Source organism: Cygnus olor, chromosome 4, assembly GCF_009769625.2.
Source record: "Cygnus olor isolate bCygOlo1 chromosome 4, bCygOlo1.pri.v2, whole genome shotgun sequence".
In the NCBI taxonomy this organism is placed as follows: Eukaryota; Metazoa; Chordata; class Aves; order Anseriformes; family Anatidae; genus Cygnus; species Cygnus olor.
The window spans coordinates 75,802,446-75,911,961 of record NC_049172.1 but is presented as its reverse complement, the minus strand read 5'-3'; the positions used below and the strand labels follow the sequence as shown (position 1 = coordinate 75,911,961).

At 44.9% G+C, this 109,516-nt stretch overlaps 2 protein-coding genes, 1 long non-coding RNA gene and 1 other non-coding gene across 5 annotated transcripts in view; 3 read left to right on the top strand and 1 right to left on the bottom strand.

Annotated features, from left to right (window-relative positions):
- Positions 1-18,437: 18,437 nt before the first annotated feature.
- ALMS1 (ALMS1 centrosome and basal body associated protein) lies at positions 18,438-91,019 on the top strand. Of its 2 annotated transcripts, none has more exons than XM_040554485.1 (19): positions 18,438-18,571; positions 30,266-30,400; positions 32,746-32,941; positions 43,902-44,019; positions 45,486-47,715; positions 51,869-52,025; positions 53,657-55,219; positions 55,913-56,043; positions 62,886-63,975; positions 65,709-65,834; positions 67,606-67,776; positions 71,437-72,632; positions 76,005-76,116; positions 77,182-77,361; positions 78,651-78,889; positions 80,038-80,221; positions 80,425-80,488; positions 84,539-84,638; positions 90,130-91,019. In XM_040554485.1, exons 1-19 carry the CDS (start codon positions 18,476-18,478, stop codon positions 90,172-90,174), a joined length of 8,133 nt encoding a protein of 2,710 aa, XP_040410419.1. In that variant the 5' UTR covers positions 18,438-18,475; the 3' UTR covers positions 90,175-91,019. The 2 variants fall into 2 exon arrangements, with proteins under 2 accessions (XP_040410419.1, XP_040410418.1); XM_040554484.1 differs by having other exon boundaries at positions 62,886-64,620.
- LOC121068934 lies at positions 19,623-23,550 on the bottom strand. The gene is made up of 4 exons (XR_005819149.1): positions 22,824-23,550; positions 21,581-21,772; positions 20,327-20,426; positions 19,623-20,241 (listed from the first exon to the last, which is right to left on the bottom strand). It is a non-coding gene; the product is annotated as an uncharacterized LOC121068934 (long non-coding RNA).
- On the top strand, positions 31,243-31,313 carry TRNAG-GCC. Its single transcript has one exon. It is a non-coding gene; the product is annotated as a tRNA-Gly (tRNA).
- Positions 91,020-96,964: 5,945 nt separating the features above from the next.
- The window catches only part of ADAM33 (ADAM metallopeptidase domain 33), a 26,309-nt gene continuing 13,757 nt past the window's right edge, over positions 96,965-109,516 (top strand). Inside the window, exons 1-6 of the mRNA XM_040554486.1 lie at positions 96,965-97,565; positions 100,133-100,215; positions 106,066-106,142; positions 108,311-108,386; positions 109,023-109,099; positions 109,306-109,492. Of these exons, the coding sequence (XP_040410420.1) occupies positions 97,442-97,565; positions 100,133-100,215; positions 106,066-106,142; positions 108,311-108,386; positions 109,023-109,099; positions 109,306-109,492 (624 nt within the window). The 5' untranslated portion in view covers positions 96,965-97,441. The remainder of the gene's footprint in view (positions 97,566-100,132; positions 100,216-106,065; positions 106,143-108,310; positions 108,387-109,022; positions 109,100-109,305; positions 109,493-109,516) is intronic.

The following is a 109,516-nucleotide window of genomic DNA, read 5'->3' as shown; positions in this document are numbered from 1 at the left end:
TAATTATTATTTTTTTATTACCTGGCATGAGGGAGGAGCAGCTGGCTGGAATTTCAGAGCTGAGCCCGGCGGGAGGTCGGGGCGGATGGCTATCTCCCTCCAGGTTTTATGTTGCTGCACATCACCATATTCAGCGGGCGCTCAGCGACAATGCCGCCTCTTCCTGACCTTAACATTTATGGCTTCTCCTGCATCCTTGCTTTTTTACCAGCTTTGGGGTGAAATCCCTCCAATTCGGGTGCTGTGGCTGTTCCCTGCAGCCCGGGAGCAGGCGAGGATGGCGGAGCAGCTCGCCAGAATGGAGCTTTTCATCCTAAAAATAGGCTGGGAGGAAAGCAGCTCTTCTCCTGCCCCCCAGCCCACCAAATGATCACACCCAAATCGATCCCAAAGGCAAAGCACTATCACTGTGAGCTCGCAGGGAAGCAGAAGCAGTGTTTCTGCTCTCTCCTTCATCACACATCCTAGCCACAATATTTTTAGTGTTGGTTTTGCATGTGCTGCTTAGGGGCAGGACAATCAACTGGGCTCAGGACAAGCACCGTGACTTTGCCAGGCAGCTGGTGGGCACGTTTCCCTGTAATAAAGCAGGAGGGGACGATTTCCTCAACTTCTTTCCAAATTCACGTTTTTCTCTAAGAGTCTCTCCACCGCGGTGCGTTGACTGGAAAGCTGCAGGCACTTCAAGCAAGCCCTCCTTCCAGGCTGAATGAAGTGATTCACTGAGCCCCAAATAAGCCTTTCTCCACTCGCTCTCACACTGGTTTTTAACCACCTCTAAAAAAAAAATCTGTATGTTTTTAATAAAACAATATTTAAACTGAACCATTGGGCTGTTTTATTTTTAACTTCTGAGTTTCCAGAGGGCTTTGACCAGGACCTTGATGCCTGAAATGAACCAGCACCAGGGGGTTCCCTCAGGGCTCTCAGCCCCCCCAGGACATCACAGGCTGCCGTGCCCCCAGTATCACAGGGCTCTGGCTTTGCCAGCACTCTGGCAGAGATGCCCTGAGCGGGACACAGACGTCCACTGCCACCCTCCACCCGAAACAGAGCCGCCTTGCCATCAGATAAGGCTGCTCATTAACAAACCATTGCAATAAAATACCCTAGGGACGGATGCAGAAGAGCTGAGCTGGCTGCAGAGGTGCTGCTAGCAGAGGGCAAGTTACCAGAGCCATTCCTCCACCCACTGGTGCGAGTTAAGTGACATGGCCAAGGACACACGGAGAGCCTGTTGCAGAGATGGTGGCCAAAGCTTTTCCAAGCACCGGCTGCAAGCTGTGCCCTCGAGCCCCCTGAGGTTCCCAACCCCTCTGATTTTAAGGGGCACCTGGCCCAGTGCCTGCCTGGTGAGGAATTTATCCCACAGCTCTTCATTTGTGAGGGCTGTCCGCTTCCTTGACCAGATCCTTTTCAGGAATGTTTCCAAGACTCCAGAGAAACACACTCCAGAATCATTAATCAGTGCAGCATAAAGATTTATTAACTCTCTTCTCCATGAAATAAAACCATCAGCCTCTGAAGCTGGCTTTCTGTGCCATCAATTCTTCCTTCCAAGTAAATTTAAAGGCTGTCACCATCAGCTGCTAGAGAAGGCAAATCCATCTATCAAGTTCTGATTTGTTGCTTGTGGTTACAGCATCGTGATCTCGACTCGCATCCAAAATACGATCGAGAAATGATGGTAGGCTTTCTTTTGCCATTAGTATTAATTATATTAATAAAACTTGATGATATTCTTGCCAAAGGTTGGAAGTACATGGAAAGTCATGGAACTCTGCGAATTGACTGCTCTGGCCTCTTGGCATATAATTAGGAAAACTATTAAACGTGGTGTTTTGTGCAAATTAATACAAGCTGCATCTATTCTGCAGTGCCCCCGTTCAGCTACAAGAGCAGAAGTTCCCTTCTCACATGCAGGCAGCAGGCTGCTCAACCTAGGCATGAATGGAAAAAGCATCACTCTCAAATATATTTGCTAGAGTGCATTTTTTTTTTTTTACCCCAAAACCCTCTCAGTGGAAAAATACTGTGGTGCAGGAGAGGGGAGAAGTCAGTGCATCCCCTCCTGGCCTGATGGGTTCCAGCCACGCATCCATCACCCTTTTACCAGCATTGGCTGGAGCTGGGAACAGATCACTAGGTAATGCGGCGAGGAAGCCGTATAGGAGCATTAGGCTGAGCTGGAAAGGGATGGGGTTGAAACTTTCCTATAAACTTGAATCACCACAATGACACACATCACCGGGAATATTTACTCGTGTCACCTGAAAGAGAGTCAGGAGGAGGAAGGGTCTTGAGTGGGCCTCCACGGGGCCCTCCATGCTTCAGTCTCTGAGGTGAGCAGGAGGGTTTTTCTTTGCCTTGGAGCTGCTGAAAAGGGACTGGAGCAAGGCCGAGCATCCCCTGCAGGAGCCTGCTGGTCCTGGGACACTGCTCTGCAGGGCACACCGTGAGCAGTCTCCTCTTGTCTTGGCTCCCTTCAGCTCGTGGTCTCATGGCTCCTCTCAGCCTTCCCTGGTGCGTCCTCTTCCCATCATCGCCCGAAGCTGGTGATGCCAGCTGGGTTGAAGGGTTTGTTTGCATGGAGGTCCACCTCAGCTAATGCCACGGCCTCTAGCATCAGTTCTGCAGCTTATATCCATCTACAAGTAAGCACAGCAATTGGGAAATTACCAGTGATTAAATATGGGATATAACATCGAATCGTGGAATGGTTTGGGTTGGAAGTGACCTTGAAGACCACTTGGTTCCAGGGGGGACCCTGCCTTGCTTTGGGCAGGGTCTGGGTGTCCTGATGCCAACAGCCAGCTGCAGCCAGCATCAGCCCATCGGTGTGGTGGACCTCTGTTTTTTTCTCTGCTTTATTTCTCTATTTTTTTAAATATAAGCAGGATGCAATCGCTGGGGACAGTGCCGGGTGCAAGGCACGGGACGGACACTGCATCCCTGGTGTTGTGACAGCGAGCGATGACAGACGCATGCTCAGCTCGCACCGATTTCTCCTTTGCTGCTCCAGTTTGCAACTAAAAATAAGCAGAAGGAGCTGAGTCTGCTCCAAGGAATTGTGGGGTAATAGATAAATAAAAATAAAAAGCAATGCTGGTGAGTGGAGACGTTTTTAAAGCTAGATCACCTCTGTCATTGCCACAGCTTTAAACCTCTGCCCAGGAAACACCCCCAGATCAATGCCTTCCTGTTAAAAATGAAAATTCCTTTCCTGTATGGCCAGGAAATATCCAGGGAGGAGGATGCAGTCAGAGCCGCTGACCCCACCTTCATGGTCAGGTGGTGGATTAGGATTCTGGCGTAGAAACCTCCAGCGAGCTCTCCTAGCAGGTCGCAGCCTGACCCCCGCTGCAACCTTTTGGTCTCTGACAATGAGCCTGGGCTCGTTTCGTGCCTCGACCATGCCTTGGCTCCCTGCTGGGAAGAGGCCTGGCAGTGCAACCTCCTTCTGTCCCCCCCTCCGTGCTCTGGTTGCCTACAGAGGGGCATGCACGGAGGTGCTGGGGGCTGCTCAGGGGGATCTCATGTCCGCCAAGCCCTCCAGTGAGGTGTGGAGAGGCCAGAGCCAGGCTCTGCTCAGCGGTGCCCAGGGCCAGGCCCAGAGGCCGCGGGCCCAGCCCGGAGCCCCTCAGGCAGCACTGCTGGGCCGGGCGGGTGCCGGAGCCCTGGCACAGGCTGCCCAGAGCTTGGGGGGCTCCTCCTGGGGGAGCTTCAGCAGCCACCGGGACGTGGGGTTGGAGGTCCCAGACCCTGGGGCCCTGTGCTCCATGGCCACTGAGTGACCCGGTCTGGCTGTCTGGGACTCCATAGAATCATTCCTTACAGGGCGCACGTGAATTAAACATTTTTAACATTTATGTTAATAAAATAACATTAATAACAGGTTAAGTTTAATAACAGTCTGCTGCAGAGGAACGCTGCAAGATGTATCATTCTTGCCCAAAAAGTGTTTGGGAAGGGCCTACGAGGTGCACATCCCCTCCCAAGGTCATGCACGAGCTGCCACTGGAGAGACTGGGGTGAGCTTCTGTGGGAACATCTAGTGGGATCGTCAATGTTGGCTTTAAGGGTGCCAGCACTTCGGGGAGGTTTCAGCTCTATCTCAGGCTCTACTCAGAGGCATTTCATGTTGTATCTGTTTTGTTTGTTTCTTGACTCTTTGGTCTGATTTCTCCTTTCCTCCTCCCCCAGTGAGGTAAATAAAGCTTATTCTTCAGGAAACATTCATCTCCCAGTTTGCCCCAGGCATAACCCAGCTGTCCTTAGGGGCTGAACACGATCATAAGCATTTACTCTTACCTCTGAAACGCAGCCAGCTTTGGCATGGCACATGCTAATATTCGCTACTTTCACTTGCACATGACATTTTCTTCTTTTTTTCCCTCTCCTTTCAGAATTCAGATTCAATCGGTGATAGCAAAAGGTCGAAAGACCACATCATGCTGGAAGCGTGGACATTCCAGGGGAAGAAACACGCCCGGTTTTCCGAGGAGATGAAACAAGGCTGCGCTTTGTCGGCACAGCCGCGACTTTCCTGCAGCGATCCGTAGACAACGCTTTGAACGTGTCCGACATCAGAAGCTGTGGCTCTGCCCTTTCTCCTTGTCCTCGCTGGCGATTCTGACCCCTCGCTGTAAGCAGCTCCAGCTTCCTCTGCAGTCACCGAGAGCGGTGATTAATCCCATTCGATGCCTCGCTGATGTGTTAAACAAAATGCTGCGCCGGTTTGGAAATGTCAGGCTCTCGCCTGAGCCGCGCGTGGAGTGTTTGCTTCCGATTGTCAGGTTTTGCTCCCCCTTTGTCATGTTTAGCTTCATGAAACACGGGCATTGCATTTTGATTTCCATTGCATTTTGATTTCCATCGGATCACAGGGCCAAGCCTGGAGCTCGAGCCAACCAACTGACACTGCCTGAAGTCCTGACTCATGAAACTTGGCTGGGGTTGAGTTACTCTTCCAGAGAAGACCGAAAGTTGAGGTCTTCAGCCCCGAGCACCGGCTGAAACCATGTGGTGCTCTTTGCCAGAATGTTTTCATTACCTCTTCGTTATTATCCCTAGCACTTGTCAGATAGGATAATTTGGAATGAAAATGATGCAATGCGTACACTAAGTGCTTTTAATCACTGCTTCCAATTTTTCTACCATTCACAGGGGTCTTCCCTGCAGCAATACAAGCAGCGTCTACCTGCAGCCTGCACAGCACACCAGAGGACAGGATGCCCCAAGCAGGGAATGCCAGAAGCAACCAGGATGACACCAGACTATGTCAAAACTGTTTCCTTTCTCCCAGTCTCCTTTCCTCCTCTACCCCGTTGTTCCTCCTGTATGAGAGACACACACCTCACCCCTCCATGGTGCCCTGGGCAGAGGCAGACAGACTCCTGCTATTCGTGTCAGCTCTTGCCTGTTTCATCCTTGGCACTGGCCAAAAAGTCCTCCTGAGCTCCTCTACTCCCAACATGTCCCGCGCGCTGCAGGAGCAGCAGCAGAGCACATGCTCTTCAGTTTCAGGAGCTGTGGAGGGCTGAGATAAGCTCACCCGGGGCAAAGCATTCCCAGATCATGCCTGTGAAGTTGCCATAAACCTCCTTGAACACAAGGAGAAAAGCCAGATTTGTCAAAGGTTCCACCTGAGCACGTTCAGGTGGATTTTCCCGGGATAGGTATCTCCCTGATCATCCCACATTTTATGGCACTCCAAAACACTTTTTAATCTGGCCAAACGACATATTTTTTTCTTCCCCTCATTCCTGAAAACCACAGAACTGTTTCATCTGAAACTTTACACAAAATCTCAGCTGGAGGGAGACTTTTGTCCCAGAAAATTCTTGTCCAAACAACTACAGTTTGGAAAAAGTTCTGAGCAACTGAAGTTGGGCGTTGGAAACAGGAAAAGCTGGGCTGCCGTAACGAGCGGAGCGGTCGGAACCGGCAACGGACCATATATGCTACCTACAGCAACAGTGTCTTTAGCTTTGCATCCCTGAAGCAAACTTCATTTTAGTTAAACGTTTGGCTTCCATATCTACAAGGCTGTCATTGGCAAAATATTACAAGACAAGTGCACTCACTACTTGTCCACGCTACGCGGAGTCTTCCCTCTTGCTTCTGATGGTTGCCCATGGCCAAAGGCAGGGACATTTCAGCCTTTATGATCCAACTCTGTTTCAGTAGCGAATGAACCCAAAAAGCAGGTGCCTTCTCTTTCTGAGGAGGTGGGACGCCAGGGTCTCCTACAGATAGGTGGTCAGCCAAGGCGGACTTTGTCTCATGACAACAGATCTTGAACTTGGGTTTCCTGGATTGTCGAAGGAGACCACTTCCGAGCTTCTAAAATCTTAGCAGAGCGGATTACAGATATATAAGCCAAGGGCATCTTGCTTCACAGATGGAAAGATACAGAAATCATGCTGATAAAATTACTGAAAACTGTAACACACCCACAACACGCTGGCTACCATATTTTTTGCATGCACATTCCGGGTGATCCTGTAGCCAAAAACGGCAACTAGAAAAGCAACCCGAGGGGACGCAATTCCTTCATATAACTTTGCGCCCAGGAATAATGGTGTGTGCCAGTTCCGTGGATATGTGCTGAACCAGCCAGAGTGATTCACAACGGTTGGCAAAACGGAAGCGTTAGTCACTGCGAAAGATCAAGGAGTTAGTGTTGGCATATCGTGGGCACACCGAGGAGAAACGAGAACCAAATAGGGAAAGGGTAATGCAGTGGAAGAGAAGCTGAGAAGAGGATGGAAAGGGAAGGGTAACTTCGTAAATAAGGAAGGCTCTGGAAGAGGAGGGTAGTGCCAACACGGGCAGGTCATGGGCAGGACAGGGTGGTAGCAGGTGTTCGAGTTCAGAGAGTAATGTGACTTGTCCAACACATCAGTGCCCTCACACGGGTTGCCCTGCATCCTCAGCCCAGCATTTCTCAACTTAAAACCACGACCAGGCACTGCTGTCTGAGATCTGGCAGCTCTGCAGGCAACGGCAGGTCCCCAAGCCCTCTGCAGGAGATGCCAAAGAGGGCTCAAGACCAGGCTCATGTGTGCCAAGACCTCCAACCTCTTCTTTTTCACTGTGCGGGCTGCCTGAGAGGCTGAATGCTTGTTCTGGTTGGGACAAGCTCCATTTGGGATAGCTGCTGGGGATATGGGTGGCCACATTTGGGCCCCATTCTGTGCTTGGAGGCCGTGAGCTGGAGCATGGTCTTTCCAAAGGTGCAGGGACTCTTTCCCAGATGAGAGTGAGTGGGGCACCCTCTGCTGCCAGGGTTTGCCTGTCAGATAGCTCGGGTTAACTCAGGTTTTTCTTGAGTATAACACCAGAAATACGAGGCCTCCACGCGTGGTGAGCTTTGCCCACAAGGTGTGATGAACCATGTAAGCGAACAAGGTGGGCAGTGATCAGCAGAGCCGGTGAAGCCTGATGTCCTACAGAGCTGTAGCTCTTAATTGGGTCCCCTGGCGTTTCATAAGGCTTTAATTAACAGACTCTGTAAAAATCCTCCTGTGGTCGGGCAATTCACAACATTTGGTTGAAGCTTCCCAATGGCTATCAGCCAGTTATTACTTTATTCCTTAAAAATCGGGACGATGAGCAGACAGACAGATGCAAGCACAGGCAGGATGCGATCACCTCAGCCTTGTTTCCAAGGAAGCCGGGCTCAGAGGTGTCTCAAGGAATTAGTATGGACATCTTACACTTCTCAAGTGTAAGATTTCATAAACTCCCACACGGGGGTGACCTGCCAGACAGAACTCAACATCGTGCTTTCTTTGTAACAGGCTCCGACAATGCAAGTGTGTGAAATGCCAGCAGCTGAAGAGGCATGAACAGGAATGAAATGCACTTTGAGCCCATTGCTGGTTTACATTTGTTTCTGTATTGAAAGGAGCATTGAAAGGAGCAAGGGAGAAGAAAGACTGAAGGGCTGAAGTAGCAAAAAGTGATTCACCACGAAGGTGGGGGTGAGCTGTACGTTCACTCAATCCTGTGCAGGGATTTCAGGGATGTAAACAAGGTGCCGATGACCCTCTGAAAGATAAATGGATGTGTGACCCCTCCTAAAGCTGCACTGTGGGTTTTCATTTTGTCTTTGCGATTAAAAATTACAGCTTACAGAGGGGGAGCACATTGTAAATGTTTGGTTCAGCAAGTGGAGACTGCAGAGGGCACATAAAAATTGATTAACTTTTAATAAACAGCTGACCTTCCATGCTGGTATAAACAGGCTCTATGTCTGTGGTCCGCCACACCCTTGGTCTTCTCAAAACGTATAAAGCAGAGCAAATAATAGCATTTTAGATGGGGTGAATCACCCCCTGGGCTCCATTGCCTGATCTCTGTTGACTACATGGGAGCTTGGATGCCTGCCGTGTCGCATCCACAGGTAGACTCGCAAAACGGGGTACATCTTGTCTGCCCGTTTTCCTCCAGCACAGATAAAATGCCTGCGAGTTGGGTTTCTGCAGCTTGGAGCCCAAGGGGACCCGTTTCTTTGTTGGACTGTGGCCGGGACCCAAATAAATACACCAGGAATAATAACTAAAATAATAATAGCTATAATGATATAATAATAATAAAGTATTGGTCCAGATAACACTACATATTATGATTTCTAAGTCATCATAGGAAACCCTAGGAGAGGAGGTGAGAATTTACAGGACTTGGCTTTTTAAGAGAGACAGTAATGCACTGGAAAGAGTCCAGCGCAGGGCCACCGAAATGATCAAGGGATCTGCTTTTTTTTTTTTTTTTTTTTTTTTTTTTAGCCCAGAAAAGAGGGGACTTGGGGGATCCCATCCACTCCCATAAATCCCTGCAGGGAGGTGCGGAGGGGATGGAGCACCTGGCCTTGCTCTGGCCATGCTGCAGAGGGAGAAGCCGTGCTGGGAAACTGGTTTGTGCAGAGCAAATGTAATTTTGCCCGCAGTGCTGGGAGCCCTTGGCCAGCTCTGCCAGCTTCCCTGTCTGCAGCATGAAGGAGTGATGATAGCGGTATTCAATGTGAATTCCCACCTGCCTCGCGCGGCTGTTTTGGGCTTTAATTAATACTTGCAGAGTGCTTAGAAAGCCACATATAGGAGATGTTATGTAAGCACAAGTTATTATTAAAAAACATTATGAGCGAGCTGTTAGACCGGCAGATGGAATTATCGGTGGAATTATACTTATTAATTGATCATCTTTCATTTTGTTTCACCTCCCATTTCTTTTATCACCCCCCAGCTCCGGGCTGGCCGTCCCAGCACTGGTTAAATGGGCACCATGATGAGTGCTGCACCAGCGGGGGCACGAATTATTTGCAGGCAGTGGTGTGAGCACGTCGTAAAACCAACCAGAACCCATCAGTGGGCTGAAGCGGGCACAGATGATTGAGAACGGAGGGTAGGTGAGACCTGGTTGTCATCTCCAGCACCAAGGCTCGGAGTTTTGGCTAAGCAAGTGGCTGCGAAGAGGAAGCCCGCTAATGGGAAATGTTTATTGTTCCGCAGCAGCAATTGTTCTTTGTTCGAACTGGCAAACTGCTGTGGGGCAAAGTCTAATTTTATCTCTTACCTTCTCGGGATGTTAGGGAGCTAATGGCACCATCACATAAAGTCTCTGTGCCCGAGGGCAGAGGCCAAAGCCAGTGCTACAGATCAGTGCGTATCCTCAGGGAAGGTTTACAGGAGGTGGGACACACAAAGTCTGTGCACTCCGGCACACGCATGTCCCACCTCCTGGAGGAGATGCGGGAAGAATTTGGAGGATGACCAGGAAAATCTCACAATTGCCCTCGTGATGGAAGCTCTGGGGCAGCTCCTTCCAGTAAGACGGTGATGGAGAAGTGGTTCATGGGGCTTCTCAAGAGCCAAAGCTCCCAAAGAGGTGACCATCCCCACCACAGTGCTCCCGAAAGCCAACGCGATGACTGTCCCCACCATAATGCAGCTTTGGTAATTATTTCTTAAGTCTTTCATCTGTGCACCTGTACAGCAAACATTTCCTTCTGCACTTGGCCAGCGCCTAGCACAACCGGCCTTTGTTTCTGGCTGGAGGTTTTCAAACGACAAGACAGGAATATTCCTTTGTATTATTAGATTTCCTTGGAGTGGTTTGGTACCTAGAATTAGAAAAGTCTCTGGAGTATATACTAAAACTAAAAAAATCAGAACCTTTTTGGAAAACATCTACAGATAACATAACATGTTCCTAATTTGTGTTCTAGGAAATCCTGTTTCCTCCTTGACTGTACTGGGAAAGACCAACTGGGACAACTGGATCCACTAAAACACATACCTGTGCCTGTTGCTTTCCTACTGTTTCCCCCACCCAACCATCCCGTCTGTCAGAACTTCTCATTACATTACCTGCTTTTTGCTACACATTTAATTGCTACATTTAATTTATGATGCCCTTACATTCTAAAATAGGTAACTTGCTCAGCAGCTTGGATTCCTAAAATAATCAAGTTCATTAATGTGTTTAAGAGCAAAATCACTTACTGCTTCTGCTACTCAACATCAAACTGAAGAATGAAGAATGAACGTTTAAATAAGACAGTTTCTCACGTAGGTCTCTTACTTTTGCAAAGCATAAAAACTCTGTTAATGTTAAAGATTTCCATCCAAAAATAGTATTATACTGTACTTTAATAGTAAAGTACTCAAAAAAAACACCAAACCCTTCCATGAAGTAAGAAGGAAACAAAATGTTAAGCATTGTAAGTTCCCAGACGTTCATTGCATGACTAATACCGCAACGATGATTTTAGACTGGTCAGAAACCAAATGACAAAGATTCTGTGTAACATCCGACTATGAGAAGAAGATGATTGTGCATTTAACATGGGGCGACGGTTTATGATTTGTAGGATTTTGGTTGCCATGCTAAATTTAAATCCTTAATTTGCTTTGAATTGAAATTGCTCAGTCTGCTTACAGCCTTTTCTTAGCCAAGTCTGAAAATGAACTACAGTTCTGTGTTATTAGTCTTACTTTGGAGGCTGATAACTATAAGTAATGTAAGGACAATCAGAGAGTTAAAAAGGAGGTAGTTTCCCATTACCCCGGAAGAGGATTTGGGGAACAGAGGTAAAGTCTTGTACAAATTTAAGGCCTTTTTTTCTTTCTCGTGAGAGTCGAAGGCTGGGTGCCCATTGCTGTGAGTGTGCTAGTGTTATTTTATTGTATATTTATCATTAAATTGCCTTTCAGCCCTGCTCACACACCAGGGCCACACTGTACCATGTGCTGCACAAGCACAGCAATCAAAAAGACAGTCTGCCTCTCAAAGGCTACGGTCTAAGGATAAGGCAAGATATAACAGATGGAAACAGACAGATGGAGGAAAGCAAGAAAACAATGATACAATGTCAGCCAGCATGACGGGAAGTCAGCTCAGCACCCCAGTTAGTCTGCTAGAGAGCTTTCTGCAGGAATCGCAGCAAAACGGGGGCAGTGGCATGGGGAAGGGCTTGAAGGTGTTTGTCTGCACACTGGCACAGAGGTTGCACAGCAGGATGGAGGCTGCACACCAGCACGGATGATGCACACCAGCACGGATGATGCACACCAGCAGGGAGGTTGCACACCAGCACAGAGGTTGCACACCAGTACAGATGTTGCACACCAGCATGGAGGTTGCACACCTGCACAGAGGTAGTGCCGGCTGGCTCCTGATGAGCGAAAAAGAAAGCTGGCTTCCTGATGCTGATGAAAGATGAGGGATGCCTGGCAGTAAGTAGAAAGGACCTTGAAAATGAAGCAAGCGCTCGAGTTGGAGGCAACAGAGAGGAGAAAGCCAAAGGACACAGCAAATAGGGCAACTGGAAAAAAATGTTTCGTTTTGCAGCTACCTCTTGAGTAAGTAAGGGGGGGTCAGGCTGAGAGCCCAGAGAAGAGGACAGCACAGCATTTAGGCTGAGATGACTGGGTGTGGGAGTGCATCTCCGAGCCTTCAGGTGGAAAATGTCAGAGACACTTAGACAGCTTGAGTAGGGGTCCAGGGAGGAGACCCAAGTCAAGGCGAGGGCTGTCATATGCAGCATATGGAGCCCTGTGAGACCTATGCAGAGACCCTCTCTGAAGTACATACTGAATCATCCACTGGAGAAATAGGAGGATGCCAGAGAAACACAAGACTTCAAGAAGAAGCAGTGAGGGACTCTGGAATGAGCACATCTTAGGTATTGAAAGGATGGACACTGGAAGAATCCAAATAAATTTGGTATCTCTGTCCTTGGAGGTATTCAGAACTTGCCTGGACAAAGCCCTACGCAACTTGATCTAGTTGGATCTGCTAAATGACTTCCCAAAGTCCCTTCCAACCCTAAGTGTTTCTACGATTCTGTGGCAGCAACTGTGTGCTCAATGAGCTTTGAGGTGGAGAGAGAAAGAAAGATGGGACAGGAATGGAGGTGGCAAATGGGCTTTGGAGCGGGAGGTTTTGGAGATGGTAGGGCTTAAAGCGTGATTGTACTGTGAGCAGAAGTACGCAGTCAGGAATGAGGGTGTAAGGAGGCAAGTAGGGGAAGGGATGAAAGTGAGAGCAAAGGAGATCAGGAGACAGTGTGAGATACTCGAAGCAAATGTGGAAGATCAAGAAACTTGTGCATTGGTGGCCATGGAGGAGAAGAATGAAAGGCAGACGGAGGTCAGGGAAGCACAGATGTAGGGAGCGATCACACTATATTTTGTCCATAAACTCATGGAAGTATTAGGCAAGATCTTCTGAGAAGCAGAGCTGAGAAGATAGGGAACTTTAAGGAGTTATCAGTGCAAGAGTCTAATACTGCATCAGCCAGGTAGCAGAACTTGAGACTGAGTGAATCCACTCAAAATAATGAATATCTAATGAATGAAGTCACCCTTGCTCTTTAATGTTGGGATTCATCAGACCAAAGATAGGCTTTCATACTACAGATATCTCTATTTGAGCAAGACACCCTGGGCTCCCTTTAAAGACAACACAGAAGAAAAGAAACTTTGAGGGCACGCTTCATCTCATCCTGAAATAGATGTTTAAAACAGATCAGCTGACTCATGCCCTAAAAGAGCATGATTTTTCCCCACAGACTACAAAGGAAGCTGACACTCCTGAGCTCCGATTAGAAGCCGATCCTGTAGGAATATAGCTTGAGATGAGTGCCATGCTGCCTCTCCGCCCCAACAGCCTGCAGCTGAGCGTAGGAGCAGAGAACTGGGCAGCCCTGCAGTGGGGAAGAAGGGAAAAAGAGGCAAAGGTAGAAAAGAGGGAAGAGTGGAGGTGGGTTGGAGATGAGAGGGCTGAGCACTGAAGAGAATCCATCAATAGCGGTCATCTGGAGGGCAGAGAAAATCTGTCTGTGGGTTTACAGTCAGAGCTGAAAGGAGCAGGCTGCTTCAGAAGGCCTTCAGAGGAAAAGTGTCTGGAGAGTGGCTCCTCTTGGGAGTGTGCAAGTCGACCAAGTGTTGCTGGGGCTCCTCAGACAGGAGCATGCGAATACAGGAATGTCTGCATCTGAGTTGGGTGTCTAAGCTCCCTTTACACTCATTAAAGTTCTGAGGATCAGGCCCCTTGCCCAACACAGGCACCCAGCGCTACTTGAGATGCCCAGCGGCGTATCGCGTGTCCATTTCCACATGGGCACAGGTCTCCCACAGGGCTGGTGTCAGATTTATGGGCCCCACACAGAAATCCTGGGTACTCTGCCACTTCTCAGGTGGCACTGGATGTGGATAAGTAACAAGGGTTGAGCCTTGTGAGGTGTAGGAGTGATTCAGCTGACCCTACAGCAGATACCCACGTCTCAGTAGCTGACTGCATCTCCAGAATCGCTCCTGCAGGCGGGTGAGGGCCTTCCCCCACCAGCTCCAAGGGGATGTGCAAGGACCTCAGGTTGAACTAGGTCCTATATTTAGGCAATGGGATCCTGTCCTGCATTGTCACTGACTGTAGAGGGTTTTAAACACAATCCATATGTAGAAACCCCCATGTAGGGACTTAAACTCAGGTGTTTTGTTTACCCTTGGCCTGTAATTCAGACACCTTGGATGCCAAGGCATGATGGCATTCTTGTGGTAGAAGGACTTGGGAGTGCGCTACTGAAGACAGATTGAAAACTTTTAGACTTCACATTTCAAACACAAAACAGATGCTTCAGCTTCCACAAGCACAGCCTCAGAGCCCTTACGCTACTGCCAGTTTATCAGGGAGATTCATCTGAAGAACCAGGTAGGCCTGGCACAAGCAGGTTTGAAGCATCCGAAAGCCACCAAGACAGCTAGCAGAAGTTAATGTATTTTTGACAGCCCTAGACAACGCAGAAAGCAAGGTCTGAACGGGTGATGGAGTGCAAACAATCCCAAGGGCCTCTGCCACTGGAGCTGAAGCACACTGATGGGGTGGCACAGGCAGAAAGTCCTGCAGGTGCTATTCTAACCCAGCAGGTAGAAGGAAGACTTCAGTTTCCAAGCATTGTCAGTTTTCTGTTTTTCATCCCCATTAAATTCACCTTTTTTTTTTCTTTTTTTTTTTTTTTTTTAACTTAGCACATAACTCAAGGAATGTAACATTTTGGCTTGACATGTGGTTTATTCAGGCAGCTGATTTACCAATTCAAAGGCTACTCCCTACAGACTCCCACCAGAAATGTAAGCGTTCAGTCGTAAACCTCTGATTTAATTAAAGAAAAAGTTAGACCTCCAAACATTATCTCAGCTGGAAAATCCATAATTAGCCGAACATTTTTCTGAAGGAACTTTCCCCTAATTTGTCTGAAAACTGGAGAAGGGCTCCATAAATCTATCATAATTTTCTAACACTTTCAGCTCAGGCATTAGAGACGCTGTGTGGGCAGATTTAATAGGTTCTTTCGAGCTTCCTGGTGAGGAGAAGGATTGCATAACATGTGAGTCAAGACACAAGTCCTCAATCTGTGGCTGTGATAGTTGCTGGAGTTGCACTGTCTGTTGTCGGAGGGGATGCCAATAAACAGCACACCAGCCTGCTCTGGGTCACTGGGGAAAGGTTGGCTACGAGATTCTCCTTTTGCTTGAAATCAGGGCTCAGCATCACCCACTCTTTGGGAGGAAGGTGCCGGGGCTCTTGTTCTTACCCCAGCTTACCCTTTCATGCTCGTAATTGCATCCTAAGCTTTCTCATCCCTTGGATAAAGCTTTCTTGGTGATGAGTCCTCCTGATCCCTGTTTCTGAGCCCCTGATTATTCACAGTATCCACTCTTAGGTTGTTTTCCACCCAGGTCCAGAGACTTTTGATGCAGTTTCCCCTCTAACATGGGACATAAATTTTAAACAAGTCATGTATCATTGACAGAAGTTTCAAGCTTTCACTATGCTCAGGTCCCCAGAGCTTGACTCTATTTAAGCTAATTTCGGGCATCTTACCAGAGCACCTAACTTGGATGGTTAGCTACCCCAGGCACCCAAGTTCCTCAGGTCATTTCATGTCCTTAAGTAGCTCTCTTGGTTTAATCCCGGTTTGCTCTTTTGAGATGGAAGACAGCAGCCAAGCCCAGATTCTGTTTATCCCTCCATATAACTTAGACAGAATCGGTTAATAAACCCTCTGGCTTTCTCCAACAGGATTTCAGTAATCATGGCAGATAGTTAGCACTACTGCAGACAGCAAAGAGAAAAACCTTTTAACAGCTTTCCTCAAAATCCCATTGTCCTACTCCAGTTCTTTTCTGTGTGTTCCAGCTCCTATGCTATACCTGCAGTCTAGTAAACCCGGGCATGTAGCACAGCCTCCCATTCATTTATCTTCTTATTTCCCAAACAGCACTTATTCTTTGGTGCCTCTGCTCTAGTCGTGAGTTCTAACTCACTGTTATTGTTATCCTAATACCTGGTTTCATGTCTTGCATCCCTAGTTTGAACTTCCTAGCTTGCACTAATACATACACATTGCAGCTTTTCTTTTAATGGAGCACTCCCACTGTCCTTTCACTAATTGTGTCACCTACCTAATCAAGTCTTCCTGAGCATGAGCACTTTTTTCTCTTTGATGCCCACCCTTCTGCCCACTGACACACTTTATCTGTTGCCATTCACCACTCACCTGCTTTTCCCTCACTTTTTTTTTTTATTTATATTGTTTTTATTTTTATTTTTTTAACCAAGACTAAACCAAATGCATTTTTTAAATCACAAACCAGGAAAAGACAGAGCAGGGCAAGCTCTGTTAAGTGTTCACAAACACAAACACTAAAAGAGCTGAGATTTTCTAGTCCAGCTGAAGAATCCTGTTGACTGGCTCCCAGTGATGTTGAATTTCCAAATACCTCAGTGCATCCAAATTCTACAGCCTGAAAACTCAATTAGATCTTTGGCAAAATACTTGAAAAACAATTTCCTATTTTGTCGGTGTGACAAGAGGACTGTCAAAAAGCGCAGTAGCTGAGGCTATCACAGCCATTCATAGATTACTTTTCTCTCTATCATCTCAGGTTGCCTGGTATCACCAGCTGTAGTAAGGACAGAGACTCTTATTTAACAGGTCATAATTCATTCACAGTACTATGTACCTGTTTTTATTAAACATTTCCACTAAGGCCACATGTAGAGTCCCCATATGCTTGGGTGCTTTTGCATGAGATAGAAACAATCCCTATGCCAAAAGCTTTGTAATGAACATCACTAGCACAAGTCAGGACCTGATTTTTAAATATTTCTTTTTGCAAGGTATCTGCAGTTACAAGGGACGCCTATGTTTTATATTCTGCTTTGGAAATAGCACATTATTTAATTGCTATGTGTTAATACACTTCACCTTTAAAAGCCCTTGGAATTTACATAGTTTTGGGGAAAGCCAAGCCAGGCAGGGCTGGTCAGGCCTGGCTCTCTAATAATCTTTCACAGTGATGGCCTGTTTTTAATTCCTCTCTGATTTTCATTTCAAGTGACATTTTATTGAAAAGGATTTTAGCATATTACATCTCAGACTGAGTAAGTCTCTGAATATTGTTAGAAAATTAATAAAGAATTTGAACAGCTTCCTGTATGATGTGTAAGTGATAAACATTCAGAAAACCCTTCCTCCTCCCCTCTCTGCCTGTGAATTGCTCTTCTAAAAATAAAGGGTATGACAGAATTTCTGTATTGTATGACAAGAGAAGCCCTTCAGTCATTTGCAGCTGAGAAAAGCAAATGGCAAGCTTTCTCACAGATGACATTTGGAACTGTTATTAGCACTACAACGTACGGGCTAAATTCTGCTCCCCCCTGTACCACTGTAATTAGGGAAAAATGGCACTGAAATCAAACAGGCTATTCCTTGTATTTCGCAGTAAAAGCAAGAATGGAGTCTGCTTCCTGCAGAGGTATTTACTTTTTTGTTGCTGCCTCTTATCTTCCTCATTCAGTTTTCCCAGGCACACACCCTTATACGTTTTTTTTTTTTTTTTCTTAAGTTTCACTTGTAAATTACTAGGTGATGATTTTGGGGATGTGCATAAGCAAGGACTAGGATGGGCTGAGAGCAGCAAATTTAATTTATTTTGTATTAGGCGATGGGTTCGGATATAAAGCTGCATTTTTTGTCAGCATTTTAATTATTTTAAGGAATGTTTTCCTTGATGTATTTGACTGCTCTGATTTATCCAGTACCGAAAAATAACGCCCAATTGGCTGCAGAATCAACAGAGACAAAAATGAGCATATACTGCCCTTTGGGAGATGTTACACTGGATACGTGGCAGATAACTGCTGTGAGGAGAATAAATAACTTGGGAGACAGAAAATGTCACGGGAGCGCCTTTATTTTTTCAGCCTATCTCAGCTTCCCTCTGCTTAGCAGGGGACGAAAACTGGCGTAGTTATTTATTGTCTAATACCCAGCGAGGTGGACAGTCTGAATCTATATCCAAATGGACAGCTGGATGTATTGCTTATCCCATCACCAGAAAAGCTTAATTGCTTTTGAGAAGGAGCTCGGTAAGTTTATGAAGATTAAATCGAGCTCTGCACATGGATTGCCTGTGGCACACAGGGTTGCCAAGCTTCAGCCAGCGACCCCCAGACTCCTCCATGGCACTGAAGGAAGGTTTGTCAGCGCTGTGTCACCTCAGTGACCCGCAGCTTTTGCTGCTCCTGGTGCTTTAGAGGAAAGGTAAGCCGAGCAAGCACAGCACCCTGCTTTCGTGGGGACATTCCTCCCTTACTACAGCAGCAGAAACATCACATATCATGCTGGGCACTGGCAGCGACAGCACTGTGGCTGCGTTAGGTGAAACGTGAGGCTCTGCCTTCCTCCGTGACACTCCAAGGGAAGGCAGCAGCGACAGTGAATGATGCTCAGTGACACTCAGGCCCGACGGCGGCCATGACACGACTGCCCCATTTCCCCCCCCCCCATCCGGGCACCGCCATGGCGCCCTCCCAACGGTTACCGACGCTGGCCGCGCATGCGCGGGGAGGGGAGGGGGGGGGGGCGAGCCCCTAGCGACGGGGCTAAGGCGGGGGGGCGGCCATGGCGGCGGGGACGCGCCGGGAGGAAGAGCGGAGGCAGCAGGAGGAGGAGGAAGATGAGGAGGAGGAGGAGCAGGAGCAGGAGCAGAGGGTCCCCGTGAGTACCCACACCGGGCTGTAGGGGGGTGTGGGGAAGGGGAAGAAGGGGTCTGGGGGGGGATTTGGGCTGGTTTCGGTGGTGTTTGTGGTGCTCCGCGAGGGACGGGGGTGGTCTGGGGGCGGCTGGCTGCTCGCCGTGCCCCGCAGAGGGGATGGGGGACACGGCCCCCGCAGGGCACCTCTCCTCCTCCCCCTGGGCTTAGAGGGCTGTGGGGGGCCTGATCCTTCTCCCCTGCTTCCCCTGGAGGAGAGGGGCTCGGGGACTTTGCTGTGTTTGTGCCGCAGCACTGGGGGCGAGGGGGGAGCTCTGGAGATCCGCCGCGTCCCACCTTGTGGGACCGGCATCTTCCTAAACTTGCACCTCGTGGGAGCTTTGGGAAGCTGCCCGTGGTGTTGCATGTTTGTGGCACCTGCAGTTCCCTATCCCGCTGTCTGCTCGGTGCTTTGCAGAAGCAGAAAGGGCTTGCGACACCTGCACGTGTCCCCAGTTTCCCAGGCTGTTGGGAGGCAGCTTTGTGCTGGGTGCTCAGGCAGCTGATGTTGGATGCTTGGGGCTGGAGATGTTCGTGGGTGTCACGTCCCAATACGTGTACTAGGAAAGGTATAAAAGCTCAACACTAATGTAAAGCTGCAAGGATCTCACGGTGATCACTCCAGAGCTTCACCATGGAGCTCTGAAAGACCTCCGAGGTGCCACCACCAAATGACAACCCGTGGTAGGTGTCAGAGCGATTTTTGCAGACCGAATCATTAAGGTTGGAAAAGACCTCCAAGATCACCTGGTCCAACCGTCAGTGTTCCTTGGGAAGAACCACGGATTGGTACAGCTTCCCATCTTATCACAAAAATTAATAGAAACTAAAATAAAGAATGGAGGCAGTCATATGAGTAAGTATGGCACATCCAAAGCAAGTCCAGCGCCAACAAACACGTGAGCACAGGGGTTCAGATGGTGTAGTCTTAATTTGGTGTCTGAAAGCCTTTTGGTGAAGGACCTTCACCCTGTGTTTTCAGGAAACAACTGAAGAGAAGTTTTTTGTGCGATGGTGTGTTTTTGTATATATTTTATTAGAAATGAAGTTCATCTGCATGCTGATTTACAGATGGACAAGTCTCATAGTTAAATTTGTGGTACTCGGTTGTATGTGATGGTACAGACCAGTGAACTTGCCTCCTACTTCTTATTTTATCTTCATGGTATTCATCATAGCTCAGTTCAGTTTGATCCGTTTTGGGTTTCATGTTTTGTTGTTTCATGGTGGCCAGTGCTTCCTTCTCTGCGTTTGTTTAGCTCTGAGGTTTAATTGCTGCTCTGACAACCGGAGCTCAGGCCTGGGAATACCAGATGGAGCCGAGTCAAGCCTGTTACCAGAACGCTACCTCTGTTGTGGGTCGAGGGGATGCAGGTGCAGGTAGGCAGGAGGGCAGCTGGATCTTCTGGTTGTCCCAGCATGGTTGCTCTTACACCTTTATTGCATGTTTTTGTTGCAAGAGATTATTTTATCTATACTGTCAAGTGACAAAGAGAGACTAATGCTGAAGACCCATGATTGTAAGGTGTAATTCCTAGGGCTGTGATTTCGTGAGTGGCATATAAATCAGGAAGTCTACACCAAAAGAAGTAATGTGCTGCTGTGTCCTGGTTGCTTCTTGTCAGTGCTGTCTGTTCTGATAGATAAAAATCAATGCAGTTAGGCAGTGGGCTGTTAACTGCATTCAAAACTGTCTTAAGAAAAATGTAGACAACTCTTACCTCAAGTTTTTGCTTGCTGAAGAGAAACTGGGACTGTATCTTCCTGCTGAAGTGCCAGTTTATGATAATTTAAAGATGTAACGGAACTGCTGGCATTGGGCTGTAAGAATGAGAGAAAATTCTGTCAACACCATAGCGCTACTCTTTACTGTTTATGCTATTGTTTTATCAATGAAAACAGTTTGGTTTTAGTTTGTTTTTGATTGTGAGGATGATTTAAGCAAAGTTTTTATCCTCAGTTTAGTTAAACGTATGTATTGCAACTGAGATCCAGTCGGATCAAGGTTGTGGTTCTTGCTCTTACGCACTGTGTATTAGTGCCTACGGTCTGTAAAGTCCATCATTGATTGTCAGAAATACTTATTTTTTGCTTTTTTAACTTAAGAAGAAACATCATATTAGGGTACATCTGACATGGTACCTTTTACTTCAATGGTAATTTAGTATGGAAGCGATAAAGGAACGAGCATTTTCTTAAAACTCAGATGACAGATAATGGAATACAGGTTACAGCTCTTGAAAGCATTATCTACACAAAAATCTAAAACTCAGAGATATGCGTGGCATTTTTACTGATGCAAAGCAGTGAGTATAAAGAAGTTGTTGACCTCATTACTTAAAAGCATTCAGGAACACTGCTAAGTGTTCATGCTGGAGTTAAAATTTGGATAGTAAGCAATTAAGGGATTTTTTTTCACAGGAATGGCGCTAAGATGGATTAACTACTGTACGAGAAACAAGCAGTTCTGAAATCTCAGGTAGATGCTTAAACTCTATTTAATTCAAATAAAGACAAAATGTAGAAGAGCTTGATGCTTGGAGGAAAGTTCATTCTAATTATTAGCTGTTAGATTGCTGAAGAGGCTGTAGTGGTGTTAACAGATGTCAGGAACTCGGTGTGTTCTTGCAACTGTAAATCCAAAATAATTAGTTTTGAATTAATAGGGCGGTTCAGTGCCAAAGAAGTGGGATAACATCATAGTTTCATGTAAATCTTCTTTAGCTTCAGTGCCTGGTCAAAGGGCTTGTGGGCGAGAGGCAGTGCTTGGGGCAGGGGCGGCTCATGACAGTGACCCCGTGGGGGAGCCAGCCGGCTGTAAGTCCATGGGGATGGGTGGGTGCTGATGGCACAAACTGGCCTCTGTCGTCTCTGAAGAGCTGCGATGACTGGGAGATATCTGCGATATCTGGAAAAAGGGTGATGCTACCCTCTTGCAAGGAGGGCAGGAAGGGGGAACCTGAGGAACAACTAACCTGGTAACCTCTTCAGACCCCAACTGGTGGTGTTCCTCGGGCCAGTCCCTGGCCTGGAGCTGTGTAGTGTCACCACTGATGACCTAGGTGGATGGGGTGAGCACACTCACATCGAGTTTGTGGATGACAGTAAGTTGGAGGAGTGCATGATGTGCTGGAGGACGTGGATGCCATTCCGGGGACCTGGTTGAGCTGGGGGAATAGTCCAAGAGGAATCTCATGAGTTTTTTAGGAATGAAAAATGCGGAGTCTTTCTCGCTGAGTAGGAAAGTCCCCATACTGGAGACCCTTCAGAGAGGAGCCTGAGGACCTGGCGGACAGCAAGGTGAACAGGGGCTGACGGTGTGCTCTTAGCAGTGATGCAGGTCTGCCGCTTGCTGGGCTCTGTTAAAGAGTAAGTAAAGTGTAAGTAGCAGCTGGAGGCACCTGTGTGTTCCCTCTTCTTGGCCACACCAGGTCCCGTCACCTATGCTGCCACCACAGGAGAGGTGAACAGAGCCGCCCGAGTTCCCTGGAGGCCTCCAGGACAGTCGGGGCTGGAGCATGTGGTGCGTGAAGAGAGGCAGAGGAGGCTGGGTTCACTTGACCATGTCTAGATCTGGCCTTGAAGTCCGTGCTGCTTCCAGCAGGAGGTTGGACCCGGTGACCTCCAGAGGTCCCTTGCAACCACAGCTATGCTTCGATGACACAAATAAAGCTGCTGCTTCAGGCGTCAAGGTGCTTTACAGCAATCAGCTTTGAGTGCCTTACAGTGTGCATGGTTGAGGTGTGACAGGGAACAGAGCACGTGCTGTCAGCCTTGGAAGCCTTACTTTTGTAGGAAACTGGGCAAAAAAATAGGCAGAAATTGACTAATTTTGCCCCTGTCCTTTTGGGACAATCCATAAAGATGTTATAACCTTGCCTGTGAACTATTAGTTTTAAAAGATTCACAATGCTGTGCTAGCAGCCGTTGCAATGTCAGTGCCTATTGTGTAAATACACAGATTATCTCCCTGGAAGACATTTGGCACACCCTGACAGCTCACTGTGTTGTGAGTTTTGCCTTGTATTGGAGATGTGTGCTGGTTGACGTTGCCTTCAGGCCAGAAGGGAATGGCGTGGTCCTGAGAAGTACTGCTGGCATACCAGTCCTTATCAAGGAAACTAACACAAACTGTTTTGGCTGTACCTTATCATACCTGACAACGCCAAATCATTGTTACATTCTTCAAATCCTATTCTCGAAATCCGTATTACTTACAGGTATGCTCACAGATGAACCTCTAGTACCGGATCATTTGCAGACAGCGGGAATCTTGCTGTTGATTTCCGTAGCTGCGCGGAAACGCTGACAATTTTCATACAGCTTGTGGTACCGGGCTTCTGGCCAAGAACAACTCTGATGTAAAAACCTATTCTGCATTTGAATGAGGAGCGAGACTGTTTTATACTTAGTATTCTGACACAGGAAGCAGGTTTGATACGGACTGTAAAGCCACGACAAATTGTTGGGTTACGATGGAGTAGCCGTGTTTCTGTAGCATTCACGGAGTTCTGCCTTTGCATGCAGCCCTTGAAGCGCTTTTGCATGGCAGCTGCTTTGCTTTTCCTTGACTGTCCGTTACCAGCTGATAACTACACCCTGGAAGGAGCAGGGCAGGTGTGAGACAGCGTGCCCTGTGTTCTTCGTGTCATAGCAAAACCGATTTTTTTTAATCCTTGGGCATGGCTGGGTCTGGTGCTGTGCTCACACCTCCCTCCCTGAGGCTCCCCAGGCGAGGGAAAAAGCTGTGGAAAGCTAGAATCAGGTATGATCTGTGACAGCTTAGAGCATTTACAGGTCTTCCCAAATAAAACTTGAACGTAAACTAATGGATAAATGTGAACAAGGATCTCTTAGTACACAACGCAAGTTTTGCAGCAGTGAAGAAACCTCCAGCAAAAGGATTTCAGTCGTAGATGCTCTGGGTGCAGTTATTCAGCACACATGCCTGGGGTTTCTAGGGTGGGGATTTTTCTGTATCTGAATCAAAAAGCAGTTTTGTATACAGATGATCGAATTCATGTTTGTCTGAAATATGAAATGTTGCTTGTCCAGTTATTCATTAACTGTGTTTGTGTTTTGTATGCTTGTTTCACCACGAGCAGCAGGTGATAAAAGCACAAAAATGCAAGAATTCAGAACAAACTCTTTGTAACTAATGGGAATGAGTTAAGAAAATATCCAAGTGTGACTTTTGTCGAGAAACAATTTCAAACCCATTGAATTAGTCTTTGAAAGGGTGAGTGATCTAGAAGTGATGGTGTTATGACTGTGTCTTGTCAGTGGGGTTTGCGATCTTGGGGTAAGCTAAGGAAGTACGGAGCACATTTGGAAGGCATTTCAACTGCAGTTCTTGATGTTTTTCCTGGCTCATTCCTATTCAGTATTTTCATTGATGAATTAATTGCATGATCAATGAATGGTAAGTCCTTGAAAATAAGTAGCTAAAGCTATGCTGGGGAAAGTGGCAAGTGCTCTGGAAGATGGCATCAAAATGAGGAATGTTCTTGGGAAAAAATGAAGGGAGGTCCTGAATTTAACAGTTTGAAATGTAGCATGGCAAGTCGGAGTGGCTTCTGTCTCTAGCACTGTTATAGGATCACCTTAATTTGGTGCAGATGCTTGCTGATGTTGGAAGAGCTGCTCCTGAACCTTGCTGCCTGCTCTTGCTGGGTTGACGACTTTGCAGCTGCATGTTCAGCTGGGTAAGGAAACTGAAACACAGACTAATCCTGAATTAACCTGGCCATGTATCGTCGATTTTTAGGAGGCAGGAAAGAGATGAAATAAAGTATTTTGAAGAAGTTACAGTGTGTTTTTGATGTTTGGGGAAGATCTGTTTCTTCAAATTGCTCATCTAGGGTGTTCTGTTTCCTATACCTCTTCAGATCTTTGTTGTGCTGTGGTCTGTTGTAGGATATTTCTACTGGGGTATTTTTGGTGATCAGTGGGTCAGAATAAAGTAAGCAGACACAAGTCTGGATATTCAAACTTTCAGTGGTCCAAAACAGAGGAACTTTCCCGTTTCTTTCCACAAAGCGTGGCGTCAGTTAAGCATGCCAAGCAGGAGCTGTTCCTGCCATGCAAATCAATGGCACTGTGGGGGGTGGGGGTGGCTGGGGTTGGTGAGCTTTATTTTCGTCTTTCCTTCTCATTATGTATTTAGCAGCACAAGCTAACTTTTGGATTGCAGGAAGAAAAACCTGGTTAAATTTTCTTCATTTGAATTTAGCTATGTGGAAGCCCTCCGAGATGATTATACTAATTTACTCAATCCCAACTTATTTTTTTTTTTTTTTTGCTTGCAACTGCTTCGTTATGTGCCCTGGTACACACAGTGCTAATATATGGCAGATCTGTTCCATTGTACCGTTCCTTTAATATTGCTCTTTGCTATGAGGATTAAAACCAAAATAATGAAACAGAAAGTGCTGTTTGCACATTCCCTTTGCTTCCCTCCAGCTGCTAACGCACGAGGTCCGAGTGACTTGGCTGGCTTTGAAAAGGAGAGATTATTTCCTTTGCGGAGCTCTGCTAATGTCATGTCAGGCTCCTCTAAAGAGCGATGCTAAATACGTGGCACGGCTTTACGCAGGAACGAGAACCTCCCGCTGGTAAGCCTGGTGGTCTCCAGCCCTGAGCTGGGGCGTTTGCTGAGCGAAGATAAAATCGGGTTGGGAGGTACCAGGAAAAAAAAATCTTGCAGCGTGAGAAGTACTTGAGTTGAGGAAGCTTTCCTTGGGGTCCTGTTGCTTCGGTACCTCGAGCATGATTGGCTTTTGATTCTCTGTGATTTTAGAGCGTAAAATTTGGAAGTGTGTGGCTGTGGATGTATGCAGTTGTGTAAAAAATGCTTTTTCTCTCTTTAAGGGAAGTTTTAAAGGTGCGAGCTCATGAAATCTTCCCAGAAAAACTCTGACTTCTTTGTATCAGAGTAACTAACGGTTTGTGAGACCCCAATAACTCTTGATGGATGTGATTCTTTTGGAGATACGCAGCTGAACTATTTAAATAGCAGCAATGGAATGGATAAATGTATGGATAACTGATAAATGGCTTCAGTGAGCGTCTGCCAGGTGGGCAGCCAGACGCTAGGACAGTAGGATTGCTCCTTGATTTGTAGAGCTTTTGACTTGTTGGGTGGCTGATTTTCCAGGGTTTTGCATTCCAGGACAAATCCATCAGTTACTGACAATAAATGTTTGTTTCACATGAGGTAACCTGGGTGTCATGCTATTGATGTTTTCTGAAGAGTGTGTTTCAGTGGAGAACTCCTGACTATTTATATTCCTTTCCCAGTGGTCCTGCTTCATTTTTTCCTCACATTCAAATCCTCTTCCGTCCCAGCCCCTGGTAGTTTTGCAGAAAGGTCAGTGATTTATGGGCATTTTGATAAGGAGTGGTGTCAAACAGCTGGAAATCAGAACTGGGCACTGGTAGAGTGGGGGACCAACAGCGAGTGTTTCTGGATTTTTTTTGGTCATTTTTTTAATTTCTTTTTGCCTAAACAAAAAGGTACTTTGCTTGTTTGGATCAGGGAGGTGCATAATGCAAAATAATCATGTTTCACAGAAATGGACTGCAAATATCCCTTCCCTGTAGCCACTATGCAGCGTGCTTTTCATATGGATCCTATGGTGTCACCGTGACAGTGACAGCAGTTCCCGTTGTAATACAGCATGTTATTAAGGGGCATCGTTATTTAATTGTGATACAAAAAGCTTTGTCGTATTTCACGTTCTCATTTCATGCTTTAACCTCTTGGGCTAGTGATGCAGTAAGCGCTTCTCTTTTGGACTCTCTCGTAAGAGGCAGGCAAGGACAGGGGAAGGCTCAGAGCATCAAACAGGAGATGTGTGCAGCATTGTGGTCATACCACGCTACTCCGGGCTCAGCTCTGGCGTTGATTTGTGGTGGTGTTGTATACGTTAAGGTCTCCATGCCTGGTAAAAGCAGGATAAATATTTAAGAGGACTGCGTAGGTCCTTTTAGCAATAGCAGTGCTGCTTTGGCTCCTTTCTCTCCTGGGTGAGTGTTTGAACCTTAGGTAGTTCTGGGTGTAATTGTGCTTGGGATCTTCTAGAATATTACTGCTTGTCCAAAATGCATCATAACTCGTTAGTGCTTTCACGTATTTTGAGTGTTGTTTGTCTTGTGGCATAGTGACCAAAATACATCGCTCCATGTGCACTGAAAGTATAAAGAAGAAGGGTTAAATTCAGATTCTGTCTGTAAGATTTAATGAAATTGTCATCTTGGTCATGTTTTCTTTAGGTTGTCAGACAACTTTTTTTAAAAATCTTTTTTTTTTTTTTTTTTAAATCTTTGTAAGCAAGTTAATCAGTGGGCTTCGGGAGGTGAAGGATTCTCCTCGTGTGAAGTGGTTCCTGTGGCATATTTGTGGGAAGTCTGCAGTGCAACTGCTGGAGCACAGAGAAAGGATTTTAATGTAAGTGGCTGGCAGGTATACAAACAATGAAAGGATTTGGAGAGGGTTTGCTCACCATAGGCTAAAGAAGGTTACTTTAAAGAGGAGCATGAAGAATAACAGGCACAGTTCAGTCGTTTGGTCTTTTGTTCGTTGTGTGCATCTCGAATGCTGTCATTGCTCGTGCATTCTGCTGTCCTCTGGAGCCCTCACTCAATTAGCCACGCGGAGCATAGCTAAATAAAATCAGTACCTATTTTGGGGGGAATTAGTTTTCTAAGCGCAGTATGGGGCCCCTACCTAACGCTGTTAATTTCCAGCTAGATTAATAAAGTCGCCCTTTGTTGAGGATGTAGAATCAAATTTTCAATAACAGGCCTTAATTAATTTACCAAATAGCTCCTGGGATATTTAGCATTTGGAGCTGTTGTCACGTACACTTCAGTGCCACTTCTCTTAATGACTTGTGTAGAGCGAACAATAAAAACTAGGGGAATGCAACAGCGATTGAATATATGCATACAGGCTACAATTATTACCTTTAGTCTTGACACAAAGCCCAGGCAAAGCCTTTTTTTTGTGTGCAGGGAATTAATTTGGAGAAGTGTAGGAGAGCTGCTCCTCCCTGCCTGTGTCCCCAGGACAGCAGGGCAAGCTCCTCGGGGCTAAAAGGGGTGCCCTGCTCGGCGTGGGTAAGGCTGCACAAAAGACTATGACCACTGCTTCACCTAGTGGTTTCTGCCGGGCTGAGGCTTGGTTCCATCCGTGTGGATCACGGAGCTCCTGTCATCTCTAATTTTAGAGCTGTTGTCTCTGAGAGTGGGGAGCTTCATCAGCATTGCAGCGACGCTTTCAAGAGAAGCTTCTTTTTTCACTTAAATCTTCATTAAAGGTGCAGTGACGTGGAAAGCAAGTCCTCATCAACAAGAATCAACATCTCTCTGTTGAGTGCTAAAGCTTGTTTTAAACGCAGACAAAAATTTTCTTGCTGTTCCAGGTAATTTTGGGGTGCTGACCTACCCAGAAGCAAGGGGTGCTCCACGTGGCTGTGAGCTGTCAGTGCCACGCTGCACGCCCGCGGCTGCTCAGGGCAAAGGAAAGCTGCATGTTTTTGGTTCGGTGGTGCTGCTGCGTGGAAGAATGGTGCCGAATTTTGGCAACTGTTCTCCTTCCAAAAGCTAAAAATTGTGAGATTGCTGCATGGAGTTGAGGTCTGTGTAGCTACGTATGGAAAAGATGCAGAAGTGTTGCCCCAGAGATGTTCTTTAGTTTAAACGTGTGCGTTTGAGCAAGCAGTGTATTTTAAAGGAAAAAAAAAAATTAATTAAAAAAATTAAAAGGTCCCCGGAGCAAGCGCTTTAGAGGCAGGAGTGGTTCAGCTCTGTGCCTTCCCAGACTTGGTAGGGGTGGAAATGTGCCGTTCCCTGGAAGTTTGGATGCCTGGTAATTGGGATTTAGAGGGAAGGCCCAAACGCCTGTAGGTGACAACCCAGCCTGGTTTATTTTTTGTGGATGGACCAAAAGTGTTGGTATGCTTTGCGTGAGAAATCATCTTCAGCTGAGATTCTGTAGTAAAAAGTCGTCTCACCTTTTTTAAGTCCTAGCAGTCACATAAAAAAAAAAAAGAAGTTTTAAAAGCTTTTATTCATTTCCTTGCCGGCTTTTTGTGCGTAAGAAGAATTAAACAGAATTCAGGTGTAAATTTAGCTAATTTAGTCAGTATTATCCCTGTCTAAAGAAAGCAGTCTTAAATACTGAATTGTCGGTATTTCTTTTGCAGTGAAGCAGGTCTGTGCCCTGGACTTTTTTTTTGCTACGTTTGCGTCTGATCTCTTCCCTTAAAGACATTCATATTCTGTGAAAACTCTGGCTTGCTTTTCAGGCTGCAGAAGGTACTCGGTCAAATGTAGATCTGTGCTACTGAGTGGAAATTGGCAAATGAATGTTAGACCACTTTATCAGAAACATATCATGAAAGAAAAAGTCGCCGAAGGGCTTTGTAGCTGAAGGTTTAGATCCAACAGTATTCCAGTTAGGTGTGTAGAGGGAGAGCTTCCAGGAAATCCTCTGCTTCTCAGCAGCCCTGTCCTTTTTTCAGTGTGTCCCTGCCTACTTCAGCCCTTCATCCCCTGCCGGGGTGATGGGCCCTCATCACCCTCCTGCCCAGCTCGCTCTGGCTGCAGCGTTCTTCACTAAATACACCTCCAAGTATGGCTGAGCTTTAAAAAATTTTTAAATATTTGTTATTAGTAAGTTAAATTGGAACCGGAGTTGGCGTGAGGAAGCGTATGAGGGCAGGGAGGTGTATTAAAGGGGTAGGAGAGCTACAAGCCCTTCTGGTTGGGACTTCACGTCAAATCGCTGCATTAATAACTGAACCCGATATTCACCAGTGCCAGTCTCCAGATTTTATTTATTTATTTATTTTTAAGCTAATATCTGCTTTCCTTGGAACACTTTTGTTTTGGCTGAATCCGGGAGTTCTGAACATGTCTGTTTTCACACTTGTATACAACTGTGCTTGGACCTGGCCGAGGAAGGCTGTTAGAGTCGCTGGGATGGCAGGCATGGGATGCTCTGGGAGAGAAATTTGTTTCTGACTGCAGAATAGATTCCTCTGCTACCTCGAGGGAAAAATGTCACAGCTGCTCTTCTAGGCAGAAGTCCAATTTAACTTCAGTTCATGTCCTCAAAGTCAGGTAGTGCTAAATTGTAATGTAGAGATCATCTTGTAGTTGCTTTAAGATATTTACATAAATTGCCTTTAAAAATTGAGTTAAAAAAACTTAAATTGAGTTGATAACACTGATATAAATTAAAAGCCTTCTGTTTTTAACAAAAATAATATAAAAATAAAAAAAAAGGACTATAAAAAGAAGTCTGCTGTTAATAAAACAGACAGGACAAATGTCAGAATGATTTTGATCTAGACAGTGAGTTTAGTGTTTTGTGATTTACTCAGAGCTGCATGTATGTAGGATGGGAATGAGAAGTAAGTCTCTGGCCCTCAAAAATGAGTGGCTAACTTGCAGAAAATTAAACTCTGTTGGGACTCTGCATGGAATTTTGTTTGCTGGCCAAATACACTGGGGTGGATGCCTAACTTCCAGCATTAGGGATGTCCTGGCTATTTTGTATATTTAATTGTCTGTTTACTTAGATATGTATGCATGATGAAATACCCAGAAATTTTCTGCTTAGAAAACGCATGTGTTTTTTTTTTTTTTTTTAGCCTATTGCAACAACTCCACCGCATCGTCGTTGGAAGGAGGAATCGCTAAGCCAGAGCAGCAGTGAGACCCAGGCGTCGGCTACCAGCGGCATCTCCCTAGGAGAAGCGATATGTCAGAGAACTGCCATTAATCAGGTACTTGCCTTGTGCCTTTTTTTTTTTTTGTCACGGTTGAAGGTTAATTATGTGACTTAAAATAACACAAAGGGCTTTACCTGTATAATTCAGGCCTACCCCCCGTGAAGTTCGGTATTTCTGTATGTTGGAACTGCAGAACTACAGGACTGTTGTAAAATCTGTCAAGTTGTCTAGCCGTGATCCAGGTGTTACAAACCTTTTTTACATACAGTGTTCAAAACCGAGTCACCAGTAGTTCAGCTGAGAACATACCTGTGCTGAGGAGAGGGGGGTGACCTCTGTTTTCTGGTTATTAACTTACACAGATTTTCCAGTATAATGTTTTCTGCATCACAGCAGTGATGTGTATCCAGTTTGCAATTCACTATAATCCTGATCCTGCTACTCCTTCTAAGTTGTCAGATCAGTCTGCCTCAAAATACTGGATTTGCCTGTTAGAGAGCCATGCTTCAGTTCACGTAAAGTGTGACTACTTCTAGTCCCTAGTTTTAATGACGTTCTTGATTTGATTAAGGAAAATTGTACTCGCATTGTGATGCAGTAGTTCTATCTAATGGATACGCTGCTAAATATTTCAGTACTCCAAGAACTGCATAAGATCACGTTTTTTTGGAAACAAAGCTTCTCATCAACTCAGAGTTTTTAAATGGACTATAAAGAATCTTGAGCAAAGATGATAGCTCATGTAGTAAAATCCTGATGTGAAAAGCAGCTTGTAATACCTTAGCAGTGTTTCAAAAGGCAGAAGAACCTGCAACTATTATGCAAGGATGCTACTTCAGTCACAACTGAGTTTTAGCAAGGTGGTCGGTTTGTAACAGGAAAGCACACTGTATCTGGCATTGGTGGTTCAGTGGTAGAATTCTCGCCTGCCACGCGGGAGGCCCGGGTTCGATTCCCGGCCAATGCAGAAAGGCCCAAATTTTTGTGCCAAGAAGGCCAACAGCATCCTGGCTTGCATCAGGAATAGTGTAGCCAGCAAGAGCAGGGAGGATCATAGCCCAGTACTCAGCTCTGGTGAGGCTGCACCTTGAGTGCTGTGTTCAGTTTTGGGCCCCTCACTACACGAAGGACATCGAGGTGCTGGAGGGTGTCCAGAGAAGGGCTACGAAGCTGGTGAAGGGCCTGGGACACAAGTCCTGTGAGGAGCGGCTGAGGGAACTGGGGGTGTTTGGGCTGGGGAAGGGGAGGCTCAGGGCAGACCTCATTGCTCTCTGCAACTGCCTGAAAGGGAGATGTGGGGAGCTGGGGGTCGGCCTCTTCTTGCAGGTAACTAGTGATAGGACCAGTGGGAATGGCCTCAAGCTGTGCCAGGGGAGGTTCAGGTGGGAAATGAGGAGACATTTCTTCTCAGAAAGAGCGGCCAGGTGTAGGGATGGGGTGACAGGGAGGTGGTGGAGTCACCGTCCCTTGGGGGTGTTCAAGGAGAGGTTGGACGTGATGCTTGGAGGCATGGTTCAGTGGGTGACAGTGGTGGTAAGGGGGTGGTTGGACCAGATGAGCTCGGAGGGCTTTTCCAACCTTAATGACTCTGTGTGCTCTGTGTACTTCTGCCAATTTACCAGGACACTTTCTTACTTATATTAATGTATATGTAATTATGTTATATATGCTCATGATAATGGTTTGCCTTAAGTGATTGATATTCTTAAGTCTTTACACCAGACGGGTCTGTACCTTTTCTATAATTAAAAATTACCCATTTAATTACTTCCCCAGTAATCCCAAAGCAAATTCTTTAATGAATTACTTGAATTGACGATACACCTTTCCAGTTGCGCATGAACTGTATGTCTTTTTCTGTTAAAAAACAAAACGAAGGGTTGGCTAGAACTCTCAGGCACTATCTGTGTGAACTCAGAACTTTTATAACTAGAATCTTTTCAAAGTTGAATTGGTTAGTGCTCTGCTTGTTAATCCCCAGTTGCAGAATGCAAACCACATTTACTATACAGTGTCAGGTACTGTATTGGCCCAGCATCCTGCAGAAGCATTTGTCTTCATTGGGGTTGTCATTTCTAAGTGAGAGATTTCATTCTGGTTTGGAAAAAAGTCTTCTATATTTGTAGGATTTGGAGATGGAGCTCAGTTTCTGAGAAGTGATGGAAGGCTGGTGAACAGGTAGTGAATGCTGAGAACTCAGACCATGGTGAGAACTGACAGTGGACTTCGGCAGTTCATTAGTGCATCATGATTCTTTAACAATGACAACTGAGTATTTGTATAGAAAATACAATCTAGAAGCAGTAGCTTCACTATTTCAAAACCTAGGCTTTAATTTCTTGGTTAAAATGTCTTAGAATTTTCTTGATGCACGGTTTAATCTCCCCACTTGTTCTTAGGAAATTGAGTCGTGGTATCAGCTTCCACCAGAAGTGGATGCCAGCCGATTAACTGCTGCCTCAGAGACGAAGCTTGGCCTGACTTGTGATAGAAATGACCTGACAGAGTTCCCTACGCTGGAGGAAGGAGTGTTGTCTTCAGCAGAAACATCCAGAAGGCAGTATCCTGGAGATACATCACGTGGCTTACTGCTGGGTATGTTCAACACGGCATCTTTAATCTGCTAAATGATTAGGATTTTACTTTTCCTTTCAAAGCAGTCCTCAGCTTGGATTTGACTTCTTGTGAGAACTGGTGTTCACAAAATATGTTCTGTGTAATTTTTTTGTCAAAGCCCGTCTTCAAAATGAGATAGAGAGCTTGTGTGCCTTCCCTGGCTCTTTTAATAGGTGAACTGATTATCTTTGTTCTCAGGTAAAACTGTAGTCTTGTTTTCCTGGAGAATTAACAGTAAGCTGTATTCAAGTTAGAAATTTTGGGGGTTCTTTTTAGGTGATCAGATATTCTCTTTAAAATCTGTGTTAGTTTTAGTCATAAATCTTTGTTAACTTCAAAACAGTAAACTAGATGTAATTGATAGCATCAAAAACTTTGGTGTGCACATATTTGTACCCCTGTCTCATATATTCAAGCTACTGTGTACTGCTTCCACTTTTCTCTGCTTATTTTGTTACAAAGCAATCTCCAAATACAGTTTTAAAAAGTTTTCAGTGGCCCTTTATAGAGGTACTGTATAAATGCTGCTGCTCTTTAATTAATTGGTATTTGTATTCATTTGCAGATAAGAAGAAAAACTGAGGAATTTTAGCTAGAAGTACTGTACTACTGCAACCCAAACTATCCAGATAAAGGGATTTGCTCACGTAGGAAGTTAGTATAACAAAGACTACCTAGAAGGGGAAGGTGATGGTAATTTTCAAAGTGTCTGAGTCAGCTGATGTCCACCCACTCGCACTGTTGCACTCAGAACCACCAACTTTTTTTTTTTCCACCTGGTGGTCTAGCTAGGATGCACTAACCTCAGTGTTACAGGCCAGCTATCAAAACTATCAAGTTCTGGTTATGGGGTGGTGCTTTGCTGTATCCTGCTGTCCTCTTGGGCTAACAGGAGAAGGCACCGTGTATATGAAATGCTGCAACCTTGTTATCCTCCTGTTTTCAGGGCACAGGGTCTTCTGCTAAATAGCCTTCTGTTCTGGTGCTTGCATATGTGTTCACAACCAAATTCTTACTTCATTCATATCAACATAAAGGTTTTTGTTACAAGTCCTTAAATTTCTGTCGTCAGACAATACCTGTATTGGGATGTAACACATTAAGGGAAAGAATCACTATCTGTATTAAATTGGTCATTTGGGCCTTGCAGTGCTTTTTCAGGTGGTATGTTCTCCTCAGTATTGTTAATCATAGCGAAGATATGAAAGCTGCGTGCAGTTTATTGCTTTATTACAAGCATTGTCATTAAGAATGCAGTTTCAAATACAAAAAACCTGAAGGGTGTTAAAGCTGATGTCTGTGACCATCCAGAATAATACACTGATGGTAAATACTTAGTTTTTGCATCAACTGATTATAACAGCTGTCGGTTTTCTGACATAATTTGAGGCTTTTTGGCTTGGTGTTTCCTCATACTTCAGCTTCTTGTTCTATTTGTTGTAGTTCATCAATAAGTTTGTTTTCCAGCCATACTAGTGCTGGTGTAGCAATCTTCCAGACCGTATAGTTCTGATTAGCTAATGCATGATGTGGCTGGACACTGCATATATTTCATCCTTGATACGTAAATGAAGGACACATGGAGTTCAGTTATCCCCACCAAGCTGGATACTGGGAAAGAATATGCATGCAGCTGTTTCTAGCATCCTAAGTGAGAGAATCATTAACTGCTGATTCGTCCTGTATTTGAAGTAGTTTTTGCTGCATTCAAGTACAGCATTCTTCTGGCTGTATTCCTGTAGGACAGACCCATTTGTTATAACTCCATTTTTCACAACGCATCTTTAGCTCTGCTAATACACCATGAGCTCTCACATGAGGTATCCTGAGTGACTGATGGATTACTTTTGGTAATGCTAGTGGGACCGTGCATCTATTATTTGGCAGTCATCTTTATTTTTGACATAAAGTATCCAGGTTTTCTGCTTCTCTATTTTTTCTAATCTAATCTGATGACATGGTTGTATTGTTTCCATGCCTGGAACTTGCACCAGCCTAGACGCAGATTTATTCATGGAATCATAGAATAGTTTGGGTTGGAAGGGACCTTAAAGGCCATCTAGTTCCACCACCACGGGGTGGTTCATTTACTTATTTTCTTTCTGCATTGAGTGTTTAGATAAATGATATTTTTGTAGCAATAGACCATAATTTATAGTGTTTAATATTCTGTTAGTGGTCCTAATTGCTAACGCATGCCTTTAGGTACAATTTATATTGCTGTCAGAAATATTTTCCAGTTTTAATGCCTCTGTTTTAGAAAAGATAAGCGTTTCTGTTGCTTCCCTTCACATCTAATTGCCACAGTTTAGTTAGATTGATTTGAGAGGTTCCAAAATTTAATTTTTGCCTTTATTCATTCCGTTTTACATTGATTTTCATCCATGTGGAGTCAGAATATTCTGATCCATTCCGGTTGTATGTTTTGTAGTTCACTGGCAGCAGTACATCTTTGAAACAGAAAACTTCTGTTAGTAACACAACATTATTCTCTGCATCTTAAGATGCAAGTGATACTACTATACTACTGATTTATTGAAGTAATTTATAATTATCCTCAAAATGGTGGAAACAAAGACTTTTTTTTTCAAATGATCCCCATTAATAATAGCAAACGCATCTGTCCCCCAACAAGAGAAACTAATTTCTCTTGGAAGTGGAGCCAACCTTGATTGGATCCATTTTTCTTTATTGCTTTTATTTGCTTGTATTTGCTCTTTTTTTTTTTTAAACTTTGACTTTGAGCTATGGCAATTAATTTATAAAGTATATTATACCTTGGGCCATCAACCATGGCATGAAATTTAACAAGAACAGTTCAATTCTGTGCTTGAGGTGGAGTAATGCTGAACATAAGTACAGATTGGGAGACCAGTGGCTGGAGAGCAGCTCTGCAGAAAGGGATCTGGGGGCGCTGGTGGCAGTGGGCTCAGCACGTCCAGCAGGGTGCCTGGCAGCCTAGAGCACGTGTTGGGGTGCATCAAACACGACATAGCCAGGCAGTCAAAAGAGGTGATTCTCTTGCTGTGCTCAGTGTTGATGCAGCCTCGCCTTGAACGTTGCGTGCAGCTCGGGGCTCCACGACATAAAAAGGATGTTAAGGTCCTTGAAAGTGTCCAGAGGAGGGCAGCAAAGCTAGTGAAAGGCCTGGGAGGCATGTCCTGTGGGGAGAGGCTGAGGACACTGGGTTTGTTAAGCCTGGAGTAAAGGAGGTTGAGGGGTGACCTCTTTGTTCTCTGCAACTCCCTGAGGAAGGGAATTAGGGAGGTGCTCATCTTTTCTCACTGGTATATATTGACAGAACGCATGGGAATGGCACAGAGCTGCACCAGGAGAGGGTCAGACTGAACATTTGGTAAAACATCTTAACTGAGAGGGTAGTTAGATGCTGGAACAGGTGTCCCAGTGACGTAGTGGTTGCCCATGCCTGTCTGTGTTTAACAGTGTTAACCAAATGACTCAATGATACATTTTAATTTTTAGGTCAGCCCCGAAGAAGTCTGACAGTTGGACTCGATCTTTGTAGGTCCTTTCCACTTGGAACTATTCTATCTTCTCCTTTTTTTTGCATATGCACACTTAATAAAACCAAAAAGTAAAGGTAGAGCTAGGTAGTGTATAGTTAACCGTACCCATATAGAATCATCGAAGCATTCAGGTTGGAAAAGACCTCTAAGATCATCTAGTCCAACCTTTAATATTGTGTAAGTGGTTTATTTTCCTTTTCTGTGCTGTCTATGGAAGACACAACTAGCCAAGACTGTTATCAATACTTGGTTTCGTTACCCAGGCTAGAATGGTTTCCTTGCTTACCTTACTTAATTATTGCATTATTTTCATTTATTGCATTTCTGTTTCCTTACTCATCCCAGTTACAGTGTTCAGCCACTGTTCAGCAGTCCCCCACCCATGGTTGTTGTCCATCGGTTGCAATGCTCTTGTTGCATTTAGGTGTAGAGTTCTGCTCTTAAATGCTGGTTCTTACATCACATTTGATCATGTGGTGTAAGTCTAACTTCTGACTTTCAGCGTTAGCTTTGTCTCATTTCCAATCAAATATTATGCTGTTAATTTTCCCTGCGCAAACCTTTGTGGGTCTAGATGATGTAACAGTAAGTTACAATATGTTAACTTCTTGCATGCTGATAGCACTTATTTTTCTTTTTTTCTTTACTTCCATGGCACCCACCTGGACTTCTTTTATGCATATCCTTGCATACGCTTCTTGGAAACGCATTTCTTAACAATGCTGTTACTAAGCTTGAAATGTTTCTTTTTGTACTGATATCCCTTAGAGGATCACTCTGCAAAATCAAGTGTTACCCACCTGTTATGTTATTATATTTGTGACTCACTTTTCCAGGATGTAGCTGAAATTGCTGAATAAAGCGGCTTCTAAGGCTGGTTTCACTACACCATCTTTTTTGTTCTTTTCATAAACAAACAAGATAATTATAGGCAAATAGCATGATTGCTTGTGATATTTTAAAAATAGGCCTCTGTTGCTTCCAGTTAACGGCAAGTTCAGCTTGCAATTTGCTTTTCCAGTACCTGCTTGTGTGCATGTTGCTCTTTGTGGTTGTTTGTTCTGAAGTTGAACAACTGGCTCAAGGGGATGGAGTTGAAAGTGCCTTGGGAATAGCCTGATAAACATTTGTGGCTCCTATGGTTTTTTGAATTCAGTGGTGAATATACATAGATTTCTGTGAAGAAAACCAGGACAGAAGATGACATCTACCTGCAAATGCAAAATCTGGGACAAAGTTAGCTTTGGTAGAAGTAGTACATCTGTTGAAGGAACTTCTAAAATCCTGTGTGTGATACAAAAGGATGGAAGTAATGACCAGCACATCTTTTTCCTTCTTAGAAACTTCAGGTAGCTTATTGTAAGTCTTGGACTTAGACTTTTGCCAAGACATAGTTATTATATTGCTTTTGGTCTATACTGAATGCTAAACCATTTTGCTCTAAGCTTTTCTTCTTTCTATAAGCATCATGTTAGCAAGATGAAATGAGGTCCTGTTCTGGCATAACAGCACAGGCAGAAAAGCTGGTATGGCTGAATTAGTTGCTGGCTGCTGTGGATTTGGAGTGACTTTTGAGATGTTTTGGAATAAATGTTCTCCTTTATGAAGCAAAAAACACTCCTTGCTTTCTCATGTTTGGGTCTACAGGTAACATCTCACTGCAATGTACACATAAAGTGTCTGGGTAAAGTTAGGTAATACTGAATAACACCCTTTTTTTGTTTTGCCATGTGGGAAATTCAGGTTTAAGTCAGATATTAGAAAGTGGAAGGACACGATAGGTTAGGTATGCTTTATCTTTGACTACATCCTTGGTGTGGGATTAGTGTATTTAGTATGTTGTATAGCTTTTTGTCCACATTAGTTTGCAGAACTAGAAACCTTTTTATCATGAAAAATTTCCTGTTATTTGTCAAAGTTTGTTTTTTTAAATGCAAGATGAAATAGAAAGCGTAAGGCTTTCTAACATGATACTTAAAGATCTAAGAATTCCCTATACTTCTGGCATCTTATTTACTGCTTTCTAGAGTGTGTGCCAGTAACCACAGCATTTCCTTATATATGCTTAAATTTCCAGATCTGAGAGGGAAGGGAGCAACGTAAGCGATAATACTAATTTATTCCTTTCTCTCTTCAGAAGGTGTTTGAATCACCTTTTGGTGGTGGAAAGAAAAATCACAATGACAGTTGCATTGAAACTGCTCCTGCTACATTGTGGAACAGATTGACAAAGCCAAGAAGGTTTTGTTTTTGTTTTGCCTTCCTTTTTTATCTTCCACAAATGGCAGTTTGACTCTGGCATTCAGAATTGTCAGCAGGCTGTAAGATAATGTAGCATGCCCAGCTTTGCTTGTTCAGTGAATTCAACTGTGAGGAAGCTTTTGACCTTCAGAGCGACAGCAGGAAGAATTACTGTTTTGACACAAGATCCTCGAAGTGTGTTGTACTGACGTCACTTGCTGCTTTAAGCATCGAGCACCTGCTTCTCTGCCTGCAAAACCTAGGTTATGCCGGAGTGTAATGAGCCCCTAGATCATTGTAAGCGACCAAAATATGATAGCAATGATCCTTCTCCCTCTAGAATAAGTTACTGAAAAAAATAGAGTTCGTGCGCTAAAAGATTAGAAAAGGCTTAAAGAAAAAGAAAAGAGCTGGAAGGGAAAGAACATTTGACATGGATGGAGTTATATTGTATAAAATATTTTTAGTTTTGTAGCCCCAGTTAAATCATTTATTGAACTCCATAGGGGTGTTTCTGCAGGTTGCTGCAGGGGGCAAGCTGGAGGAGAGGGTTTCCACCGAGGATGCGACTGTGCTGAATCGCAACTGCTCCTTCTCACTCTTTTCTCTTCCCCTTCTTCTCACCCTGCATGGCTTTGAGGTTCGTGTTCTGCCTCCAGGCACTGAGCACCAGCACCCTTCCTCTGAGTGAAGTTCTGGTGCCTGTGCAAAAAGAGGAGGGGGAAATGCATCCCTGGGCTGGGGTGGGGAGACTGGGGCTGTACCTTGCTGAGATTTGGCTTCATTGCTTTGGGTGGAGGTGGAGAACTCGGAGGCTCTTGTTCAGGATGATGTATAAGAGGCTGAGGAAGGAGAGAAGAGAGAATTGAAGCAAAAAATAGATGTTGAAGCTATTAATGATCTATTTAAACTGCTTTGTACATCTTCTAGAATGCCAGCGATGTTGGATCTTGTCGATGCACTCCGGAGTATCTTATCATCTGGGTTTGCATAGCTTCAGTGTTTTATGTTGGATTGTTGTTTTATATATATATATGAACTGAAATCCTCTTAACTACCAGATTTCTGGTCTTGCATGCGTACATACAAATGTGATTGAGTCACCGGTAGTCTTCTCTTTTATTACACTAACGAGATCTAGGTCTGACAGCCTTTTGTGGTGAGGCGTGCTTCTCCGATCACTTGGCTGTTTTCTCTGATCCTCCCGTGATATCTTCTTATCTTAGGGGTATCTTCTGAGTTACGGTTATCAGGACCTGCAAATGCTATTTCAACAATAGCTTCAGCAAAAGGTAGGCAAGAGCAGTCCTTGTTACTACTTAGCAACAATTTTTCTCCTTGTATATCTAGAAAACAGGCTTGCCATTCTGGGTTCAGTAATGTGCTGGGCTCCTGTCCTGGCTTGTTGATCATGACCCCAAGTCATCCTCTAAGGTAGCCCTCGACTCTCTTAGATTTGCCAGGGTGCTTTGTCCCCCAAAACGTATGGCTGGACTTTGGTCATACGAAGATCTATTTCTATAAAAAGATCTCTATCTATCTATCTGTATAAAGATCTGTATCTATTATCTATCTATCTGTATTTCTGGGCTCTCCGGTACAAAAAAGACAGGGATCTCCTGGAAAGAGCCCAGCAGAGGGCCACAAAGATGATACGGGGCCTGGAGCATCTTCCCTATGAAGAAAGGCTGGGAGACCTGGGTCTGTTCAGCCTTGAGAAGAGAAGACTGAGAGGGGGATCTTATCAATGTTTACAAATACCTGAAATGTGGGAGACAGAGGGATTTGGCCAACCTCTTTTCAGTGGTTTGTGGGGACAGGACAAGGGGCAGTGGCCACAAAATGGAGCCCAGGAAGTTCCGCACCAACCCGCAAAAGAACTTCTTCCCGGTGAGGGTGACGGAGCACTGGGACAGGCTGCCCAGGGGGGTTGTGGGGTCTCCTTCTCTGGAGATATTCAAGGCACGTCTGGATGCCTACCTGGGCAGCCTGCTCTAGGGAACTGCTTTGGCGGGGGGGTTGGACTCGATGATCTCTTGAGGTCCCTTCCAACCCCTACAATTCTGTGATTTTGTGATATCATTTGCCATGCTGCGATGCCAGGTGACCAGGCCGCCCTGTAGTGGTGGTCTCTGCTGCGAGATATTTATTGCTCGGCAAAGATCTGCCTCATCTTTGTGCCTCTACTCTAAACAGGTAGGGATTTCTGGGGGCCAGGGTTTGGGATAGGACCGGGACGAGAACGGCCATTGAAGGGACTGACTGGATGCGTACCCGTGTAGGGAGGATTTCCTGTTTATAACTCTGCTTGGAGAATGGTAAATAATTTTTCATCAGTTAGAGTGCGAGGTTGAATTTCTCAGCACAAATATTGAGTGGTACTTAAATTTGTGTTGATACAATATATCTTCAGAGCATTGATTTATCAGCCAAATATTGTGACTTAATGGTGTGTGTGTGTATGTCTATATGCACATTTATTTTATCAATACGTGTGTAGATGCATTAAAAGTTGTTTGGCAGGATCTATTTTTGACAGCATTTGACAGCTTTTTTTCAATTATTTCTTGGTTCCCTCCCTCATAGTCTTTTTTGTCTCTTCATTTACAAAGGCAGCACACCCAGGCTTTATTGTGCAGGGAGCTTTTTCTTTAATCACTTCTGATTTTCAGTTTAGCTTGAAAATACATTTTCATTCAAAGTGAAGAAGTTAAGCTGAAAATTGAGAAAAGCTTATTTTCCTCTTCTATTGTGTGACTAAAAATAAGATGCCAGCTCTGAGAACATGAAGTGCATCATGATGGGAGATGACAAGTCTAATTCAATAACTACAGCTACTATTTCCTTTGTTCACTAATATTTTAAATGCAAAACAAGATTTGGGAGGAAAAAATGCATCTAATACAGCTAAGGTAGTTTGGATTCCAACTTGCTTAATGTTTCTTAAAATAAATGGTTTTGCATTTTTAATACAATTCGGTATGCAAGATATCTGTGGTCAGTCTACTGTCTCAGTATTTTCAAGTATAATAAAAATTAAAAACAATTATTTGAATAAATATATACTAAACATAATAAATGGTTGATTAAATACATTGTAAATATTGTCTGTTTCCAATTAGTGATTGGGAATAAGAAATCTAATGTGCAGAATGTATTTGGTTCTAAACCAGGATCAGCCACTGGAAACAAACCTCTTTGTTTTCTTAAAAGTAAGTTGTAAATAATGTTAGAGATTACAGTGAAATGAATCAGTCTCCTGTTCCGTGATTTTAAGTCATGATTCAAATTGTGATTAAAACCACGTAAATACAAAACAGCCCAGTACATTTGGCCACAGTCTTGGTTGAAGCCCTGAGGCACTATTTGTAGTAAAAAGACATCCTTGGCCTTGGTCCTTAGTTGGGTCTTGCTCCCCCTATGCTGATGTTGACAATGTTGTTTTCTCCCTTTTGCTGTTCTGCCTACTTTTATAATGGGCATGGAAGTGTAAAACATTTTTTCATCCTGTTTGGCACAGGTGCTTACCAGTCTGCGTTGGAGCCTCTTCCAAATGCTTTCTCTTGTCCAGTTGCTCAGAAGTAGCAAGTCATACCATGCCCCCACCTTTAGGATACATATGCTCCTGTTCCTATAAACGTCCAAAAAAGCAGGCAGCTTATCTTTTCATTCCTGTTTGGTATTGCAAACAATTAAGATGAAAGTACAGTGGAATGGTGACTAGTGCAATGCATTTATTTAATCAAGTAGAGGAGAGTTTAGCTTTGAAGAGGTACTGGGTGCTAGAAAAACAAAGACTGCGCACTAAAGTTGCTGTAGCATGTTTGTACCATCTGTACAACTGATGCTAAGGTACAAATTTGGCTTCTTCTAGGAGACGTTAGGCTTGCCATGTGGTTGAGACAGCTGCTGAGATAAAAGGGAATTTCTGAAACCAGCAATTATTATTGTTATCATTATTGTTATTATTATGGCTGCTGGTGGGGTGGGAGTAGGGGGCATCCATATTTTGATCCAGCTTTGCTGTGTGATATAAAATTATTTCTACTCCTTTGGTTATGCTCTTATTTTGTAATGTTCTAAAGTAACTAAAAAACATTAATTGTAAGTATTAAATTAAAAATGACTCAAAGGTCATCTTCTGGTCAGATACCACTCATCAGGTGATATAATACAGGCTGTGGAAAGCCTTGGGATAAAGCTGATGCAATGTTAAAGTTTTATTCTTTTTGTGTAATGGTCATCTTATCTGATGTGATTATGCTTCTGTAAGTGATCCAGAGTATAGCTGGTCTGCGATGGTTGGAAACTAATGAACGTAATTAAAGTCAATGTGAACTCTGATTCTGAAAGTCAGACTGTTGATGACAAATTGCTTTTTTGCTTAAAAAAAAATCTGTTTACTTATCATTGAATTGGAAGTAATCGTTTTGTTTCTATCAAAACGTGTATGCTGTCATTTACATTTATCAAATGCAAGCTTACAGTTATTTGTATTCTTGTGTTATAAAACATTTCCTTTTGTTTTTGTAAGCAGTGAGTTAAAAAGGTTGGAAATGCCAAGTACCTCAAACAACAAAGAAATATGTGATAGAACCTAAAACTTACTGCTATGGCAGTAGACAGTGGTGCTAGTATAATTGTGATAACTAAATTTTACTATTACTTGTGTCTTTAAACCCTAAAGAAAGAAAAATATATACATGGCCTTTGCTGTAAACAGAAATTATGAAAAAATGGCAACTGGAGAAGACATTACTGGAGCTTCTCCGCTTTTAAAGGAATAAATGGTTGTCTGGGTAGAAGCCCGTCCTGCGTACAGGCTGCAAGGAAATCACTAGGGGAGATGCTGGCTAATGAGTGAAAAAGGATAGGGATGTGCACAAAAGGAAATTTAAGATAAGGAGGTAAGTTAGAGATGTCAGTGTCATGTAGCATTTTGAGATTGGTGAGAGGAAACCTTTGAGTTTGATACAAAAAAAAAAAAAGCTAAATTAAATTTTTTCCCTTAAACATAAGGGAATATGCTTCAGTAGAGTAAACGATGGGGTTACATCATTTTGACTGCAGTTAGCACGTTTTTGAGTTTGAAGGCTGTGTTAGTTGGCAGGGCAGTTAAATAGGGATTACCTTGCAAACTTTGATTGCTGTGTTGTTGTTATTTTTAAAAGATATTCAGGACAGTCAATTCTCTCCCTGTCTTCCCCTGCTGACGTATTCAACACAAGGCCGGAGGTTTTCAGATGAGACGCTTCTCCAGCAATCAGAAATGGATTTTATTCCTTTAAGGTAAGATAAAGTTACCTGGTGTTGTGACAGAACACAACTTTTTTCCTGAGTGACCATAAATTGGCCTATCTTTCATAATTAAATAATTGTCATTTTGTGGTCACAGAAACAAAGGACAAAGATGTGTGGTTGTTTGCTTGCTTGTTTGTTTATTTATTTATTTTATTTATTGTGCTTTATTTATTTATTTTAAGTAGAGAGAAGGCTTTAGTAGAGTTCTCATTATTTTGCCTTCAAAAAGGTTTGAACAAGGGAAAACCTCAACAGGCCTTATATGAACTTTTCATTTTAATGTACCTGAGGAAAATGGGAAAATGAAGAACTCTACCCTCACAGGCATCTCTTTAGCTTTCTTACATTCTGAAATAAACTTGATAAAATTTTGGGGACAGAAATCAGGTGCAACTTGTATTTACAGTAGTAAATACAAGAATGTGTATGGATGCATAATATTATTCCCCCTCCCTGGGAGTGTTTAAGGCCAGGCTGGATGGGGCTTTAAGTAACCTGATCTAGTGGAAGGCGTCCCTGCCCATGGCAGAAGGGTTGGAACGAGATGGTCTTTAAGGTCCCTTCCAACTCAAACCATTCTATATGACTCTATGATTTATTTACTAGAGTAACACTTGTCATTTAAAATACTTACTTTTATATAAAAATATGAATATGTTACTGCAATAAGTGTTTTAAAGTCTTTGTCAAAGCCTTCATACGAAAGTGTGACAAATAACTCCTGTGCAAAGAAGTCAGGAAATTTTCTGCCCTTTATTAAAGACAGGAAAAGAGTGTGCATGTAAATACACATATTTAGAGTGTCATTGATGTTTGTTTCCCCCTACTTATTTGGTGTGTGACAGGACAGATTTGTTTCCTAATATAATGTATGGTGACTTTACTTCGTGGATCAGAACTCAGTTCCACCAGAGGTGATGATCTACTTGCATTTAGTAATATTAGTTGAGGTTTAATGATAATTTTTATATTAAAAAACACTATTTTATATCCTTTAAATAATTAATATAAAAAAACTGAAGTGGATGATTCTTGTATTTCCTCTATATTATACAATTTATATATATTTATACATTTGCATGTTTTAAAAAATGTAAGCAAATCCTCTATTTTCTTTAGACTTCTGTCTATTTTACATTTAACTAAAGTGTCCTGTTAATACAATAAAAACAAGCAAAACCTTTCAGTCCCAAACTGACTAAAAATACCAACATACCAAGTAGAAAAAATAATTTTCAAACCTTGACTTTATAGGGCAGGAGGGCTTTTCGATATTATTTGGACTTTACATTTCTTTGCATTTTGCTCTGTTTAGAGGATGTATTTATGTGCATGTTGCTAAATCCCAGTTACTTGTTTGGATGAAGTCATACTTTGGCCTCTTACACTTAAGCAGAAAATGTTGAAATAAATAGTGTCATGAGAAATGTACTTACTTTTCTTGTCTCTTATAGAGGAGTCCCTGATGTTTCTGGTGCTTCTGAGGAGCATTCAAAGCCTTTGCACGTAGAAGAAGCTGTGTGTCTGGTGGATGCTGGAGTAACCTCCAGTGCACCCAGTGACTGCTTTAGTTTGTCTCAGCATCCGCTTCCATTCAGACACGGGGAACCTTGTGATGCCAGTTTTAGTGGTGGTTTGTCTCAGCAAGCCTCTTGTTTTTCTGGACATCTACTTGTGAACAAGGAGGCAAATGAAGACTGTAAAAACAACACTAATGGAAAGACACTGATCCCCCAAACAGGTGACAGTTTAGCAAGCTCCACTTCTAAAACGATGCTAATCCAGGAAAGTAGACTGAACAAAATGGAAGCTTCTTTTGCAAAGCAGACCTGTAGTACTTCTGCAAAAGATGAACATTTCTCTTGTGACAACGATGTGAAAGCTCCTGGTTTTGAGCTTGCAGAGGAGGAAAAAGGGTTATTGAGGCACGATGAGTTCTCATCTTCTGAAAACTCCTCTTGTAAAATAACACTGACTAAGAATTCAGAAAAATGTGAAAGAGAGATGCAGATGGAGAAAGTAACAATGGCTGAGACAGAGTCAGAAGGATGCCTGAGACACCTAGAGAAGTTGGAAAAAGACAAGAATGTTTCTGGGCTTGATTTCTCTAATAAGTTGTCTGATGATTTGAGGAAAGACAGTTGTAAAACTTCAGATGGACAGGATACATTTTCTGCAAAGACTTGTGAAATACTCGGAGAGTCTGAGGAGCATGGAGCAGATTTAAATGACTTTGGAAGTGTGAAATTTGTGGCTGTTACTAATGAGCCCCAGGGAGCTTTCCTAGATCATCAGCAGAAACAAGCATCTCCTGCAGTGAGATTTGAGAAAGAGGAGCTTGTCCCTGTTGTGACGAGCACTAGTGATTGTACACCTAAACAGCTCGTCGTGACGGACATGGAAGCTCCTTCTTCACGTGGTGAGAATGCCCTAGTGGAAGGAGAACCTGGAGTGCGCAGGGGTGAATTAACTATTTCAGATTTTTCCATAGAAAGGGGACATAAACTTAGAGACATTTCCCCTTCATTTAATTTCCTCATAGGTGATGGCTCATTCTTTGGACACCTTGCTCGTCCAAGCTATCAGTCTACTCCAGGGATACTTGTAAACAAAACTGAGGCAGAACCCAGTGCTCGAGTGATCAAGTCGGATATTCAGGCCTCTCCTTTGTGCTTAAATGAAGAAAATTCTGGGAACTTGTCTACCGGTACACCTACATCTGTTGAGAAGGAACATTCTCTGCAATGTGCTCAGAAAGAAAATGACAAACACTTTGAGTCCTTTAAACTGAAATATCCTCACATGGGAAGAATTCAGTCACTCCCATCACTCACCTTCATGGAGAAGGTGGGGACTTGGAATATGAGCCCGTCAGACAAGATATCTGATGCACTGGCTTCATCTCACCCAAGTGGAATTTCTCCAAGAAAGAAAGCCTACAGTGCAATTACCAGTTCTTTGAACAATATTTTGTCAACACAGAATAGTAGTAGAAACCCTAAAGGTTATCTTGCTGCTTCTTCTGGGGAGACACATTCCCTGGAAAGTTTGCATTGTTACAATAAAAACTTAGAGCATGTTCACCCTCTTACTAGATCTCAGTCTGACAACTCAGTAAATGTCGCTGGTAGAAACACCTCCCTGACTGACATTGTTCAGCCAGCAACATCAACGGAGGCGATGCAACCTTTAGAAGAAAAAAGTAGTGTTCTAAGAGTGTCTGAAAATAGATTAGGAGGCTCCATGATACACAAGTTTACAACTGAGATGGTTTCTGGACCTACTGATAAAGATGCTGAAAGTAACAGTACAGGACAAAGTTCAGACCCAAATGGTTTCATTTCCTGTGAAAGAGTTGCTCAGCTCCTTAGAGAGGATAGAAACTCTCCAGATGATGACCAGAAGAATTGTGGTGGTCTTGAAAATCAACAACTGCCTCATAACTTAGATACTCCTACTGGTCATGTCAGCACAGACAATTTAGGGGATATTTCCCAAGATAGTTTGAATCTTCCTGCTAGTTCTGGGGAAAATAGCCAGGGGGGCTCAGGCTCAGCAGGGTGCTCTTCAGCAGTTTCCGGACACTTCTTCACCAGTGCAGAAGACGATAACTTCATCCCCTTTGGAACAGCTTGTTTGGGAACTCCGGAAAAAGAAGAGTTTAATATTGAAGAAAGGATCCCAGTAAGTTATGTTCTCATAAAAATTTGTAACTTTTTACAAGGGATTATGAAGGGGATATGAGTATATTCAGCTACCTTAGAGCAAGTAGGACAAAAGTGCAGAAGGTATCATAGGATTGGTTGTCTGAGTCGAGAGGCTGTCATGCTTATAGTTAGTTTCTGACATCTAGTTGTGTTGGGAACCCGTCATGCAATAGTTATTCTAGAAATACTAGGTGACTTATTTTGTGTATGCCTAATAAGTCTTAAAGGACACTTCATTTTTCTGATTCTAATGACTCTGACGTTAGAGTTGTCCCATTGTTTTTCCCACTGCTTTGGTAGGGTCTACATACAAGTGGTTTTATACTGACTGTTCTGTTCTACTGGTGAATTTGATCCATGATACTGGTTCAGTTTGTCTTAACTACAGAGGTGGATGAAATAACTTTCAGGTAATATTTATCATGGGAAAAGTAAGGGTTGGGTATGGCAGAAGCTCCCCCGGGTACAGGTGATAGTATCACAGTAACAATACGCAAGGGGAGCGTAAAGATCAGTGGCTGATTGTGCTGGAGCGTAAAGGGCACAAGAAAAAGAACAGGACATAGCATTAGTGGTAAGTGAAATGTTTGATACAAGGACTTGTAAATAAGTTGCTTACAGCTCTTTTTGCAGAACATTGGGAAGTCATTTCTGATCTTCCAGCTTCTTTCAAATGATCGGGATATAGTTATCCAAACGTGAGGTTGAGACTCAAGTGCTGACTAAGGAAATGTTAGGCTGCAGGAGAGAGAGCTGAACTTCACACACCCACAGATCTGCAATAATAGCAAAACCAACACAGAACTTCTTGGCAAATCAAATTGCCTTCCCCCCCGCCCCCCCCAAATACTCTTCTTTCTTGTTCACTTTGTTCAGGTATCTAAGACATAAATTCCTGATTCTTTATATTGCTCATGAACGATGTTCGAAGGCTCTGCATACCTTTTCTTTAATCTATCCTATTTGGCTAATGCAGATTTCATTTCTCCCTTCTCCATTTTAGGATTGCTGGAGAGAATGAAGGGCAGATTGTGGCAGCCATGTTAACTATACTAATAGCCACTGAGTGTTAGAGAAAATTAAATGCAGATTTGTGTTAATCATAAACATATAATTATCTTCTGAGTATGTGGCTGTTCCTCTCGCAAGATGATTCCTGTAATCATTAGGTCCTTGGAACTATGTTTTAGAAGCTCTCCTCTCTGAGATGTCTCTGAAAACACATGTTGAAACAAATATAAATGTTGCAGGGAGAATATTTTAAATGGAATTCATGAGATATAGAGGTTGTCTGTTATCTCCATTTTTTTTAATGAATATAAAGGATCATAGACTCATCAATATAATGAGGCATGTTCTCCAGCTGTAGTTTTGAGGATTCTGTTGTCATAAATCACTGACAAGGTAAAAGGGGATCAGGTCGCACATAAGTTATTAAAATGCAGGTTTATAATAGTATCGTAGGGGATAGAGTTGGCCAAGTTCTATAAGTTCATTTATTTCATATGGTTGGCAAATTTAGGATGTAGTATAAGTTGAAAATAACTTCCCCCTAGAAGAGATGAAATAAAACTAACTTCTTTTTTTTTTAAGCTGTATATAATATCTATAAACATAGATACTCTGGTAAAAGGAAAGAAATTTTCTCAGGAGACCGTAGGTGGCTTTTGGTAGGCTCTTACTTCTGAGAGACTGTTCCAGCTTTCAAAATATATTAATACAGGGGATGATGCTGTGTGTGTCTGAACTCATGACAATCTCTGGGTGTTGCGCAGAGAGTTGGTTTCATCCTAGTTATGTTTTTCTCTCTATATGTATCACACATTTTTTAGATTTTTGAGTAGGATTTTAGTTTTGCTTCTGTAAACTGCTTTTAACGTTTAATGATAATGAAGAAATTTTACCTGGATAGCTTTTTTTTTATTCAATACATTATATGAATATATATACACATGCAGTATACAATTAAAAATAGTGCTTGTGTGCATTTGTTCTGTACTTTCCCATATGGAAAAGGAAAAAAGACATACATTTTATGCTGTCTTTACTATGGAGTGATTTATTGCTTTAGCTGCACTAGTAAAACTAAGTCTTGGTTGTACAAAGAACTTGATTTCGTCCCTAGTCCAGTGTGGGTTTATTCCCTATAGCAGCATCACCAGAGCTATTTCATGACTGTTTTGAACCAGCTCTGGCAAAAGGGTTCCTAACTCTTTGCCTTGAAGACTGGCCCATAATGAACTTTTCCCTAAGAGCGAGGAACTTTCCTGCTGCCTAGCCTGAATTTCAAAGTCTGATAATGTTAAGCTTTCTGTGCTGAACCCGTTTGGGAAGAAAAAGGTGGTATCAGACAACAAAAAAGGCTTTTAAAGTCTGTCAACAGCAAGAGGAGGACTGAGGAAGACACTGGACTAATATTTGATGCAGATGGGCATCTGCCAAATAAGGATGAGGAAAAGGTGGAGGCATTTAATGCTTTTCTTGCCTCACTATTTAGCAGTAATAGCAGATCTTGTGCTGCGCAGTCCACCGAATTGGAGGACCGTGATGGGGGATCAGTGACTCTCCGTCTGTGGTCACTGAGTTGTAAGGCACTGGTTTTATCAACTCAACATTCGTAAGCGCATGGGGCCTGACAGGATTCATGCCAAATTGCTGAAGGAATTAGAGGATGTTACAGCTGGACCCCTCTCAGCAATTTACCAAAGGTCATGGGATTCTGGGGAGGTCCTGGCTGACTGGAAGCTGGCCAATGCTATGCACATCTACAAAAAGGGCATGAGAGAAGACCCAGGAAACTACAGACCTTAGTTTAACCTTAGTTCCTACAACAGTTACGGAGAAGATTGTCCTGGGTGCTACTGAAGGGCATTTAAAGAACAAAGCTGTTATTGGCTGTAGTCAGTGTGGGCTCGTGAAGGGGAAGTCTTGTATAATTTGATCCCCTTCTGCACTAAGGTCACCCACCTTGTGGATGTCATTTTTCTGGATTTTATTTAGGCCAGGGATACTATCTCTCGTATCTCTCACGGCATCCTTCTGGACAAATAGTCCAACTGTGAGATGAACTGGTTCATGCTACGCTGGGTGAGGAAGAGGCTTGAGGGTAGAGCTTGGAGGGTTGTGGTGAATGGGGCTACATCTGGCTGCTGGCCGGCCCCTTGTGGTGTTCCCCACCGCTAATTTTAGGCCAGTTCTGTTCAACGTTTTTATCAATGATCTGGATGCAAGAGCTGAATGTGCCCTTTGCAAGTTTGCTGATGTTACTAAACTGGGAGGTGCTGTTGACTCTCAGGAAGGATTTGAGGGCTTGTAGAGGGATCTAGATAGAGCATTGGGCAGTCATCAGTGGCATGAAATTCAGCGAAGGTGAGTGCTGGGTGCTGCACCTGGAGTGGAACAGTGCTGGATGTAGGTGGGATACAAGTGGTTGGGGAGCAGCTCAGCAGGAAGGGACCTGAGGGGAAAGCACGCGTTGGGGTGCATCAAACACTGCATAGCCAGACAGTCAAAAGAGGTGATTCTCCCACTGTATTCAGCGTTGGTGCAGCCTCACCTTGAATGTTGGGTGCAGCTCTGGGCTCCACAACATAAAAAGGATGTTAAGGTCCTTGAAAGTGTCCAGAGGAGGGCAGCAAAGCTAGTGAAAGGCCTGGGAGGCATGTCCTGTGGGGAGAGGCTGAGGACACTGGGTTTGTTAAGGTTGGAGTAAAGGAGGTTGAGGGGTGACCTTGTTACTCTCTGCAACTCCCTGAGGAGGGGAAGCACATAGGGAGATGCTGGAAACCAATGGCAGGACGCATGGGAGTTGCTCTGGGGAGGGTCAGGCTGGATATTCAGTAAAAATTCTTTACTGTGAGGGTGGTCAGACACTGGCACAGGCTTCCTGGAGGGGTGGTTGATGCCCAGCGCCTGTCAGTGTTCAAGAGGCATTTGGATGCTGCCCTCATTAATATGATTTAACTTTTGGGTAGCCCTGCAGTGGTCAGGCAGTTGGACTCAATCTCTGTGGGCCTCTTCCAACTGATCTGCTCTACTGTGCTCTAAGATGATGGAGGGAAAATGTGCAACTTCAGAATCCATTAGCATTCTGTAAGAGTGCCTTGTGTGTCCCTTGTTTCTTTTGTCAGATATACCTTCGCAACCTTGGCATTGATCAGTCACCTGGAACTATACTGACTCCGTTTGTACCCCGAGGACCCATCAGGGAAGTTGAATTTTCCCCTTCAGAGCTCAGAACACTGAAGGACTCCACTGACACGCTGGCGAGGACCCAGCAGCCCCAAGGTACGTGGGAGGGGAAGGCCTTGTGATGTGCAAACCTTAGAGAACAGAACTTCAGATATACCCGTGAGGTTATTCGTGGCCTGGCAGTGTCAAGTATGTTTCTTCTCCTGTGATGCTCTTCATCATTCATACAATTTGATCTTCATATGATTTGATCTCAAATGTGAAATATTTGAACTGGAAAAATAAGCATTAAAACCGTTGGAAGCATACCTTTTCACCAAGAAATTCTGGCTATGTGGCATCTTCTAGGCAGTGTGGTGTCAGTGTATCTTTATTTCTCTTTTCACAGGATTTCTTATGAAGCAAATGCTTTGTATCTAAAGGTTAAAGAAGTATTACAAAACTTTTTATTTCTGTGAGAGTAGTAAGTGTTGGTTTATTTTTCTTCCCGAGGCTTCCTTGGCTTGTTCAGTGTGACAAAAAGTCGTACACACTTTAAAGCTGACCTGATCAGTTCATGAATCAGTCTATCTCAACATAAAAAATGTATGGATAACGACCTTAATAAGTGTTGACTCATTTCTATATGAAGAACAATGTGTTCAGTTAGGGGTTAAGAAGTCCTTCAGTGGCATGCCCATGTAGTATCTCATTTAAATGTTAAAGTTTGTATTTTCCTTAGCACATTCTCTTTTGGTATTTGCATCTTGTACTCAGTGGGGAAGAGCGGGATCTGCAGCCTCTTCACAAGTACCTGTCTAACCCTTTGGATATCTGAGACTTTCAAGTGTCTTGTGCTGACCTGCATTTCTGACAAGAAGAGATTAAATGCATCTTTTTCTTAAGCCTGTTGGGCTTGCTTGTTTTCTCTTTTTTCCTTCTGTAAACATTATGGGACACTTGGCAACGGAAACACTTGGCAGTAGGTACAGGGGCAATGTTGTCTGGGCTAAGTGTACTTGAAAATGTCAGTGGTTGGGGCATGAAACAAAATTGTGTTTGAAACAAACAAAATGGACTGGATGATCCTTGTGGGTCCCTTCCAAATCGGGATGTTCTATGACTGTAAAATTCCTGTTGGTAGGCATACTAGGGAGCTGGCTTTTCGCAGTTGTGTGTACCTGCCAGTGTGGATTTAAGAACACCATTTGCATTTAAGTTCATTTCTGTAAAGCAATTAGACGTTACATAACCAAATGCTAAATGTAATGCCAAATGTGCATCCTGTCTGCTTTTGGACTTTTCCAGCCACTAGTGGGAAGCAAGCTTATCTGTTGTATTTCGGAAATACTGTCCCATAGCACTTGTTTCTTGCAGGGATACTTTTATAATCCAAGTATTCATTTGGATGTAGTGTCACCACTATGTCACTTATCTAAGAACAATTATTTTAAAAGTACAATAACCATTTATTTAAATGCAAGTTGTTTAAGTCAATTTCTGTAGTTTCTTTGATATTTATCCAAAATGGTTTGACAGATTTCTTCCAGTAGACAATTCTCATGGAAGCGGTAGGCCAAGTCTCATTCTAAAAACACTTTTCCTGAACGTCTTCCAGTATTTGTAATTATTTTCTTCCCCTACAAGAAGGGAAGAATTAGTCCCTCTAGTATAAGAAAAAAGTAGTCTTTACTGATTTGGCTGTTTCCCAGAGTCCCAAACTTAAAGAATCTTCTCTTTCTTTGTAGGTGAACTGCTGGCAGCAGTTGAAGTTACACAAACAAGTTTCAACTCTGGCACTTCCACTGTCAGCATTTCTATACCAACGAATTCAGCTGTTGGCTCCGATGTTCTGTCACCTAGTGAACTCTCTCCCAACTTCTCAAGATCTTTTGGAGACAAACCCGTGAGTCCGTGCAGCGTGTCGTGCCACCAAGCGGAGATAAGTGCTCCGCTTTCCACACAGCAGGAGGCAGAACATTCATCTGTCTCCAGAGTAGCTGAACCAAACCAGCACCTGCAGACTGTTTCACCTGACTGCCATTCTGACAGAGAGAGTCCCATGCTGGCTGCAAAACGTGTTCAGGATCTGCTAGTTAAAAATGAGTTGAAAGATGTGAGTAGCAGCTCACAGAGATGGACTACCAGTTCCTTGGCTGGAGTTAAAGGTGAAATAGAAGTTGAGAGAGGATCACAAACTTCGAGTATAGGTAGTGAGAGAAATAAGGGTCAGGAAAGTGATTCTCAGATTGGATCTGGTGCATTGCAAGAAATATGTAAGCTTTTGGCAGAGGCAGAGGTTATAGCTGGCAGCTGGTGTGACCCTGTCTTTTCTGCTGCCTCTTCTAGAGAAACTGGTGAGTCTTCCCCAGTGCTGATTAAAAAGGAGGATGGCCCAAAAGATTCTGGGTTGGAGAAAGACAGTGTCCTTTGGTTTCAGAAGATACTGTCACAGGATGAGACTATGACCCAAAGAAGTATGCAAGAAGAGGGATCGGTAATAAAGCCTCCGGATTCTCACAAAGGCAATTTAAGATGGGAAAGTTCTTCTGATGTCAATTTGCGTAGCAGTGAAGAGATGATAAAGGAGATGACCAAAGAGTTTAGGATGGGGAAATCCGTAGGAAGGTCGGAGCCAGAAGGCTGCAGCAGTGTAACTACAGACAGAAATCAACCTGTTTTCATGGCTGTTGCACAAAGCAATGCAAGTAGTGAACTCAGCACTGAAAGAATTTCAGGGTTGGGGAATCCTTCTTCTGAGCCTCACGGCAGTGCTGCCGATGTTCCAGGAAGCTTCCAGAGCTTGTTGTCTAAAGCTAGTGTAGCTGGAAGCAAGGCAGGAGGTATGCAAGAGAGTGATGGCAGTAGCAGTGGAGATTCACTTGCTGCCCGCGTCAAAAACCTTCTGAGGAATCCATCTTCAGTGCCTCTAGACAGCATCACTGATGTCGCAGGAGGCTTCCAGAGCATGTTGTCAAAAGTGAGTGTAGCTGGAAACAAGGCAGGAGGCATGCAAGAGAGCGATGGCAGTAGCAGTGGAGATTCACTTGCTGCCCATGTCAAAAGCCTGCTGAGGAATCCTCCTTCAGAGCCTCTAGGCAGCATCACTGATGTCCCAGGAGGCTTCCAGAGCATGTTGTCGAAAGCGAGTGTAGCTGGAAGCAAGGCAGGAGGCATGCAAGAGAGCGATGGCAGTAGCAGTGGAGACTCGCTGGCAGCCCGTGTCAAAAGCCTTCTGAGAAGTGGATCACCTGCAATCCATGCGACACAAATTCTGAGTGGTGTGGATGAAGAGGAGAGGAAAGCACGAGGTAATGAAATAGCTCAGTTGTGTTTTAGCAAGTGTTATATCAGAATGGCAAACCTTTAATTTAGGTATATGTTTATGGGATTGCTTTGAAGTGCTTTTGAAATGAAGGGATATGGGCACAGGAGGACCTCTGAGGTTGTCTGAGTCTTTTCCACTGGTTTTAAAGGTTCATGCCACATATGACAGTATGTTGCTGATATCACATACCACATTATGTTGCTTATGATAAGCTTTAATGGGACAAGGCTTAACGTTCAATGTCTTTGTCTCCTTATGTAGGATGATAGAATTATACTGCACCAGTTTGGTTACTTCTTTTGCCTAAATTGTTACTGTGGTTTTGTCCACATAGCTATTAGAAATGTGCTAGTTTAAGTACTTGGGAAGGGATTGTGTAAGAGTGTTGGCTTGAGCCTGAGGCTGTAAAGATGTCAGAACCAGGCAGTTGGTTCTGGATCCATTTTTCCAAACAAATCCTCAAAAGGTCCATTTTGACTCATATTCCTGGTCAGTCTGTCCAGGAGTGTGTTTCATATATTCGAACCGCTGTATTTGATACTAATCTTTGTTTCCTTTGTTGGGGTAGTTAAAAATGCATAGCGTAGTTATGATTTTAAATTATAAAACTGTTGCTATATATGATGAGCAAAAAAGAAAAGTAATTAGCTTTCTGTATTATGTCCCTTGTGTGTAGCATGGGTGAAGCTAAAGCTGGCCAGCCGATCTCAGGAATCTGTGTCAGACTTGAATGAAGAGGACCGACAAAGAATAGAGGAGATAAAGGCGGAGCTGCTTCTGAGTGCCAAGAAATCTGGACTAGCCAAGGTACAAAAGAGAAACAGCTGCTCTGGAATTTTGTCTTCCCTTCCAGCATACAGTGATGAATTATATTTCTGAAGTTTTTGAAGACTGGTGGATAGACAGGGAGAGGGATGCAGATGAATGAGAACTCCAGTTAGTGGATAAGCTTGTTTCTTCTTTGGGCATGGCTTAGTCAGGACCAGCTGTAGCACATCCTGTTTTTTTCTCCTGTTTTTTCTTTTTCCCAGCTGATAGTTGGATATCTTAGGGGTGGTACTAATACATAACTGAAGATGCTCTGAAGGAAGGTGTCATGACCTTTAAGGTCCCTCCCAACCCAAACCATTCTATGATTGTAAGGTATGAAGCAGAGAGACATGGTCAGCTATGATGTGATGGGAGAAATGCACACAGCTCGTGATCTCATTAGGTGTAATGAGCTCTGCTTTTCACAGAACATTTACTCATGTTGACAAATATCTTGTAAACTCCTCCTTTTGTGGAGGAAGGATATTGTACAAGATGACTGGACATGAGATAATGCTGTCTTACGTCAAGCTTTTAGTGGCTGTCTGTGTGTCCCAAGGTAGGCCACTGTTCTTAGAGGGTATTTTAAGCAAAAGAATAAACTGGAAAAACGTGGAGGTGTTTGTGTAAGATGAGTAGTGGATGGATGATCTTTTCATGCAGTGAAGGATAGAATGTACTGAGTTACTGGAAGAGAGACTGGATAATCATGCAGAACTGAAGATAATAGGGGCAGTTTCTGAGGAGAATATAGAAACGTTACATGTGGAAATGCAGTCATTACCTGTCCTTAATCTGGTGTTCCAGACAACCATAGAATCACAGAATGGTTTGGGTTGGAAGGGACCTTAAAGATCACCCAGTTCCAACCCCTTACCATGGGCAGGGACACCTCCCACCAGACCAGGTTGCTCAAAGCCCCATCCAGCCTGGCCTTGAACACTTCCAAGGATGGGACAAATGTCTTTAGCTTTAGTTAGTCTTTTTTTCTTTTTTTTCTACAGACTGACTGCATGCCAGGAAAAGCAGTAGTTTAGGGTAGGGGGAGAGTATGATTCATGTGTAGCCCATATTTGCGTTTACACTTTCTTTGTCAAGAGCAGTGTCGGTAATAGAGACATCGGCTTCAAAAAAGCATCAGACCAAACTTCAGTTATTCAGGTATTGATGTAATCTTTGAGCCTGAAAAAAGAAAAAGGAAAATAACTTTAACAATTCTATGTACTTTTGGAATTTCAGACAAGAGACTCTTCCCACTTAAAAATAAAAATAAATAAATAAACCCACAAATGTCTGCTTCAGTCTGCTCATCAAAAACTAGAGGCTCTGGAGCTATTTTCTTGAGCTTTTAATTCTTGCTAGGTCACAACTTTGTCCCTAATACTGACTTGTTACAGTTTGGAACCAAATAGTTCTACCTTTATGAGACTTAGTGTTGGCTATGAATTGTTTTGTCCCAATGTAGAATAAGAAAAAAAATACCATTGTTTTGTAAGCCAAGACTCCAAGAAATTACTTTTGGCTTAACTACAACACTTTCTGCTTTGATCTTGGAAGCATTTTTACTCTACAATAGCTGTAATTGGAGATCAAAAGTAGTTTCGAATTTTCAGAATGAAGGTAGATGCTTTTTTTTTCTTTTTTTGTTATACTTGAGATAAATGTTTGTTTCCCTCCAAGAAAAACAATGTCACTGAAAAATCCAGATTGTTGAAAATAAAACTATTTAACTGAAAAAAATGCAGCCAGTTTTATTGCTGACAAAATAATCTACTATAAATTTAATGGAAACCATTCTGTAAAATACTTCCTGAATTTACAGAGCGAAGCTGGCAATGTGTTGACTCAAAAAGAACAGCAAAATGATTATGATTATGAAAAGATATTTTCCTTCTCCTAAACTTTAAAGATTATGAATGGCAAACTGTTCCTAGCACTCACGCAAATAATTCTTTCATCAGATCGTCATTTTTATTTACTGCTTCTGATGCAGGCTTATGACAAATATTCTTTTTTAGAAAGTTTATATGCTGCCTCTCATTTTTTATAGGTGAAAACTCAAGAAATGTACCGCTGTGATATTTTATTGTTTCTAGCAGGAAAGATGTGAAGCTTGTCTACTAAAAAGAAAATGCAAGTAAAGAGCAGGACAATTTGGGAGAGTTCTTTTCAGGGATCATCTGAGTATTGTTCCGTTTTACGTTTGGGATAGCGTCTGATCGATTGCTGTTTGTCATTTGTGATGTGTTAAATAACAGATGCTCTAAAAAAGAAAAAGCGTAAGGGTTTCTCAAATTCTAGTTAAGCTGAGTGTTTTAAGGAGGTGATTGGGACATACGCAAACGAACAGGCTTCAAACATGTATTGAAGTGCTCAGCTGAATACTGCCCCCAGAAAGGAGCATTCTATATAAAAATGACATTTAATTTTGAAGATGCATTTCTAATAGCAAGCAACGCTTATGACTGTAACTCAGAATCTGAATTGTTTTCTTTGCTTTCTCTTCTGTAAAACTGACAAACCCTGCCCTGTGCATCTGTTTTCTGTGCACTTAATTGGTGGCGTCCTCCTGTCCATTTTATAGCTCTTCCATTATACACAAGGTGAGAAATAGTTTACTCATGTGCTTATAAACACTAAATCTTGGCAGGGCTGTTTAGGGATAGATGGCAAACATGGGACTTACACAGCTTATTTCTTAAACTTCATACTGACTCCATTTCCAGTCGACTCTTCCTAAGGGTCTTAACTGGTCCTTTAAGGAAAGGGAAGGTGCAAGGCACTGGGCTTCTTTAGGAGAGTATCACAGGAGCCCCAGTCTGTGGAATTATTAACTGAATGTTATATGAAGGGGCCTAGGAAATGTTAAACTTCAGGTTGTATGGAGGTAAACCTCGTGGCACTTATCCTAAGTGTCACTTTGGGTAATTTCTATATCTGTAACCAGATGGGAAAATCTGAAGACTTGTAGGTGCTGTTCTGCTCCAGGTGTATTGTCTTTCAAATTTAACCTTCTTCCTGTGCCTTTTGCATATGTGCATTTCTTTCTGTGCCCCCTCGTTTGGGCTGAGGGGTTTCGAGATGATGTTGGATGTAAGAGAATTTCAACATACTAACCCCATGATTTCTTTCCATCTAAATTTAGGGTCTTATTACTCCACCTATATTCGTGGGGATGAGAAGTAGTTATCACTTGATTTACCTAAGAGTATTCTCCCTTTGCATTCTGTATTCTTCCACTATATACTGTATTTTTCCACTCCTTGTTCTTACTTGCTTTTTCAGGAAGTTCACTGAGTTGTAGCTATAAATTTGCACTGCATTCTCTTGTGGATCATATGCCGTACAGATCTTTTTTGGAAAGATGACACATAACAAGCACAATAAAACATGTGAAAGGCTTGGGAAGAGGAGTTTATAGCAACTTCTGTGCTTGCTTTCAGTAGGAGTTGCTGCATTCAGGCGGTTGAACTGGTACATGGCTCAGGGAAGAGATGGGCTCAGGAGCAGCCCTGCCCTGGCACAGAAGTGCCCTGTGTCCTTGCACACTTCTACACCCCCTTATTGTCCCTCCCAGCCACAGGAAATGCAGGGACTCAAACTAATGCACTTCCTTAGAATAGGTAAGGCTACAGGAAAGTACTGCTTTGGAAGAGTAATCCTAGCCTTGGAAGAATAATCCTAAGAAGAGTAATCCTAGCCTTTCAGATGCGCTACTGCACTCCAGGGATTTTGATGTCAATTTTGGATGCTGATGAAACTGTTTGTCTTGTCTTGCTGTTCCCAGCTAACCACGATTGCCCCTGACGCTAAACCAATCTGTCAGAAAGAGATGGGCTGGAATAATGGAAGAGGGAGCTGCTGTCTAGCATGGCGTGTGAAACGTGGGTTGGTATTTTGCGTCAGGAGGGGGAATAAGAGTATGATACCAGGTTTAGTTCAAACCTAATTAAGTGAGAAGAATCTCTGTGGATAAAAAGTCACTCTGGAATTGCAACAGCTACTTGTAAAAAACAGTGTTTCCTTTGTTTTGTTACTGCCCTTACTGAAGGTGCCCTCCTTGCAGCTGAGCAGTTAGCAGATCAGGTGAGCAGTTGCCTTAGTTTGCTTCAGGGCAAAGTCTGTTGCAGGTTTTGATCAACACTGACAGGAAAAAAAATACCGTGAATGGTAACATAAGTTTTTCTCAATTATACTTGCAAGAATTTATCTTTGTGCTCTTAGATGAACAGGTTTTCCGCATGCATCTGGGAGTGTGGTGTTTTATTCACTTGCTTGTAGTGTGATCATGAGGTATTTGCATTTCTTTTCTTCCAAACTGCCTTCTTACACCAGTCAGGTAAGTTGCTGCAAAGATGAGCTGCCAGCATTTTGCAGCTTCTGCTGTAATGAGAAAAGCCTTAAAAACACAGGTCCTGCTGCAGAGAGAGGATCACATTTTATTTGTCCATCTGGTTGATCTCTGTAAGTCCCTGCAGATGATGAATGTTCCTTGCTAGTGTCTGTGCTTTGTAATGAGATTTAAAGCCTATTCAAACTTCACTGATATATTTAGACACGTGTTTTTATTTGTGTTGTTTGGCAAGTACCGAGAGCCACTTGTTGAACCCTTTATACCTTCTCTCTCTGTATGGTATATTTAATGGTTTGTCTGCAAAAGGTGTAGAGAACTCAGATTTCATTTTGAGATGCCAGAAGGCAGCACAGGTTCCTTAGAAAGCAGGGGCTGTAACTGAGGAGCACCCCCTGGGAATTGTCCCATTAACTGCTGCATCAGTTTTCTGCCTCATTAACAGGTGCTGAAAGGCAACACCATCTGAGGAGGAGAGTATGTAAAGGGTAGGGTACGGGTTTTTTGACTGATTCTACTGTTGGGCTATAGCCTGTGTTGCTTTAATTTTATTTACTTACTACAGTAGTTTGCTGTTGATTGTTGATGGTGGAGCTGTTTGGCTGGTGGCATTGGACCTTGAGGTACAGGAGAATATGAAGCAATGAAGGCAGGAGAATAGGCTGCAAACGGTTTGTAAAATCGGGCAAGAAAACCAGGAAGAAGGTTAAAGTTATTAGTTTCAGTTTCTTAAATGACCATAAGCAAATAACTTAAGACTCAGAATTTTATACTGCTGTGTAAAATACATGACAGAGTTGTCTGAATGTGGGTAACCAAATAGTAGAGTCCTAAACGTAGTGGCTGTGATAGAGGGGTGTGATATGGATGTGAGACAATTTTCATGGTCAGACAAAGATGTAAACGTAATTTAGCCCAAAATTTATGAACAAGGACAACTGACAGTGTACATCCTTGGTTTTGGCTGGATTAGTGTCTTACCTATTGCTAGGATTTCCTTATGCTGTTTGCAGTATCCAGCAGTTTCAGCAGCTTTCAGAAAGAGGGGAAGAAAAAGTATTTGTGGCAAATGTGTCTGTTTTGATGGGAGAATGAAGATGATCTGCGCCTGAAAATTGGGAAGTTTTTACAAGTTATCATTTGCCTTAAAGAGTAAATGAAGGGTCTGATTGTTTTCAGTCATATTTTAATTACTGTCAGCAGTGGGTGGTGACCATAAAAAGGTTTATTGTAGGTCTTGTCTGGGAAGTTGGCATGCTTTTTTTTAAAGGAAAACAAAAATATCAATTATGGAAAATTAAAGCTTTTCTAATTAAATATTTTCTCATGCTTTTTAAAGAACATCTCTCTTTTTAAAGAACATTTCTTCTTGCCTTGTCATTGAATTTCTTTGACTTTAGTTCTGCTTCATGAATGCTAGAATCAAACAGCTCAAGTGCGAGGGAAAACATTTAATGTAAAAGTTCTACTTTATATTGTGATAGTTATGCCATAGAAAAATGTCAGATTCCAGAGCATCCCTGTAACCCTAAAATGTCACAACATAGCGCTTTGCTTGCATGGAGTTTGTTTGGACTCTGCTCCAAACGAAAATATTTTTAGCTGCCTGCTATAACTGATTTCGTGGAGGTTGCCAGCATTTAACATCATGCACTTGGTTAAGGCTTGAGCACTTGTAATTGGAAGTTAACGTGTGGGGTTCTGCATTGTGTTTTGTTTTTCCGTGGAGCTATTAAGGGACACCTTTCATCAGAAACTTAAAAGATCACAGGTAGTTAAGCTTGTGTGTAAAATCTCCGTCCTTGGAGGTCTATGAAATTTGATGAGGCAAGTCCCTCAGCAAGCTGTTGGGATGTTGAATTTATCCTGCTTTGAGCAGATCAGACTGGAGACCTCCGGTGGTCTCTTCTGACCTAAGTGTTTCTGTGATTGTGTATCTAACTGGTTATCTTTTTAACGATTAAAATAGCACTGAAATTACAAAGCTATAGTGGTGTATGTGTGTGTCTAAATCACTTTGAACTTAATGAACAAATATGCATTCCAAAGGTAGTCATTTTTCCTAGTACATTTTGAAGTAGGTTTATGGTAAGTGTTCAACTGTGTACGAAAAAAGCTCATAAAAAGGTAGAAAGTTCTGATGTTATAACAAGCGTCAGAGCTGACATCTGTAATACAACTTTATATCTTACAAAACTAAAAGGTTCTAACTCTGTTAGGATAATTAAGTTGCAAATACTTCTCAACATCGCTCCACTCACTGGTAAACAAGAATAAAACTGTTAGCTAATTTGCTAGCACTTAAAATAAAACAAATTTTTAATTAGTTGCATAAAAAGATGAGTTCCAGAGAAAGCGTGTGCTCATTTGTAATTACAGACTCTTGATTACTGATAGCACTGCTCTTTCTCTGAATTCTGAAATCCTGATGTTGGTGAGGACAGAAAGCCGTCCCCATAACCTATATCAATTCTTCTGTGTTTTTCAGGGTGCATGGAGTTGCAGTTTGGAAGCTGCTTCTGGCTATGGCTGTAATCAGGAACAGGACATAGACTACTTCAAAGCTTTGAGTGACAAAAGATTTCATGCTGACAGCCAAACACAAGCCTTCAGGACTAAGGAGCTTTTAGAGTCGAGCTTACAACAAGTCGTGCCTTTATACAGAGCTAATCCTCCTGATCATGGCCTTCTGAAGGATACACCCTTTAAATCTCCGATCTGCAGCCAACATCAGCCAGTTGCAAGTAGTCATTCTGCTGGCATCGTTGGACTTCACTCACCATTGCAGAAGGAACGGGACAGATGTGTGGTGAGGTCTGCAGCTGCTTCTGATGTGCAAACAGAAGTCCATTTACCAGCTCAGAAAAAGCTGTCTTTTCCAAAGTGTTCTGAAGAGATGTCTAAGCAAATTACCTCTATCACCTTTTCATCCCGAAAACGTTTTCCGTCGCCTCTGACTTCCATGGCACTCAGCGGCAGTCTTAGTGGAGATGGTCTCGATAGGTTAATGCCTTTGGAGGTTGGTTCTGCTAGCGCTGAGGAACAGAGCCATGGCAAGCAACATTGGGAAAGATCTAAGGCTTGTCCTCCTTCAAGTCCAGTTCTCGCTGGCTCACGGTCTAATGAGATGGCATTTACTGCTGACAGAGCCAGGTTTCATCATGTCTCTGCTGGCAGTGACAGAGCTGGAGCTTATCAAGAAACAGACTGTTTGTCAGATCAGGATTCTGTAAGCATCCGTGCTGATGAGAGACAGACCCTTAGTGCAAAAAATTCTGACATTCTGTCTCAAGATGTGACTGAATCGGGCAGGCATAGTGCCAGAATCCTCGGGCTAGACTCTGCTGCAAGATTCAGTCAAGGTACGAATGGGCTTTCTGAACCCTGTTCTGTAAACTCTGATCAGCAGGAGAAGAGCAGCCCGCCTGGCCACGTCCAGTTGTGTGAGAGCTTAGAGGATTCCCATCCAGCCATACAAACTGATTTGCTGAAGGGCCAAGTTAAGCTGCTGGAAGAAGAGCAACGTCCTTCTGATGCAGTGCCTCTCATTCAGAAAGAGGCTTCCGGAGAGCAAATCGGTGCGTCTTGCCATTCATCTCCAGATGAGGTTTTAACCACCATGTCTGTGTCTCCTGCATCGCCAATTAAGAAAGTGCTGTCTTGTGTCCACATAACTCTTTCCCCAAAATGTAATAACTCAGAGCTGCACAGGGACTTGAATACTGCAAATGAGATGAGACTGGGGGATAAACCTGAAGTTAATACCCTACCAGTGCCTTTAAAAACTCCAAAAACTTTGTTAGAAGCTGTATCTAAATTACCAACTGCTGCCCTTATTCCAGAAGATCAGAGAGGTTCATCTTTCCCCATGCCAGTGTCTTCAGCAGATCACTGCCTGGTGCTTTCCTCTGTTCCAAGCACAGCAGCCCAAGAGCTGCCTCCGCAAGGCAGTGAGAGCCTGCAGGCTGTGGGTTCAGGGGGATGTGATCTGAAGAATATCTGCAACTCCATAGTTCCTGCAGAAACTGGGAAAAGTACCTCTGATGCCACCACCCAGATAACGACAGAAAGTCCTGAAAAGACAACCTTTTCAGCAGAAATTTATGTTAATTCACAAGACAGTGAAAATACTACCCATCAGTCATCTCTCCAGAAAATACGTGAATTTCCCCAAAATGCAACTTCATCTCTTAACAAAATTTCCTCTTTCCTGAGGCAGGGTGGTGAGCAAATCAGTGTCTTATATGTAGTCTTCCTTCTGTTCAAGTTTGAGGTATTTATGGGTAGTAAAAACAAAACCACAGCTTTTTTGTGGAAGTAACGTTTTTGAGATAATTCTAATATTGATATTTACAGTTCATATGAAACGAACCCTTACACTTGGGATTTACAGTCTTGTTGGTAGGGAGCTGTATCAAGACAGTTGTGGTTCAGTTCAAGTGTATCTGGAACCACATTTGTTGGAGACAGGCTTGGTTCAAGAAAAAATTCTGGTTTTGTTTCTGGGTAATTTGATTTGGTTCACTGCTTACAGCTTAAAAAAGATTAGTGGTTGGATGAAAACTAAGAAAAATGTGCCCATTGCTATTTTAGAATGAAATACATAGAATAAAAGAGTGTGCGGGGCTTTTTAAAGCTTGGCAGAGGAATATGGATGTTGCAGTGTGGTTTCCCACACTGATGTTTTGTACTACAAAAACTGTAGTTCTTGTACTATTTTCCTGTGCTCTGGACTTTGTATCTCTCTTGTCAAGGTGTTTAAAATAGTGTAGTTGAGAACAGATTACTTCATTACATCAGAGTGCAAAATATGCCAGCTATTTGATCAGCTGTTCTCTTCACTATTAAAAGTCAGCTAATGTTTTGGTCCAGACATTTGTGTGTGTTCTGTTATAACAGCACACTGTGTTTATTGACTCGAGACAGGTATCGATGCTCATTGTAAATGATTTCATTAACCGTGGGTCAATGGAGGCTCTGTGGATATATGAGTTGCATTTTTATTTTTTAAGCCAGCGTTTGTCACCCTAGTCACAAATTTAATAATTTAATATTGATCTTTGAGGAAAACCATTGGCAAGTAAGCTGTCTTTTCTATTTAATTGACAGTCAGTCTTCTAACCCATGGGTAGGTATTCATTAGATACTTAATAATTGCAATTTATTTTCCTAAAGAATATGCTGTTTCTCGAGATTTACTGCAATGACCACCTTCTGTCTCCTTGCATCCTGATCTGTTACTTTTATCTTCAGCTGCATTAAAGGATTAAATCCTGACTTCTGTGAATTGCTGTGCTTTCCATCCCTGCAGATCAGCCGTTACTACTGCCGTATAAACCTTCTGGAAGTAGTGGGTTGTATTATGTTCCTTATCTCAGAGCAGGATCCAAAATTTCTCCAGTTGGATCAGAAGCTAGTGTTAAGAGCTCTCACTCAGGTACTTATTTGGCTTAGATCTTCCAATGTGAGATCATGGTTTTAGTTTATGGGTCAAAATACATCTATTTTGCACGCAGAATTATCTCAGTTTAGCTCAGAACTCTTCCGTCCTGCTAGTTTAGAGGAAGTGTGCTGATTTTAATAGAAAAATGTCTTTGTTCACATTCATGCCACTTTATAACACAAAGATATATGAGTCCTGACTTAAGGTTATGGTTTCAATGTCTCTGATGAAAAGGATGTTCTCATTCTGTTAGCAGTGAAGAGAAACAAGGCTGAATTAGAGCTTGATAATTCTTTACTTTTCTCTGGGAGTTACTGTTTAGTTTGGGCTCTTTCATATCTCTGCCAGTTCTCCTTCCTTATAGTTCCTTTCTTTCTGTATTTTCCGTATTTTTCTCTCATTTTTTTTAATTTGCTGTGTGCGCATTCTGAAATACCAGGAAATACTGCATGCATTTCTGATAGTAGCTTTCTCAGTATTGAATGTCTTTCCTCCATTTTCAAGGATTCCAGTATAGAAAATTCCTATAAACATTGCAATTTGTAACTGTGTTTTAAAATACAAACTAACCTCTTACCACCCCATCCGCCTATCTCTCAGTAAAAAACATTTCTTGTTTAGTAGAGAAAAGGATGATCTAGGATTAATCATCATCTTGTGTTTTTTTTAAGTTCTCTTCTATGTGTAAAGAACACATCACTTAAGCTTTGTAGGTCTTACTTTCATGTTGTTTTCAGCCAGAGCTTTTTGGCATCCAAAGTTATTTGTAGACAAAATTAATATTATAAGGATGTCCAGTTCCTGTCAGATGTGCCCCAGGGGAGTAGGTTGGTACAACGGCGACAGTAAGTGCACAGGTTAGTCACTGTAGCCCCAAGCTGTGCTTCCAATTATTTGTGTCCCTGCTCATTGCCTCCTTCCAGTCTGCCTCTTGTAGTATGGTCAGAATGAGAGAAACAAACGTGATGCAAGACTTGTTTTCTAAAAAATATGCTAGATACAAAAATTCAGCATGCATATGAGACAGTGCAAGGTTCTAGAAAATGCACAGCGGAGTTAAAGACAAATAAACAAACAAACAATCCCCCCCAACAAACTAACAACAACAACAACCCAACCAAACAGTAGTTTTTAAACGGGTTGCTGGGATTCCTAGCTCCCGAGTTGTAGCTGAAGGAAACTAAGTAAGTCTGCTGAATGTAGCCAGATGGTGTTGACAAGGATGATAAATCAGTTAGGGGCCGTTTTAGGTTTCTAACATTAGGACACAGAGATACAATACCAAGAACTATGCTGCTGTTGTCTTGAATTCCCGTTTAGAGGTTATACAGACCTACTCTTGTCTTCTAGCTGTTCTCCATGGCTATTCTGAGCTCAGAAAATAGGCATTTACATCAGTCAGTGAAAACGTGTGGAATTTAATTTGAATCGGAGGGAGTCTGAAGTCCTGTGTCTGGCTTCCTAGCAGACTTGTCTAATGCTAATTTTCTTGTGTTCTTTTCTGCTCATTAGTAGAAGAGGTAAGTTTATCTGTGTCTCACGGAAGAACGTTGTCACCAAAGTTTGTGGAAAACAATCCTGCAGTGCCTGCTGCCTATTAGTCATTAGATCTGCTCTCTAGGGATCATGATTGCTGGTTTCTGAATGTACTGGTACTGATACTTGGATAACAGGCTTTCTTTCAGACATCTTTGTTGTGAAATTTCTGTCTCTCTTCTTCGTGTTTCCACCTTTTACTCGTAATTACTGCCCTTTCTTTCTGCAGGATCAAATGATGCTCTTCCCTCAAGGTTTCCAGGAAATGTGCTTGGTTTCAGAGATGATAATCCTCCAGACAGTACGGCTATCAAGCATAAAGACGGAATGTACGCGAAGAGGGCGAAGCCCAAGCTAGCCTGGGCTGAGGAACAAATGATACCCCTAGAGGCTGCCCCAGGTAGTTATCATGGTGGTGTTCTTTTTTTTTTTTTAAAAAAAAAAAGTATTTATATACATATATATGTACACACATACATGTATTTTAACACATGTGAATGAAATCACATCAAAAGAACTAGGTTTTAGGATCCATGGTGTTTGGTCTTGTGCTACTGCTTATACTCTGCCTGAAGATGCTAAATCTGACTCTTTTTTCTGTTCTCCATCTCTCTGCTTCTCCCTGACTGCCGAAATACTTAGAATCGTAGAATCATTTAGGTTGGAAAAGACATCTAAGCTCACCTGGTCCAGCCTTTAACCTAGCACTGCGAAACATGGACATTTCTATTTGCTAGGATTCCAGTAGCTGCAGTGCTTATTAGGGCCTTTGTAAGATTATTTTTCTTTTTTAAGGCACTCTGTTAAGTTTGTGAAGTGCAAAGCTTTCTCTTAAGTATGGAAAGGATGCAAATGTAGAACATAATAGAAATAAAAGCACGTGGGATGGCTCAGTATATTGGGCAGGAGCTTTGTTCCTTCCCACAGATACACTGATATCTTGTGATGTCATGTAAAGTATCTCTGTAATGCTGGTATTTAACTGAGTTTTAATTTGATTTGACTGATGTCCTTCTTCCTCACCATCCAAGAAGGTTAATGGAGGAGTTCCTGAGGGATGAAGGTCAGGGTTTATACTACAGCAGCTGACTTTAAGGCGATCTTGCATTGTTGGAATGCCAACAAAGTGAAACGACACTGAGCTAACTAACGGTTTCACACTGTATCTCATGACAGTAGCTAAAATTAGTCCTGATGGACACTCCTTGTGTACAAAACCTCATGCTGCCATTTTGAGTGTCTGATAAACTTCTTCACGTATGAGGAAGGATGAGGATTTTTGTTCAGTTCGGGAATTGCATCTTGTTCCTGGGCAGAAGTAACTCTAAACAGAAAACGGTGGTGTGGTTGCCATCTCTCCTAGATACAGCTCTGAATTCATCAGGGCAGGTGTTTATCACAGAGTACATGTGCTAAGTTAAACAGAATGAGCAAATTGCAAGAAGGTAATGTAACTATGGATACTAATATTGGGTGGGACCAGAACCATGTGAACAGCATAATGGATGCCGAATGACAGGGTTCCTGCTCAGAGCAGGCAGAGTCCTGTACAGTATTCTAGGGAGCCCATTTATTTTTCCTAATACCATGTAAACTCACCATATGAAGGTGTTTAATGGAATATGTTTTTGGTATGCATTCCATTGAATAGAATAATCATACTTCAGTATGATTATTTTTGTTGTTTTAAGCAGAGAGCTTGATATGCCTGGGATAAGGTCACCCCTTAGGGCTGCGCTGATGTATCAATAACGATTCCTGCTGATGACTTCAGTTCTTCCATTTAGAAGGGATTTTCTTTTGAAGTGAAGCTTTTTTCTCCAGAATGGAGATTACATTATTGATATTTCCAGAAGATAATTTAAAATATTTCTGTAAGACGCTTAATGTCATTATTTTATATTTGCTTTTTTGATAAACGTGCATAGGATCAATAGTTGAATTACTGCAACAAAGACAACATTCTCTTAACCTATTTATTTGAACAGAATAAATAATTCTCTGAACACTTTTAAAATGCAAGGATACAGAAAAGAGGAATAACTTTTTTTAAAAAAAAAAAGCTTTTCTTTTTTTGCTGGGGGTAACTCAAAACAGAAGATGAATCTTGGGTCACAGTGTTAGAATTGAAGAAAGACTGCATGTATAGAAGTGAGCTTTCCAAACAAGAACCTGCAATAAGAAACAAAATGCTGCGCTGGAGCAGAGAACCATTTATGCTGTCTGTCTGAATAGCCTGGGTAAAAATGAAAGGGGAGCACAACTGTTAATATAAAATTAACTAAAGGTATTTTTCTGTAGGAATGATGGCCTAAAGACACAGGCAGGAAAAGAACTAAGTAGAAATAATCTTTTGTTAAAACAGTACAGTTGAAAGCTTAATAAGCAAGCTTTCTGAAAGAGAACTTGCATGTTTAAAATCTTCTCTGACTCTTTCAACTGTATTTTTAGCAGGCCTAATAAAAGATTACCTCTACCAACAGAACTTGTCTAGAGCTTAAAATTCTGCAAGTTATTTATTTTTTTAAAAAAGTTTCTCTGTATAAACAGCTTTATTTTTTGTCTGTTTGCATTCCTTCCGTTTTGTTGGTAACTTTTTTTGTAAAATGCAGAAGTAACAAAAATTCTGCATAGTATTCCCAAGCCTAATCTCATTAGCCAGGAGGATGTGGAGGAATGTTCCTAGTTCCTACATAGGTACATAAACGTTGACCTTGTATGCAAACACAAATTGCTCTCATTTCAGAGTTAGTGAGACTGGGTGTGCTGTTCCTGATCTTAACATGACACTGAAATGTTTCTGTGATGAGACAGGGAAGGGAAGATATGCAAGGAAACAAGTGACTGAATAAAAGTAAAATTTATGAAGCCTGTGTTAACAGGATAAAATGACATAATTTTATCATAACTCTTTCTGTGCTTGTTTTGCATCACTATTTCCCATGTGGAATTGAGGTTTTATAAAACCCTAGCCTGTGATTCATGATGAGGCAGGTAGGCTTTTCCTCCTTTGGGTGGGGAGAGGCTTGGTTGTGGGACTTAATACCCCTTCTGCTGAAACAGCAGCAAATTTTTCTTAAAAAAAAAAAAAGAAACCAAAAAAAACAGTTCTTCGTTACAATTGCAGAAGGAGAGAAATGAGAAGATAGCTTAAAACAACAAAACATTTTGGGGGAGAATGTTGAAAAGCTAGGGAAAACTAATTTGAGTATTTGAGGACTTGAGAAGTCCTTCTGGCACTAGGATCTGTAGTTCCTGCTTTCTTCCTTTATGGATCCTTGACTATATGATTGTATAACTCAGTCCGTTGTACAAAGAACATAATATGAAACATTTTTACTTTTTATTTTTTATGGTTTTTACGGTTTATTAAAATGGCTTTAAAGTTGTCTTTGGAGTATTTTTCTGCTAGTATGTGCTGCATGCATACTTAATGTGTGTCCATTACAAATGAGTTAATAGTTGTATTCCTGCATATAGTGCTCTGTAATTTCAAGTAGTAGCATATTCTTGGGGGATTTCACTGCTACTTTGAGCTAAAATGTGTTATTTGAGCTTGAATAAAAAGCAGAACTAGGTCTTGATATACTATCAGAAATGTTTCCAGGAGCTATACAGGAGGTGGTATTGGTTGTCTTGTATATAGTGCTTTTCTGAGTTAAGAGGTAATATTCAGGCATAGCCCTAGGGGGACATTTGTACTCCCTGGGCATTTGTCTGAAAGGCAAAATGAGCTGTGGCTTCCTGTCATGAGTTTCCATAAATGTAAGTTTTCCAATAATATAAATTTGTCCAAATTTTGATCTCTGTAATTACATGCAGCATATCTAGATTCCTCCTTCAGATTCAGTTGGATCCAGCATTCTCTTGGGTTCCAGGTTGCAAATGGTAGAAAATACTACTTATGTACTTTTAATAATACTAAAACTTCATTCCTAAGTGAGTTGCGTTTTGGGAATGGGAGAGTTGAGATGAAAATCACCCTGTTTCAGATTTGCTGGTTTTTATTTGCTTCCTTGTAAATGAACAACAACAAAAAAAGGGGTTTCTTGTGTTGTAGAACACGCGGATCGTTTAAAGTCTGTGAAAACCACTCACTCGGTCTTCAGGTCTGCCCAGTTCTACCTTCATCATCCCATGTCCATGCGTGAGAGCTCCTTCCAGTCGAACAGCGAGCTCTCGGAGGACGGTTCTGGTGTTGGACGCGCTAGACCTGCCTCAAGTGCTGTCTTCCAGAACCGGAAGAATGCACATCGCCATAAACGTGTTTTCTCTGCCCGTCATAAGAACGATGGTGAAAACGAGTTCTTCCCACTCGCTGCAGAAGCAGATTACAGCAAGAACGAGGATCTAAATGTTGGTACGTCTCCGGAGAGTGAAATGTCTGGAAAGGAGCTGCTTCAACACGGCAGAAGAGACGCAGAACAAAAGGCAGCTAGAAGTTATCCTTTAACCTGTAGCCAAACGACTTGTCTTCGTGAGAATGTGGAGAAAGACCTGCCGCTGAGACAGATAACCCACTCCACCGGTAGCTTGGATGACCTCTGGGTTAAGTTTCTGGAGCACCAGAAGAGATACCAGCACCATGATTTTAGGGGTAACGGTGAGCTCTCCCTCATTGAGCGCCTCGATCGATTGGCCAGGATCCTTCAGAATCCCATTAAGCATACACTAATACCAGCAAAATCAGGAAAGAATGTTTTTGAAAGAAAATACAAGATAAGAGAGCAGAAGAAAGTAAGGCTGCCAGAAAAGAGCATGTCTGAAAGTACTTCGGAGCCTCATGCAGCATGTGTTGAAGAAAGGCCATTTATCAACCATGATGAAAATAGCTTTGTTGAGCTTAGGAAAAGTAGGTCAGAAGAGAAAATGATCTGCCACATGAATAAAATTTTGGAGCACCAGCAGTACTTGGAAACTCCTAGTGATACTTCCTCAGAGAGCGGGCTTAGTAAAGATCATTGCACCACAATAAGTTCTACCATCTCTGAATCAGATGGGGTAACCCAAACAGAGCTGGAAACTGTTGCTCAGACTGAGGTGAGCAGTTCCATTTCCACCATCGACACCGCCAGGCTCATCAGGGCTTTTGGGCATGAAAGAGTGCGGGTGTCACCAAGACTTTCCCAGCTTTATTGCACCATCAACCAGCAGAAGAGTCGCTCTGAAAAGTGGGACAAGGGAAGCAGCAAAGCAGTGGGCGTAGAATATCCCAAGGTTACTGCTGAGAAACACAGGAAATGGAAAGAGACCCAGGTACGTGATCAGTTAGACCAAAAGATAATTTTAGCTAATTTTTACAGGCACTCTTAAACTACTGTACAGCAATAAAGTCTCTGTTGTTACTTGGAGAATCACTTAAAACACACAGTGGTAAGCTTCTATCCTTGGTAGCTCAAAAGGAAGACAGTCTCTTTTGCCTCTCCAGGAGTAAGGAGGAGCTCAGAATACCTTAAAACATCAATCCTGCTTCCTTTCTTTCTGTTCTTCTGTGTCTTTTTTCCTCCTCCTTTATTTGCCTGGGAGGTAGTCTTGGGAAACAAGATGCTGCTCTGTCTTATTTCTAGTTAACTGCAGGTTCTGTGCTTTTTGCAGTCCTGGTAGAAAGTTCAGGTTGCAGCTTTTGACTGAATATTGCTACCTAAGTATATCTGGGCAACAATAAATACTGTTTAATAAAAAGGATCAAAGGATTTATATGAATTTTATTATTGTTTGTCTATTTTAAATGTTGGAATTTAATCAACATCTGAGTGTTGGCTGGTTGTAAGTTTCTGTATTTGGCAGTTTAGGCATATTAAAAGAAAGCATTTGGCCTGAGAGTTCTAGACAAAAACTCTGGAGTAAAGCTGTTATGAAGCTGAGAGAATCATTCTGATGACTTCAGCTGAATTTGTACGTGGTCTCCTGCAGGAGAAATGAAAATTAATTTCCTGAAAGGCGGCCATGGTATGGATTTGATGATTATAGAAAGAAATAAGAGTTCTGGGGTTCTGTAATATACATTACTGCTGAAAAGTACAGGAACAAATAGGAAATATTTCTTCTTTTTTGGTGGAAGAAAGTGATAGTGTTATTGTTAATAATGGGTTTTAGAGAAACAAGTTTTTCTTAATACAACCAACTAAATTTGTCTGTCAAGTTACTGAATGCAAGTCTGGGAAGAAAGACTTCCAAGAATTGTTTTAAAATATTTTTATTAATATTATGAAATAAAACAGTCAAACTTTGCAACATTAACACCATTAATCAGCACGCTGACTGTCTAAATATCAAATTAGGATCCAACATGCTGTGCCATGGTTGTAGCGTTGGGAAGCTCGTAGAATCACAGAATAGGTTGGGTTGGGAAGGACCATAAAGATCATCTAATTCCAGCCCCCTGCCATAGACAGGGACCCCTCCCACCAGACCAGCTTGCTCAAAGCCCCATCCAGCCTGGCCTTGGGCACTGCCAGGGATGAGGCATGATGATTTTATTCCATATTCTGTTTGTAAGGCTAATCCTTCAACGTCTATTTAGACCTTAAAAACAACCTGTAGTCTACTTGACTTTGAAAATCACCTATGAGATAGATAACAGAATCCATTAATACTTACATGAGAATAAAGACTCACTGTTCTCAGTGCTTGGTGTTGCATTGAATCCATATGGCTCTTAAAAAGTGGTAACTTTTATCTCGTGATGTGCTCTGTGCGTGTGAATATATAACCAACATACAAAGAGATGATTGACCTGCCTCAAGTAAGGAAGAGAGAAAATTAATGGCAGAATGTTAACTTCATTGTAAAATCCAAATGTTGGTAATTTCCATGATACTTGGCAGAACAGAAATCAAGATCTTTTTTGTTTTTAGTTGGAAATATCTGTGGTTCAGAAACTGCTGTTTATTTATAGCAGGAGCTCTACTCCTAAGGAGACTACTGTACAAATCTTGCAGACAAGTGCTGCGCTTTGTAGCTCAGTGTTTTTTTTTTTGAGAGCCTATTGTCAGCTCTGCTTCCAGAAAACTTGATTGCAGCTTTTTTTATTTATAGATGCTGAACCCATCCCAGAAGGTTTTCATCTATTCCAGTTTGTTATTTCTAAAGCACTCTTAAAGCTGCCATCTGGTAGCAGGTACAAAACTAAAGGTTGTGCTATTTAACTGCTGAAGGGCTTTGAAGGCACTGCGCTGAGTATTCTGGTCCAAACAGGAATATGCATGTCAATATTCAGTACTGAAATGCTGCTTGTATTTATTTCTGCATGTGCATGTAAATGGGTTATCTTGTTTTTTTCCCTGCTTCATCCCATCTTCCCTTTTGCTGAGCAGCCCATATTCAAATTTGCTTCTGTTTTCTGAAAGAAGATACAGACCTACTACAGCGGCCTAGTGCACTGTGTCAGAGCTGTAATAGTTTTATGAAACTAAAAAACAGCTCTTCCTGGCGTGCGCGAGAATAAAAATTGCCTCCTTTAAATGTTGAAATGAAATTGTTTTGCATTGAAGTGGTGGTAGCAGAGGATCAATAAAAAGGTAATAAAAAGCCTTCGTTCATTTCCATTGTGGCTAGCGTTATGAGTTACTAATAGAACACTAATTGCTATGATCAAGCAAAAACCAAAACAAAATCTGCTTCATAATTAAAAAATGAAATTGAGCAGAGTTGCAGAGGTTGGTCTGTGCTGCGCTGTTGGGTTTGATGCCCAGGGAAGCACTGCCACTGAATTGCTGTTAATAAAGCACTACCGTTCTCTGTGCTTTCTATAACCAAACAGCTTATGGACTAGATGCATTACCCTTAGAATATATTCTATTTTAAATGTCTGTTAATTTATAACATATTAAAATAATTTAAATTCTATGGCAGTCATGCTGCTTACTCTCTTTGTGGCTGGAGCTCCTGTTTGTGTGACTGTTGATGTGAAAGTATTCTTTTGCCTAAGCTGTGCTCTCACCATGGGCCTCATGTTTCTTGCTTCTGAGTTGAATTTTCTCCACCTGGAGAACTTTTTGTAGTGAGGATCGCCAAGGTGAGAGAACTTCTCGTGCTTTGAGAAGATTTTGCTCTTTCATGCCAGCGTTGCAGATCTGGAGTTCGCTGTGAATTCACTTGAAAGAGCAACATGTTTTTCTTTCAAGACAGTTTGTCCCTCCAGCAACACCAGCCACCTCTAAAGGCTTTTGGTTTGAGAGGGTAGGAATATAAGATTCGGTTCAGATGTATTTTCTCCCTCTTCCCAAAACAGAAATACCTTGCGCTTTGCAGTCTTTCCTGAAAGCACAGCCAACAAATGGTCTTGGTGCTGCAGAGGGGTTGTGGAAGAGCTGTCTCGACAGGCTATGCTGTCCCTTGAGCTTCGGACAGATGAACAGGAGGATGCTCAGCACTGTGCAGAATTTGATCTTACAGAAACCATGCACTCTTCTTACTAGAACAGGGTGCTCAAAGTGCATGAGCCTATAAAACCAAGGCTGACTGTTGTGTGGCATAGCAATAGGAGACACTGAGCAGCCTCTTAAACATCTAAATAACATTAGAGTCAAGGTACTGCAAATAGGGATGACTTGTTGTTTAAATCCTTCTTCCTTTTCATTTCAGTTAGGTTTTTAGGAATTTCTGTTGTTTTTTCTCCCCCTCCAGAAGGCAATCCGTGTTTCGTTGGATTCAACTTCAAGCAGCAGTTCTTGGGGGCCAAGCTCAGCTCTTAGCAACAAGCGACGAACACGGATGTTAAACAAAGGTGTCCAAGCAGGTGAGCTGTTGGTTTCCAAGCTTGTCTTTTGTGCTTTGCTTCTGCTTTTTATCTCTTTGAAAACATTTTCCAGGGTCTGTTGTACATTCCTGGTTATGGGTATGTATGTGCAGCATTCTTCAAATTCACTTCACGTGCTTTTAGAGAAAAATGTTCTGGTCTAATTAAAATGACCCATTTCATTTCCTTTCTTGTCTTGCTTGAGTAGTAGCCAACTTTCTCACTTACTAGTAAGTTTTATTAACCTAAACTTCTGATTCGTTTCAGTCGTAAAGGTGGACTGACTATTTTTTTATATTTTGTTTTCTCTGTAAGACATCTGTTACTCACAGAATGTATTTTGTGGGCACGTACTATTTCAGAAGGCCTGTGACTGCAGTGTTTCATATTCTTCTTGGTAATATTTTGGATGTTATGTTCTATTTAAAACACAAGCTCATCCTGGACTGGTGCAGTTCTGCATTCAGTTTTTTCCGGTGGCAGTTTCCAGTTCCTCCATTACTTTCTTTTAAATGCCAAGTTCCTACCATAAGATTGAATAGTGGTTTTGTTTCAGTCATCAGACACACAATTTATTTATTACTGCTTTTTTCATGTGCAGTGGTGGTTCAAGTTTACTCCCACACCCTTTTTATACAAATATATAATCAATATACATATATATATATATTTGTATATTATTTATATTTGTATATTTAAATATTTGTACATTATTTATATATATAACATACACACATAATATACATTTTTATATATTTATACAAATGTATAAATAATATGCAAATAAAAAATATCCCTGCTTTGCCTGGGGGACTGGATGTACACATCTTTAATTTTATTTAATTATCATATAGTAACAATCCCAAGTAACAGTGGATTTGCTTTGAATTTGAAGTGGTATTATAAAAGATTTTGCCTCTTGAAGATAGGGTAAAATAAGTGACCCTTCAACTCTAAATTAAAAATGGAGGGTCACCCCCTGAGCTATGCGTGTCATAGGTGCTGATGTTGAAGTACTTCCAGATGCTCTAGAATAAGATGTTATTGCATTGTTTTGGTCTACAGGAGACTTGGAGATTGTGAACAGTGCAACTAAGAAAAACACCCGAGATGTTGGTGTGACTTTTCCTACACCAAGGCCCAGCCAGCCAAATCAACGGCCACGGAAACCCTGGCATTGTGTCGATGGTATTTTTGGAGAGTCAGCTGGTATGGTCACAGATCATCAGGCAGCAGGAAGCAAGGGTAAGCAGAAGGGACAGCCAGGCAATTTTTTAATGGAGAAAAGGACAAAAAGGAGCAGACTGCATTTACCACAAGGTCAGTCCAAAATATACTTTCTGCAGAGCAGAAAAGCTGTGCATCTCAACAGCAACCAGCAAAATGTATGAGGAGGATTAACTGGAACACAGTAGTCTCTGACACTAGTCTAGTCAATTCTTACGTTGTTTTTAATCAGTAAATTTTAAACAAAAATACTCACTATGGCAAATGAGATTTCTAATGCTCTACGATGCATTTTCAATCAAGCCGTTAGATGCTGCCTTTCCAATAAAGGTAGCAAATAGGAGGCAGTGAATAAGGCAGGGGGTAAGGTAGGAGTCTTGTAGATAGGTGGTTTCATTTTCAAGGTATAAAAGGTTCTGCTAAGCTCTGAGTAACTTGACCCTGTTAAGTTGTACTTACTGCTTCATATACTAAGGCTTCAAAGAACATTTTGTTTATTATTTTATTTTTTTTCCCAGAGTACTTAAGGGAAGAATTTGGTACCAGAAGAGCTAGACTTTTTTCCCTCTTTCAGCTAGAGTTGCATTTTTGGGCTGATGGAGTAGTTTCTTGATTATTTTTTTAAAATTTACTGACAGTCTTCACAGTGTCACGATTAAATGTTTAAAAATATTTTCCTTAGTCATCATCGTTGTTGTTGTAGGGACAAATCACTCTCTCTCATACCATTTTTATTTAGAATATCTGCTCAGAATACTAGCTGATGTATTCAAATCCCATTATGTATGTAAACTGTGAGTAATCTAATTCTTGTATACATATTTAACATTTGGAAGATGTAAAACATTTGTTCTTCAAAAAAGTCTATAAAAAGCCATCAGGTTTAGAACATACAGAGGCTCCTTAAAATGTGTAATTGCTGATAAGTAACTATTCATAGGATGGTTTGGGTAGGAAGTTTAATGATTAAAAATCATTTAATTCCAACCCCCTGCCATGGGCATATTCTTTCTACAAAGAAAGAAACTTCCAAATGAAGCCATTTTGTGCCTTTCCAAAAGTGCTGTTTGATAGAGGCTTGCTGGTTTACTGACAGTTGGCAAAAAATTTCTTCAGAAACAACCAAATGTGTCTGGTACACAGTCCCACTGAAATTGGTGTAATAACTGAAGTGAGTATTTATTGCAGTGTTAGGCCCCAGATTGTATTTAGCTAATGAGGTCTTGGGCATGAAGGACCATAGATGGGGATGGAAAAAGGGCATTGTGTATCTTTATCTTTACTGTCTTCTGTGGTCTTCTCCACAGGAATTTCATGGTTTGTCCAAGCAGAGGATTTGAAATCTGAATCTAGGAAAGAAAACTTGACCAATTCTTGTCCTGGTCCGTCTTGGTTTGAACCACTGACCAACACTAAGCCCTGGAGGGAGCCTCTTCGAGAGAAGAACTGGCAAGAGCAGCAGCACAGCAACGTGACTCAGCCAGCAGTTCCAGAAAGAGATGCTGAGACCAGGTCCTTTCGGCCGCTTGTGAAGCTTACGCTACAGGTAAAGGCACGCTGTTGTGCTGTTGCTGTAAGGCTGCCGGGATCTCTATAGGATTTTGTCAGGAGTAATGCTAAATCTTGTGGAAACACTTTGTTCTTTTTTTTCTTTTGTAAACTCATCTTTATGATTGCTGGAAATCAACAAGTTAGACTGTTCTTTCTTAAAAAGGCAAAACAAAAAAATAACCAAAACACAATGAAGTCATCAGTCATGTTTGCTTATTATTGTAAACTGGCTCATTCATGTTTGCTTATTATTGTAAACTGGCTTTGCGCAATACGATAATCTATTTGAACTGAGCTAATATTTTAGGGCTTAAATCATTTGGCTTCAGGAACTAGAGGGAATGTAGCTGAAGTAATGCCAAGTCATACTTGCTTCCATGCAGAAGTAATAGTGTGATGTACATAGTGTGTGATTAAAGTGGGCTTTGATTCTTACAGTGCAAACACGGGAAGTGCTGATATTCATGCACATGCATATATAATGTCCACTCCAGATCAAATTGAATGTGATCACTCTAAATATCTGGGAAAATACAGATAACAGCATACAGAAATACTTCTGAAGAAGATCATCCATAAAATGTGAAAGCTAAAGTGGCAAGTGCTAATGCAGGTGCACTTCTGAACTTTAAGTTCAGTTGCATCTGTTCCTGTGCTTAGAGAGTTCCCTGTGATGGAAACTGAAGCGTGGCAAACAGGGATATCAGGAGATATTAAAAAATAAAATGAGAACAAAAAAGAAAATTCCACTTTTGATCAAAAACGAAGTGCTAATGTTGATGTGCCCATTGATTTATAGCAAGGGAGACCATAATAAGTTATGGAATCTTCTACAGGCTAAACTTTGTGTGAACTTTGCTATGCTTTTTTGAGAAGAGGTTTGTGTCCTTTTTGCTCATTTTTTTAGGTATTTTATTTCCTTCCAGCTAGTTAGTTTTCTTGTTGTTGACAAATTGTGTGTTAAACAAGGTCTCTGAGGATCTACTAAGCACTAGGGATACGTGATTTTGTACGTTATACCAAATATTGCTTTGGGATTTTTTTCCCATGCTTTGGTAATGAATTAGATATTTTGATTATTCTCTTCCAGCTGTACGGAGTCTGTCTGACCACTTTAGATTTTGTTTTGTCATCCCATCTTAGGAGGCTCTTGCAGTGCATCGCCCTGATTTCATCTCCCGCTCTGGCGAGCGGGTGAAGCACCTGAAGCTTGTAATGGAGGAAAGGAGGATACAGAGCGTGCTGCAGTCTGAACGCGAAGAGCTATTTAATCCTCCGGAGAAAAGGCAGGGCTACAGGAACGCAAGTCACATGCTTTCTGACAGAGGTACCTTTGTGGTTCTGCTCCTGGTATTCTATAGGAATGAATTAATTTACCCATTGTTCTTAAGGATGTGTATATTTTTAATAAAGGTATTACAATTTTTTGTTATCTGTAAAAATCCAAAAAGGAGTAAGATTGATGCAACAGAATGCTTCGTGATAAGCAGACTTGTACACTGTGCTCTTATCCTAAAACTTTCTATTTAGGTTACCTGGTTAAAGAAAAGAGAAGAACAATTCCGAAGAGTGAAATGGTTCAAAGATCTAAACGGTAAGGCTGAGAAACTTTTGTTTCAGATAGATAAATGCCCTGAGTAAATGAGTAGGAAAGATGGATTAATTGTATCTGTAAGAAAAGAATTGGGCTTTTCTTGTGCAAGATGTAGGGACTTTATCAGAATGAGAAAGCACCTATTCATAAAATCCTAGAAATGACACCATTTTGGAAAAAATGTTTCTTGTAAATTGAGTATTCTGCCGCAGTATCTGCGGTCCAAACACTACAGCAAACTGTCCAAGTATTGGATCCCAAAAGGAGATGAAATTCAGGGTGCAGGTTTCTGGAGTGTCTGTATAGTTTTAAACATTAGCAAACTAGGTAATTGGGGCAGGAAGTGAGGTACCGTTTCACCAAGTGGAGGTAGCTGTGTGGAAGAAATAATTATCCACAAAGGAATAGTGAGGATTTTACCCTTGGGGAAAAAAAAAAAAAAACTAGGTTTTGTCTTATGTTTGATTCAAGTAATTTATAGCTAAATGCACAACACACTAATGATGTATTAAACATTGGAGTACCTGTGCCACAGAGAGGATATGCAAGGGTTTAATAAAAAATGGTGTTTTATTGCATCTGGATTCTGAAATGATAGAGATACAAGAGGAGGTGGTTGAAAGGTACCACCTGAGAAACAGCAGAAATACTTAAAGTCACAAAGCTGTCTCTGATCGTGTAAGTGCTTTGTTGCACCAAATGCAGGTGCTACATGAAGGGAAAGATTTGTGTTATGGACAGTATTTGAGGCCAGAACTGTTTCATTGCATCTTCATCAGTAGCAATGGGGTGGAACACACCTCAGCAGTTTTTTGGGAGGAACAGTCGGTATGCCTGAGAGTAGCTCTGGAGGTTCTGGGGATGTCTGCAGGCTAGAAAGGGCCAAGATCATCAACAAGAACTATCAAATGTCTCCTGGGGACACAACCACCCCATCAGGGCATTGGCAGCCCCTGAGGACAGGCTGCTCATGCAGTGGCCCCTTAGAAAAAGGCTTTGTGGCCTGATGCCTGGTGGACAGCAAATTGATAGCAATCAGCATTGTGCTCCCGCAGTGATGAAGGCTAGCCACACGGTGGGTTTCATACAGGTGAGGAAAAGCAGATATTTCCTTTGCTTCGTGCTCATGGGACCGCAGCTGGATCCTGTGACCTGTTCTGGGCATTATTAACCAAGTGGCCTGACTCTGGTGGAGGCCAGCAAAACAGATGGGGCTGGAACATGTGATGTGTGAAGAGAAGCTGTGGAGGCTGGGGAGGAGAAGGCTGGAGATGGAGATGTGGCAGCGGTGTTCCCCTGCCAGAAAAGGGGAGTTGAGAGAAGGCAGAAGAAAGACTTCTCTTGAAGGTGTATGGTGATGGGACACATGGCAGGGGTGATGTGTTACAGTTAAGGAGAGAGACAAGGAAATGAGTTTCTCACAAAGAGGGATGTGAAATGCTGGACCTGGGACTCACAGAGATGGTACAATCTCCATCACTGGAAACAGTCAGAAGTTTACCAGGATGAGGCCTGAGCAACCTGGTCTAGCCTTGGAGTTAGTCCTGCTTTAGCAAGAGGTTGGACTAGGTGACCTCCAGGAGTCCTTTCCAGCCTAAATCACATAGTGATTCTGCAAACTATCCACTGGAATACACAATATATAAAACAAACCCTGTGATATATGTGCTAGGGGACAAAAAGGGTGTGTTATTTAAATAGCCTTTGGCATTTAACAGTATTTTTAGGGCATTAGTTAAAAGGTGACAGAAGTGGTAAATATGCCAGCTCCTCCAGGAATGTACCTCCATGTTTTAGTGGAAACGGAAGGATTTGGATTCAGGTCGCTTGGACTGTGTAATCAGCATATCTGAACTCAAGTATTTTTCAGAAACTCTGGTTTCATAATACCAAAGTCAGTAGGATTTCTATGGAGACTGATTCAGGCAGTCGCACTCGGTGACATTTTTTTGTTCTTACTGCTGTCATACTCCAACTCTCAGCTGGATCTGAGAAGTCATTTATTCTCTACCATTCTTCTGAAATCCACACCTATAATGAGTACAGAAGCTTTTGCTTTTTCTCTGCGAGGGTATAAATGGAATTTCTCGTGGTAAATTAGCTAGAGCTAATGAAAACCATTTTCAGTGAGTTTACCTACAATTCTGATTTGTCCATTTCTTGCTCTAAATATCTTTATGGTGGGATGAATCAGTGTGTGGTAAACCTTGATCTTTCATTGAGGGGAGCCCTAGAATGGTAAAGCCATTAGTGAATGGTGAGATGGTAGTAAACAAAACCCCAACCCCCCCCACTTCAGTAGCACTTCTATAGACCTAGCACCCTCTGCTGCCTATCAGCAAAGCATCAGAGATGGAAAATAAGCATCCAAATATGGTTTACTTCCTCTTTTCTGTAGCAGCATTGTGGGTAGTGACATTTTTAGAAAGATGACCTTAAGAACAGCTGCAGACAGAGTAGGAGAATAGGAATATACGCAAAGAGGTAGGTCATGGAAACAGTTCCTTTATTTTCTTTATTTTTTTAGATCTAATAAAAGTTGTCTCTATAGATGCAATATTAAGTGGCCTGTTAAAGAATTTCCTGGTGTTGGATTTGTATTTCCTTGCCTTCAGAGAACATAAGCTCATCAGTTCAACTGTGATGGGTTGATACCCACGCTTGTGTAATGCTTGTACAAACAAGTGTGGCTCTCCATAGCTGATACTGGGGAATTAGGACATAAAAGTCAATACTTATCAAAATTTTGCATATAATTCCTTGCTTTGTTGATTCTGCCTACTTAGTCATCTTTCACTTTCATTTTAGTTTGTTTTCCTGCTAACTTCTAGTCCTTCTGTCCTTTGAAACATGGAAGTAACCCCTGAGTCTTACTGACTAAGTAGCAAATCAGTGCAGGTTGACTCGTTTGCCTCCATCACTTCTTTTGCTGTTTTGAAGAATAACTTATTTTACTGCTGGAGTTAGGACCAAGACAACTGTGAAAGATGCCTCTCTTCCCTCCCGGCTGGTGGGCTGTATTGATTTGCAGTGTTCAAAATGGAATGGGTTGAAGCACTTCCAGATAATAGGAGTTGAAGGCATAGATGCGTTTAAAATATTCAAAGTGAGCAGTAATTATGGAAAGTTCTTATGTTGACGTAAGAATGAAGCAGTCTCTTAAAACTGTACCTTTGCGGTATTGTAACATTTTTTTTTTTTTCCTTTCCTCCTCCTATTGCTGATTATCAAGTCAGTATGTTAAGGAAGGAGTTATAGTATCTGTCTTGCTTTAAATATAATGGGACTGAAATTTTGGACAAGGTTCATGTCACATAGACTGTAATCTTTTTGAAGCTGCATGGTTCTTGGCAACCACTGTCATGAATTGAGTAAAGCCCTATGATCTTAAAGGAAGATTTGGGGGAGGCAGTGTCAGGACAGTTCTGCCATCTTAGCAATTAGGTCCCTTCTTTAGGTGGCACCATATAAAACAGCCTAGAACAGCGCAGTGACACTGGGGTGAGCATTACGCACCTTCATTTTTATTTCAGAGCATCGCTTGCTGTTTGGCTCTGCTATGGGAGTAGTTCAGCAGGGGAGAAGACAAAGCATTGATCAAGGCAAGGCAGCATTTGGGCAGAAAAGATTCCTGAACAGCTTAATTCAAGTTATGCTTGTCATAAAGATACTGCTGTTAATGGGTAAATGTGTTACTCCAAAGCAGCACACCTTCAAAGCAACGAAGCCGTTCTGCACGGGTGATATCAAAGCTCCACCTTTTGCAGCTGGGTAATCAGAGCAGCTGTATGGTCGTTTCAGTGCTACAAATACTGCTTTTAGGAGGTGCTGCTTGTAAGGGAAGGGCATTATGGATTGTGGGAACTTCTGGTATTGCAACTGCTGCGTATTCCAAATTTTCCACGTGTGACACCAGTAAAACCCCAAATACAATTGTGGTTGGCCAGTAGCCTTTAACAGAATGTGAAGATTAAAAAGGAGAATTTTTTTTACATCAATAAATTCCTTCCTGCCAAGTCACTATTTTTGACTTTTTGTATTTACACTAAGGATCTACGAGCAGCTGCCAGAGGTGCAGAAGAAGCGAGAGGAAGAGAAGCGAAAATTGGAATACAACTCGTACCGCCTGAAAGCACAGCTTTACAAAACGGTAGGTGTTCTGGTCAAGTGCTTATATTGGAACGTGTTAGATTTTTTTTTTCCTTGAGGTCACAGGCTTTATAGTAACACTGAGTGCTAATTCTGTGGAATTATTTTGCAGATTCTAGGTGATTAGAATAATCAGGGTCAAAGAAGTCAAGCTTATAAAAACGTGGAACAAAAAAAAAAAATCTAACCTGGAAATCCTTCCAGTACCTACATATTGTGTGGGGGAGGAAAAAAAAAACAACAAGGAAGCATAGTCCCATGTAAGCAGCATACAAAAAAGGCCATGTGCAGAGTCTTGAGAGCAGAACAAGGTGGGCTGTGGAGCATATCCAAAGGAGATACTCCATAAATAAGCTCCTAGAATTGAAGGCTGCTGTTGTAGCTCTTGTGCACTCTTGCTGCAGATGGCTTTAACTTACAATATTCACAGATAACTTTATAGCCGTGTTTAAAAAAAGCCTGGAGTTGTCATTTCTAACTTTTCTCCAGTGGAGAATTGGCAGTCCTGGTGGTAATTAAATTTGAGGGCTGTGGATTTCACAATTAAATGCCTGTTCAGCTGATAGTATGCACTGGCACTGATCAGCCTAGGATCAGCTCTGTCTGGCAAACTGTGGAATAAACTGGTATCCCCAAGCGTGAGTGTGACTAGTTTTGAACCACAAACACTGACCAGCGCTTTATGAACAGTTCCTGTGCTGCGGTCTCACCATACAACCAGCAACAGATCAAAGATGAGGTGAGGACTCCAGGATTTTCGTGTGGAGGAGGAGAAGGAATCTGTGGGGCCCGTTTGGCTGGGTCCCTCTAGGGCTCTGCTGAATCCTGCCCCGTTCTGCCATGAAGTGGAGAGATCTATGCAGGGAGCTGCTTCTGTCCTAGCCAGCAATTGCTGCTGGCGCTCTTCCTCCCTGGCTGTCCAAGTTTTTTAACAAGTGCTTTATGTGTGTCAAGCTTAGGTTTTATTAATGACAGAAAGATTGAAGAGCTGTGTGCTAGAGACTCTCCTGGGTTAATCACAATGAGTAACAAGGAAAAGAGTCTTCTGTCTATCTCTCCTCCTATATGCACACATCTTATTATCTTGTATTTCTGTGTAACAAAGCATATCAATTTATATACAGTGAGTGATGTGGTAAAACAGGGGAGGCCAATCAGTCCCTTCTGTGATGCACATCTCTCAGGCTGACCACTGTATCCCTTTTTGAGCTGTTTCAGCCATCCAAATGCTTTCTCTTAAGACAATAAAAGCTAAAAGATGGGAAACAGCAGTCTATCATCAACACAGAGGTTCTAACCTGACTCACTTTCTTGCTGTCTAACCCATGTACCAATAAATGCAGCCTTCTGCAGAACTCAGGAAATAGGCAATAAAAATCATTAGAGGCCTCAGTGGTTTAAGGACGTGCATTAAAAATTAAAACTGATTTTTTTTCTTCTGGATCTTAAGCTTACACTTCAGTTTTTAGCACTGCAACTCTTTTCTGGCTGAGTTGTTTTACCAGAGCTGGAATAACAGTTATTTGTTAGGAACGGCAGTAATTGGATTTTAAAAGCAGGGGCTTGTAATGCGGTGTATTATCCAGAATACCTTCCTAATCTGGTTGTGGGTACTTATGACTAGAATTACTTGAATTTGCTGTTATGCTTTTGCACTGTATATTCACAACGTATTTTTCTACTAGTCTGAGAATCTCAGATGCCAGTACAGTAAGGTCTTAGAGTTGATGAATGTTGGCAGTAACTCACTTGAAGCAGTGTAATCAGCTGGAAGAAGAGGGAATCATATTGAAAGTTTTGTGTACAAGTGTTGTTTTGATTGCAAGAGGATGGTGATTCATTGCAGTAAATACTGTAATCTTTTGTCTTCCTTGATGATGCAGAATAGCTGTAGTGAGTAGCTGTAAATACAGTGAATAGTTTGTTTAGAATTTTGTTAATGTGTTGCTGAGAGCATCAGTTTCTAAAGCAGATCCGATTGTGTGTCAGGGAAAAAAAGAGCTACAGATTTTGTGGAATGGCTCCAAAGATGACACAGAATATTAGGAGGAGAAAACTGTTTTGTTATGCTGGTACAAAAGCTAGACTAAAAACATACGTAATCTAGGGTTTTATTTAAATCATCCTTCACGGTATCCAAACTGGCCTGAGTATCTCTTACAGTGACAAGTTTGTGAACTGCTGATGATGCAGCAGATCAGTGCTCTAGAATAAACCTGGTTTTTATGTTAATTGAGATCAGTACTCTAGAATAAACCTGACTTTTATGTTAATTGCAGTCTCCTGGAGGAGTCCTGTTGCCCCCTGCTAGGTTTGTATGAGGTGTTGTTCTATCCCAAATCGTTTGACACGCATCTAGAGACAAAGCTTGGGAAGGGAGAGGGGTTAGACAGTCAAGTGCCCTACTCGAGGCTGTGTTTGGGTCAGTGTTCAGGGACATGACTTGTCCCTAATGAATCTTCGTTGTCCTCTCTTTGGATTTTGACAGGCTAGCGCTGGACGTCTTGGTGGGGGAAGGATGTACTCGTGCCACAGCCACCCCAGTTGAGGGTGGCTCGGTAGGTTAACACCAAATCTTAATAGCTGGAAGAGGAGCACTAATGAAGCAGCTGGGAAGGAAGGGGATGTCTTACCTGCTGCTCTAGTTTTTGCTCAGTAAATGAGAAATTGAGCATTCTCCCAGCACCTGTGGCTTCATTATTTGTTATCATAACAAAGAGTACTTACACCCTAAGTGTATTACATATCAGCCACGATGTAATACGGCTCTGGGACACTTCCTTGACATGTAAGAAGCAAAACTAGGTGTACACCTCACTGACCGCAGTGCAGATAGCTCTGAGGATGTGGTTAGCTGCCAGTACCATGTGCAGGCTGTTTCTGCTGTGCATTGAAGGCTCACTGGTTAAGGATTTTTAATGTCTGGGAAGGGAAGCAGTGAATTAAACGTGCACACACACTCATCCTTATATACATGACCGTGGACAAGTGTTTGCCAGTATCACTTGTGAATGAAACTCTTGCAGCAGTATATAGAGGTATGTTAGGTATAAGTGCATGTTGATATAATTTGTCAGCTCTTCAGAAGGAAAAATGCACACCAGCTTCTTAAAAATGCATCCCAAGGAGAAAACACAGCTGTGTGTTTCCAGTGTGAACAACTATTATGTGAGGCACACTGCTCCCTGGAGGCAGCATCTCTCTTCTCGTTAGCTGTAGGGAGCAGATGATAATGATGAACTTAAATTAGTGCACAGGTTATGGGGTGGGGTGAAACGGAGTTTATGGGGCTCAAAACAGGGTCCCAAATTAACAAATACATCTCACCCAAATCCACTTTTCCTTTTGTAAAGCACAAGTAAAAACACTCACAGAGGACACCCGAGAAGCAAGGGCTGGCAGTGCTTGTTCTGAGTTGTTCATATGCTGCCGTGGCAATGCGGTGAGAAGGAAAGAGAGCGAAATAAGTTTTGTTATTACTAAGCTAGGAAGGGATCCTCGTATAACAGCAAACATCAAAATTCATGCGCTAGAAGGCAGCTGAGAGGGCTGTGCAGGCCGCCTGAACTTTTGGAATTAAGTTCTTAACTTTGCTATCTGAAAAGTTATTTTTATCACAACGTACACATGGGTCTGGGCTGATGTTCTGTCCCTTCTCTATTTTTACTTTCAAACTGAGCATAAAATTACACTAGTTAGATAACGGAATGGTGCAAGCCCTTTAATTTTGAAGACTACGGTTGAGACAGATTTCTGATCTGATGGCAGCATAAATCGTAAGGAACTCTTCCAACCCTACTCACGTGAAATTGAATTTTTTTTGAGTTTAGCAGATACAAATTTGTTCTGTTACTGATGCTCCTCTGTTCGATGCACGTAGTGTGTCATTTTTGTAAATATGAAGCATGAGAGAAACCTCCATAAAGGGGATAGCAAAGTTATTAAGCTACATACTTCCCTGTAGCTTTTTATTTATTTATTTATTTTTTAAGCATTACCATTCAGGAGTACTGAAGTTTTTTGCGTGTGGATGTGACACTTCTTTTAGAGCCTATGCGAGATAGGGGCCACAAGGTGTCGCTACCTCAAAGGAAACAGCGCTCATTTCTAGAGGTGTAAAACCGAATTGCACTTTGCTGCTGCTTTACAAGATTCTCTTATGTTTGTTTTTCATCCCCTTGGCTACATTTTCTCTCTTGACAGCATCATGGTTTTCTTCTTAGTCTGTTTTGTAGCCACTTTCAGGAAGTGGAGCAAAGAGGGGAGATAGCATCTCATTGCTCACAGGGTTTGCTTGTTAAATTGCAAGCTGGTCTGTGAGCTGAAAGGCAGGCTCAGAGGTTGTGTGGGTAAGGCTTTCGAGTCCTGAGGCTTCATGAAGTTCTTGGGGACATTCCACACTGAGATTCATGTCAGCAGCTTTGCATTTTGTATGTATAAACAGGGATGCATGCAGAATGCATACTGTGTTAGTATGAATAGTCTATACACTGTATATCATGTGTATATAATTCATACACATGCTGTGTACTCTATAAATACATATATGCATATAAAGATCTGAGCTGAATGTTGCATACCTCTGGGTAACGTAAAAGGTCACATCAGGGAATGCCCTTATCATTCCCTATTTGTAAGACATGAGCTCTTCATCTCACGCTTGTGTAAAGCCACACGAATGTGTGCCATGCTTCAGAACACCAGCATGTGCTGTCTGAGCCAGCAGAGCAATGTTTCAGTACCTGAATTGCCCGTTGGAAGAGTGGGTCATGCTAGCAGGTGCCTGGGGAAGAGCAGTGTAATGGAGCCAGCACCAGTAGTGCTCCTCTGAGGTGGTTTAACAGTCTTGTGTGATTCGTGCCCAAGGGGCTTTGAGGCATCCTTCATATACTGATGTTTTTTTCATGAACTTGCCTACTTGTGTTTTTTTTTTTTTTGGCTTGTAACTAACACCACCTTTTCACCTACTTCAGGCTTTCTCAGAATTACGTAGATGTTCACTTGCTCATTGCTTCCTCTTCAGATACGGCTCATCCCTCCCGCCACGGTCCTAATTTCTTCAGTGGTTTATTGCAGAAAATGCAATTTCTGTGTCTTCCACTATCCTTGTCACTCTTCCCTGTAATTCTCTAGTTCTCCTCTTTTCTGTGTCCTTTCATAAACACTGTGAGCTCGGGAACAAGAGGCTCGCGTGAAGCCCAGAGGTTTGCCTTCAAAAGCTGAAGAGAGACTGTGGAAACTATCTATCAGCTAATGTCAAGATGTACTCTGACTCTTCATACTTGCTTCTGCTCATTTCCACAGCAGCCAGCACAGGGATGTCCTGGTGTGTTTTGTAATGACGAGTGTGAAACAGCGAGGCTGCTGTAGCTGTCCTAAAATGTGTGAACAGTCGTTTCTTAGAGTCACGTATATAAGCTGTACTCATGCTTGGTGTTTTTAATTTTTAGAGGGATAATACTGGTCTCTACCGCTTTGTTTTTATCTTTCAGAAAATCACCAACCGTGTCTTAGGGAGGAAGGTACCTTGGAACTGATAAGGATCTCCTCTTCAAATGAAAGCGTGTTGTGCTTAGTAAACTCTGCAGCATCTTCCTCTGTAAAGGAGATTGTGAAGTGAAATAGATAATGCAGTAAATATCATGCAATGTATGTTTTGTAGCATTCAATGATGTCTTTTTGTACAAATAGAATCTTGCCATATTTTTTAAGATATTAAAGGATCAGTGGTTTGAAGTGAACAACAGGTTTTTAAGTAAGTGGCTGTTGCTTGTAGTGCTGTTATGGACTTCCAAAATATTTTTTGGCCGTACTTGGTCCATAATATATTTATAACTACGTGATTGAAATAGGAGTTTTATATAAATTTTAAATAGTTTTTAACTGAGATTTTTATTTTTTTTTTAATTTCCTATTTCATTGTAGAAAACCTGTTTGTAATTGTTTTGTACTGGGGAAAAAAAAATTAAATAACATCAGGTGAATTTGTAGCAATCATGAAATATATCTTCACTGTCCTTACGGACAAGATGGAAAGAAACTGTGCTGTCATCACCACGGACTCTACCCACCACAGGATTCAGTGAAGAACTTAGTGCAACTGTGACAGCTGTTTAAGCTGGACATCATTAGTACCAGAGATTGAAGGTGTCATGACTACATTTACTTTTTGATTGGTTTGCTGTCATTCTGTTAACAGGAGAGTCTAATCAAAGAATTTTTATTATTTTTTTATTTTTTTACTATTTTGAGAGTTTTTAAGGTTTGCCAGGGAGAGTCCCCTTCACTTCATTAGATGCTTTTACATTCACAGGATGGTTGGTTATGCACTTAATGAGCAACACAGTGGTAAAAGATGAAAAATAAAGATTGTGGTTCTTGGTGATACATGCCTGAAGTCTGTTTCATTGGCTTACCACAGAGTAGATACGGTGTATACACAGGAAAAGACACCTGAGGAAACCTAAGTGTGCGAACAGTGCCTTTCTTTTTTCATACAGCGTTCTGTACTTAAAATCTTTACAGCAATTTAGTTCGAGGAACAACTGTAACAATAAATTCCTCCAGAGGGTGAGGCACAACGGAGACTTTTTGACCAGTCGTGTTCACTAGGAATGTCACAGAACTTCTTGGTTCACCCCTTCGCTGAGCGGTCACAGTGGTGACTGTGATCTAGCTCTGCCAGTAATCCCTGGAGTTCACATCAGGATGTAATGAATCAAATCCTATAATGATAGGAAATAATTTCCTGGAAGGTCAGTAGAACTATACTATACTGCAAAGACATAGACAAAGATTTAGAATAATATTTTTCAAGCTGTGGCATGTGCTAGTGTTGGCACATGCTGTAAAAGCAGCTGTTACATGCATTTATTTGATTTATAAATTTTTATTTTATGAAAGGAAATACTCTGAGAATGTATCTGGGTGTGCTCTGCTTATCAGAATAGAATGCAAAAAAAATCAAAAACATAATCCAATGTGTCAGAAGGCCACATCTGCCTGGTCTGGTCTCAGAAATCTGAAGTTGAAAACTGCAGATTAAAAACAATACAGTATCATGTGGCTGTGATAGATCAGCTGTGAGAACGGCTTACATCCTTACAACCTTCCACTTCTCAAAATTTGCTTTTACCTATTTGCTGCTTCCACTGCATTGCCTTTGGAATCAGTTTGGGTGCAGGCTGCTTTGCTTTCAGGGTGCTCTTCTGGGGCTAGAAGGCAGTTTTGTTGAAGCAGAAGATGCTCAAACTTGCCAGTACTGAGGTTTGTCATGCGATTCCCTGATATACATATGAATAGGCTTTTTCCCCTGCTACAAGAAATTCAGTCGTGTTAGTCACGACAAGATGTTGCCTCACTGAAAGCTCATTTAAAGCCACTTGGCCTCTGAAAAATGCTTTTAAACTTTCAGCTGATGAGAAGAAAAAAACACTCCCGAGAAAGCTTAAGGGCCATACTGATGCTTCAGGATATACTTGGAAGTCTTCCTGCATTCAGATAACACAGCTGATGGTAGCTTTTTAATGGCCCTACTATGCCTGTTCATTGCTCCCTTACAGAAGCATAGAGGTCAATAATCGAGTACATTGCAAACCAAAGAGAGGTAGAGGTAGTCTATTGCAAGCAGTTGGAGCACCCATCCTCCTAAGTAGAGAGCTACATGCTGTAAAACCTTTCAAAACAAAGAGCTGCTGCAATTTTATTTTTTTTTAACCTTGCTTAAAGGTGTTCAGTAACTGCCAAAATACTCTGAGCAGTCGCTGCTGTTCTGTGAGTCATTAGAGTTGCAGCATGAGAGCTTTAGCAAGAAATAGCTGTAATTCCTCATTTGGTAATAATGTCGGAGCATTTTTCTATTGCTCGGGGAGATGTGGTTGCTTCTGTTAAAATTTTCTGTCCAGGCATACTTCAGTATATCAGAAAGCGTGGTCTGAAAATTGTTCTTGGATGTCTTATGCTGGTCTTGGGCTGCACAAAGAGTTTCTGAACTCTGAAGTTTGTGGCTCTTTCCGAAATACTGTAAAGCAAACGTGCACTTTGCATGCAGTGTGGGGAGGAAAGTGTTTTAGAGGAGCACTGAATGTCTCTTCCTTCCCCCTGGGGTAAGCACCTGGCATTCCAGATGACACCGGGAGGAGCTGCAGTTTCTCAGAACTTACAAAAATGAAGTCAGTGGCCAGGTTTACAGGAGCAGCGGCAGGTCTCCTGCCCGGTCACGTCCTTGAACGGTGTGGTCATCCATCCTTCTCATGGTTTCTTCATGACGGATGCTAGTGAAGATGACTCACATCCATTCCACTTTACAATTCCTTGTCCTTGGGTCAGATAAAGCTCATGCTGGGTGAAAAGCATCTAGTGTTTACAGTTCTCTGGAAAGAGACTGTTGACGTTTGGAGTCATGGGTTCGAAAATGGGACAACTTCTTTCCAGAAACTCAGGAAATTATGCTTGTCTTGCCCTGATTCCAGAGTGGAGTCATCTCGTCTTAATCCACTACCAGACAGAGACTTTTAGGGTAAGTTCTGCAAATCTGGTGGAGTTTAAAGAGGGTGGAACTGTATTTTTTTATTTTTATTTTAGGATGCTAGAGGTGCAAGCTTTTGTTCTTAGTTAACCAGAAATGTTCTTTGATCAGTGTTTGCCATGCCCACCCCACACAATGGTTATTGTGTAGGTGCCAAATACATGTCTGGATCTCACCGAAAGGCCTGCTGTCAGAGCTGCCGTCTCAAAGATGGAAGAAAAAGCGGTCTTTTGAGCTAAATCCAGAAACCGAAAGCAGCTTTGATCTGCTTCAGTTATCATTCAATTCTACCTTGTTTGTCACCGAGTTAATTTAATGGCTGGCATTTGGCTTTGCACTGCCTGTTGATGTACCCTGAGCAAGCTGAACTTGAGGTGGTTGGGGCAAGGAACCAGTGGAGTGAGGGCTCTAGAAAGCAACCTTGTGCTTTGAAAGGTGCCTTTTTCAAGCAAGAGGCCCATTCGTGCTTCTGAAATGCTTTCCATTTCCTCTTGTGTGATCATTTCCACTAGTTCTACCTTTTGTGCTCTAAATACCATCCTTACGATATTTATATTTACATATATAATTATTTATATTTATATTTATGTTAAATCCTCTGTTTTTTGATGGGTGCTTTGGAGTCCTTCCTGCAGAGAACCACTTTCAGGTTAGATGTCTGCCTCATCAGGCAGCTTCAAGGGAATGGGTGAGGAACTTGAGCTGATTCTCTTAGGGACACGGTCTCTTCCCTCACTGATAAACGGAAGGATTTACATCACCCTTACGATCGGTTCCCATGGCAAAGGAAAGTTGAAGTGTGTGACTTCTTTGGGAAGTCCTGCACCGAATGTGGTTGTGTTACTGTTCACCTGTCTGGCTATGGCCGGGTCTGGAGTGCCCAGCTCCTGGAGGGAGGCTCCTGGCTTCCCAGAGGGGCTTCTGCTGCCTGCAGCCGGGGGTAAATTCAGTAGTGGTTGTGCCATGGGCTGTAGGACAATGCAACGGGAGGACCTGGAAGAGGAAGACGCTGAAGAGAAGTTTGCCCTGTGCAAGTAGGTAAGCTAACTGCTTCCGCCTGCCTGTTAAAGCGTCTGGCTTTATAATTCACTTTTCCTGAAATGAGATTCTAATTAAGAAGGAATAGTGCTTCCTGGCTGGCTGTACAATAGTCCAGATCAAACTATAATCCTTTAAAGAAGACTTTAATATAATTGCTTCCTTCATGCAGCATTTACTGGCTAGCCAGCTGGATGGCTGTGCTTGTGGACAGCCCAGACCCTACCACGAAGTCCTGAGGTGTGCTCGGCCCAGGCTTGAGGAACGAATTCAGCTGAGCTGCTGCAAATGGGATAGACGCGATGCTTTCACACAAGCAAAGCTTGAAAGTCAAGCTTTTATTAATATTTTTCTCCCTACATCAGCAGATAAACTGAATTCTCTGGGCCAAATTAGACCCTGTGGGACGGTGAATGACCTCCGCATGACAAATGAAAGCCCTGTTGATTAATACCCTTCTGGAAGGCACTCAAATTCCACGGTGATGAGGACAGTTGTGAGGGCTCTTCATAGGGAAGAGGGTTTTCTTCTTACACAGACTGACTTCATGCGTGTGCACATCTGCTGCAACCCTGTCGTGGTCTAGCTACAGCAGAAACTACGTCAAAATTGATGCAAACATAAAAGAAGAGAGAGACTCCGGCTAGTTTGCTAAGGTCTGTGCTGGGTCCTGTGCCCAGGTTCGATTCGATATGTCCCAGCCTTTCCCCTGGGAAGTCTCCGAGGCTCTGAGCCCCGCGGGCTGGAGCTGGAGGACACAGCATGCCAGGTATGCTTCGTGGCCTGCATGCCTGTGCACGAGGAGGTAAGTTTCTGTGGTATCCTACAGTCTTGTTAACAGGACGTTATGTGAAATTGGGTATAGGGAGCCCCTACAGTCTTATTAATGGGACATTATGTGAAATTGGGTATATGGAACCCTTTTTTTTTTTTTTTTTTTTTTGGCCTATCTATCAAGGCATAGAGTAGAGCCACTTTATGTAGAGCTGCTGTGCTACGGTGCAGCTGTCCTGGCCCTGTGCAGAAGGATCCGTGTCAGGCTAACAGCGAGGCATTTGTGCTGACTGAGCAGCGGGGGAACACCAAAGGAGGGTGCCTGGGGTGTTCCTGAGCAGCTCTGTGCCCATGCACCTCACCAGGCTGGCTGCCTCCTCTGAACCCTATAAATAATGAGGGCCAAGGAGGGCAGGAACGTGCTGAAAATAGATAGCTGTTCTCTGCCTCCAGTGCCACGGCTGTGAGGGGTCCCCTGCCCCCACACAACACGTGCTGCTCTTGGCTGGGGCTGGGATATCAAAATCCCCCCCTCGGCCTCAGCTGCTGGGCTGCGTGACCCAGCTGCGGCCTGGGCGGGTGCCCCTGCTTCTGCAGTCTTTTGGCAGCAGATATTGAGTGGTCAGGGCTGGAGGCAGGGGGAAGGAGGCCGGTTCTGCACAGAAAATCTCTTTACAAGCCCCTGGGGGTGGCCACCAGCCCCTGTGATCCCAAGGCCTGCGCAGGGCCATGGGCCGAGGCTCTCGGCCTGGTGGCAAGCGGAGGTGCTTCTGCTGGGTGAACGGCGGAATGAGGAGAAATGCCAACGTCTAGTAATGGTGAAGTCACATCCCTCACAGCATTTTGGGGGCAGATGCCTCAGCAGCGAGTCACTCTGGACATGCCAATGCCCGTCATATCTGCCAGCAGCCACCGGGACCTCGTCTGCCATGCTCCAGCCTCACACCGAGTGCTTCCTTCGGCCTATGGTCCCAGCTCCGTCCCCTCCGCCAGCCCTGGCCACTGGCTGCCCTTTCTTAGAAAGACATTTACAGCTCCACGCTGCCTCTGCCCTCCGGCCTGTGCCCCTGATGCCTTCTGGTGGCTGAAAGCCTTGGAAAATCTCCTGGTCGTCTGCCAGGCTGCTGATGTACAGCTGCTCTGCAGGGCTGCCAGCGAGCTGCGGGCATGGGAGATGGCAGGGCAGTGCCTCTGGTTCTCAGGGCACTTGCACAGGTTTATTTTTCGGCGTGGTTTTGTTTTCTGCAGTGCTTGCCATCCCTCCCGTCCTCCCTCAGAGGGGCTGGGATCTGCACAGCACCAGGGTGAGCTGCAGCAGGAGGTGTTCAGCCTCCAGGGAGCCCTCCCTGGTGCTTTGCAGAGCTCAACCCAGGCAGGGCAGGAGCTGCTTGGGGCAGCGGGTGGACAGAGCGAGGCATTGCCAAATGGCACCCACCTGAAAAATGCTGGCATTGGGCTTTTGGGGATCTGGGGAGGTGCTGCTGAGCCGGGGCAGGCTCCCGGGCAGTGTCCAGCTGCCTGCATCTGCTGGGTGCCTGTAGACAGGACCTCAGCAGGGGCTGGAGTGCCAGGAGGGCTCGGACGGGGCTGCGCTATCTCGACTTGCCGTTTGTGCTGGGAAACCCCAGAAAAGTTCCCTGTCCCTGTTCCCTGTCCCCTCCTCCCCTGCGCTGTCACCTCCGGCCATCGAGCCCAGGGGCCCCGCAGTGTTTCGGGTGAGCGTGCCTTGCAGCTGTCCCTGTTTTGCACAGGGGCGAGCAAGGGAGTCAGCGCTTTAGCAAGGTTTATTAGGCTTAATCAGCATTATTATTAGGGTGTTAACTCTAATGAATCCTTGGCCTGGTTCCCCAGGGGAAGAACTGAAATGGGTGGGGGTGACAGAGGAGCGTTGCGGTTTCAGGGCAGGAAGGGAAGCGAGCAGTACCCGGTCCCAGTGCCGGCATCCCCTCTCGGTGCAAGAAGCAAAACCAACGGCCAGAAGCGTATCGAGGGGCCTCCCCTCCGCCTCGCCACGGGTGGAGGCACCGCCGGCCTGCTCGGGGTTCTTTGCTTTGGTTTTCCCCCCCTTCCTCGAGGCTTCTCCTGGGGGAGCACTGGGGGGCTGCCGCCGTGGCTCCGGTGGGACGTCCCGTGCAGGGGAGGGGGGATAGAGTTTGGGATCAGCCTTCGCCGCCCGTCTGGTTTTCATTAGTCAGCCCGGCTCGGCCAAGAACCACAGCAATAAATAAAGGCGAACAATGCCAGCCCCCTCCCTGCAGCCGCCCCCATCTCGCCGCTCGGCCCCAGGATGCAGCCGGGTGTCTGGGAAAGGGGGCTCCGGCCACAGCCGAGCGGGACAGGCCGGGGAGAGTGAATGGGGCTGGCAGGGGGAAGCAGGACGGAGGGGAGGGGACCCGAGAGCATAAGAGGGAAGGCAGGGCCAGCGGCGGAGAGCAGAGGCAGTGACAGCCCCCGGCAGCGCGGGCATGGCGAGGCTGGCCCCCCGCAAGCCCCCTAGGTGCCGGGGCTTTGCCATCCTTTGGGGGGACCACGTCTTCCTCCTGGGGCTGCTGCTTTTCCCAGGTCAGGGGGGTGCTGCTGGACCACGAGGTAAGGGGATGGAGATGGGGGGGGGGGGGGGGAGGGGGGGGGGAGGGAGCAGCGTACCCCAATTTGGGGGTAGCAGGGTGAGGATGGGGGTACCCCACTTTGCATGGGGTCCGGCGGCGGTGGGCATGCATGGGGTGGCATGGTTGGGGCTGCCACGGGGCAGCCCATGGGGGTGGCTGTGGACTGCGATTCCTCCCCTTGACCCCACAGCATTGCTTTTTGTGTGTTTGTGGGGGTCCCCCCCCCCCCAGAGACCCCCTTTCTGTGGGTCCCCCCGGCCCCCTCCCAGCGCCACCCGGGCCGTGCCGATGCCTCTATATGGTCTGGTTGGGAGCGGAGGGCTGTGAGCAGCCGCAGCCCCCGCGAGAGGAGGGGAGACAACAACGCAGCCCCCCCGGGACACCCCCTCCTCCCCGTCCCAAACTGGGGACCCCTTGGGTCCCCGTAATTCTCCCAGCTCCGGATGGCTGCAACTTGAAGCAGAACCCGGCTTGTGCCGCTGAGGCGTGTTTTGGGGTAAAACTCGGCCTTTTCTGCTGTTGTGAGCAAATCCGTTATTCTCCCTGAAGCTTTCTATCATTTTTTAAACGGGTGTTTGCTGAAAGCCTGTCTTTGCCGGTTTGGGTTCAGCCTCCTGTTGCCTCCATTCTCCATCTATATTTTCTTCCACCCGCCCCCCCAGGAAGCAGGGGCTTTCCTCAACACCCGATTTTTATGATTTTTTTTTTTCTGTCGAGCTTTGCTGGATTCTGTAGTCCTGCAGCAAACAAGTTTTCCAGCAGCTCCGAGAGAGCCGTGCTGCTGGGAGAGGAGCGGGGCGGGCGGTGGGAGCCAGAAATCCCTGTTTTGGTAAACTTTAGGCAAATCCCCGCTCCGAGCAGCGGACGGCACCATTCGGCTGCAGCCCAGGCTGTGCACTGAAAGCATCCCGAGCACCCATGCTCCCGATGTGGTGTTCCCAAAAGGGCTGGGAAGGAGCGTGTTTTCCAGGAAAAAAAATAAAATAGCAGGGGGTGGGAACTCCCCCCTCTGTTCTTCGTTTGCCTTTCTTTGAATTTAGAGTTTTAAGGCCCTATCTCAGGCTCTGGGGCTCTGCTATTCCCGGCAAAATCCCTAGTCAAAACAGCGAGCAGCTGAAGTTAATAACCAAGGGGCTTTACGACGTGGCCCAGCCCCAAACCCCGCAGCACGGCCGCCCCTCGCCGCACGGATGCTCCCCCGACAGCGTGGGAGCAGGACGGGCCCTGCCTCAGCCCCTTGCCGGCGTCGGGACTTTTCTCAGATATTTTCCCAAGCAGCCTAAAAAACCTGAATTTGGCCTCCAGGCCCCATCGCCGGGGGCTCCCTCCTCTTTGTCTGGAGGAAAAGTGGTTGTTTATTTTTATTTTTTCCTCTCTCATTGTAACGGGGAAGCAGCAAACTCACACCATGCCTCAGTTTCCCCATTTGTACGGCCACGGGGTTGGAGGCCCCGTTATCCTTTTTGGAGGAGGTGAGGAGAAGGGAGCTGGGAATGTGCCACCACCTTATCTGTAGTTATTCCTGGAATCTGATTAAATGCTATATACATAATGAGAGCCGATTAAATGCCACTGTGTGATATCTCCAGGCAAGTCCAGCCAGGCTGGGCAGCTTTAAGTGCTCACTCTGCAGTTCCCAACCTACAACTTCATCTTTTCTTTTCTTTTCTTTCCCCCCTCTTTCTTTTTTTTTCTTCAATAACATCATCTTTCTTCAATCCAAATCTCCCCAGATAGTTGCAGGGGGAACCAAAACAAGCGTAGAAAATTATAAAGCCACGGGCCCTGTTATTCCACTCCCTTAGTAAATAACTTTGCCCTTGGCTGGGGAAGGTTACAAGATCCAAGCTTTCACTGACAACATTTGGCTTGGCAAGGTAGCCTGGCGCTTGACATTTTTGCTAGACCTCATCCCCTCTCAGCAGTGTCTTCAGCAGCAGATATTTTTTTTTTCCCCTGTTGTTTTCCAGGCTTAAGCCATCAGTAGCTGCTCGTTCTGCTGCAATCAAATACAGCCACATTGTTTATGAAAAAAATAAATCTTAGAAAGCCTGCCTGGCTCCAGTCGAGCCAAGGAATGGCTCGTGCTGCTCTGCCCAGGGGAGCTGGGATGGTTCGGGCAAACCCGTGCTCTGCTGCAGCTCCTTCAGCAGCTGTGGGATTGAGCAGAAGACAATGGCTCGATTTCTGGGTGACCGAACCAAATCTCCTCATCCAGATCAGTGGAATAAAAGCATAAGGATATGTTAAAAAAGAAAAATCCATTTGTGGGATTTTGGGAGCCGGGGGGAGGCACTGGTTTGGGGCTGGGAGAGCGGGGATGCTCTAGGAGCCAGGCTGGGGCATCAGTGCGGGTGCTGGCATGGGGACGGGGTGATGCTGCGGCCTTGTGCCGATGCCCAAGCCCCAGAAACCCCAAAGAGGTGTCCCTGGCTGTCCCCGCAGCCCCTCTTCTCTTTGTATGGCTGCTGAGAAGCTCCCGATGTGGGGACTTGCCGTGGGATCCCTCGCTCCATTCACACGCTCACCAGCTCTTCTCTCCCCCAGGCCCGGCGTCCCATGGGGAGCGGGTGACCCCGCACTGGCTCCTGGGGGGCCGCACCCGGCGAGCTGTCAGCCTGGACGAGCAGGTGAGGACCGAGACGGCTCCTGTCCCCAGCACCATGCTGTCGGAGCAGGATTGGGTCCCGTGGGGCTAGGGCCTCGTGGTGTGGGGACACCGAGTTTATAGGGCCCAGGGGCATGGTGGTTCTTCTGGGGGTTCTTCTGGTGATGGGCAGGGAAATTGGAGGGATTAATGGTGAATTAATTAAGTGCGGCCTTAAATATTGGTCGGATGGATCTCAGGGTATGGGGGCAGGCGGGAACCCTGTCCCCAAGGGTCCCCCCCTGCCCCAGCAGGGTGCCCAGCCCCACGTCCCGGCGGCTGCTGAAGCTCCCCCAGGAGGAGCCCCCCAAGCTCTGGGCAGCCTGTGCCAGGGCTCCGGCACCCGCCCGGCCCAGCAGTGCTGCCTGAGGGGCAGGGGGAGCCGCCGGGGCTCTGGGCTGGGCCCGCGGCCTCTGGGCCTGGCCCTGAAAATGGCATGGCTCTGGTGTCTTTGATGGCCAAGAGTTGTGTGGAGGAGAGGACATCTCTTCCTAGGGCTCACTGCTGGCCTCCGTGCCATCTCCTCCGTCCCCACCATGCCTAAATCCCTGTTAGGAGGTGCTTGTGGTGATCCTCACCCAGCAGCTGGCCGTATGGGGCCCTGCTCTGCGTCGGGAAGGATTTAATCCCTTCCCAGCACAGCGAGCACCCACGGGGGTCACTGCAGGAAACCGCTGTGGTTTGGGGCCATGCGGCCTCGTTGCTGACGAGGTTTGGTGCCGGGAAGTGGCCTGGGGGCGCAGCGGTGAAGCCACCTGAGATGCCTCCACGTGAGACCTCTGGGCCAATGCCTTCTCTCGGGGGATTTGGCAGCACCGGCAGCAGCTGCCCGGAATCGTCTTTCTCCTGGAGCTGAAATAGCCTGCGGTGTGCCCGGCCCCGGCGCCTCGGGGACCTTGTGGTCACCCTGCGGAAACGTCCCCTCCCTCCCCGCTCCACGGCAGCCCCAGCCATGGGGTTATATTTAGGCTGGACGGAGGGCACCCGAGAGGCGGGCAGTTTATTTATACCCTTCCTAGCATCCCCGCTGCCCAAAATCGCATCGGGCAGCAGGGTGCAGGCGCGTCCCGGTGGCTCTCGGGGTTGGGACGGCCACCAAAAGGCAAAGGGGTGGCTGGGCAGGTTCTGGAGCTTCCTGGCATCCACTGTGCCTCAGCCGGCTCCAGACGGCCAAAACAAGGAGGCTGCTGTTCGGAGGGGCGGCGAGGAGGGGGGGGAGAACTGCGGGAAGCAGACAAAGGGCGAGCGGGCTCCTTCTTCCACATTGAGACCCGAAGCGTCGCGAAGGGTTCTCTCCCATCCAACCCTTTGCCCCCAGCCTGTTGCCGAGTGCTTATTTATAGGATAAATTTAATCCAGCCCCCCCGTTCCCCACCCCGTGTCTCCCACCCTCCAGCAAAGACTCTGGAAATAATCGTGGCCACGGCTTCCTGGCGCACAAAGGGGCTGTTTGTCCGCGGCACGCTCCTGCCTGGCCTGAGGCCGTGGGGAGGAAGAGGAGGAGGAGGAGGAGGAGATGCTGGGGGCAGCGTGCAGGAGTGAGGAGGGATTTTATGGCCAGGATCGTGGGCTGGGATGAGTTGCGTTGGGTGGATGTGGATGGGAAAGCCCGGAGGTGTGAGCGCACCCGGGCTGTGCACACCCTTCAAAGTTGTCCCCAAGGTGTTGGGACGCCGGGCTCGGGCCGGGCTCGGTCCCTCTGTTGCTCTGCCATTAACCACATCCGCTGCTCAAGTGGGAAACGACGGCTTGGAGTGGGCAGGATTAGCGGGGTGACCTGTGCCACGTTCCCATGCCGTCCTGGGAAGCGCCCGTCGGACGCAGTGGTGTCTCCTTTTGGCATCGATGCTCCTCCCGGAGGAACTGGTGGCGAGCAGGGAGCTGCCGGTGGCCCCGTCGTGTGCGGGCTGGCACGGCGCTGGACCCAGCCTCCTATTGTTGGGGCTGAAATCCCCGCGGGCTCGCGGCTCCCGGCACACATGGAAGCGATTTCGGAGAGGCCAGGGAGGAGGTCGTGGGGACCCTGATTGGAAACAGCTCCCTCGTCGCCAGCTTGGGGTGGGATCCTGCTCCTCTGCCACCAGCTGTCCCCTGTCCCCACTGTCTCACTGGCCAGCAGGACGGCATGTTGTGCTGCCTGGGTCGCTCCCTGCCTGATTTCTTCCCCTCTGCTGTTGCTTTTTGCCACGTGTGGATTTAGCTGCCTGCAGGAGCGGGGTGTCCTGGCGTCCCAAGCCTCATTGAGATCTCGGGGTCACCCCCATCAGCAGGTTTTTGCTGCTGTAGCCAAGCTGGGGGTGAAGCCACGAGGGCTCAGCTGCATCCAGGCAGACCCCCTGGCCTTCCTCCATCTCTCTCCTGGCACCCTGGATAGGAAGACCTGCAGAAGGCTGTGTTGTGGGGCATCCTCCCACCCACTGCTGGGTCCCTGAAGCATCCAGCATCCCCCTGTCCTGCGGCTGGGATCTGTCTGTCCCCTTTTCCATGCTGTTCAGCATCCCAGCGGCTCAGGACCGTCCCCAGGAAGCATTGCCAGGGCCGGGCAGGAGCAGGAAGGGAGGAGCAGGGAGCACCCGAACCCGAACCCTGCCCCGCTGCAGGTGCTGTCACCCGGCTCCGCGGCACGGCTCCTGCAATCTGCTTCCTGCAGGGAAGCCCTTCCCTTTCCCAGCGTGTGGAAGGGCACAGACCGAGCCAGGACGTGGCTTCTGAGCTAAATTTGCTTTGAAACGACCAAAATCCTGCCTCTGCATCCAGGGCCTCGATTCTCCTGGTTCCCCAGAACTGTTTGACCCCAGGGTGCTTTTCCAGTGAGCAGCTGGAGCCCGAGGCTTGTCCTGGGGGTTCTCAGATCTCGATGCTGGTGTGCATTTAGCTGAGGACAAGGCGATGTGGTCCCTGTGCTCCCACACAGGTCTGGATGATGGGAAGCTCCTGGAACACAAACTCTGCTGCTCGGCTCCAGCCCCTCCTGAGCCTGGGGAGAGCCTGGCTGGGCCACGATGCTCCAGCTGGGAGCTCAGCTGCAAAAGCCATCACCGCATCCTCTGCGGAGCAGCCCGGAGCGTCCATCCCCTGTGGCGGGGTTGGAAACCCATCTTCCTTCCCTCCTCCTTACATCCAGGCTTGCATGGGACCTCGGGGCTCGTGGGACCTGCCCGAGCTGGCGGCCAGGCCGAGGTCTGATGTTTCCAGCAGCGCTGGAGGAGGGCGCCCGGCCGAGGATGCATCCAGGAGCCCCGGGGAGACAAAGATCTTCTTTCCCCTTGAACAACAATGCAATCTCCTTGGCCTCAGCCCCTCTCCAAACACGACCGTGGTTTTTGTGATCAGCAGATTGGAAAGGAAAACCGGAGTCGAGCTCTGCCCCGTGGGCTCCTCGCCAGGGCAGATTCATCCCGGCTGCTCTGCGCAGCCCCCGCTGGGACCGGCTTTGCTGCGATGTGCTGGAGAGGGGCCACGGCTGCCACGGCTCCTGCAGCCCCTGGAGGGTCCGGGGTGTCCTTTGGGGCTGGTGGAGAAAGGCAGCGGCGTTTGGGTCAGGATGGAGCTGGAACGATGCTGGAGCCAGGATGGTGCTGGATGGAGCCAGGATAATGCTGGAGCCCAGGATGATGCTGATCCTGCCCCTTGCCAGCCACAACCAGCAGGTCTCAGGGACCCAACTTCTGTCACTTATGCTCAGGGCAAAATTATCAACGCTTAATTAATGCAATTAACATCATAACCATTCCTGGCCTCAGAGCTGGGTTATCTGGCTCCTGCCTGTCATGGGAGTTGCACGCTCGCTCCTTGTCCATCCTTTCCATCCTGCTGTTTATTTCTGCAGGGTTTTGGGCCCCCCAGAATCAGCTCCTGCTGCCTCCCCACGTAATCCCCAACCCCGGGGGAAACTGAGGCACGGGGAGGGGAAGACCTTGGGATGCAGCCCCATGTAGGGTCCGAGCACCGACCCCATTAGGAGCAATTTATTTTCCAGCCTTCAGTGGTGCAACAAAGCGTGCACAGGGGGCTGCGAGCATCGGTGCGAGCCTGCTCACCCTCGTATCCCTTTAAGACTGTCTGGGAGCGAGCATTTTGCCAGCAAGGCCCTGAAGTCGATGCTGGGAGTAATTGCTGGGGAATTCAAACCGGGGAGGAAGGAGCTGGGCCTGGGGAGGAGGAGGAGGAGGAGGAGGAGGAGATGGGTGCGGGGAGAGGGATCGGGGTGGGAGCTTGAAATACGGGAGGGCCGGGGAGGCGGGGGGGAAAGCAGGGAAATCGCAAGAAAAATGTACAGACCATGTTTGGCCAGGGAGCGATGTTTGTATAAGATCATGTTCTAAAAATACAGCCCGTTCCCACCAGCGGCGGAGCAGAGAGAGGAGCCTTCGGCCCCGGCTTCCTCCTCCTCCTCCTCCCGCGCCGCGCAGGGCCCCTCGCCCACCAGGGGCTGGTGGGGAGCGGCACGGCCTGGCCTCGCCGCTCCTCGCTGGTTTTGTGCCTTTTTTTTTTCCTCGAAGCCCTGCGTCTGGTCTCCTTTTTTGGAGCTGGGAAGACGCCGTGCGAGGCGTCGGGGTTGGGGCTTGGCCATCGTGGATCCGTCTACACGTCCCCGTGCTGCCATGGGATGGGATGGGGTGACCAGCCCCTCGTCGTCCTCGCTCAATTTGGTGACACGGGCTCAGCCCTGTTTGGGGACAGGAGCACCCGATGGGAGCTGCTTATTTGGGGTGCTCAGCTTGGGGTGGGCCTGCAGGGAAAAAAACACATCCCTGCACCCCGAAATGCTCGGTGCTGTCCCCTAAGAGCATCCCCAGGGCTGCAGGGCTGGAGGTTCCCGGTGTCCCCCCGGTGCCTGGGGAATGGGGTGCATGAGGAGCAATGCCCCACTGGATTTAGGGACAGGCCAGCAGGAGCTTTTGGGCTCCGGTTTGTCCCAGTTTGGGAATCACCCAACTTCACCCCCACCCCTTCGCATTCCTGGTGACAAACCCGTGATGCTGCGAGCAGCCCAGGCACTGCCGGGACGGCTCCGTCCTCGCCCATTTGTCTCCCAAGCTGGGAAAACCTCAGCAGCGGCCCTGCTTGGGGAGCAGGAGGGACCCGCACGGGTCGGGAGGGACCCAGGGGTCGGGGACAGACCCTGGGGGGGCTGGGTTTGGATGCTTTTAGGGGATGTCTGTGATCTGGGGAGGCGCATCTTGATGCCGTCCTTCACCTGCGCCACAGCTTTGCCCTCTCTCCTGTTTCCCCATAACCAAGTGCCACCCGCAACCAGTGTCACCCGCTGCCACCCCCCCGGTGGTGTGACATCCCAGCCCCACGGCCACCCAAAAAAAACAGGACACAGAGACTTCGAGCTCTGCCAAGTGGCACCAGGGATGATTTTCATGTCCCTGGAGCTGGGGCAGGGATCTGGGGACAGGGGCACAGAGCTGGGCTGCAGCGCATCCCGGCACGTGCGAACCAGCCCCGCTGGCGTGGGTCCGTGCGCACGGTGATGAAACCAGTTCCCGTTTTCAAAGTGAGGGATTGAGTAAAACCTCCGGCATCCTGGGGAAGCTGAGTCAGACGCTTCCTCCCGCCGCCCCCGGGTGTCTGTAGGGCCGCGGGTCCCCGTTCCCCGGGCCGTTCCTATTCATCTCCTTGGCACCGCGGCGGTGCAGCTGCCAGCACCCCTGGGTCCCAGCTCGAGGACCTCTCATCCCTGCGTCCCCGCTGATGCCCACCCCGGTCCTGCTGCTCCCCCCTCCATTTTGCAGTAGGTCCTACAATAACACAGGCAGGTGCACACCCTCCTGGCAGCACCTAACCCCTTCCTAACCCCGTCCCTCCTTCGCTTTCCCTGCAGGAGCCGGCGCCGGCGCGGGCAGAGGTGGCCGTGATGGCCGAGGGCAGAGAGCTCGTCCTGGTGCTGGAGAGGAACGAGTAAGTGCCGGGGCTGTGGGGAAGGGGCGGTGGGCATCCCTGCCATGGGACCACCCGGTTTGGGATTGCCCGTGGCTTTTCTGCTGCATGGGAAGGGACAGGTCGCGGTGGCTTCCTGCTGGCCACGGCCAACGCAGCGCTGCAGGATGCTGGGTGAGGGCTGAAATGCTTTTTTCCTGTGACTCACACCCGTGTCATGGCAGAAATGGGCTGGGCAGTGCCACGGTGCAGGGCGCAGGGTGGGTGAAGGATGGAGACGGTCCTACAGCCCTGCCGGGGGGGCTGCGGGGGCTTTGGTAGTAGCTCGGTGGCTGCTGGCATCGAGGGCGTTTGGGAAGCTCTGCTGCTCTTCTGCTGCTCCTGCCTCGGATCGGCCAAGCATGGAGAACCTCAGGGCGGTCCATGGGGACCTCGTGTCATTTGTGCTGTTGTGTTTTCGGGTCTCTCCTGGTGCTCGGTGGCTGTGAGGTGTCACGCAGGTCCGGCTTCTGCTTCTGCTTTTTGCCAGCTGGGGTTGCAAACTAGCTTGCAACGCCTAGCCTGGTTCCTAGCTGCTGCAGCGGGCCCAGAAATGCTTTTATTTATTTTCACAACCCTAATTCTAGCTCTGGAAGAGAGCAGGGAGAGCTGAGCCCCATCAGAAGGAGACGGCACCAAGTTTGCTGTCTTGTGCCAACCGACTGGGCTGCCTCAGCCCTGCCAGCCCGTGGGCCAGCCAGGCTGTGCTAGACCCCAAATCTTTTTTCCTGCAGTGCTGGGAGAGGTGGTCGGCCTCCAAACCCATCCCTCACGATCTCTTCCAGCAAGACCTTCCCTTGAGCAGGAGGAGGAGCTGCATCTCCCTGCCTTCCCTTCCCCAGGGCTCCCACCTTGCAGAGGACATCCTGGGGGATAAGACCCATGCTGGGACTTGCTGTGCTCCTGCTGGGGGTCTGCTCAACCCTCCCGGCTCCCCCTGTCCCCAGACACCTCACGGAGGCTTTCACATCTCCAGCGTCCTCAGCTGACCCATCCCTGTCCCCATCCCTGTCCCCATTCCAGGACCCAGTCCGAGTTCCCGTCTGGTTCCCCTGCTAGACTGGAGCTACTGGTGCCAGGCGCCTTCTCGCGGGGACGTGGGTGCCAGGAGCGTGCCAGCAGCAGCATTTTTGGAACCAGAGCGGATACAAAAAAGAATCCAAGAGACAGGGAAGGGGGGGCCCGAAGCCGCTCTGGGGCTGGCTGCTGGCTGCGTTTTCTCCTCCTGCAAGAGCAAAACCACGGGGAAGGGACCCGGAAACCCAGCCCCAAAGGGTCAGCAGCTGAACCCTGCCCCTCGTGGTCCTCCTGCGGGCGGCAGGGAGCCCATCACCCCGGTGTCTGGGCCGGGTTTTGCTTCTCTGCCATCAGTCTTCCCGTGCGCAGGCGCGTGGGACGCGGGCTGAGCTCTGGCTCTTCTCGCCTGGCGGCAGGAAGCAATTTGTCAGCGCGGGGCCGGGGTGAGAGACGGCTGGCAGCCGCGGGGAGCAGGGCGAAGGCAGGGCCCTGCAGCAGCAGCCCGAGGTTTTTTTCACCAGCATTTTTGGTTTTGGTGAGGTGCTGGCGCGGTGGCGCATCGGGAGCAGCACCCTCGTCGTGCCGTGAGTGATGTGCCCGAGGCTGTGTTGGAGACCCCAAACCTGACATGCTCTGGGGCTGGACCCCAATTATGGGGCCGACCCCATCTTTCCCAGGCTGGGCATTGCCCCTTGGGGAATGTGGCTTGGTGGGGACTTTGGATGCTGCTGCTTCACTGGGGTAGGGGCGAAGGGAGACTTAGCAGGGCCGAGGGGCTCTGCTGAAGTCCCACGGGGGGCTTGGTGCTTGTGGGGAAGCTGTCACCCCCCCAGCTGCTCATCCTCAGGGTGGCAAGCCCTCTGACAGCGGGGGCGGGCAGCCGGGCTCCCTCCATGCCCAGGACCCCGAGCAGGATGGGCAGCCCCATCCTTGCTGGACCTGGGGACTTCAGAAAGGGGCCAGAGGCTGTGATTCATCCCCCTGCACATCTCCTGGGGCTGGGCAGCGGTGGGACCTCCCCGTCCCTTTGGTCCCCCTGTGCCAGGCTGTGTCCTTGCTGGCCGTGGGCCCCAAAAGGGCCAGCACATTCCCGGAGCATCGCGGGGTTCCTCATCACTCCTCTCTCTCCGCAGGCTGCTGGCACCGGGTTACACCGAGACACACTACACCACGGACGGGCGGCCGGTGACGGTGGCTCCCAACCACACGGTGGGTGCCAGGGATGGGTGTCACTCATCTTGGAAGAAGGGGGACGATGGTTTTGGGGTGTCCCAGAGCCTCGGCTTCCCCATGAAGAGCCCCAAGCATCCCCAAATGCTCCGGACCTGCATCCTCTGTGCCTCTTTCAAGTCACGCAGAGAGCTCAAGCAGCAGCAAAGCCACCCAAAATGTTCCTGTCCCCTCCCCGTGCAGGTCCCCTGTCCTCATGGCAGTGTTCAGGGGTATCCACGTGTCCAGCCTGCTCTGGGAAACTGCTTGGGCTGAAGCCAAATCCCTATAGGGATGGGGCACAGTGTTCTGGCTGGCAGCATCCCCGGTGCAGGAGGATTGAGACAGCACACGGCTCCTGGAGCTCTTGGGACACAGGCACGGGCAACGCCCACTGTCCCCAGTGTCCCCTTCCAGCGATGAGTCCCCCACGTGCGGGGACCGTCCGTGTCCCAGGCTGGACCTACAGAGCTGTCAGCATCCTGGCTCCATCCATCCCCATGTCCAGAAGGATGCTGCTAGCCCAGTTGTGAAATTCAAAGCAGGCAGCTTGTTTTGGGATGAATACGTGGGATTTATGGCCGGTCGGCTCTGCGTGGTGGTTTCTAACTGAGGTCTCCGTTGCCTCTCTCCCAGGACCACTGCTACTACCACGGGCACGTGCGGGGCTACAGGAGCTCCTGGGTCGTCCTCAGCACCTGCTCGGGAATACGGTACGGAGCCTGCAGTGGGGTTTTAGGGCTGTCAAAGGGGGGATGGATGTGCTGCCACCTCCTTCTCCGCGGAGACCCCGCTCTGATGACCCCTCCGAGCATCACAGATGCTCCTGCGAGCCCAGCTCGGTGCTCTGCGGGGCTGATTTTCCATCACCCCCCCCCCCCCCCCGCCCCGATCCCATTCTGCTGCTCTCCATATCCAGGGGCCTGATCGTGGTGAGCAGCAACGACAGCTACTACCTGCACCCCCTGGGGACCCCCGAGCCGGGCCAGCACGTCATCCTCCGAGCGGAGCACCTGCCCATCGCAGGGGGCACCTGCGCCCACGGCGACGACTTCGGGAGCACCGTGGGTGCCATCGCCCGGCTCTTCAGGCCGGCGGAGCGCCGGGTAAAGCCAGCCCCGGGTCCTTCG

Excerpts from the sequence above, each read along its gene's own strand:
- ALMS1 (XM_040554484.1), top strand. The coding sequence starts at position 18,476 with ATGGCGGCGGGGACGCGCCGGGAGGAAGAGCGGAGGCAGCAGGAGGAG. Across the intron at positions 55,220-55,912 it reads AGAGGAGAGGAAAGCACGAG|CATGGGTGAAGCTAAAGCTG; the intron begins GTAATGAAATAG and ends CCTTGTGTGTAG. Across the intron at positions 77,362-78,650 it reads TCAGGCAGCAGGAAGCAAGG|GAATTTCATGGTTTGTCCAA; the intron begins GTAAGCAGAAGG and ends TCTTCTCCACAG.